The sequence below is a fragment of the Lygodium microphyllum genome, chromosome 10 (assembly GCF_053477565.2).
Source record: "Lygodium microphyllum isolate KBCC chromosome 10, Lygodium_microphyllum_v1.1.10, whole genome shotgun sequence".
NCBI lineage: Eukaryota > Viridiplantae > Streptophyta > Polypodiopsida > Schizaeales > Lygodiaceae > Lygodium > Lygodium microphyllum.
This window is the reverse complement of record NC_141144.1, coordinates 102,635,916-102,780,094: the sequence shown is the minus strand read 5'-3', so window position 1 is coordinate 102,780,094 and position 144,179 is coordinate 102,635,916. Positions and strand designations below refer to the sequence as shown.

The 144,179-nt window shown below is 41.1% G+C and overlaps 1 protein-coding gene across 4 annotated transcripts; it reads right to left on the bottom strand.

Annotated features, from left to right (window-relative positions):
• Positions 1-23,809: 23,809 nt before the first annotated feature.
• Positions 23,810-120,340, bottom strand: LOC148030367 (ribonuclease H2 subunit B). Of its 4 annotated transcripts, XM_087686686.1 has the most exons (11): positions 119,998-120,330; positions 119,776-119,835; positions 99,526-99,627; positions 85,644-85,720; positions 84,277-84,400; positions 84,137-84,201; positions 79,657-79,723; positions 25,243-25,318; positions 24,860-24,941; positions 24,571-24,719; positions 23,810-24,465 (listed from the first exon to the last, which is right to left on the bottom strand). In XM_087686686.1, the coding sequence occupies exons 1-10, from the start codon at positions 120,212-120,214 to the stop codon at positions 24,615-24,617; spliced, it is 975 nt and encodes a 324-aa protein (XP_087542812.1). In that variant the 5' UTR covers positions 120,215-120,330; the 3' UTR covers positions 23,810-24,465; positions 24,571-24,614. The 4 variants fall into 4 exon arrangements, with proteins under 4 accessions (XP_087542812.1, XP_087542815.1, XP_087542814.1 ...); XM_087686689.1 differs by lacking the exons at positions 23,810-24,465; positions 25,243-25,318 and having other exon boundaries at positions 24,581-24,719; positions 119,998-120,337; XM_087686688.1 differs by lacking the exons at positions 23,810-24,465; positions 24,571-24,719 and having other exon boundaries at positions 24,866-25,044; positions 119,998-120,336.
• Positions 120,341-144,179: the final 23,839 nt, after the last annotated feature.

The window sequence follows — 144,179 nt, the reverse complement described above, 5'->3', positions numbered from 1 at the left end:
TCATGATGATCATGATACTCATGTGCAGGCTGAAAAGCAAGAATCACGTACTCTTAGTGGACCAGAGACATCATCTGGTAGTCCTTGGTCTGGGAGACTAAGGAGTACCTCTACATCTTCAGGTGCATTTAGTAGCACTACAGGTAAAGACAAAGGAAAGAATAAAGTGTCAGATGGCATTGATGCAGTTCTTGATGGAGACTCCAGTGGCTCATAGAGCTTGGATGATGAGCTTGGTATTCCTTCTGTCAGGACACCAGGTGTACAGAGAGCTCATAGTAATGTAAAGGCTCCATTGAGTGATCTGGTGGTACGCAGATCTAGCACAGTCAGATACCCTGTTAAAAGATTTGGTTTTGAAGGTTATATAGCTCACCATTATTCTTATATGGTGAAACTAGTTGAGGATGTTGAGTCCACATGTTTTGAGGAAGTTGTTGGTCATGCTCATTGGGATGCAGCAATGGATGAGGAGATGGATGCATTAGAGGCCAATAAGACTTGGGATCTAGTATCATTGCCAAAGGGCAAGAAAGCTATTGGATGTAAGTGGGTTTATAAGATTACGCACAATGCATATGGTTCTATTAGTAGGTACAAATCTAGGCTGGTTGCAAAAGGCTATGCCCAGACATATGGCATAGATTATGAAGAAACCTTCAGTCCAGTTGCTAGGATGGCAATTGTCAGATGTGTGATTGCTTTGGCAGTAGCCAAAGGTTGGAGGTTGCAACAAATGGATGTGAAGAATGCCTTCTTGCATGGTGATTTTCAGGAAGAAGTGTATATGGATCAACGAGCAGGTTATGAAGATTTAGAGCATCCCACGTATGTGTGTAGCTTGAAGAAGGTGCTCTATGGGCTCAAGCAAGCACCTAGAGCATGGTCTGACAAGATCAGAGAGTATCTTGTCAATATTGGGTTTTATGTTTCTAATGCTGATCACTCACTTTATGTGAGAAAGGGAGATGCAGGTTTGGTCATCATAGTCATCTATATGGATGACTTGATTATTACAGGTGATAGTGATAGTGGGATTGCTAAAGTCAAGGATTTTTTGAAGAAGAAGTTTGAGATGAAGGACTTAGGTAAGCTAAGATACTTCCTTGGCATTGAGGTGATCAGATGTGATGATGGTATATGGTTGTCCCAAAGACAGTATGGCTTGGATATGTTGTCCAAGTATGGTATAACAGCATGCAAACCACTTTCAGTCCCGTTGGAGCAGAATGTAAAGTTGAATGCTGATATTGGGGATGAGATAGAAGACCCTACTATGTTCAGAAGGATAGTGGGGAGTTTGATCTACATGACCATTACAAGGCCAGACTTGAGCTACGTTGTTGGTCTTGTGAGTCAGTTTATGCAAGTACCTAAAAAGCCACATTTGGATGCAGTCAGACGCATATTGAGATATGTGAAGTCCACATTACATTATGGACTTTTCTATAAGGTAGGTATAGATGTACACGTGTTTGGATACACATATGCAGATTGGGCTGGTAGTATGTCTGATAGAAGATCTACCAGCGGATACATGTTCTCTCTTGGTAGTGCAGCAGTTTCTTGGAGCAGCAAAAAGCAATCTACAGTTGCTTTGTCGAGTACAGAGGCTGAGTATAGAGGTGCTGTTGTTGCAACATGTGAGGTAGTATGGCTACAAAAGTTAATGGTTGATTTGGATGTGCAGGTGGAAGGTCCAGTTGTCATTTATTGTGACAACATGAGCAATATACAGTTGGCTAGGAACCCTGTGTTCCATGCCAGGACAAAACGTATTGAGGTACACTACCACTTTGTGAGAGAGAAGGTACTAGCAGGTGAGATTGACTTGGTGTATGTCAGCACACAGGATCAGATAGATGACATCTTCACGAAGGCATTGGGTACAGAGAAGCTTCAAAAGTTTCGAAGCTTACTTAGAGTCACAGAGATGCAGTTGAGCTTGAGGGGGAGTGTTGAGATGAGAAGCTCAACACACGCGGACATTGATGATGGACCACCTGGTTAGATGGGTCCACACATCTACACTTAGCACGTCGATGGTCATTATGACTCTCACATCACCACTGACTCATTACTTATTATATTCAGGTTGTTACACCTATTTATAGTTGGCATAGTTATAGCGCTAGTCGACTAGTGTAGTCGGTTATGCATTGTTTGACTTAGTAGGCCACTTTCCTTTATGTTGTATCTTATCTATACTTTGTGCACATTGTAAAGAGTGTGGAAGAAGAAGAAGAAACCAGTAAGAAAACGTTTTTGCCTCCATCTCTCTTCTTGTCTCTTGAGTGAGCTTCTCCTTGTGCATTCTGTGTGTGTTCAGTGCAGCATCTTGAGCAAGTCCCCCCACCATGTGATTCTTGACATCCTTCACCCTTGTATTATAAAAGGCGATGGATGTTAAGCGGAGGGTATTTTTATATTGACGTAAGTTGTCTTGCTTATCTCCAAAACTATTTAAAGAGGCTAAGATGGATGGAAACCCTTAAGGTTGCCAAGGTTTATCTATTCTATGAGGCCAGAGTAAACTCAAACATGTTCACTAGAGGATGACAAGCCAAATTAATCGATATATCTACGAGGAGGTCATAAAGGTTATACCTGCTGACCGGGTGATGGTTGTAGGATGCTCCAGTTGCCACAAACTACAAAAAAGAAAGATTACATTATCTTCCCTTATAATATAGATTTTTGGATATCCATTCCCATAACCCTAATTACTATGTAATGGATATATTGCAATGCCATGCCTAGGTTATAGTAGGGAATCCTCTTCCAAGAATAATATAAGCCTCTGAGCTACTCAAATAATGTACTCACTTCCTATTAATATAAAGAATTATTTTTTTCCACCCGCTATAATCAAAATTGGTTGTTACCTTAGCAATCGAGAACAATGGAAAGATATTATCCATTTGTTGAAAAAAAATTTAAGTGAAGTTGGATTGGTTAAACCTTAGTAGAAATAGAATTAACTAATAACAAATTAAATCAAGGTGAGGAAGTCGGGAGAAATTCCCTACATTTCAAGCCATGTATATCTCTGCCATGCATATGTTGGATTATAAATGGTGAAATAATTCTAATGAATATACGGTCCCTATCTCCCCTATCCAGAATGACAATATAGAATAGGTTGAGGCTAATCGCCCCGACTTTACCAAAAATCAACCTTAGGTAAATCCAATGGATGGAGAACTCAAAATCTCATTGAACTATCTCTCCTTCCCATTCTTCATATTAATGACCGACTAGATTGCCAAAATCATTGCGTGAGTAGAAACCAACTAAGTTTGTCTCGATCGATAAAATTGCTATTCTAAGGAGTAACCCTCATCATAACTTCTACAAAGGAGGATATCTAGAACTTCCCACTAAAATACCAAAATATGGATATACACGCCACAACTCCAGCCAATAGGGTCTGCTAAGCTATCCGAGACCACAGGAAACTCAAAATAATTTCTAACTGAAATTAGACCTCTCTTTAGAATAAACCTTGAACATTATCAAAAAAATTGAATAGTACATAGTTCCCTTCCTAAATTAATGAGATAGAGTAAGAAATTCAACATCTTTTTTGAATATTATTATCAAAGAAAAAATTGATCATGAAAATTGTTTAAATCCCTAGGATGTCACCTCGAACCTCAATATCACACAAGCTCAAGTGAAGAAATTTCTTCTCAAGCAGTACAAGCCACTAGAATTTGATTGTAAAGGAATGATATTCCAACAGAGGCAAAAACATGGATAGAATCTATGGAATACTATTTCATTGTTGTAGGGACTACACCATCAATGATTTCAAAACTAAAGCTCATAGGAGAAGCTTGTATTTGGTGGAAACTGTGGTACAAGGACCAAAGAACGTCTGAAATTGCTATCACCTGGGAGACTCAAGAATGTTGTGCGTGGGAGACACCTTCCACCCACATATATCAAGCCCAAAAGATGAATGAATTTTTCAACTTCAAGTGGTTAAAAAGCCTAAGCCTAGAAGCTTACTAGTCAAAATTTATAACTCTTCTAAAGTATGCACCTATAATGGATATTTCACAGCAAGTATCCAAATATTGCAATGATCTAAATCCGCCCCTAAATACGATCCTTGAGTCAATGAGACCATCATATTTACAAGATGCATTGATTTGAGCAGCCCCAATAGTTCAGGAGATGGAACATAGGCCAAGAAATGCTAAAATTTGGCATTAAAACTGTCAGAATAGGGGCAACTTCCAAGGATATGCAAAAAGAGCCCAAGGACAGTATCAGCCAAATAGGACAAAGAGAGACAAGTCAAAAGCAATGGAAAACTTTATACCCATAAGAAAAGACAATGAGGCTCCAAGGTGTTTCTAGTACAAGGAACCATGACATTTCAAGAGGCAGTGCCCGAAGCCTGGCCCAAACAACCACCAAGGTCTGTTTTGTGGGCAAAACCAAGCTGCCAGGGGCAAATTTGCTAGAGTAAACCCAAAAGACATCAGTAACAATAAAGATTCTACGATGGAATCTAATATGGAAAGAGCAAGAGTACACACCACTCTCAGTAAGAAGGGTCCAAATTGCCAATTCTCAGTGATCCAAACACCAGTAATTTATCAAGGCAAACCCTTTGAAATTTTAATCGACTATGGAAGTACCCACTCTTTCATATCACCAAGATGTATAAAAAGGCTAGGCATAAGCACTATTCAAGCACCTAGATTTCTTATGGAGTTAGCAAATGGTAAAGAAGTTCTTTTAACATAGCAAACTAGCAAGGTAGAATTTAGCTTGGGTGGCGATTCTTCCAAAATGAGTTTCCAAATTATGAACCTCGGGGCTTATAAATGCCTACTAGGTATGGGTTGGTTAATTCCAAATAACCCTGAGGTTTAGGTGGCTAAAGCTTTCCAAATAGTGAAAGGGCTAAAGAAAGGATTTCCCATCTATCTAATTAATCTCAACAAGGCCGAGCTGGATAGTGAAGCCAAGGACCAATCCTCTTGGCTAAAAGTTTATGCAAATTTTTTTCTAGAAGACCTGACAGATCTTCCATCGACAAGAGAAGTAGATCACAAAATCCAACTCATTCCAGGCGCTGCCCCCATAGCCAAGCGACCCTACCAGATGTCAATTCCTGAAGCCATTGACCTAAAAGAACAACGAGCCCTAGTACTATTCTAGAAAAAGAAAGACAGAACACTCTACCTATGTATTGATTACCGTGGATTGAACCAAGTGACAGTGAAAAATAAATATCTAATCCCTAGGATAGACGAGTTGCTTGACTGACTCTAGGGAGAGCAAAGATCTTTTCAAAGATCGACCTCATATCGGGCTACTACCAAATAAGAATCAAGAAAGAAGGTATCCTTAAGACCACTTTTAACACAAGATACGGTCATTATGAATTTATTGTGATGTCATTCGAATTAACGAATGCTCCTGCCACCTTTAATAGATTGATGCAAGACATTTTCAGATCCTATCTTGGCGACTTTGTCCTTCTCTTCTTCGATGATATCTTAACATATTCCAAGAATAAAGAAGACCATGGACCATAACTACGAATAGTTTTTGAAACAATGAGAACCCATAAGCTATATGCTAAAAAGAAGAAATGCACCTTCTTCAAAAAATAGATTGAATATCTAGGATTTATAGTCTCAATAGATGGCATTTCAACAAATCCTGCTAAGGTCAAAGACGTACAAGATTGGCCACCCCCAACAAAAGTCAAAGAAGTGCGAAGCTTTCTAAGGATAACATGTTAGTATAGAGTCTTCATTAAAGACTATGCCTCGATCACCGCTGCACCTCTCACTGACCTTCTCAAAAAGCAGGTCTCCATTATATGGACGTCTGCTTAACAATCCAGCTTTGGAAAGCTTAAGTGTAGTTTGGTAACCACCCCTATTTTAAGGCTACCTAACCTAAGCAAGGAATTCGAAGTCACAACCAACACAAGCTCTCTTGCATTAGGATGTATGCTTATGCAAGAGGGATATCCAGTAGCCTATGCTTTAAGGAAATAAAAGATCCATGAAAGAAACTATGCCACACATGATCTAGAATTACTTGTTGCAATTCACACCTTCAAATTATGGAGACATTATCTGCTTTGGTAACAAGTTTTCCTTAGTCATCACTGATCATAAAAGCCTAAAGTGGATTTTTACTTAACCAGACCTCAATATGACACAATGTCAATGGATCGAGATTTTGCAAGAATTTGACTTTGAAATGAAGTATAGACCAGGCAAAGAGAACGTGATTGCAAATGCCCTAAGTCGTAAATCATTTCTCAATAGTCTAATCCTAGAGGAACCCTCTAGGGCAGAAACTCTTGCTACAATGATTTCAATGCCTAGTAACCCTATCATAGAAATGGCCAAAGTGTCAAGATTGTGGGAGAGAAGGAAGGAGTCTCACTTGTAGCTTTCTTGCTTGCACAATGGGGGAATACACACAAGGGTGGAGGCTGAAAACAGTTTTCCTCTTCTTAGTTGTGTAAGCCAAAAGAACTCAAGTACAAAGAAATAGAAGAACCCTATGTATGGGTCTCAAACCAAACTCAACTAACTAAGGTGGCATACTAACTGAGCCACGAACTAGAGTAGATAAGGATAGCTATCATGTAGCTATTATTCATGGGCAGTGTACCAACCGCGTCTGCAACTGACAAGTCGGTGACATAAATACACAACGGTCACCCTGGCGTATCACGAGTGGAGCTCGATATCTCAACACTCCCCCTCGAGCTCAATCCCAATTCCTGCATACCAAGCAGGTCTCTGAACTTGCGCAGCTTCTCTACGCCCAATGCCTTCGTGAATATGTCAGCTACCTAATCCTCTGTGCTGACATAAACTAGATCAATAAGACCTAGTAAAACCCTCTCTCGCACATAGTGATAATGCACCTCAATGTGCTTTGTTCTAGCATGATAGACTGGGTTATTTGCCAAGTGTATACTGCTCATGTTGTCACAATAAATGACAACTGGCCCATCTGTAGACTGATGCATATCATAAAGTAGCTTATGCAACCAAGCTACCTCACATGCAGCCATTGCTGCACCCCTGTACTCAGCCTCTGTGCTCGACAAGGCAACTGTAGGCTGTTTCTTGCTGCTCCAAGTGACTGCAGCACTCCCAAAAGAGAACACATATCCACTGGTAGATCTTCTATCAGAAATACTACCAGCCCAATCAGCATCAGTGTATCCATGCAACTGTATCTGAACCCCAGTCTCATAAAATAGTCCATACTGCAATGTGGACTTCACATACCTGAGTATGCATCTAGCCGCATCCAAATGCGATTTCCTTGGAGCCTGCATAAACTGACTTACCAATCCAACAGCATAGCTCAAATCTGGCCTGGTAATAGTCATATAAATCAAACTTCCTACTATGCGTCTGTACATAGTAGGGTCTTCCAGAAGCTCACCTGCATCTGCGCTCAGCTTCACATTCTGCTCCAAAGGAACTGAAATAGGCTTACAGCCTGTCATCCCATATTTGGACAGCATGTCCAATCCATACTGCCTCTGCAAGAGCTGTATCCCACTTGGTGATCTAATCACCTCAATGCCCAAGAAATAATGCAACTCTCCCAAATCCTTCATCTCAAACTTCTGCTTCAATAGCATTTTCACATGAAGGATATCTTCATCACTGTCACCTGTCATAATCAAATCATCAACATAAATGACAAGTAGCATGATACCTTTCTCTGTTTTTCACACATAACGCACTCTTGCAATTTCCGGCTGTGCTACCTGCAGAGATCTGCTCCCAAAACAGAAAATGAAAGCAACACTGTTCCTCTTACCAGAACACCGCGAGCTTGGCTTGCTTTCTTGAGCTCCTTACCACGAACAAGGCTCTGATACCATGTCAAGATTGTGGGAGAGAAGGAAGGAGTCTCACTTGTAGCTTTCTTGCTTGCACAATGGGGGAATACACACAAGGGTGGAGGCTGAAAATAGTTTTCCTCTTCTTAGTTGTGTAAGCCAAAAGAACTCAAGTACAAAGAAATATAAGAACCCTATGTATGGGTCTCAAACCAAACTCAACTAACTAAGGTGGCATACTAACTGATCCACGAACTAGAGTAGATAAGGATAGCTATCATGTAGCTATTATTCATGGGCGGTGTACCAACCGCGTCTGCAACTGACAAGTCGGTGACATAAATACACAACGGTCACCCTGGCGTATCACGAGTGGAGCTCGATATCTCAACACAAAGAAGAAGCATTGAAGGATCCAAGCTATTTGAGAATGCTAAGGAAAATTTCCACTAAGGATTCAAGTCCAAAACTCAAGTCTAAGTATCAATATTTTTCCATAAGCGAAGAGCTTGTCTATTTCAAGACAAGATTATGTATTCCTGCAAGTCATGAATTCAAGAAAAAAATACTTTGGGAAGCTCACGATTCTCCATTTTTGGGTCATCCTGGATATGCAGAGACTCTTAATGCAGTCAAACAAGCTTCTACTGGGAAAGACTCAAGGGGGAGGTACTCAAGTATGTTACCAAATGCCTAAACTTCTGGCCAATTGATTGAACATGTCAAGTTGCCATGAAAGCTCCAATCACTTGACATCCCTCAAATGAATATGGGATATATCAGCATGGACTTCATAGTTGGATTACCCCCCGTACAAGGAGGATATAACTCAATATGTTAACAAAAGTTACACACCTTATTCTTGCAAAAACCAATTACAAGGCTTTCAATATCGCCAGATTTTTAATTAAGAAAATTTTCAGATTACATGGATTACCCTAGAGAATCATCAATGACCGTGATTCTCTCTTCACATCAAACTTTTGGAAAAGTTTGTTCGAAGCTCTAGGAACCTAGCTTTGCTTTAATACTACTTAGCATCCCCAAACTGATGGTCAGAAAAAATGAGTCAAGTAAGTTACTAAAGATATACTTAGAGCTTATTGTAACAAGGAACCTAAGAGGTGGATCCAATACATATCCTAAGTTGAATTTGCCTACAATGCATCATACCATCAAAGTATTCAAATGACTCCTTTTCGAGCATTATATGGGCAAGGTTGTCTTATACCACTAAATTTTTCTAATCCTACCCTATGGGTAGAAGCATTTAAGCAAATGCTAGAAGAAATGGATCAGCAACAAGTAAAGGCTATAAGGCAAGATATTCAAGCCGCCAAGGATCGATAGAAGGCATATGTTGATCAATGAAGACAAGAATGCATTTTCAAAGAAGGTGACATGGTTTTTATTTGAGCTCACCCAAAGAAAATTTCATTATCTCTGGGAGAATTCAAGAAGCTAAGTCCTAGGTATTGTGGACCATATAAGGTGCTAAAGTGTCTAGGACCTAATGTTTACACGCTACAACTCCCTAACAACTTGAAGGTGCATAATGTATTTCATGTCAGTCTATTGAAAGCCTATGTTTCCAACCTTGACCATGTACTTAACAGCCAACAAATTGTGATGCCAAGTCAAGGAATCATCGAACTTCAACCAGAAAAGATACTTGACATGCGAGAGAAGACTCTAAGAAGCAAAACCCTTATGGAGTATCTCATCGAGAGTGGAAAGACTATCCTAAACAAGATGCCACTCAGGTTGGCAAAAAATCACTATGTAACCAATATCCCCAATTTCATTCAAGATGAGGACATCTCAATTCCTCTAAGGGGAAGAGGATGTGATATTTTGACTTTCTCAACTTCTCATACTAGGATTTGAGAGATTAGACCATTATAAAGGGGAGTCTCAAATAAAATAATCCATATTCTATAACCTGAAACCTTCCAGGACCGATAAAACTGCAAACATCTTTACACGTAAATTGTCATACGCACGGGGTTATGACTCATAAGTTTGAAATTTACTAAACGCATTTAAAACTTAGCTTGATTAATAGGGGACTAAGGAAGAAATTAAAAAAAAGCTTGAAGCTTAAATAAAAAGCTTATTAAGAAGAAGGAGTCAACGAACTAGCCGCTAGCCCCCACCCTTTTTTTCGTGAAAAACGGGACATCCTTCCTTCCCAAATTGGGAGAAGCTAAAAATTGGGGAAAAACCCCAAATTCTCCTCCTCAATCTTAGTGTGTAAGACTCTAGCAATCTCCCCCTTTTCTCAGTTCGACAAGAGGTCTAGATTCGAGCAAGATCACCCAAGAGCCAGCAGGTGAATCAGTTATGGCATCTCTGGTAGCCTCTTTGGACCTCAAAGATCATATCACTAGCATCAAATTGCATCTTAAAAGCTTCTAAATAGCTGGATTGGCATGATGCCCTCCATAAACAACTCCTCTCCTTGGCCACAACCCATAAACTCCCTCCCCTTCAATTTAACTATAAATATGGTGCATGAGGAGCCCTTGGAAGGCCGCCCAAACTAAGAGGAGAGACTCTTCTCGAACCAAGAGAGAAGAACAAGAGGGAGAGAGGTAAGAGGAGCACAAGAAAGGAAATTCTTATTGCGAAGACAACGAGGATACTCTGTCGACTCTTGAAATCGAATCCCATATCTTCTACCTTCACTCCCCTATAGAATTGAGGCTCTACTCAATTTTCTTTCGATTTCTAATAATCGCCATCTCCATCAACCCAATCATGACAACCCAAAGCTCTATTGTAAAAGTCTTCTCCACAATCTCATGATCAATTACCATGGCCCCAAAGAAGGAAATTATGAAGGTCACGGAAGCGAGAACTGCTAATAACGTTGCGGGAGCAAACAAAATGGTGAGTACTGGGATTACAAACGAAGCTACGAATACCAACATCAACCAAGCGCTCGTCATAATCCCCAAGTATCATATTTGATTATTATTTTAAATATTAAAGGCAACAAATATATCGTCATCATCCTACGCGCTAGTACGAAAAGATCCATTCATAAGAATAGGATTTCTTAACCACAATTTCCAAGGAATAATTTGGGTTTATACAATATGTATTGGGAATAGGGTGCAAGGGAGATATGCACTTTCTGAAAGAGTTAAAAGGGTTTTTTCTTGGAAATAAATTCGTTGAAAGTTTGTGTATAATGCATTTGAAGAAATTTTTTTGTGATTATAAACTAGATATTGATATTTCCTAAATTATTAGGCTAAGAGATGGATAATCATGTACAGATCGCCGACTGAGGCAGTATTCTGATAGGCACAGAATGTTGAGACTGAGGCAATGTTCTCTAATGGCACTAGACCTCCCCAAGGTCAACATGAATAAAACCTACTCCAAGGGATTTTTTTTTCGCATTAGTGATTTTAAACCAACCATGGCACGAACGGTCCTATTGTAGGGAATTCTAGTTGGCAGGAGGAGGTGAGGATACCAAGGGGCTTTGGATACAAACTCCTTAGATTCTTACGAACTATCAATTATTCTTCAAACCCAGATACTATTCTGGAAGTTCCAATGCTAGTCTAGGAACTAAACTTAGAGAGAGTAATACCTTTTGGTTGACATTACATCCCAGCCCAGGACAAAAAACATTCTAAAAGATATTTTGAGAAAGAGCTGCTTTACACTATTTTTGTGTCATGAATTATAGACGTGTAACGAATTTGTGTCAGGAGATAATCAAAGAAGCTCTTTTTATATGTCGAACCTAAACTGGTAGGTAATTAGGTATTTAAAAATACTCTATCAAGAGAATGAAGAGGATAGATCCTTCACAGGTTCAGACCTACGGTTGGGTAGATTCGGTAAGCTTAGAGCTTTTCTGAAAAGGAAATTTTTACATTCATAAATAGGTAAACGAATGACACTAAATATTAGGAAACTCGATTTGCATCATTTTAGGGGGGCCGGAATGGGATTTTCCCCTATGGGCAGAAGGGTCGAGGTGTTGCACTCCCCTTCATCCCCCATTCTCTTTGAACCAAGTGCAATGCAAGTCTGCTTCAATTCAAGTAATCCTATAAAAAGTGGGAACTCGAATTACTAACACTAACCGACTGTTAGTAGGTGACTTGACCATAATGGGAACCTAAACTCACATAGATCCTTGTTGGAACAAGCAAAACTTCCACTGCAAGGTAGACTCGAGTGAGCTTAGATAGCACACTCCGATGTATTCCATGGAATCCTAGATGGCGTTGTCTAGGATATCTCTTGATGGACTACTAAGAATGTACCAGTGTGAGGAAGCAGCTCGAGGCAGGCACGTCACACCCATGGCTCAGGGAGAGTGACAAGCAAAAACATAGACTTAATATTATCATCAAAAATAATCCTTTGTGATGTAAACTGGCTACAAATAGAGTAAAACTTATTCAAATGAGGAGACATATGCCACCTCAAAATTTGATCAAGTAAATTTTTAGGTTTTTCATTTTATGTTTTGCAAGCCCTTGTAATGCATAGTTTGAAAGAGATAACGTTCCAATTTACATAGATGTAATTGAAGACACTTTCTATTTTGAAAGAGATAACACTCCAATTTACATGGACATAATTGAAGACACTTTCTAGTTTTTTTCAAGCATACATATTAAGATGTAAGAGTACATTCAATCATGGAATTTTGCTTTGATGATATTTAATTTTTATGCTAATAGGATATACAAGAGTAATGGACTCCATTCAAATGCCAAATTGTAGGACTTCATTAAGGTCTCCTAAGGAAAGGAAAACTATGGCTACTAGAAAAACATCACTAAAACCATGTGCTACAAGTTGGTATGATATACACAAAATTGAATTAACTTGGACAAGGAAATGTGCAAGCATCATTGGCATGCTAACAATATAATCAGCCTACGAAGTAGTCATGATACATCATCAAACTACTACCTCACAAACAAGTAATAGATATACATAACAAATGCAAGTTTCGACATCTTTGTTAAGCACTATCCTCTTTCTTGCATGCCAATAATAGAAGGTTGACATCATAATAACAAAACGTACATCATTGGTACAAACAAAGAGAGTGAAACAAGCATGTAGTGGCCTTGTTGCAAGACTACACAAAAAGAATCCTCCATGTTGAGCCGTTACATCTATAGCTTCCAATATCATTGATGTGTCCATCTCAGTGTCCAAACAACAACAACAACAGCAAATGGAACATTGGATTGACGATCGATTCTTGACAATCCTATGGTCTCGTAGAATGTTGCATTGCTTGCTCATCCATATACTAGACTTAACTTGATATCATCTACCATGGTTGATGTATTCATTTTAATATGATGCATAATCTATTTGTCCAAAAATATATCACAATAGTGGAACATCCACATCCAAAGATAGGTCTCTGCATCCTCAATAAATAATCAATTGAAAGGATTCGAGAACTTCATAGTGACATGTCCCCATTTGACCCAATGTTAGAAACAAAAAATGAAGTAGGTTATGCTTTGCTTGACAACATAGTCGAGGCCAATCAACAACAAGTATTCAAAAGGGTCAATCAACATGAGTTTGCATACATCATCCTTCGAGACAACATTCGACTTCTACAAAGAGCAACAATATATAAAACAAATAGCTTACCTACTAGAATGGGCTCATCCTACCCAAATATCACCTTGGAGAGTGCATTATTTCCATTTATTTTCCACTTAAATGTGGTGCATAGGATAGTAACATGTATCTAAGTGAATATATTAAGATGTGCACATCAATGCTACTCTCTATCTATACCTTGTATAAGTCTTACATCCTAATCTTCTACCAACTAAAATAAGTTGTGTTGATTGTGAGAACAACACGAGCACAACTTGCTTACAAAGAGACATCGATAACTACAAGTGAGAAAAAAAAACATCTCTAATAAGGAAGTGGTCATGCATATACTCTACATTTAGCATATCTGCATCAATACCATGTTCTCCTTCTTAGCATTAGTGTAACTTGAAGGACCTTATCACAATAGTGGATGTGTGGAGCATGCCTCACTTTTTTCTTACATTCATTGCAGATGAGGTGACTACTATAAGGTGGGTCAAGATCAACACATTGGAAGCCATTGCATGGAATTCAATCTGGAATTCTCATGGAAAGATTTTTCTATAAAGTGTGCTATCTTGTTTCACACTAGGTTTCACCTATTTTTCAATCAATATATCATTAAAAAAGTTGCTTGTGTGGGATGTGTTCAAAAACATGTGATCAAGTACAATATTCAACATAGGGCCTCATTACATACACATGCCATCCTATGGTTGCATGAGGTAGACATGGACAATACAACAATTGAGATTTGCACATATATTATGTCAAATAATGATCGATGCAATTTGACACAAAAATTAAGAGTCCTCATCTTGACAAAACAACTTCATAAATATCATCATGTCTACTATATAATTAGTAATGGCAGCCATGAAAAATGCAAGTACATATTTCCATTTTTTGTACACAACAATTGAAACTAATAATAGATCTTGAAACCCAACAATACATCTATTATTGCCTTGCAACACTATACATGAACATACAATGAGTAACAAACATATCCATCTCATTCTACCTATTGAAGTACACAATGAAGACCAACTAACGGGTAGATTAAACATTTAGGTAGAAGATGCCAAGAGACTAAGTCTACAAAACTTGGATTTGAAAAAGCAAATACTAATCTTAGCTCCAATACTTTCCAAGCTGATATCTCCCATCAAAGCATCCTTACTTGTATGGAATCTCCAATACTGACAAGAAGTGAGGCTGTTGAATACATAGACACCTCCATTGCTAGCATATGATAATGAAAACTCACATGGACAATGAATATTTTCATGCACCTCATGGAGCTATACTGCCCTCGACCATCATGCTTAGACAACTTGACATTCTATGAGTACCACAAAAACTACAACATTGCCAAACATACATCTACATTTGATCTCAAAATCAATCTATGAGATGCTTATGGAAACATCATCCAGCATCACAAAAGACTAGCACAATCCATTGATTTTCATCCAAAAGCTACCAAATTGAAGGTTTCTTCTTCAACATATTATTGTAGTGAGTAACATTCGGATTTGAGAATGAGCTAATAAGCAACAAAAATACAACACAATCATACTACATAGAGTGCCAACTTTGTGATCTCATCATGAACGAGAAGACCTCAAAATGTACATCACCAACTATACACAAAGGAATTTACTTGCATTGTTTAGAATAATAATTTTGTTAGTATTTTAACAACAAAATAACCAACAATCTACAAATAACTCATCAATGCAACATCTAGCCCACACATTGTTAGTGGCACACCAAATAGTGGAAAAAGCTTTCTCATGTGATACTACCGTTCTAATCTCATTGCCAATAATAAAAGTTTTTTGCTAACAATAAGTATAGGATCATCTATAGCTAGACTATCTAGCATTTCCACCATAGTCCACTACCAATTTAACATAATGATGCCTACGCAATGATATCCTATATCATTAAAAGAGATAGATGGGTGGTTTATTGCAATAAGAGAAGCATACATAATTATCATTGATGAGATATCCATGTTGACATGAACAATATTTGACATTATAGTACACCGAACAGTTAGTGTTTGCCAAGGCTCTCTACTCAATCCATTTAAGAAAAAGCTTGTGATATTGTTTGGTCACCTTGCATAGTTACTACCAATTTGCAACCATCAACCTTGCACAGTTACTGCTAATTTGTATTACATCTAATCGAGTTCTGTCAACAGTGCCACATCACCTCATCAACATGTAGGAGACATGCACAACAGCACACTCTCCACACTTTAGTTCGACATGCTTATGGCCTACCATTCCTACAATCTGTGTGGTGGACACTAGTATCCAACCAAGTTAGAGATACAAGAAGGTCTACACGTGTATCATTGATGAGAAGGAGGTCCTAGATTTTGTAGACTAGAGAATAGCAATCATATGCACACAAAAGTGACTTGTCCACGAGTACAACAAACAACTTTTGCATAAATACCATGCATCCAAAGAGATTCACAATGTCAAACTTCAAACAAATATAATCAAAGAGCCAACATTACAAAATTGGTTGTAAGACAAGAACTTCCATGAGATAGAAGAGATAGTGGTTGGAGCAATTGTAGTGATAACAAAGAATATCGATCTTACCATAGGTGTCACAAATGGTACTACAAATGTACCACAAATCGACATTCTTACAAACATTTCTATATGCAAATAACGGTTCTAAAACATAAGGAGCTACACTTACTCAAAAAGCACTTCTATTCATAAGGAGCATGTTTATGCTCGGACTAGTCTATGTGATGCCCTCTCACATAGCTGAAAGAAACAAGTTGCGTATAGTTGAACTTCTAGATCCATGTGCCTTTGCACCAATATAATACACAATACTATGACACTCACATACAAACAAAGCATTTCAACACAATTTAACATCTTCCTATAGTTACACGACACTCTCTTTATGACATCTTCCTACAAACCTCCCTAGAGCTCTTTTTTATCATAAAAGCATAGCTTGGAGTGTTAAGAAAAGCAAAAAAGAAGAATCGTTTGTGGGATATGGATCTTTATCACTTCATTGCTAGCAATGATGATGGTAGGAAATTCATGTTTAATATATTACATAAAATCATTTGTCATAATAAATGGACATTATTGAGCCATATTTTGAATATTTTGTTGAAGTTGGTTTAATGTTGATACAGGTTCACAGGGGTTAATTTGAATGTTGACTAATATATTGACAACGTAAACATTGAATATCTAGGTAAGGCTATTGTTATTTGTCTTGGTTTTTGCCAAGATACATAATAGAATAATAAAGAATAATACAATAGAGTACACAATAATCCTATTGATTGAAAGGGGAAGGGCACATTCCCCCAAATTATGAATTCTTGGAGAGTACCATGCCAACTTTGCCATGCTAGCATGATTCTATATTCTATGTTTGTTAAGTGCTTGTGTCTAGTCTCATCATTATACATATATGTTTCTTATCATTTTGGCACTTTCTTACTTAGCATTTGGTTTTCTTTGCTTCTTTCTTATGCAAGGTGCTATCTAGACATTAGTCATGTCTCTTGTTGATGTACTCAACTGCAAAAGTATGATTTATACATTATGCAATTCAAATCCTTTTTTTAGTATTATAAGTTCATGGTATTGGTTATGGACGATTGAATTTTTCTTTTAAATTCTTATTGCCAAAAGAATAAGAAGTATTTACATATATGTGACGATCATAAATTTCAACCTATTCTCACGTTCTCAACAATACAATTTTTATCTTCTAATAAGTATTGCTAGTAAAATGAGCTCAAGTGAGTTACACAAAAGATTTGCTATTAAAAGCATAGTTTTGGTAGGACAAAATTAAAAAATGGTTTGCTTCATTTTCATTCTTAGCTGTATGTGTCTACCTTATTCCTTTTTGCTTTTTAGCATTAAAAATCTTATCTGAAGAATCCAAAAAGTAGTTAAGGGCTTTATCACATATGAGAATATAGGTTTTAATTGATAATAACAAAGCATATCTTGCATACGATTATGAGCCACTTGTTGAGTTAGTTGCAATGGAGCTTCTATGTAGAGATGCAGGTTGGGAGAGAGAAGAGATAGAGACACAATATTTTTGGTACAGAAGAGTGTACCTCAATAATGATTTTAGATAGGTATATGTACTATGTACAACCTGGCCCTTACGGGCGGACATGGACATTGCCCTTTATCCCAACACCACTAGTTAATTTAGCAATGTTGCTAACCTTGTGAGATCCTCATTTTCTAACTTGCTAACAACATAGATAGTGTACCAAAACCACCAACTTTTATACTTGGCTATATCCCAACTTACTTACTCCCTAAAACCCTCGAATACAAGCCTAATTTTGGACTCTTAGATTTCATCGAGTGTGAAAATCTTGAGGATGTGAAGATAGATTAGTTTAATCGTGCTTTCTCTCAATTTGTTTATGAGAATACCTAAATCTAGACCTACGTAGAGGCCTTGATATAGGGGAAGAAACTCCTCCACATATCTTACCTATTCGACAACATGTGTTTCATTGTCTTTGATTATCCACATTGGCATCTTCCATTAGTGAGTCCTCTTTGGCTCAACTCGCTATCAGTTATTAGTAGAGACCTTGTGGTGACCCTCCAAGCAAGTAACATACCTTTGTAGGGGTGTTATCACCCATATTTCTCTAAAGATGTCGATGAGTCTATTTCTAGAAGATCCAAATTCCATTTATCACAAAAATTTTAATTATTGGTAAATAAGACCTCAAGTATCACAAACCATGGAGTGTTTTCTCCCAAAATCTTCTAAATAACTTTGTTCACATTGCATATGCTTCTATCACAACTTCAATTTGCTATGCAAACCCCCCTCTTCAAGATTGTACTTGAGGTGCTCCATGCCTCAAGGAAGATTTAAAGACCTCAAGTGCATCAAAGAAAGGATAGAATCTTAAAGTTTAAAAAATAAACACTTTAATCATCTTTAGTTAACATAGCATGTATGGGCAACAAGGATTCAATGGACAATAGGGCCCTAATGACCTCCATGATAAGATCATTCTCACCGAGTATAATGGGTGGTCACCATCCCCATCTAGATTGGAATAATGGACCTCTAAACTAGAGTTGTACTTCAATATCTACCCCTTCCCAGATGATGAGAATATCATCTTTACTTCTCTTCATTTGGAAGGGTTTGCTCATGCATGGTGGCCTTACATAAGTAGAGAAAATCAACAGCTCATTGAAACATATGGTTCTTGTGTCTCTAGTGGGAAAAAAGAGTTGTTGGCAAGGCAATGGTACCAACTTGACCAAAGGAGCTTCATAGTAAGAGAGTATACAAATCAATTCATGAATTTGACAATGTACGTTAAAAGTGTAAGTGATGATACCAAGTTGCACAATTTCATCTATGGATTAGAGCCAAGCCTCTCTTTGGTGATGTAATGGGTCAAAAATCATCACTTTGTTTGATGCAATAGAATTGGCCAAAAGATATGCATGAAAGTACCATAAGAATGATGGTTTACAATAAGATTTTGGATATCAAAGAACCCCATAAGGTCGGGCCAATATGGTAGTATTTATAGAGGAAATACCATGCCTGCTATCAATCTTAAAATCCCCAATTACCCTTCCTTTAATGCTAAAAGGAAACAATGTGATTTTGGGACAGCATTCAACCCAAGGGGGGATGGTAAGTACACTAAAATTATACCAAGAAATGCATCAACCCTAAGTGGTCAAAGTGGTCAAAAGCTTATCCCACCTGATGTACTAAAGGAAAGAAAAGAAAGGGTTATGTTTTTAAGTGTGGGGATAAGTACACAGTGGATCATGCCTCTAAATGTCCTTACAAAATAGTTGGAGGTCAAGGTTCATAGCATGTATGTCATGGAACACTAGGAAAATGAGGATGAGGATCTAAATGCTTTCAATGCTACAAATCCCATAGCATATGCTAAAAATGATGAGTATAAAGAGGATTTAGAACAAGAACAATTCAATGACCATCTGATGGATTCCCCTTTGACCCAAGTGGATGCTTGCCTTGTGATCCGAGTTTGATTGTCTCTACTATACACTCTCATGCTGTTACTTCCATTTGCTTCATCTCTATGGACTCATGGACATGCTCTAGGAGACCTAGCACACCATGTATTCAAGGAAAAATCAATGAAAAGAATGTATTCATTCTAGTGGACAATGATAGCACTCACCGTTTTGGCAATAAATCACCCATTGATAGATTGAAATGCTATCCCATAGAATTATTGCATCCCTCAAAGTACAAATAGCTAATGGTGATGAGGAAATCAACACACATATGCTCTAAGATACCTCTATGCTTAGTTAAGAATTGTGTGGCATTTTTTTATTTAATTGCACTAAAACTAGGCATTGATAAGCTAAATGCTTGAGATGGGATTTATTGAGCCGATTTCTTCTCCTTATGGAGATGGGATTTATTGCTTGACAAAACTAAGTCAAAGAGTTGCTTGAGATGGGATTTATTGAGCTGATTTCTTCTCCTTATGTATCCCTAATCTTGTAAGTCAAGAAGAAATGTGGGTCTTTCAAAATCTGCATTGACTACAAAGACCTAAATGACAGTATGGTCAAGAAACGATAACCCATTCTGAGGATTGATGACTTGAAGAGCTAAAACTGTCAAGATATTTTACCAAGATCTTGCTATCATTAGACATTCAAAGATATGCATGAGAGAAGGTCATGAGGTGAAAACAACATTTAGGACTAATCATGGGCTTTAAAATTTCCTAGTGATGCCATTTGGTTTGACAAATGTCTCAACCACATTCTAGAGCCTTATGAACAAAATCTTACCCTCCTTTCTTTTCAATTTTGTGCTCGTAATTTTTTATAACATTCTATTTTACAAAAAGTCACTAAAAGAGCACTTGGCATATGTCAAAAGGGTGTTTCACATATTAAGAGAGCATATGTTATTTGCTAAAGCAAGGAAGTGTGTTCATGCAAACATCAATGGAGTAAGTGGGCCATTTTGTGAGTGAAAATGGCATACAAGTTGACCCCAAAAAGGTGTAGTGTATAAAGGACTCGCCCACATCTTCAAATACCATTGTGCATGCCTTTGTTGATCAATCATCATTCTATAGGACATTCATGAAGCATTATGCAACAATTGCAACACCCCTGACATGTAGGTTGAAGAAGGAAGCATTTTTTTGGAATGCCATAGTAGTCGATCTGTAACTTCACTCAATTGAAGAAGATGCTCACTTTAGTCCCTATCCTCCTATACCCTAACTTCTCAAAGGAGTCCACGATTCAGTGTGATGCTAGTGAAAAGGATATAGGCGTTGTTTTGTTTCCAAAGCATGGTGTGATTTCTTTTAAGAGCTACAAGATTGTTAAAAATAAAATGCATATAAATTTTTATGACCAGGAGATGTTAGTCATCCTTCATGCTATTAAGAAATGATACCATTATTTCTATGACAATCGATTTAGAGTAAAGAGTAATCATCGAGTCCTCAAGTACTTCCTTGACTCAGTCTACTTTGACTCTTAAGCAGAGAAGATTGGTGACAACCTTGCAAAATTATGAATTTGACATCTCTAGTACTAGGGGCAAAGATAATGTAGTGGTTGATTCAGTCTCACAAATGTGGGTGTGCATAGTGTTATCCATATCTTAGTATAGGATTATGGAGGAAAACTCCCTATGCCAACTCAAAAAAGGGCTTGTATGGTCCCAAGACAAGATTTCATCCCCTATACTTTTCCCTTCACACAAAAGATCATAAAAGAGATACATTCTTGCTCCACTTCTAATCACTTGGGTATCTTCAAGACATGATAAAATTACCTAAAGTTTTTACTAATAGAGCCTATGGAGAGATGTTGAGGAATTTATCTCTAGTTGCATTCCATCCCAAACAAAACAAGAACAACACTCTTAAACTAGTTGGTTTATTGTAGCCCTTGCTATCCTTGAGGGAAAATTGACACATGTCACTATGGACTTCATTGTAAGCCTGCCCACAACCAAGAAGTGATGAAACAACATTTATCTTGTAGTAAACACTCACTAGAGCTACCCACTTCATCCCTACTAAGACTTAGTATACATAATATCTCAAGTGACCACTCAATTTATGGAGCATATAATTAAATGGCATAGGTTACCGAATGTCATAGTGCATGACAAAGATGATAAGTTTATGAGCAATTCTTGGCATGTGGTTTTCAACTTTATGGACACCAAGCTAGTTCCACCCACACTATACAACCCCCAAACTAATGGCCAAACATGTAGGGTTAATAAATAGCTTGAGTTTGATTGAAGACACTTCATCTTGATGTGACGCACAATTCAAATTTGTGGCTCCATTTAGCTAAGTTTACATATAACTCCACTCACACTAGCATTGGAGATTCTCCTTTCAAGGCACTATATCGATATATGGTCCCCCTTCCTACAGCTATGTTCAATGATAAGATAAACCCTCATAGCAAAGAGGAGTTGGAATACATGTCTGCCTTGCTTAAGCAATGTAAGGTGAATCTTCGAAAAGCCCATCATCATATGACGCTACATGCCAATGAGAGACGAAGACACATTGAGTGCCAAAAGGGAGAGTTCTTTTGAAAGTGCCAAAGCCTCACTACATTCTCAAGGATGGCAACAATAAGCTGATCCATAGGTCCTATAGCTTATATCCGATCACCAAGAGAGTCTATGACTTGGTTTACCGCTTTGGACTCCCCTTTTCAACCAAAATTCACAATGTGTTTCATGTCAACCAACTGAAGCCCTTCATTGTCACCTCGGAAGACTATGTGGGGGAATTACCTTATAGACAAAGAAGACATCATCTAGTATATCCTTGAGGCATTCATTTGGCAACGTGATAAGCATCTAAGGTTTAGATCCATCAAATAATAACTCATCAAATGGCAAGGCCTACCTCTGAAAGAAACCTCTTCACAACCAACCACCATTTTGGAGAAGTTTCCTCACCTAAAAGAGACTCAAGGTGCACTAGATGTGCCCTGGTTTTGACCTCAAACTATATGCAAATAATACTCTGTCTTGGTATAGATTTGGACTTGCATTAATTACAACAAAGTACTCAAACCTAAGCTAAAACTACTCGCAATGGGCTTCGTCTTGAAATGCAAGACACCCCGTTCGAAGCAACCCATCAAAAGTTATGACAGATTTATTGTAGCATGCATATGGTGTATAACATGTTTCCATAGTCTTCAAGATGCCATTTGTGAAGAATTGGTGGCTAAGCTCACCATGTATCGATGCCATTTAATGAACATTTTTCATATATACCTATACACCTTAATTCCACTTGCATATGAGCTCTCTCATCCAAGTTCTCTCATTGCAATGCTAACCAAAGTAGTACTATGTAGCCCCACTCTTGAGACATTGCAATAAATTCCTTTCATTGCAATGCTAACCAAAGTAGTACTATGTAGCCACTCTTGAGACACCGCAATAAATTCCTTTCTTTTTGTTTTCGAGGTCAAAAACCTTTAGGGTCAAGATGGAATACATAAAGAGTGGGACTAATGAGATTAAAAATGTATCAAGGGACCTATTTAGGGCATCTAAAACTTACAATCATCTTTTCTCTATACCTTCCAACTTTCATGGCTTCCTCTCTCTTCATGTCTTTCTTTCTCTTGTCTCTCTCCTTTCTACAGTCTCCTCTCTCCTTAGTCCTTTCCAAAAAAATAATCACTCACACTAACAAGGTATAAAAGGTGTAAAAGAACTCAATTAAGGCATCCAATCCAAAAGATACAATCAACTAATCTTTTCACCTTCCTTCCAGCTTCCATGGCTTCCTCTCATTTCTCTCTAGTCTCTCTCCTCTTCTCTTCTCTCTCCTCAATCCTCTTCATCTACAAGAGGGCAAAAGGTAGAACCTAACCTTGTTAAAGGTTGTATGTATGTATGTATGTATGACAAATGTAATTGTCTTCTTAAATGAAAGTTTAGCACAATAAAACAAAGCCTACAATGACAGGACAAAACCAAATAAGTTGTAAGTAAAACAATGTTTTGTGAAAAAATAACCAATCATACATATTTAATATTACTTGACTGCTATGAGCAAATCAATTGACAGCTGCGATTAGATTAGTTGTGACTACATTAATTGATTGACTAGTACAATTAGATTAATCTGACTAATATTACTTAAACTATCTACCATCTACAATTAATTACTACTACGAAGATTAGGTTAATTGATTAATAACTATTACTGCTGCGATTAGATTAGATTGAATTGACTACCATTACTTGATTACTACCACGATCAGATTAGATTCACGTTGTCTGCATGGCGACTTGGTGGCGAGAATGAGTAAAAGCCATTCAGTCTACCTCCATCTCACTATCATTTTTATGTAATGAATGTATCTAAGCCTAGAACTTGGCACTGGGCAAAATACTACATTTTGCTCAAATGCCTCGCGAGAGACCTGAACTTACTTACCCATGTTATTTTGTGTTGTACAGTTCATAATATTTCCAGTACTTTTGGCCTGCAACATGTACATCGTATTTAGGGCAACCTTTCTTTTGTAAGATGTACTTTAGAAGTGCCAGAAGACAAGACTTATTCTAGGATGGATTTTGGCATGACGTTAGAAGTGTTTGCTGAACTTTATAGATGGATTTAGACATGACGTATTCTTCAGCACGTAGAGGATCCTGGACCAGGAGGTTACGCCTCTCATGCTCGACACCAGCCGCAGACTGCAGAAAGTTTAATTTGAAAGCTGGGGCTTATGCCAGACAAGTCAAGACTGAATGTAGATCTGATGGCAGCTTGTCATCGTCCTTCCAGGAACAGAAAGAGAACAGAAAGAGATTTATGGCTCTGCCACATTTACATGGCCATCATCAACTCTTCATCCATAGAACATTCTGGCTCTTATCTCAGGTATAGAGTGCTGCTGAAAGCTCCCCGCTACCTTTAAAATGCAAAGAAAGGGGAACATTGTGTACACATTTTCCATTGGCAGATTTGAGTGAAGCTGAATAGTCTAGACCTGCTGCATGAATCAAAATACACTTACTAAATACACCCTGATGGGATGCATCCTGATTTTGCATCACAGGATTAGCGCTCCATAGCAAAAAACTGTGTCACTTTCCGCATACCAGTGACGGTACTTTTTTTCATGACTTTACTTTTTGCCGTAGAGACTTTTTCGGGTTTTTTCATCTGCAAAAATGACAAGATTAAAAGCCACACACGTTCCCCCACTGCCTGCACCACAGCTACTCACTTCCATTCAAAGTTAATCTGCACCAAGCTAGTACACAAGAAAAGGACATCCCTTCCTCAATTGAGCTGAACTTTACCATAGTGGCCTTTGATTCACACAAGAGAACCAGCTCAGTTGTCTCGGTCTGCTGCATTTTTTTGGAGGCATTGAGATCAACACTGCAAGTATTGGAAAGTAGAGGACTTAGCCCACTTTGCTCTATTGATGCACTCCATCCCTTGCTATTTATATGTTATAAGTTGCCATTTTGAAACCAGAAATCTGGAACAACCATTTATAGGAATGTGATCAAATCCTGAAGTTCTAAAAAACAGCACTCCGAATTTGCACGCTTTAAATCATTCATAAAGATTCAAAAACTAGAATTCCATAACCTTCCACCTTAAGTTTTTAAGAGGTCAAAGGAGTGCACAAGCTGAAGAACAACATACTCTGCCAAAACAAATATACACATCTTACCTAAAATGGTGACACAGCATTTCTAGCCAAGGAACTTCCTTCAGATAATCTCCAATCAATCCTACTGCATGCACCTCTGCATTAAATGACCAAATATTGTCAATCCTACTGCATGGGCCTCTGTTGTCACAACACAGGAATTGGTTACATGGTTTTAAATGCAAAGAGATCCCTATGTTCCCCATCAAAAGATTAGTGAATTGTGTACATCGCTGCCCCTGTTATTACAGAATCGTGAGCACACACAAAAACCCCTCCCCCACCTCATCCTCTCCCTCTCTGCCCTTCCGCCCTCCCCACTCTCCCTCCCTTCTGGTTCAATTGTCTTTTCATGATGAGACACCTGAAGAAGTCACTAGATCATACCTTTCTTAGTATTTTAGTTTTACTTTCTATTTTTCATGATAAGGTACTCCATTAAATCATTAGATTATACCTTGTTTAGTCTTTTAGTTTTTCTATTTTGCCTTTATCAAATTTCTTCTAACTATGCCATCAACTCGGAGAAGACCCACAGTCATCATGCGAGTAGTACAATCCTAACAAGGGTCATGATGCAAGTAGTATGACCCGAGATTCCTTTATGGCCGTTTTCATAGATCCACGCCTGAATAAGACCTGGACCCCAATATCTTACCTGCCTCAAACCTCTCCCTTTCCACTCTAGCTGCCTCCATAAGCTCAGCCTTTTGCAAACCATGCATCATATTCATTGGGGAATATGCAAGAGACTGAGCACAAAATCATTCAAGGTCACCAATCTTCCATGCACATCAAAAGATTAAAGAAACTTGCTTGACCTTTAGTAAGTTTGAGGAATAACCAGGTCAAAGTGCCTCCACTGAAAGATCCTATATATATATCAACCTACCAAGATACATCTTGATTGGACCTAGCATAAGATTCTTCTCCCTTCCACTCGAATGTCTATGTAACACTAGGAGCTAGAGAGGGAGCAACCTACCTAAGCACAAGGCCCTTGACACCCTCGTCATTTCACCCAAGGAGCTTCCCATATTGGGCCTTCCTGCTCTGCTCACCAACAAGCAGGCTGACTATCAGCCTGCACAAATACACATGCAACATCAGGGACACCAACATGCCAAACACTCCAGGCAACCGGAGGCACTTCGTCTTGTGAAGCATTCAAGCATTCATCTCCATCTAAAATGCCTCCTGTCATAATCCAACCTCTCAATGTCCTCACCCTCAAAAATGTAATCACCAGAATGCCATGAGATCCTCACAAGGCCAATCAATAATGTAATCCCCGGAATGCCATGAGATCCTCACAAGGCCATGCTAATCCTTACCCATGTTCAAATCTATTTGATGTTCGACAAAATCCAAGATTTCTATGTCAGTCCAAGCATCACCTGTCTCAACAAGACAGGCACAACTAGGGTGGTGCAGATGATATCCATTCACAAAGCAACAACCTTTCTAAGGATCACATTGTTGAGCAACCAAAGCCATTATGAGAGGTTGGCTTGTCTTCTTGAACTTCCAACATAGCTCGAAGGATCATGGTTGCCAGAAGCCCCATCTATTGAGCCTAGTACCAAGCATCTATTGAGTCTAGTGCCAGGCCACAACGTTATAACTGGTGCTCCTTTGTCTTCGTTCATCGGGTTATGTCCCGTTTTTTCTCCTTTCATCGCTTGCACAACATTGTTTTTTGGTGCCTCTACAAAGGCGTGTTGCAAGAGGTTTTGGTGCTTACATTTGACAGTACGTAAATTGTAAGGATGGCCAATCTTTGTGGAGAGTTGAATGAGGATGTCTCTACATCATAGTTGCAAGAAACAACATTTCAACCTGCCCAAAACGTAAACATTCAGCCCCAAAACATTTCCTATCTGAAATGCATTTTGGTATAGTGTAGTAAAACCCTACTTCTAGCTTGTCTTTGGCATTCTGCACCTCTGCATGAAGTTTTCGCCTCTTTTGCTCTCCTCTCCACCCTGTTTTCCAGCTGCAGCCCCTAAACCCGGAATCCCTTGTGCTTCAGCTGCCTAATCTTTTTTCTTTCCTGTCCACACTATTTGCAGCTGTTTTCCCTTTAATTTGCAAATGTTTTTCACTATTTTCACTGAGCAATCCCTCTCCTCTTCATCCTTCGCTGTCTACACTGATTTTAGCGATAATCTCCCTCCCTTTTGCTGCTGATTCTCTATTTCCAGCAAGGTACAGCCATGGTGAAGGACACATTTTGGAGCCACATATGCATTATTATCAACAATTATGGAGGTAGCAATAGGTCAAAATTGTGGGAATGCAACTACTACCATGTCACATGCGCAAGGAGCATTACAAATTGTCTTGATGTGCATGGTACTACCCCAAAGAGGGATAGAGCGTTCATAGATGTTGATACTTCTAATAGTGTCAACATATCTATGGATGTGGATATAGAGGCAACTTAGGCAAGTGGAGGTCCATGCGTGGAGGGTCCAATTGTTCGAAGGACCCCTTTGCCACATCCTAAGGATGGGCATGGTGGTAGTAGCTTGTTAGCACGTGCACATACCACTGGGGAAGCAAGGGGATCATTCAAAAGGGCAAATGTTACGACAGTCTTTAAAAAGCAAGCAAAGGCACAGGCTACTCGTGACATCATGAGATTGTTTACACGATACACCATCCCTTTCCATGTTATACGCACAAAGAGGTGGCAAAGGACCATCAAGGCCATCAGTCAGATTGGATGTGAGTAGGAGGGCCCCACCTATGAGGCTTTGTGCACATTTGAGATTGTTAGAGAGAGAAGTTATACAATACAAAATGTAACACGTGCACATACCACTAGGGAAGCAAGGGGCATTCAAAAGGGCAAATGTTACGATAGTCTTTAAAAAGCAAGCAAAGGCAGAGGCTACTCATGACATCATGAGATTGTTTACACGATACACCATCCCTCTCCATGTTATGCGCACAAAGAGGTGGCAAAGGACCATCAAGGCCATCAGTCAAATTGAATGAGTAGGAGGGCCCCACCTATGAGGCTTTGTGCACATATGAGATTGTTAAAGAGAGAAGTTATACAATACAAAATGTAACATCTGAAAACAACTTAGAAAAAATATAGCTACACTATCTTATGTGATGAATGGACATATGTGAGGAGGAATGTGTATAACATCTTAGTGTCCTTACATACCATAGATGCATTGATAGCACGGATAATGATTATAGATGATTATACCGATGTGCACATCAAGGCTACCATTTTTAAAATTGGTGCAAAAAACATACTGTAGGTTATCACTAACAATGGCAGTAATTGTGTCGCAATGGATACTTTGTCAAAGAGAGAGTTCTCTAAGATTATGTGGACTCCATGTGCATCACATTGCTTGGATTCTACTCGTGGAGGGTCTTGAAATGATTGGATGGATATATGACCTCCTTGAAAGGAAAAAAAGCATGGTAAAATTCATCACAAAGAGACATAGAACACATGTTATATTTAGGACAAATAGTGATTTAGATCTTTAAAAGCCATCAACCACTCATTTTTCTTTCATGTTCATCGTGGCGGAGAGGTTTGTTACAATCTATCAAAGCCTCATGAGAACAGTTGTCTCTAGGGAGTGAACTGCATAGGATGAGAGGCATTATCAAATAAGAAGAGATTCATGGAGGCTCATAGATCAAGTAGACTATAAGTTTGAGAAGGCAAAGAAAAACCACGCATTTCATCGCATATAGCTTACCTCTTTAAATAAGCATATGAGTATATTAAATATATTGTATTGAGTCTAATTTGACTTACCACCTTAGATCCTTATCCATCCAACTCAACATCATTATCTCTTTACAGTTTGATCTAGTTCATATTGTATTGCATCCAAAGAAGACACAACTAATAGAAATATTTCAACAACTCCCCTTTGTGTCTTATTCAGCTACTATAAGGTAATCAAATAACTATATTAGCAGATTGATTGTCCCCCCCTCACTAGGTGCATTCTATGGCTCATTATTAGTAGATAGTCAACCCCTTTGTCTTCAGGTCTTCAAGTCTTCTTGTCTTCAAAAATGAGCCTCTGTCATTTTGTCTTGGTTGTTTTCCTTCATGAAGTCTTATCATTTTTTAACCTACATGTATCTTCATGATGTTCAATCTTCTTATAGTGATTGCATTTAGATAGGTGTTTCAATTTGCATTCTATGCTATTGTATGCTTTCCTTACGCAATGGTAGCATTCCTTGGAATCTTTCTTTATAAAAAACACAGTGTCCTTGCTTGTAGATAAGTTAACTTGCCCCTTAAGTTCCTTCTCTTTCAAAAGAATTGAATATATTTATCCTTCAAGATTAAGTGTTCATATATAAGAAGAGAAACTTTCAAGAATATATATTCCCTGGATAGACATACAAGTAATATTGTTATTCCTTTTTTTTTTAATTTTAACTTAGATACGTTCAAGTTTGTTGATTGAGCTTCTTAATTTTAATGTGATACTCTACAAGTGAATCCTTGTATTCTTGACATAAACTATAAAAGTTCATTTTTAAGTTCATATCTTTATTTTTTACTTTTGCAGTAAAAATTTTATTCACCTTCTTTCACGCTTCTTTTATTGTTTCTTTGATATTTATGTGATGAATAAAACCTAAAGCAAGATGTAGACTAATTAAAGCAATTGCTTATTTATCATTGTCTATCCATTTTTCAATCATTTGTGATTATATACTATCTCGAATTACTTTCTACAGTTTTTTTAGCATGAGTAAAAACTGCATTTGAGTTACCCAAGTGTGATATTTCTCCCTACCCTCCAATTTTTCAATATCCAATGAAATGTTAGATATTGAAGCAATGATTTTTACAGAGAGGTCTTATCGATGACTCACACAACAGTGTCTAACTTCAATTTACCAATATATATATATATATATAGATTACAAAAGAGTTAAATCAATCAAAAAACTTGGATACAAACTTTATGCTTTGGCAAATTTTAGAGTATGAATAACCTTTTTCACAACCAATTGAAATAGATAGTGTAAAGAAAACTTAACTTATACTGGACTAATTTTAGATAGTAGCAATATGATTTCAGCATACAAATATCCAATTTTAAAATTCTCAATTTAAAGAGAGCACAAAAATAACTAGTTTGAAAAGTGAGATGTAAAAAAATTTTGAATAGTTATAACCTTTAACCTATAAGGATTAAAATATAAGAAAAGAAAAAAATTATCGTGAGGCAAACAATGCCGTCAAAAAAATGATGCAATTGAGTCAAACCTTCGAGATGCATTTGTTACCGTCAATACAATCGGCCACATACTCGATACCAACCTCTTGGTTTTGAAGAGCTTCAAGCTCTCTTTGCCACCAATTTTCTTTTTTCTTTTTTTGCTTTGTTTTTCTGTGTGAGATAGATGAAATAAACCTTTGCAAAAGAGCCTAAGATAAAGAAGCGAGTACCTATGGGACACATCTATTTGGCTTTGGAAAGTGCATTTAATGATCCACAATGACTAGCAAAAATCTAACACTTTGTCATATTAGAATCACAAAGAAGGAGCAAGTACTATGGACTACTTGATAGGCTCACCAACATTGATACCAAACATTCAAAACTTTAAGGTATCTAAGAGACCAATTCGCATAGCAACAAATCATGTTACTTTGACTTTCATGCTCTCTTGTGGACATATGAAACATGAAACGTCATGCCTCTCTAAACATCACAAATACTACTTTGTAAAAGATACCTCACATACCTACAATGGCTCTCTGCAGACTAGTTTACATACATTGGACTTGAGCAGACAATTGAAAGAATGTATGAGAAACTAAGCAAAGGCCATGCATAGATCAACCATGTATGCATTCCCACACCCTATCCTGACGTAGACCCCGCACTTTATGACTTCCCAAAATAATTGGTATGATGATGAGTGCAGAGTTACTCAAACTCACTTACACAGAGAAGTGAAGCTAGCTACTCACGCACATTGTCAAGCAAGGACGTTCTTCACATGCCTCATGCAAAACAAAAAGCAAGACTACTTGGTGAAAGCAAAGGCAAAGATATATCAGCTATTTTTAGGACGAGATAGCAAGTATGCATGCAAGATGTTTCATAAAAGATAGCCTCTTCATACAAATTACATCACCAAATGCTTAGCTTAACTATGGGAGATAGCTATATAATCCGTCAAGATAGCCATCTACGCAACCCCCACAAGCTTGTAGACCAACACAGTGGTCTTTATTTACCTCGAAAATGGTTAGAAATGCGATCTACACGTTACAAAATGGGAGGGCACAAGATGAGGATGAGCTAGTGATAAAACATTTCTCACATGCTTGTGATATACTAGCACCCACATTAGCACATATGTTCAGTTGAGCAATATGTGAGGACTTCCCTATGAGCTCATTGAGAGTGATGACCTCTTGATACCTAGCAACTACAGGGCTATCATGATCTATCATACTTTGACCAACATATATGGATCTATACTAAAGCATGAACTCAATGAGGGGGCTGAGATACAAGGCAAAAGAGCACAAGGACACGCAAGTTTCACAAGCAAATATATCACATTGAACCATATCCTCACTCTTAAAGCTATTATTAAGGAGGGTCGAACTCGAGACAAAAGATCTATTGCCGCTATGTGGATTCTTGTAAAGCTTTTGATACAATGCCTCATACAAGCATTATGCAAAGACTACAAAATATTGCACTACCATAGAATATATGGTGAGATATTTGTACATATATGAGACAGTGGCATGTCATGTACAAGCACCTAAAGGGCTATTAAGAGAGGATTGACAATACCATAAGAGTGAAACAAGGATGTCCGCTTTCACCCACATTGTTTGGTTTATACATAGATGAAGTGTCTGCTTCCATTGACTGAGGAGGAGCTTAGGCCAACCTAGCAAGGTAACTAATACAAATATTATTATATGCAAATGATATTATTTTCATTTCAAATTCATCAAAGAGATTGTAGTGTCACCTAGATAATTTACACGTCTTTTGTAAAGACAGAGACCTCACAAATAAACCTTGGAAAGATCAAATCCATGGTCTTCAATACTTCAGCAACATGATTGACTAGATCCATGTACCTATTTACATTTGAAGGAGACATAGCAGAGCATGTGAGAGAATATGTCTATCTGGGAGTCACCTTCTCTAGCCTACAATTTTTGTTGAGGGGCATCAAAGGCGCTTCTAACACAAGGCTATGCAACACTAGGGGCTCAAGAGCCAATGTGCTCATATACAATTCCAAGAGCCTCATACCAAACAATGGTTATTTGACACCCTAGTCATACCTACACTACTATATGGAGTAAAGATATGGAACTGCAACTTGTACAAGAGGTGTCTTAGCCCACTCACTGATCCAACCAAAACAAAGAAAGATTGTTATAATGGCTAGGATAGCATGGAAAGACCATTGATCATGATGATAGCACGTATAATTAGAAATAAGCTTTCCACCCCACATTCCATTATCAAAGCATAGTTAAGGACAGCACCTATAGTCACGGAGGCGCTCTTCAAGGCAGTGACTTTTCGGCATAGATTATGGAAGCTCCCCCAAAGGAGCACTACATATGCATATGTACATTATACTATGACATAAGAGGATGGTGCCGCTGCCTTGTCCAAATGTTTTTGGACCTCTTCGTGGTGTTATAGTTTGTCTTATGTCAAGGAACGAAATCCTCTCTAGAGAAAAGACCAGCATGCTAAATGAGACCTAATTGTAAATGAAGAAGACCCTTGAGCCTAGTAATATGTCCCTAGATACCAACAAGGTGGAGTCAAAAACAAATGCATATCAAATGACCCAATTATGCCAACAGCCCTAAAACTTGAGAAACTAGAACAAAATCTCCATATGTGACTGCATCGGAGTGGGATATTTTGCCTTGGTAAAGACCCAATTAGAGGGGCATAACAAGGGGCCAACCATGACTCTCCAAATATCAAATAAGGAGGTCCAAATTTTCCTAGTTAAAGGGTAGGAAATAAATCTATGATGAGAGGATTCCATATTAGTAGTGCAAAAAAAGCAATTGTCGTTCAAGATTCAACGCTTTGAAAGAGCCAAGGCAAGAAAAAGTCCACCAATCAATGCCATCGTGCCATCGTTCGTTCTCACATCCTCCCAACGCGCGCACACACACACACACGCACTCTCTTTTTTTTTCGTAAAAGATAATTGTATTAATTACAAAAAAGGTACAAGTTTACATGATTACAAGATACACGATGGCTCTACCCCATCGTGTGTAAAGAACGCACACACACACTCTCTCTCTCTCTCTCTCTCTCTCTCTCTCTCTCTCTCTCTCTCTCTCTCTCTCTCTCTTTTTTTTTCGTAAAAGGTAATTATATTAATTACGAAAAAAATACACGATTAGTGGATTACAAGATACATGATGACACAAAGCCATCATGTGAAGAGGTTTTCTCTTTCTCTCTCTCTCTCTTTTTTCTGATTACAAGATACACGAGGGCCCTAGGCCAACATGTGGGGAAGCCCCGGAGTAATGCACTGAAAAAGTTACACCAATCATGGCAACGACCCAGAGGCAATTGCCATATGCCACGGATGCAAATCCTCTCGAGGGAGCAAGTCGGAGTGCCGGATGATATCCAGCTGCCAATGCAAGAGCCCTTTAAGCCTGGCAATATGTCGGGGTACATTAGAGGCCGAATCAAAGAGAAAAGCATTGCGCGTGGTCCAAATGTGCCAGCATCCCCAATATCTGAAAAAGTGAAATAAGATCTTCTCATGCAACTGTGGCGGTGCGGAATACTTCGGGCGCACAAAAACCCAATCGAAAGGAGTTAGCGAGGATCCCACCACCGCGCGCCAAATGAGCGACAAGAGTGACCAGATATTCTTGGCGAGCGGGCAAGAGAGAAAACGATGTCGGGCCGATTCCGCCGGTGTGGTACAGAAGAAACAATTGCCATTCGAGATGCGACGCTTGGCAAGGGCCGAGGCCAGAGGAAGACCACCAATCATTACCCGCCAAAGAAAAACCTTGCATTTGAAAGGTGTCTTATTTTGCCAGCCCTCCATCAGCGTTTTGTGCCACCATGACAGCGATTTCCGCAGTCCCCAAACAGTGTTAGCTTTCTCTCCCAGCCATTGGTGATCTTGAACAAGAAGATGATACACCTGATTAGTGGAGGCCTTTTCCAGACTCAGGCGGCCTGCAAGATCCCAGTCCTGCCAAGGGCGATCCACCGTCAAGGCAGGAAAGGGTTGCCGACCCTGAAGTTTCGACGAAAGCTGCTCCCACAAATCACGGTATCCACGCGGGATCTTAAAGAGTCGCCGAGCAGTCCGAAATGAGACGAGGACATTGCGAGTAGCAAGGGTAGCATCCGCAACCGACATCACACCTAAACGGGCCATGCGATTAAATCTTGGTCTGAGTTGATGTTTATCTTCCCATGAAAGGAGTCTCGATACTGCCAACAATTCCAGCTGAAAGGAGTTAGTCTGCAAGCGGTCCCCCACTGGGTGCCAGCGGGCCTTTTGGAGCACCACTTTCCAAGAGCCGACCAAGTGCAGTAACAAAGAGGACGAGGGACTGGAAACACGAGAGTCAGCATTAAGGACATGCCACCAGGAGGCCCGAAGCCGTGTGTTGCCATGGCGGAGCCCGCTGTCCTCAAGAAAATAACGGGCTATGATGGACCAAGGGTGGTGATCCACACACATGGCACGAAAAAGGGACCAACGGAGAGCTAACATATGAGTGTGTGCATCCAAAATCGCTCCGCCACCCATGCGCTTAGGGGTACATGCGTGTGACCAAGAAATCCAGGAAATGCCGGCCTGCAGTGAGTCCTTCTTCCATAGCATGAAACGGATGGGATGAGTGAGGGCCTTCAAAGTAGTAGGAGTCCATGGCAACAATGGCAGGAAATACGTTAGCATTGGAAGCATGATTGTCTGGGCCACTTTGAGGCGGACATGGAATGGCCACGCTTGCGACTTCCAATACATAAACTTTGCTGCCAATTTTTGTGAAATCCACTCCAGCAGGGCTTTTGGCCGTACATCCACCCCCAATGGGTATCCAAGATGCCTGACAATGGAGCCACGGGAAACCACCTGGCCTTGCCAGCCTAAGGACTGCAAATCAGGCTCCGTACAACTGAGAAGGGCTGACTTAAGGGCATTGATGCGAAGCCCAGAGGCCTGACCAAAGAGTGTCCAAACATCTAATGCCCTTCGAATGTTGTCCCTGTCCGCCTGCAAAATCATAAAGGTGTCATCCGCCAAGGATTGGCTAACGAAGTGCTGACCCAACGGAAGAGACAGACCGGCCAGCTGGGCAGAGGCTGCCATGGAGGATAACATTGAAAGGACCGGGTGAGTCGCCAGGGCAAAGAAGAGGGGGCTCAAAGGACAACCCTGTCGGACCGAGCGTGCAAGGACAAATGGCTCTGTAACTCCACCATTAAGCATAACTCTGGAGGAAGCCTCAGCACTGATGGTGTAGATCAATCGGAACATTCGGGTACCAAAGCCCATGGCCGACATGAGGTCTGCAATGAAAGACCAGTCCACATAATCAAATGCCTTTTCCAAGTCCAATTGGATCAATACCACTTCCTGACCGGAGTGCCGCGCATAGTCAATGGCCATTTGCACATTTAAGATATTATGCAGAATGTTGCGGCCCTTAATGAAACCATATTGGAGAGGATGCACAATAGCTGGAAGGTGCTTGTGGAGCCGATTCGCCAGCACTTTGGAGTAGATTTTATACATGGAGCCCATCAAAGAGATTGGTCGCCAGTGTTGCAACTTTGACGGCGAAGGGACCTTTGGAATTAGTTTGATAAGGCCTTCTTTCCATGAGGAGGGCATGACCCCCGTTTCCCACACCTGCTGAAACATGGCCACCAATGGCTTCGCCAACTGCGTGGCCGAGGTCTGAAAGAATTCATTAGTGAGACCATCCCAGCCAGGGCTTTTATCATTCGGCAGGTGCAACAAAACGTCCATAACCTCGTCCTCGCAAATATCCGTCTCCAAAGCGGCTTGCATATCAACTGGAACCTGCTGGCGGACCAGATGATAGAAGACCGCACGGGCATGCATAACCTGGCTAGAAGGCGAGGAAGAGGAACCAAGAAGATCCATAAAATAGTTTCTGCACATAGTGACAATGGTCTGCGGATCCGTGACCATGCGACCTTCCGAATCCTGGAGTCTGGTCATATTTTCGCGGGGCGGAGATGCATGCAAGGCGCGAAAGAACTTATGAGACTGGCAGGTGCTATCTTGCATTGTGTCCATCAAGTTGTGCAGCTTGGCCTGTTGATATGATTTCAACTGAAACACTTGAATAAGATGGGCCAACCGCCGCTCCAGAGACAGCAGAAAATCATCATCAGGGGAATCCAGGAGCAAGGAACGGACCAAGGCCAGTAAGTCTTCTGCTGCATGTCGACGCCGGCGGCAAAGCGAGGCATGATGGATCCCATACTGGCGAGCAACCCGCTGCACATTAGAGAGCAGCCTTGCAAATGAAGGCCAGCCCTCAGAGGCGAAGTCCAATAAGAACCTCTCAATCAACTGCTGCATATAGCCCTGGAAAACTGAATGCTTCAGATAAGAGGAGTTGAAGCGTAAAGGGAGCCTATCCAGGAATTGCACAAAAGGTGCAATAGAGTGTGCCCGCATCTCAAGCTGGAGGGGGAAATGGTCTGACAACGCATATTGCCGCAAGACCTTCATTTCCAGCATGTCGGGAAGAAAGTCATCGCCCGAAAGTCATCGCCCTGCATGATATACATTCTGTCCAGCCGCGACCAGGTAGTTGCATATTGTGCGGAATGAAAAGTAAATCCTGAAAAAGAAGGGTGAAGCCACGACCAAAGATCTTGCTTGAGCACGTGCAAAGCAAAAGAACTCCACACCCGGCTTTCCGGCGTATCCATTACCGAATGCCCTGAAGTGGACTGAGAAGAGTCGACACACATATTGAAATCTCCCATCAAGAATCCCCTTCGGCCGAGTGACATGGAGCCCTGCAAAGTGGACCAAAGATCCCGCCGGGATGCGGGATCATTCGGAGCATAGAGGCCCAACAGCCATAAAATCTCGCCTTCAAATAAGACTTCGATCACCAGAAAGCGGCCCTGCACATCATTTTTAACAAGGACAGGCTGATATTTCTCATGGACAATCATCAGCACGCCCGAATAGTGCGTAGCATGGGTCCCTGCATAAAACAGGCGGAATCCATGACAATCCATCACTTTTCCTGCTTCACCGTGACTTTTGTGCTCAACTGCACACAATACATCCCACTGGTTCTCGTGCAAGACGGTCCACATGGCATGTTGCTTATGGCGAGAGCAAATGCCTCGCACATTCCACGTGGCTATCTTCATGTATCCTCAACGACGGAAATCAGGAACGAGGCACCTGCTGCCTCGATTTCACCTTTTCCGCGAGAGCATCCAGGACACCCTCATCCAGAAAATCAGCCAATACTGCAAAAGAATTCTGGCGACCTGCGTTGGAGGTAGAAGGGCAATCCACTGCCTTGGGAGAGGGGCGGGGATAACGCCGATCCCAGGGTGTAATAACATTTCCTTTGGCATCGAACGCCAGCTTGGCAGGTGGGCCTCTGGGGCCGTCGGTATAGGCTCTCCTTAGAGACTGATTGCGGGGGCCCGACGGGGCCCTAGGACGCGGAGCCTGCTGTGAAGTGGCCATTTCTTTCCGGCGCGTATACGTGCGCACGGAATCCTGGGAAGCGGGAGGCCCAGGATCCGCCAAGCCTGTATCCAACTTTTTACCTTTTTGAGGACGTGCCTCAATCCAGTCAGTACGACGGGAATCCACACTTCGGACCTGTTGTTTGCCTTTGTCCATGACATGAGGAGACTGAAGGGCTTCCTGGGGCGTGGCATCAAGCACCATGTCGTCCTTGGGCAGCACAACCTGCGCATCATCCGAAGACGAGTGCTTTTCAGGGCATTCGGCCATGAAATGCCCCAATTTTCCACATGAAAAGCAGTGGCCCGCAAAGTTGCCCCATTTTAAGCGAAAATACAAAGGATGCATGCCCGAACAATTGAGGCGAAGCCACGCGGGTTTTTTCCTGGCCGTGTCCCATAGCATGCATAAACGGTTGCGGTTCATCGCCCTGAGGCTTGGGGGAACCAGCACTGTTCCCACAACTGCCATCGCATCCTTCAACATAGGCCAATAGACCGCCGGGCAGTTTTCCACCTCTACCCACACCGGGCATTCGCGTTGAAGCAGACGCTGGAAGTCGGCCATGGGGCGCCATGGCACAACATGAACCAGGCGGCGATCAAAGAATAGCGGCAACTTGGACAGGAGCTCAGCGCGATGCGTTTCCGATTTCAGCAGGACCTCATAAAACCCGCGAGGTCCAAGGAAAATCTCCTCAACCGACTCCCCTTGCAATAGATGGTGCAGCCACTGGCGAATATGCGAAAGCATTGGGATCCTGCCAGTGAAGAAAAGAATAACTGCACGGTCATAGAACACCGAGAAAGATCGCAAGACTGATTTGGGGTCCACCGTGGCTTCCAGCACATCATCCGTTCCCGCAACAGAAAAAGATTCGGTATTATGCTGGACATAATCGCCAAGCAGAGTATTGGCGAAGTCCAGCAAATGCTCCCAGTCGATTTCCTGCGAATCCACCGGATCAGAGGCCACTTGCGCATAGGAGCGTTCCGGAGGACTCATTGGCTCATCAGGCGTAGGCTTGGAGCGTTTGCCGGCAGGCGGCTGTTCAGAACTCGGCGGCAACTCCTCCGTGCATGGCACCATATCTTCCGGCTCCACTGCATCGGAATCAGGGCCAAGGGCTGCCACCGTCCGGTCAAGAAAATCCAAATCCAGGCCAGCCATACTGCTGTCTTCACACAGAGGACGAACTCTCTCTCTCTCTCTCTCTCTCCCTCTCGTTGTCTCTCTCTCTCTCACGCGCTGTGCAGGTCCCGCAGTCCTGCAAAATCAGTGCACCACCCGGCTGCAGCAACAGGACTGCAACGACGAACAGGACAGACACGCGCCGATGAACCGGGGCGCCGTGTAACGGGTCAAACACAGGAGGCGTAAACGGGGCTGCGTCAGCCCTGCACGCTGACGCAGAGCGGTCAACCACAGGCGGCGCACTCTGCACAGGTCAGACGTCGACAGGGCAGGTGCCACGGGGTCAGGCCCAGGGCAGGCGTCGATGGTGCAGCAGGGCAGACGTCAGACGTCGACGAAGGCGGGCACACCCAGGCGCAGCCGACGTCCGGCGAGCAGGCGTGAGACGTGGATGAAGGCGGGCGCAGGTCCAGACGACGGGCAGAGACTGACAGGCGCAGGTACCAACGGGCGGGCGTACCTGCGACAGGCGTGGCGACGGCTGGAACAGGCGGGCGCAGCCGCGGCAGGTACCGACGGGCGCAGCAGCGGCAGGCACGGACAGGTATCGACAGGCGCAGCACGGCAGGCAACGGCAGGCACGGACAGGTCCCGTCGGGCGCAGCACGGCAGGCAGCGACAGGCGCGACGGTCGCTAGGTCACGGGGGTTGCAGGCCCGCCATCTCTCTCCCCCCCCCCCCTCTCTCTCTCTCTCTCTCTCTCTCTCTCTCTCTCTCTCTCTCTCTCTCTCTCTCTCTCTCTCTCTCTCTCTCTCTCTCTCTCTCTCTCTCTCTCTCTCTCTCTCTCTGATATAAGCCTATTGCTCTAACGAATGCTCTGACGAATAAGGCCGCTAGTTTAAACTAACGAATGACCTTGCTGGTCTCTCTCTTATAGTGCTTTGAATAGTGAACAATTGTATAATGCACTGAACAGTGGCTCGATACTCTCTAAGCTCTGTTGGAGTAATGCAATAGTAATGATGTACCTACAATGAACTATAGCAAACATTACATTTTTGCCTATAATGATTGAGTGAACATTACGTTTTTGCCTACAGTGTGACTAACAAGACAGTTTGTCAGACGGAATGTATCTGTAGTGAATAAAGAGAATGTCTGCAATGTGAAAGGCAAGAACACTGCCATGATACTCTACAATGATTGCTTGTGTCACAATGAGAGTTAATGCTACAACCACATTTTATGTTGCAAAAACATTGATATTTTATGCTACAATTACAATTTATGTGAGATTGACAATTTATGCTACACTGACAATTTTATGGTACAATTATATTTTATGATGCAATCACATTGACAATTTATGATACACTAACAATGTATGCTATAGTGACAATTTATGTTACTAGTTACTGCTCTAGTCAAACTATAAATAGTTTATGCTACAACACATGCTATAATCATAACAAAAGAAACTGACAATGAAGGAATCACAAAACCAACCATGGAAACAATGTTTCATACACCACCAAAGAACCCAAGTTACAAAACCTATGAGCGTGAAACCCGAGATTGGAATATCTCTCCAAGGTCAAGTAGATATAGGAAAACATCCCGCAAATCAATGAAACAATATATGAGGAGATGTTCACCATGCTCCACGATGAAATGCATATCATGAGGAAGAAATTGGAAAGTGTAGCGGGTAATCGAGCTAAAATGATGAAGAAACTAAAAGGAGAGATGCAACAAACATTGGACGCACACATGGCAAAGAAAGAGACAATGATCTCTAACCTAAAAGAAGAACTATAGGAATACACTCAGAAATTGGACGCACAAAAGGCATCACAAATCACACCGGAGCTACAAAAAGAAATGGATGTTTTTTAAAAAAATATGCACACCTATGCAAGTGTGGTGGAAGAACCCAAAAGAAAATAGAGAATGTTAAGAATGATATCAAAGAAAGTGCAGAATGGATAGATGTGGCAAAAAAGAACAAAGGAAGGCATTGAAAAGTGAAAGCTATAAATGCCACCTTGAAAGAAGAGGCAAAAAGATAGACACGCGCACTCCACATAAGAGTGATTGGACTAGATGAGAAAAGCTCCCCAATTGAAGATGCTACAACTCTTGCCACCAAAATTAGGGCTACAAATGTACCCATCATTGGGGCATGGCAAGTTGAAAAAGGCGAGACAAAAACAAAAGTCCTCATCCTAAAGTTTCGAGACTTGGAAAAGAAGAGAGCCTTCCTCAAAGAGGATCGGCACGTTGGATCAAGTTATGTACAAATAGAACTCAAGACATATACATTGCCATATACTATTTTCCACTTGCATACTCTAAGTTTGCCCCCAAAGAGGTATCCCTGTATACACCACTATATGAGGAGATAATGAGATTTATGAGCGTGGGGAATGTTTTACTAGCAGGAGACTTTAATGCACGCAAAGGAGACAACCAATCTACTTTCTTTGATGCTAGCAATGAAATGTTCATAGATATTGCACTAGATGAAGTGGAATTAGTTAGATCAGCCCAAGATAGAGAGAGAACAAAATATAAAACACACCTATTGATATTGGGAAGTGCACATGGTTTGGCCATCCTTAATGGGCTAGCACAATGGCTAGGATCTAACGGTTTCACATGCTAGAATAACAAGAAAGCATCAAGCACAGTGGACTACTTGATTGGATCACCCAACTTGCTACCTAACATAAAAAGCTTTGAAATCTCAAACAAACCGATTGGATTAGCAACAGACTATGTTATTCTAACTTTCATGATGCAATATGGGCATACACATCTGACACAATCACACATATCAAAATTACCACAATATGATTTTGTGGTGTTACACATATCAAAATTACCACAATATGATTTTGTGAAGGTAACCTCACACATATACAACATTGCTATGTGAGATGCATTGAGAGAGCTAGACACACGTTGTTGGAGCATTTGGGGTCGAAAGTCTACCACGGCATAAGAGACAATAGAGTGAAAGGAGATTCAAGGAGAGCAATTGATGAAAGAGAAGGGGTTCGAAGAAATAGAAGATGTAGAAGAATACTCATAGAGGTGAAGCCTATCAATTTATTTCTGCATCTTGAGAAGATAAATCCCTTCCTTGTAGACCAAAAACGTGCATCAAACAGTAGCTTCTTCTCTGCTGCCCAAACCGCCAATCTGATACTTCTATTGGCTCCGAAAGGGGGGATAAAATACCAAAACACCTGGTCAGAATTCTCCCAGATCACTCATCCCAATTTGGAGTGTTGTTTGCTGCCTCTAAACTATGGTCGCACGTCGCGTGATTTCGCCAATCCTTCTTTTCGTATAAAATCCCCCAAAAATGGCTGAAAGCAACTTGCTTTTTTTTACATGTCATCCTATTCTAAAAGTTGTCTACAGCTTTTGGATATTTACAAGAAATAATATAAAAAATCAGCTAAACGTGTCTTAAAATCTAGTATTTTTGAACCATCCACACTAGGAACACTAACACTAATGACTAATATGGCATTGACTCTCTAGATCAATAAGAAAGCCGAATGATGATGCACTCTAGAGTTTTTCACACTGTGTCCGCGTAGCGGCATGACAGCACCTCTCTAGATAAGTTTACAAGACAGTTCGTCAAGATAATATATAGTTCAGCAATCTATGCTTTCCCACACATTACACTGTCAACTAAGCCTCCACGAGGTAATGCCCCACAAAATGGCTAGTATACTGATGGGTGCAAAGAAACACGAGCATGTTTTCAGTGAGAAGTGGCACTTGCATATGTACACACAAGCATACTCGGACACTCTTCAGACGATTGTTACGCAAAAGAAGCGGAAATACCCGAGCAGACTAGAAACAAAAATGTATTCCGTGTTCTTGAAACAGGACAAGAGAGCATGGAAAAGGATGCATAAGAGCTAGCCACGTATATAGATTACTAGACCAGATGATTGGCATGAATAAGATTACACTTTATGATGTTCCTGGCCAAGAGCCTATGCTACTCCCTTCAACCCCAAGACCAACAAATTACAAATTTTTCACATTAAAAAAAAAAGTGAGGAATGCCATATGGAAACGAAAAAATGGGAAAGCCCAAGAACATGATGGTTTAGTGAGAAAAACACTTCGCTCATGCTTGCAATATCTTGGCACCAGTGCTAGCTCACATCTTCAATAGAATAGTCTATGAGGGATTTCCAACCAATTGGTCAAACCATACTATTGTGCCATTCTTTAAGAGTGGAGACCCCGCGCTACTTAGTAACTATCGTACCATCATGATTAGACACGTGTTGGCCAAAATACATGGCTCTATTGTGGAACAAGCATTGAGTGAATGGGCCAAGATGCATGGCCTGAGATCAAAAGGACAAGCTAGCTTTAGGAGGGGATATACAACTCTAGACCATATCTTTACATTGAGGGCAATTATCGAAGAAAACAAGGCATTCAAGAAAAAGATCTATTGCTGTTTTGTGGACTTTCGCAAGGCCTTTGACAAAATGCCGCATGCTAGACTCGTGAGAAGAATGATGTGCCTAGAGAGGTATAGTGGAGTATCTATGCCTTGTATGAGACAGTGACAGGTAAAGTACGGACACCTGAGGGCATCTCAAATACAATCAATAGCACCATTGGGGTGAAACAAGGCTGCCCACTTTCACCAACACTATTTTGGACTGTACATAGATGAAATTTCAAAATACGTGGACAAAATTGGTGGGGCCGGCTAGCTGGAGTATTGATACCATTACTGCTTTATGCAAACAATATTGTATTTATATCTAGCTCACCTAAGGAACTAAACAAACACTTGGATGCATTATCAGCTTTTTGCAGAGACAAAGACCTTAAGGTAAACCTTGGAAAAGCTAAAATTATGGTATTTAACGCTTCAGCTGCTTGGATGACCACCACTTTACATTTGATGGAGAGCCAGTGGAGATGGTCAAGCACTATGTTTATTTGGGGGTCATATTGAAGGGACCACGGTTCTCTTGGAGACATCAAAGCTCGTTTAGCAAAAGCATACGCAATCTTAGGTGCATTGGAGAGGCAATGTGCTCACATATAGTTTCATGAACCGCGCATCAAACTATGGCTTTTTGACACCCTAGTTATACCCACACTCCTATATGGGGCAGCTATTTGGGGTCCCAATCTCTTCCACACAAGGAGACAGCCTTTGGGAGACCAGGATGGACCAAAGAAGGAATATTATGACGGGTGGGAGCATATGGAAAGACCACTGGTCATGATGATTTCACGTATGATACGAGTGAAGAACTCGACCCCACATGGGATTATCATAGCTAAGTTGAGAGTATCATCCACGGTGATTAAGGCCTTGGTTGAGGCAATGACTTTCATACATAGACTATGGGAACTTCCCCTAAATAGATACCCACAACTAGCCCTAGCCTCTTCTAGACAGCAACAAATGGTGACAGACATTTTTGGTATGCTCAGATGAGTACATGGATGAGTTTACATGGGTTGCAGATTGAGAGACTACCCCCCTTTGACTATAGACTAGCCTGGATTGCCCTACACTTGACTTAAGCATGAACCATGTGATCAAAGCAAACATACTAAAGCTAGATACGGAGAAGACCTGGACCTCACCCCCCTCTCCCCATGGCACGAGGATGGCACACTACCAAACCCACTTCCTTCAAGTATCTAAGGATGGTTTCATCACCCAACCCAATTACATGGCTACACAACTACCTCATCGATTGCGCATAATTATTGGTCAGATCCGCACCTCATCCCACCACCTGAGGATTGAGACAAGCAGATGCGAGGACATACAAATAGAGGAACACATATGCCCACTATGCGACAGAGAGTACTACATCTATTGATACACGGTATATTATGATATACAAGGCAAATACCACTATCTGTTTCAAGAGGGCTTTGAAACCTTGAGATGAATCATGCAGTTTGGAGATCGGAGATGCTTGGGTTTCTTCCTCTTGGATCTATAGAGACATAGAGCAGCTACCGCCACAACTCAGCTCATATAGACAAAGAGCAATCATTGACTTTTTCACTACTACATGACCGAGTATAGCACATGCCACTACTATTGTCACGCAGCCTACAAGAGTACATCATCATTGGACTTCATCTTCTGTAGGTGTCCCTTTGGATACAGTAGTGGCATTCAACTTTTCTAGATGCCCACGTCCACCCAAACAAAGGCCCAAACATCCACAATGCACACCACAGACAAATTAGAGCCATCATTGAGCGCCACAAGAGACAGATGCCAAGACACCTCAACCATGTAGAGATACATCTCCCTAAAGGATAGACATCTCATTGATGGAAAGCTTCCTTTTTCTAAATATACTTTCAAAACATCAACATGTTTTCTTTTTATAGGACACTATTTCACTTTTCAATCTTATAAGCATGTTTTTCATCTTTTCTCGTTCCAGATGAGAAACACACCATCACTATATGTATTGTTTTGGTCTCATAGGCCACATTGCCCTTTAAGAGGCATTAATACACACAGGCACACACACACACTCTCTCTCTCTCTCTCTCTCTCTCTCTCATAACAAGTAATTGTATTTAATTACGAAAAAAGTATAAGATTACAAGATTACAAGATGCAAGATGACTCTAGAGTCTAAGCCATTGTGCATAAACTCAGCTTTCTTTTACAAAAGATCAAATGACTAAGAGAATACAAAAGTCACGGCAAAGGAGCAAAGGTTGCCATATGCCAAGGACCAAGTCCTCCCTAGAAAGGAGACAAGTGTGCTAAATAATGTCTAGCTGCCAATGTAGGAGACCTTTCAACTTACCAAGGTGTGTTTGCACCCTAGACATGTAATCAAGAACAAAAGCATTCTACATTGTCCAATTGTGCCAACAGCGCCCAAAATGGAGGAACGGAAACAAAACCTTCATTTATGGTTGAGCTAGAGTAGGGTATTTGGGCTAAGTAAAGACCCAATCAAAGGGGCGTAGTGGCATGCCAACCATAGCCCTCTAAGTAGCACACACCAAGGACCTCTCTCTCTCCCCCCATAAAGAGCAACTGTATCAATTACAATGAAAGAGTACAAATTTCATAGAGAACTAAGAAGACGGCGAAAGTACAAGGAGGAAACTACCATATGCCAAGGGACTAAACCCTCCCAAGGCAGAATGCTTGCATGATGAATAAGATCGAGCTGCCAATGAAAAAGACCCTTCAATAGGCCATATAATGCTGAACACCAAAACTAGAATAAAAAACAAAAGCATCTTGGGTGCCCGAGTTATGCCAACATCCTCAAAATCTAAGAAAGCAAAATATAATTTTCATGTGAGCCTATGCTAGAATAGGAAACTTAGCCTTGCCAAAAACCCAACCAAAGTGACGAAGAGAAAATCCCACTTCTCTCTCTCTCTCTCTCTCTCTCTCTCTCTCTCTCTCTCTCTCTCTCTCTCTTTGTGACACCTCTCTGGCATGAGAAGGACTTGTCATGCGCAGGAATGTACCTAGCGTGAGGTAGAACTGTCATTAGCAATATAGTGTTGCAGAGATGTACTAAATGCATTGATGCAAGCGTACTATTTGCAGTAATGTACTGACACAGCAAGATACTGACATAGACCCAGATGCCAATGTACTAAGATTGCAAATGTAATCAAATTGATATGAAACGAATGTACTCAGAATGACATGAATGCAGACCTAGGTGAATGTATTGATGCACTGGCTTGTGGACTAGGCAATGATGCATCGACTTAGATTTTGATCATATCCTGGAGTATGCAGTAATGCAATGATTGGGGCTGCAATTTGTATTTCTGCAGTGACTGTAAATAGTGTGAAGGCATTTGGGCTCGTAAAAGATTACTAGGCTTACAAAAATTTAGTGAGAGATTAGGAAAACCCTGGAAATTTGCAGGAATCACAGAAATTGCTCTGATTTGACAGTACAAAGTACAAGCTGAGTGGCTTTGCACATAGTGTGTGAGAGATGATAATGTAGACAAATGCAAGCATCAAACCGTGGAAAATGAATATCTGGGAGACGAATCTAATCAAGAACCAACAGAACCGTCCATGGAAGCAATGCTCAACACCCCTTCTAAGAACACACGGTACAAGACGTATGGCTATTGGGTCCGTGATTGGATAGTCTCCCCAGCATCTAACAGGCATGGAAAGACCTCATGCACCACGAATGAAAAGAAATACGAAGAAATTCATCTCATGATTACCTCTAAACTACGAATTATAAGACAAGAATTGAAGAAAGAAATACGAGAGCAGCCGAACTGATGGTAAATCAGAGGGCAAAAATGCAAGACATGCAGATAAAGATTAAGAATGACTTACAGACACAAATGCTGTCCGAAATGCACACGCTGAAAACTGAAATGCTGAAAGTTGTAGATGCCTACAAATCTGAAATCTTAGAGCTAGGGGAAGAATTAAATACATTTAAGAAAAAAGAAATGAACATGCAAGAAGAATTACAAAAAGAGAAAGAGGCTTTGAAGGCATGTGAAATGGAGGTTCACTCATGGGCAGAAGTGGCAAAGGCAACACAAAAGCAATTAGAAAAAGCCAGCCCATGGATTGAGGTAGTAAAAAAGAATAAGGAAACATCAGTGAACAGGACTTAAGTCATGAATGCTACCTTGGAAAAAGAGGCTAGGAGACAAGCTAGGGTTTTACATGTACGGGTAGTAGGATGGGAGGAGAAGAGCAACCCACAAGAAGATGCTAAGACACTTGCTGACAAAATTGGGGCTTCAGACGTACCTATCGTTAGTGCTTGGAGAGTGGGAAAATAGGACTCTAAGTCCAAGGCTCTAATTCTTCGCTTTGGAGACAAAGAAAAAAAAAAGACCTTCCTCTCCAAGAGGAGAGCCCTCAAGGGTGAGAAGATTTATTTGGATGAGGACCTTAACCCAGCACAAATAGCGCATTGCAGCACATGCCCAAGGTATTGGAGGCTTGCAAAGAGGAAAAGTGGGTTGTTTATAGGGATGAACGAGTCATCATCACTGACAAAAGGACTTCATGACGGTACGAGGCCTATGAGACACTTCGGATGTCAATATGGAATTGTAATGGAGCCCTATACTTGGATGCTGGTTCCTTTGAAGATAGCTTCCGAAACATAGATATAGCAATGTACACAGAAACACACCAATGTAAAGGTAGTCGACTACCAAACGCGCGGGGATACAGGCAAGAAAGTGCATTTCATCCAGCAGCTAGAAAACCAGGAAGCACTAGGGGTTCTGGAGGTGTGGCCATACTATACTGAGAAGACCTCAAAGGGATAGTGCAAGTAACGAAAAGAGATGATGATGCACCATATTTATGGATTAGGATACATGCAAGAAAACCACGGGATATATTCATCGCAATATGCTACTTTCCTTCGGCAAATTCTACCTATGCCACACGAGATGGATCTCCCTTTCATGTACTTTATGAGGATATCATGAGATGCTAGCATTGGGGACATATTATTAGTAGGAGATTTCAATACATGCACTGGAGATAGACAGAGTGACTTTTATATGCATGATAATGCCATGTTCAAAGAGATCGACATAGATGAAATAAGCCTACGCAAGAGAGACCAGGATAAAGAAGTGAGTATCTATGGGACACACCTATTGACTTTGGGAAGTGCACATAGACTTGCCATCTTTAATGGTCTACCACAATGGCCAAGATCTGACAATTTGATATGTTGGAATCACAAAGGTGGGGCAAGTACTGTGGACTACTTGATAGGCTCACAAGCATTGATACCAGACATCCAAAACTTTAAGATATCGAAGAGAGCAATTGGCATAGCAACAGATCATGCTATTTTGACACTCATGCTCTCTTGTGTACATATGAAACATGAAACACCATGCCTCCCAAAAATCCCAAATACTACTTTACAGAAGACACCTCACATATCTACAGTGGTTCTCTGTAGACCAGTTTACATACATTGGACTTGAGTAGATCGTTGGAAGAATGTACAAGGGATTTAGCAAAGGCCATACATGGTTCAGCCATGTATGCATTCCCACACACCTTGCCCCAATATAGACCCACACAATCTACTGCTCCCCAAAATAGCCGGTATGATGATGAGTGTAGAGTCACCCGAGCTCACTTACAGAGATAAGTGGAGCTAGGCACTCGGACACATTGCAAAGCAAAGGCGTTCGAAGAACGCCTTGTGCGGAAGAAGAAATGAGACTACTTAGCGAAAGCAGAAGCAAAGATATATCAGCTATTTTTGGGGCAAGAAAGCAAGAGCGCATGGAAGATGTTTCATGAAAGACAATCCCCCATACAGATTACATCACCAAATGCTTGGCTTGACTAAGGGAGACAACTGTATGACCTGCCAAGAAAGCCACCTATGCAGCCCCCACAAGTTTGTAGGCCAAAACAATGATCATTCTTCACATGGAAAATGGTTAGGGATGCAATTTATAGATTACAAAATGGGAGGGCACACGATGAAGATGGACTGGTAGCATAACATTTCTCACATGCTTGTGACATATTAGCACCCATATTAGCACATATGTTCAATAGAGCAGTATGTGAAGGTTTCTCTATGAGTTGGTCAGACAATACTATAATTCCGCTATTTAAAAGTGGTGATCCCCTGATTCCTAGCAACTACAGAACTATCATGATTGGTCATACTTTGGCCAAGATATATGGATCTATATTGGAGCATAAACTCGGTGAGTGGGCTGAAATGCAAGGCGAGAGAGCACAAGGACAGGCAGGTTTCAGACGAGGATATACCACGTTGGACCATATTTTCACACTTAGAGACATTATTGAGGAGGGTCGAGCCCCAGACAAGAGGATCTATTGTTGCTTTGTAGACTTCTGCAAAGCTTTGATACAGTGCCTCGTACACGCATCATGCAGAGATTGCAAAACATTGGAGTACCAGAGGGTATACGATGGGGTGTCTATGCATTATGTGAGGCAGTGGCAGGTCATGTACAAGCACCTGGGGGGCTATCAGAGAGGATTGACAATACCATAGGAGTGAAACAAGGATGTCCACTTTCACCCACATTGTTTGGTCTATACATAGATGAAGTGTCTGATTACATAGACCAAGGAGGAGGAGCTAGAGCCAGACTGGCAGGGGTGCTAATAGTGATATCACTGTATGCACATGATATTGTTCTCATTTCAGATTCATCGGAGGGATTGCAATGCCATCTAGATGCTTTGCACATGTTCTATAGAGATAAAGGCCTGACAGTGAACCTTGGGAAGATCAAAACCATAGTTTTCAATACTTTAGCAACATGGGTGACTAGATCTATGTACCAATTCACATTTGGGGAAGACATACTGAACATGTGAGAGAATATATCTATTTGGAAGTCACCTTCTCTGGCCCACGTTTTTCATTGAGAGGGACATCAGAGGCGCATATGGCACGTGGATACACAACACTAGGGACACTCGAGAGTCAATGTGCTCACATACAATTCCAAGAGCCCTGCACCAAACTCTAGCTGTTTGACACCCTAGTCACACCAACATTACTATATAGAGCACAGGTATGGGGTTGCAACTTGTACCACGGGAGTCTTAGTCCACTCACTGATCAGATTTAAGTAGAGAGGGATAATTATGATGGTTGGGATAGCATGGAAAGGCCATCGATCATCATGATAGCACGCATGATTAGGAGTAAGCCCTCCACCCCACATCCCATTGTCAGAGCAGAGCTAGGGGCAACACCTGTAGTTACAGAGTCACTCTTCAGGGAAATTACCTTTTCGCATAGACTATGGGAACTTCCACGCCATAGATACTCTAGATTGGCACTAACCTCATCTAGACAACTAGCAATAAGAGGCGAGAAGAACTGTTGGTTGTCACAGATGGCTATTTGGATGAGTCCACATGGTTTGGTTGTCTCCCACCTTTGGATTATAGCCTTGACTGCCCTACACTTTCTCTCAGTCAATCAGAGTTAAACCAAGTGATCAGAGCTAATATTTTGAGGATTGAGACAGCAAGGACATGGATCCATCCACCACTCCCTCTAGGATTGAGGATGGAATTCTATAGGAGTCATTTCTTGTCTCTCTGATGATGGTTTCACTATTCGGCCAGCATATAAGGACACCCATCTCTCCCATAGCGTTCGGGTTGCTATCGGACAGATTTGCACCTCCTCACATGGGCTTCAAATGGAGACAGGCAGATGGACAAATACCCTAGCAGAGGATAGGACTTGCCAGCTTTGTCGTCGAGAACCTGAGACGGAGGAGCACTACATATGCAGATGCACAGTATACTATGACATACGAGGACGGTAGCACTGCCTCTTCTGTGATGGATTTGGACCCCTTCATCGCATCATGGAGTACAAGAACCAGAGATGCCTAGGTCCGTTCCTCCTGGAGCTCGAGAGGCATCGAACTGCACTACTACGAGACAGGAGGCCAGCTCACCTGAGGGACATACACAAAGAGCAGTGATAGACTTCTTCTACAGAGCCGACCCTACTGACACTACCAACCTAGCAGAGACAGAGCCACCCTGCCAGACACCTTACAAGCCACACCATTGAGTCACATTGGATAGAGCCATTTCTCTTCGTCGAGCACGACAACCCCGTCTACCAAATCCACGTCCGAGGAGGCCACACCACAATCGGATTAGAGCCATTATCACGAGACACCGCAGATTCACCACCAAGCATATCAATGAAGTAGTTAGGGACCACATCATAGTTGAGATTATGTGCAGATCTTGAGATCAGCTACAACCCATAGTCTCCACCACACTTTTGTACATGGTTCTATCAGATCTAGCTCTCATTTCCTTTCCTTTTCTTTTCTATCGATGGAACAACACTACACATGGTTCAACCCTAGTATAGTCCCATCGTATAGTTATTTTCAGTATTGTTTCATAGACCACCCACTTATTTGTAATGTTATCTTTACCTTACTGATGAGATGACAATAGACATGGATGTACTCAAGATTTTGTCTCATAGGCCACATTGGCCTTATGTAGACATTAATATCTCTCTCTCTCTCTCTCTCTTTTTTTTTCGTAAAATCTCTCTCTCTCTCTCTCTCTCTCTCTCTCTCTCTCTCTCTCTCTCCGTAATGGATGTTATATTTATAAAGTACTAAACGACAAAAGAGTTACAAAGGTCATGGCAAAGACACAAAGGAAATTGCCATATGCCAAGGAAGTAAGTCCTCCTGAGGGAGTGAGTCAGAGTGCCGAATGAGATCTATCTGCCAATGCAAGAGACCTTTAAGCCTAGCAATATGTCCCTGAACATTAGAGGCTAAATCAAAAAGAAAAGCATTTCGAATGGTCCAATTGTGCCAATAGCCCCAGTATCTGAGAAAGTGAAACAAGATCTTCACATGCGACTGTGCCGATGTGGGGTATTTGGGCCGCACAAAAATCCAATCAACAAGGCTTAGCGAGAAACCAACCACTGCTCGCCAAACCGCTGACAAGAGTGACCAGATTTTCTTAGCGAGAGGGCAAGAAATAAATCAATAACGGGCCGATTCTACACTGGTGGTGCAAAAGAAACAATTGCTGTTGGAGATTCGACGCTTGGAAAGGGCTGAAGCAAGAGGAAGACCACCAATCATCACCCTCCAAAGAAAGACCTTGCATTTGAAAGGTGTCTCGTTCAACCAACTCTCCATCACAGTTACCTTCCACCATGACTGAGATTTACACAATCCCCATACAGTATTAGCTTTAGTAACCAGCCATTGATGATCTTTAATCAGAAGATGATACACCTGGTTAGCTGAGGCCTTTTCCAAATTCAGCCGGCCTGCAAGGTCCCAGTCTTGCAGGGACGATCCGAAGCAAGGGCAGGAAAGGGTTGTCTACTCTGGAGCACCATCAAAAGCTGTCCCCATAAATCACGGTATCCACGAGGGATCCTGAAAAGCCTCCTGGCTGTACGAAACGATATCAACACATTGCGACTGGCAAGTGTGGCATCTGCATCTGAAGTCAAGCCCAAACGTGCCATGCGGTTAAATTTTGGTCTGAGCTCATGTTTGCCTTCCCAAGAAAGTAATCACGAGGTTGCCAACAATTCCAGTTGAAAAGAGTTAGTAGCTAAGCGGTCCTCCGCTCGATGCCACTGAGCCTTCTGAAGAACCAATTTCTAGGAACATACCAAATGAGCAAGCAGGGAGGATGAAGGACAAGAAAACCAAGAGTCTGCATTAAGAACATGCCACTAGGAGCTCTGAATGTGGGTATTACCATGCACAAGCCCGTGATCCTCAAGAAAATAATGGGCTATAAAGACCCACGGGTGATGATCCAAGCACATGGCACGAAAAAGAGACCAATGGAGTGCCAACATATGAGTTTCGGCATCCAAAATAGCCCCACCACCCATGCATTTGGGGGTACATGCATGCGACCAAGAAATCCATGAAATGCCTGCATGCAAGGAGTCCTTCCATAACATGAAACGAATGTACTGAGTAAGAGCATTCAATGTAGTAGTAGTCCAAGGCAGCAATGGCAAGAAATATGTGAGCATTGGCAACATAATTGTCTAAGCCACTTTGAGGTGAACATGGATGAAGGGCCAAACCTGTGACTTCCAATACAGAAACTTAGCTGCCAGTTTCTGTGAAATCCACTCTAGTAGTTGCTTTGGCCGAACATCAACACCCAAAGGGTACCCAAGATGCCTGACAATGGAACCACAGGGAACAACCATTCCCTGCTAGTCCAATGACTGCAAGTTTGACTCCGTGGAATTGAGAATGGCTGATTTCAAAGCATTGATATGAAGACCAGAAGCATGACCAAAGAGAGTCCAAACATCTAATGCTTTGCGAAGATTATCCTTGTTCGCAGGCAAAATCGTAAAGCTGTCATCAGCCAAGGATTGATTGATGAAGTGCTGTCCAAAAGGAAGAGACAATCCAGCCAACTAAGAAGAAGCTGCCATATGAGATAACATCGAAAGAACCGGATGAGTCACAAGGGCAAAAAAGAGAGGACTCAAAGGGCAACCCTGTCTCACAGAGCGTGCAAGGACAAATGGATCGGTAACACCACCATTCAGCATAACTCGGGAAGAAGCCGTAGCACTAATAGTGTAGATCAAACGAGACATCCGAGTACCAAAGCCCATAGTAGACATAAGTTTTGCAATGAAAAACCAGTCTAAATAATCAAAAACCTTTGCCAAGTCCAATTGAATCAATACCACCTCCTGATTAGAGTGCCTTGCATAGTCAATAGCCATTTGCACATTTAAGACATTATGCAGAATGTTGCGGCCCTTAATGAAACCATATTGAAGAGGATGCACAATGGCAAGAAGATGCTTATGGAGCCGATTCGCCATCACTTTGGAAAAGATTTTATACATAGAACCCATCAAAGAAATTGGTCGCCAATGTTTCAACATAGACGGCAAAGGAACTTTTGGAAGCAGTTTGATAAGTCCTTCTTTCCGTGAGGAAGGCATGAACCCTGTTTCCCAAACCTGCTAAAATATAGCTATCAATGGTTTCACCAGTCGAGTAGCAAAAACCTCAAAGAATTCATTGGTGAGACCATCCCAACCAGGACTTTTATCCTTGGGCAAGTGTAACAAAACATCCATAACCTCCGCCTCACAAATATCTATCTCCAAAGTAGTTTGCATGTCATGTGGAACCTGATTGCGGACCAAATCATAGAAAACTGAGCGGGCATGAGTAATTTGGTCAGAAGGTGAAGGAGTAGAACCAAGGTCTAAAAAATAATTCCTACACATATTCACAATAGTCTGAGGATCAATGACCATTTGACCTTCTGCATCCTGGAGTCTAGTCATATTCTCCCGAGCAAGAGATGCATGGAGAGCTCGAAAGAACTTATGAGTCTGACAAGTACTATCTTGCAAATTCTCAGTCAAATTTTGCAATTTGGCCTGCTCATAAGATTTCAACTGAAACTCTTTAATAAGATCAGTCAAACGCATAGCCAATGGCAGCAAAAATACATCATCTGGAGTCTCCACCAGTAGAGAACGAACCAAAGCCAGTAATTCCTCCGCTGCTTGTCAACACCGCCGACAAAGAGAGGCATGATGGATCCCATACTGCTGAACAACCCGCTGCACATTAGAGAGCAATCGTTCAAAAGAAGCATTGCCCTCAAAGGAGAAGTCCAATAAAAATCTATCAATCAATTGCTGCATATAACCCTGAAATATTGAATGCTTCAAATAAGACGAGTTGAAACGCAAAGGGAGTCTATCCAGAAATTGCTTAAAAGGTGCAATGGGTTGTACAAGCATCTCAAGCTGTAGAGGAAAATGGTCCGACAAGGCATATTGCTGCAACACTTTCATTTCCAGCATCTCAGAAAGAAAAACATCATCCTGCATGATGTACATGCGGTCCAACCGCGACCATGTAGTTGTATACTGTGCAGAATGAAAAGTAAACCCTGTAGAAGAAGGATGTAGCCATGACCAGAGATCTTGCTTGAGTACGGCAAGAGCAAACGCATTCCGCGCACGGCTTTCCAGTGCGCCCATCACCGAATGCTCTGATGTGGACTGTGAAGGATCAACACACATATTAAAATCCCCCATCAAAAAACCCCGTCTGCCAAGTGACAAGGAGATCTGCAAAGTATTCCAAAGATCTCAACGGGATAAAGGGTCATTTGGAGCATAGAGCCCAAGTAACCATAAGATCTCTCCTTCAAATAAAACTTCAATCACCACAAAACGACCATGTACATCAATTTTAATAAGAACAGGCTGATATTTCTCATGTACAATCATAAGCACACCACAATAATGCATGGCATATGTCCCTGCATAAAAGAAGCGAAACCCATGGCAATCCATAACTTTTCTTGCTTCACCGTGACTCTTGTGCTCAAGAGCACACAAGACATCCCACTGATTCTCATGCAATAAACTCCACATGGCATGTTTCTTATTGCGAGAACAAATGCCTCGCACATTCCACGTGGCTATCTTCATGTGTATTCAAAAAAGAAATCAAGAACGAGCTTGCCTCGATTTAACCTTTTCTGCTAGAATGTCAAGGACTCCCTCATCCAAAAAATCAGCTAACACGGCAAAAGAGTTCTAACGATCAGATTTAGAGGTAGACGGTATATCCACTGTCTTGGGGATGGAACGGGGATAACGACGATCCCATGGGGTAATCACCTTACCTCTAGCATCAAAAGCCAACTTAGCAGGTGGGCCCTTCGAACCATCCGTATATACTTTCCTAGTGGGCTGATTGCGAGGAGCAAAAGAAACCATAGCATGAGTAGTGTGCTCTGAAGACAACATGTCTTTCCTGCGCATATAAGTACGCATGGAATCTTGTGAAGCATTAGGCACAGTATCCGCCATGCGAACATCAAACCTTTTACCTTTTTTGACACGTACATCTACCCAGTCATTGTCACGGAAATCCAATCCGAAAATATGTTGTTTGCCTTTATCCAAAACTTTAGGTGGCTGGGTCGCATTGTCACAACTCTATCGAAACAGAATTTGTATCCTTTTTCATTAATTTGTCTATATAATGATTTATTAAATTTATTTCCTTTGCACTAATTAGATGTAAAGAAAAGTGCATTGGAGCTGGCCACTGATGAGTGGTCACAGGTTATGGTGGACCCACGCGGTGGGTTAGAGAAAAGATAGTTCACACTTCCACCTATATGACCCGATTGGGCGCCTGTGACTAGAACTCACGCATATCAGGGTTAGACTCGCACACAGAAAGGATTGATGCCTTGAAGTGTGGGCTAGATCCACCAGAACAGACAGTTACAATCAACAAGATGGCATGATCATGAAATGCTTGTATAATGTGCATGTGTGGGCTGAAAGCTTGAAATGCACATTTCTTTGCATAGGAAAGTCACATGAAGATTCGGATACCATTTTTGCGATGTACACGGAAAAAGCTTTCATATGATACCCATATTGAGGGGGGTCCCTAAATTTTAGGAGGTCCCTAAATTTTAGGAGCCTCGAATTAGCCTAAAAATGCTAGTCCTAAAAAATAGGGATGTCATTCTAAAAATAGTAAGTTCTGTACTCTGACTGTGCTTATTAAATTTGGTTGTTTCTATTCTTGACAGTATTCAACCCAAAAAGGAAGGCCATAGAGAAGAGACAAGTGTCAAGACACTTGTCACACAAGTTTCCAAGTGTCCCACCACTTGTCACATCTCATGACATGTGGCTGGACACTTGTCTTGTGCTACTCCACTTTCCCCTTTTGTACTAGCTCTCCCCTCTCCTATAAATAAGAGCTCGTTTTTCTTCATTCATCATCATTTTTCTTTGCTGTAAACTCATGTACAGCACCCACAGACAGCCAGAAACTGGCCCCATCCATCCCCATCATCATTCCCCACTTCTCCATTATCAAATTCCTCCATATTCCCTCTTCTATCACTGTTGTTTTACAAGACAGCAAGCCTGTAAATTCATTACAGCACCTCCTTCTTGAGCTCTTTCTTCCATTTTAGCTACAAGAAGCAAGCTCTATCCATGTACTGCTGATCAACGATGGAGAAAGGCTGAATTCCCGTTTTTCTTCTCTCATACTGTAAAGAAATTAGTTCTTATCATTGCATAATAGATAATGCATGTGTGTTTGTACATCTTTGCATGATCTTGTGAGAGTGAGAATTACTTCTTCTCACTCTCAGGTTGATTGTAACTGAGCTCTTCCCTAAGGGACTTGGGTTGAGCAGAAATACATTCCTTCGGGGGGGGTTGCCCATCTTCAACCCTCAATCTTGTCTCCATTACTTTTACATTTTCATGGCTGTAATTTTGTGAGTAATTTTCATTTTCAGCTTTAAGTGTTCATTCTCTTTTATATTAAATCTCGAAAACAAGCAAATATCATAATTGTTAAGCATACTACGTTGTTCAGGGCGTTTACACGCATCCTGCGGCAGAGCATCAAGCACACATCTTCCATGGGAGGCAAAACATGCTCAGCATCTGAAGTCGGTTGCTTCGCTGGGCATTCGGCCATAAAATGCCCCAATTTTCCACACGAAAAACAATGCCCTACAAAGTTACCTCATTTCAAACGAAAGTGCAAAGGATGCATGCCAACGCAGTTAAGACGTAACCAAGCAGGCTTTTTCTGAGCAGTGTCCCATGACATACACAAACGGTTACGATTCGTGGCCCTTAGGCTCGGGGGAACCAAAACAGTGCCCACAACGGCCATGGCATCCTTTGACAATGGCCAATAGACAGTCGGACAGTTTTCCACGCAAGTGCTGAAAATCTGCCATTGGGCGCCATGGCACAACCTGGACCAAACGGCGATCAAAGAACAATGGTAGTTTAGTCAACAAATCGACACGATGCTTCTCGGATTTCAACAGCACCTCATAAAAGCCTCGGGGCTCAACAAAAATCTCTTCAACACGCTCTCCTTGTAGTAGACTTTGCAGACACTGGCAAATATAGGAAAGCAATGGGATCCTACCAGTGAAGAAGAGTATAACAGCACGTTCATAAAACACTGCGAATGAGCGCAAAACGTTTTTAGGATCCACAGTGACTTCCAGAGCATCTTCAGTTTCAGAGTCAAAAAACACTTCATGATTATGTTGAACATAATCACCAAGCAGAGTGTTGGCAAACTCCAACAAATGCTCCTAGTCAACATCCTGAGAATCCACAGAATCAGAAGCAACCTGAGCATAAGAATGTTCCTAATGATCCATTGTATCTTCCGAAGTATGCTTGGTGCGTTTGCCCGCAGGCTGGAAGTCAGGACCAAGTGGCATCTCCTCTGTGCAAGGAACCATATCCTCTGGTTCCTCTGTTTCACAATACGGACCAAGGGCTGCCACCGTTTGGTCAATAAAGACCATGTCCAGACCAACCATGTTGTATCACCACTTTAACAAGAGATCTGAAGCTATTTGCAAGGGGCTCTCTCTCTCTCTCTGCGTATTTACAAATAGGTACAGATCAATAGTCTGGTGTCATCCTGTGTCACAGGTGTCTTCAGTCTGCAGTCACGTTCACAATGACAAACCTGTTGCCACAGTCTGTCTATACCCACAGAATTCTAGTACTGCCTCGCTGAAGATCTCTCTCTCTCTCTCTCTCTCTCTCTCTCTCTCTCTCTCTCTCTCAACAGAGTCAGCACAGCTTCTGTCACACAGAGATAAAAACTAAACACTAGAACAGTTCTGCAGCTGATTTCGAAACCCTAAAAACAGGTCTGTACAGGAATTCGAAACCCTAAAACAGCAGCACAGATAAAAACGAAACCCTAAAACAGTTCTGCTCTCTCTCTCTCTCTCTCTCTCTCTCTCTCTCTCTCTCTCTCTCTCTCTTTTGTAAAAGGTAACTGTATTAATTACGAAAAAAGTACAAGTTTACTTGATTACAAGATACATGATGACACTAAGCCATCATGTGAAAAGGTTCCAGTACTAAGAGTTACAAAGTCATGGCAAAGACGTAGAGGAAATTGCCATATGCCAGGGACGCAAGTCCTCCCGGGAGAGTAAGTCAGAATGCTGAAGAAGATCTATCTGCCAATACAAGAGACCCTTAAGCCTAGCAATATGCCGCTGAACATTACAGGCTAAATCAAAAAGAAAAGCATTCCGAATGGTCCAATTATGCCAACAGCCCCAATATCGAAGAAAGTGAAACACGAGCTTCATATGTGGCTGTGCTGATGTTGGGTATTTGGGCTGCACAAAGACCCAATCAAAGGGCCTTAGCGAGAAGCCAACCACCGCTCTCCAAACAGCTGACAAGAATGACCATATTTTCTTAGCGATAGGGCAAGAAATAAATCGGTGACGAGCAGATTCGACACTAGTGATGCAAAAGAAACAGTTGCCGTTGGATATTCGTCGCTTGGAAAGAGCTGAAGCAAGCAGAAGACCCCCAGTCATCACCCTCCAAAGAAAGACCTTATATTTGAAGGGTGTCTTGTTCAACCACCCTTCCATCACAGTTGCCCTCCACCATGACCGGGATTTACGCAATCCCCATAGAGCATTAGCTTTAGTAACCAACCATTGATGATCTTTAATCAGAAGATGATAGACCTGGTTAGCGGAAGCTTTGCCTAAACTCAGCCGGCCTTCAAAGTCCCAATCCTGCCAAGGACGATCTGAAGCAAGGGCAGGAAAGGGTTGTCTACTCTGGAGCACCCTCAAAAGTTGTTCCCATAAATGCCTGTATCCACGAGGGATCCTAAAAATCCTCCTGGCTGTACGAAACGATATTAATACATTGCGACTGGCAAGGATGGCATCCGTCACTGAAGTTAAGCCCAAACGTGCCATACGGTTGAATTGTGGTCGAAGCTCTTGTTTACCTTCCCATGAAAGTAACCGCGAGACTGCCAGCAATTCCAGTTGAAAAGAATTAGCAGCTAAGCGATCCTCCGCCGGATGCCACTGAGCCTTCCGGAGGACCAGTTTCCAGGAACATACCAACTGGGCAAGCAGTGATGAAGAGGAACTAGAGAACCAAGAATCGGCATTAAGAACATGCCACCAAGAACTCTGGATTTGGGTATTGCCATGCCGAAGCCCATGCTCCTCAAGGAAATAATGGGCTATAACGACCCACGGATGATGATCTGAGCACATGGCGCGGAAAATAAACCAACGGAGGGCTAGCATGTGAGTTTGGGCATCCAAAATAGCTCCTCCACCCATGCGTTTGGGGGTACATGCATGCGACCAAGAAATCCAAGAAATGCCTGCATGCAAGGGAATCCTTCTTCCATGACATAAAACGAATAGACTGAGTCAGAGCATTCAGAGTAGTAGTAGTCCAGGGCAGCAAGGGCAAGAAATATGTGAGCATCGGCAACATAATTGTCTGGGCTACTTTGAGGCGAACATGGAATGGCCAAGCCTGAGACTTCCAATACAGAAACTTAGCCGCCAGTTTCTGAGAAATCCACTGTAGAAGCTACTTTGGGGGAACATCAACACCCAAGGGGTAGCCAAGATGCCTGACAATGAAGCCACGAGGCACAACGATACCGTACCAGTTCAATGACTGCAAATTTGACTCCGTGCAGCTGAGAATGGCTGATTTCAACGCATTGATGCGAAGATCGGAAGCCTAACCAAAGAGAGCCCAAACATCCAATGCTTTGCGAAGGTTATCCTTGTCCGCACGCAGAATCATAAAGCTGTCATCAGTCAAGGATTGACTAATGAAATGCTGTCCAGAAGGAAGCGACAATCCAGCCAACTGAGTGGAAGCTGCCATATGAGATAACATCGAAAGAACTGGATGAGTCGCAAGGGCAAAGAAGAGAGGGCTCAAAGGGCACCCCTGTCTGACAGAGCGGGCAAGGACAAATGGCTCGGTAACGCCTCCATTCAACATGACTCGCGAAGACGCCGCTGCACTGATGATGTAGATCAGTCGAGACATCCGATCACCAAAGCCCATAGCAGACATAAGCTCTGCAACACAAGACCAGTCCAGATAGTCGAAAGCCTTTTCCAGGTCCAATTGAATCAGTACGACCTCCTGATTAGAATGCCTTGCATAATCAATCGCCAGTTGCGCATTTAATACATTGTGCAGAATGTTTCGGCCCTTAATGAAACCATATTGAAGAGGATGCACAATGGCAGGGAGATGCTTGTGGAGCCAATTCGCCATTACTTTGGAAAAGATTTTGTACATAGAACCCATTAAAGAAATTGGGCGCCAATGTTTCAACATAGATGGCGAAGGAACCTTTGGAAGCAGTTTAATCAGTCCTTCTTTCCATGAGGAAGCCATAATCCCCGTTTCCCACACCTGCTGAAACAAAGCCGTCAATGGTTTCGCCAGTTGGGTAGCAAAGACCTCAAAGAACTCATTGGTGAGACCATCCCAGTCAAGACTTTTGTCCTTGGGCAAGTGTAACAAAACATCCATAACCTCCGCCTCACAAATATCTGACTCCATAGTAGCTTGCATGTCCTGCAGAACCTGATTGCGGACCAGGTCATAAAAAACTGAACGGGCCTGAGTAGTTTGGCTGAGGGTGGAGAAGTGGAACCAAGAAGGTCGATGAAATAATTCCTACACATGTGCACAATAGACTGCGGATCAAGGACCAGGTGGCCTTCTGCATCCAGGGCTCAAAAGAACTTATGAGTCTAACACGCATTATCTTGCAAAGTCTCCGTCAGATGCTGCAATTGGCCTGCTGATACGATTTCAACTGAAACTCTTGAATAAGATGAGCCACACGCATTGCCAGTGCTAGTAGAAATGCATCATCTGGAGTGTCCACCAGCAGAGAACGGACCAAAGCCAGCAAGTCCTCTGCTGCTTGCCGACGCTGTCGACAAAGAGAGGCATGATGGATTCCATACTGCCGAGCAACCCGCTGCACATTAGAGAGCAATCGTTCAAACGAAGCAGTGCCCTGAGAGGAGAAGTCCATTAAGAATCTATCAATCAATTGCTGCATATAACCCCGAAAGATTGTATGCTTCAAATAAGACGAGTTAAAACGCAAAGGGAGCCTCTCCAGAAATTGCTTAAAAGGTGCAATGGGTTGTGCGAGCATCTCAAGCTGCAGAGGAAAATGGTCCGACAAGGCATATTGCTGCAACACTTTCATTTCAAGCATCTCAGGGAGGAAATCATCATTCTGCATGATGTATATGTGGTCCAGCCACAACCATGTTGTTGCATACTGAGCGGAATGGAAAGTAAACCCTGTAGAAGACGGGTACAGCCAAGACCAGAGATCTTGCTTAAGAACAGCAAGAGCTAACTCCTGCCACCTGCGGCTTTCTGGCGCGTCCATTACCGAATGCTCCGATGTGGACTGCGAAGAATCAACACACATATTGAAATCCCCCATGAAGAGGCCCCGTCTGCCAAGTGACAAGAAAGTCTGCAAAGTATGCCAAAGCTCCCGGCGAGATAAAGGATCATTCGGAGCATAGAGGCCAAGTAACCATAAGATCTCTCCGTTGAACCACAAAGCGGCCATGCACATCATTTTTAATAAGAAGAGGCTGATATTTTTCATGCACAATCATGAGCACACCCGAATAACGCATGGCCTGTGTCCCTGCATAGAACAGACGAAAGCCATGGCAATCCACAACTTTTCTGGCTTCACCGTGACTCTTGTGTTCAACAGCACACAAGACATCCCACTGATTCTCATGCAATACAGTCCACAAGGCATGTTGCTTATGGCGAGAACAGATTCGTCGCACATTCCATGTGACTATTTTCATGTGTTTTTAAAAGAAAATCAGGTACGAGGCACAGCTTGCCTCGATTTGACCTTTTCGGCGAGAATGTCCAAGACTCCCTCATCCAAGAAATCAGCCAACACGGCAAAAGAGTTCTGCGGACCAGATTTGGAGGTAGACGGCATATCTGCTGGCTTGGGGGTGGAACGGGGATAACGACGATCCCACGGGGTAATGACGTTGCCTCTGGTATCAAAAGCCAGCTTAGCAGGGGGACCCTTTGGACGATCCGAATACACTCTCCGAGTGGGCTGAGGACGAGAGGCAGAAGAAACCATGGCAGGAGCAGAGTGCTCCGAAGGCAACATTTCTTTCCTGCACATATAAGTACGCATGGAATCTTGTGATGCAGAAGGCACAGAATTCTCCATGCCAGCAACCACCCTGGTACCTTTTTTTGCACGTACTTCAACCCAGTCTGTGCCACGGGAATCCAAACCCGAAACCTGTTGTTTACCTTTATCCAGAGCTTTAGGTGGGTGAATAGCATCCTGCGACGGGACATCACATACCATATCTTCGCTGGGCAGCGCAACATGCCCAGCATCTGAAATGTGTTGCTGCTCTAGGCATTCTGCCATGAAATGCCCTAATTTTCCACAAGAAAAGCAATGTCCCGCAAAATTGCCCCATTTCAAACGAAAGTATAAAGGATGCATGCCAGAGCAATTGAGACATAACCATGCAGGCCTTTTCCTAGTAGTGCCCCATAACATACACAAGCGGTTACGATTTACGGCCCTTAAACTTGGAGGGACCAGAACAGTGCCCACAACATCCATGGCGTCCTTCAACAGTGGCCAATAAACAGCCGGGCAATTTTCCACTTCAACCCATACAGGGCACTCCCGTTGCAGCAGGCGCTGAAAATTTGCCATTGGGCGCCATGGTACAACATGGGCCAAACGGCGATCAAAAAATAGAGGCAGTTTAGACAGGAGAGCAGCACGGTGCGTCTCAGATTTTAACAGCACCTCAAAAAAACCTCGGGGCCCCACAAAAATCTCTTCAACACATTCCCCTTCTAGCAGACTGTGCAGCCACTGGCGAATACGGGAAAGCTGGGGGATTCTACCAGTGAAGAAGAGTATCACAGCGCGATCATAGAATACTGAGAAGGAGCACAAGACAGATTTGGGGTCGACAGTGGCTTCCAAAACATCTTCCAATGCACAGTCAGAAAAGACTTCCTGATTATGTTGAACATAATCGCCAAGTAGAGTGTTGGCAAACTCTAGCAAATGCTCTCAGTCAACATCCTGAGAGTCTGCAGAATCCGAAGCAACCTGAGCATAGGAACGATCCTGATGATCCATTGTCTCTTCCGAAGTGTGCTTGGTGCGTTTGCCTGCAGGTTGAAAGTCAAGAGCAGTGGACATCTCTTCATTGCACGGAACCATATCGTCGGGTTCCTCAGTATCAGAGTCCGAACCAAGCGCTGCCATCGTTTGGTCTATAAAATCCAGGTCCAGACCAGCCATGTTGTATCACTGCGTATACCGGTCCGAGGCCGAATGAAGATCTCACGGGAGGCAGGAATGCGCAGGCCGCTCTCCCTTTTTCTTAGGCAAAATGTACGCAGGCAGAGAAGGGCGCGTTCCCTTTGCTGGCTCACGCTGTTGCGCGCTCTGTGTGGCAACCTGGGTTTGACTGGCTGCTACCCCTTGGTGGCAAAACGGGCAGATCAGGGCGGACAGTGGGCAGAGGGCGACGGAACGTCCAGGCAGAGGGCGCGCTCTCTCTCTCTCTCTCTATCACTCAGGCGGGTAGGTCTGAGCGCGAGCAGGTCCGACGGCAGTGTCTGGTAGCGGACAAGTCTGATGACGACTGACGACGGTCGATGACAGGCGCAGGTCTGACGACGGGCGCAGGGCTGACGACGAGGGACGACCGGCGCAGGTCTGAAGAAGACGGGCGCAGGGCTGACGCGGATGGGCGACGGGCGCAGGTCTGGAGCACAGGGCAGACGGCGAGGGACGACAGGGGCAGGTCTGAAAAGGACGGCTGACGAGGGGCGCAGGGCGGATGCAGACGGGCGACAGGCGCAGGGCGTGACGGCGGGCTGGTCAGACGTGACGGCCAACAAGAACGCGTGACGAACCGGCGTGACGACAGGTGTAGGTCAGGGGGCGACACGCACAGGCACAGACGGGGCGCAGGTCAAGGGACGGCACGCACAGGCGGCGACATCTCCTGCTCCCGCCATCGTCCTACCTCTCTCTCTCTCTCTCTCTCTCTCTCACTCACTCAATGAGCAATTACATTATATCAAATCATAAGAGTATAAAAGTCAAATTGCAAAAGGAATACAAAAGTCATGACAAAGAAACAAGAGACATTGTCGTATGCCAAGCAACCAAATCCTCCCTAGAGAGAAGATCAACATGCTAAATGAGGTCTAATTACCAACATAGAAGAGCCTTGAAACCTAGCAATATGTCCCTAGATACCAACAACAGAGTCGAAGACAAATGCATTCCAAGTGATACACTTATACTAACAACCCCAATATCTTAAAAAATGGATCAAAATATTCATGTGGCTGCATTGGGGTGGGATATTCTGAGAAAATGAAACAAAATTTTCATATGTGGCTGCATTGGAGTGGGATATTTTCCCTTTGCAAAAACCCACAATCAAAGGGCCACAGTGACAAGCCTCTCTCTCTTCTCTCTCCCCCCCTCTCTCTCTTTCATGCCAATGACTAAAACAATGGTTTGATGGAACAACCTCAATCTGCAACTAAGACACAACAATAAATGGTTTGGCCATTCAAGGAAAACGTTTAATAGTTATACACTACAAGTTTAACCTAGGCTTAATCTAGATTGCTAAAACGTAGTAAGCATTGCATAGCATACTACTGTGATCAATATCTATGGATGCATCGGTCATAAAGGATTGTACATTTGCAAACATGGGTGAACTAGCATCACCAAGAAAACAAGGTGATATCGTGATGGAAAAGAAGCTCTTCCAAACCCCACCAAAACTCTATCGGAGACACAAATGCGATGCACTCATAGCTGCAAGCATCAAAAGATGCTCTAAGGTCGCAAAAATATTAAAGACAACATGCAAGGGGTTATGGATGACATGAGGTCTATCATAAGAGCTGGGATTAAAGAAATGTATTCACTAATGCACAATAAAGTCCAAGGGATGAAAGCACACATGCATTAGTGAGTAGAAAAGTGGAAAATATAGTAAAATAAAGGCAAAGTTACAGGTTGAAATGGCAAATAACAAGGTGAAACTAGATACAGCTTAGAAAATGAAATCGAAACTTTGAGAAATTACACTAGTATATACATATAACAAACGAAGAAAAGAAATTTGTTGAATTGGACTCTCAACTAGATGCATACAAGAAAGACATAACAATGTTGGAGGAAAAACTTGATACACAAAAGACATTGCCAATTGTATCAAAATTGAAAAAAGAGACAGAATGCCTTAAGAAGTACATCCATACTGTCAGAAGTGGTGCAACAATGGAAGCATAGATAAGTGCTGAAATAAACTACTTAACACAAGACAAAAGAGAAAGAAAACAAAAGAACGTTGCAAAAAAAGAAAACTGAGAGATGTGTTCAAGAAATGGAATCCATATACTGAACACGATAATGACACGTCCAACAATGAGTCTCTGCACGAGCACTAACTCCCTCTCTCCACAAAACTTGTAGGTTATGATGTGATTGAAAGAGAAGGGAGTCGGCGATATAAACAAGAAATAATGCCAAAATAGGAATATGTCAACCAACATTTAATGCCCGTTAACCAGCATAAGATGCCCCAAATAAGCATCATAATAACCATAATAAAATGCCTAAATAACCTAGCAATGCCCAACTCACACATGAGCCGTCTAAACTACTAACAGATACATGGGCAAACATAGTTGAAGGAGCAAGAAAGAAAATGGAAACAATTAAACATGTCACAAAAAGAAAATGCTCAATCAATGGAGGTTGCAAAAAGAAACAAAGGAGGACATGCAAACAAAGTAGAAGTGATGAATGCTTCCATAAAAGAAGCAAGTCAAAAACTTGAGCACTCGGAATTTGTATGGTAGGATGGGCTGAAAAAGGCACCCCACAAGAAGATATGGCAGCGGAAAAAATGGAGGCAAAAGAGATACCCATTCTAAATGCATGACAAGTGGAAGACCCAATGGATAACAGAGGGCATATCCTCATGCTAAAGTTTAAAAACATGGACAAAAAAAGCCTCATGTTGTCGCTGCGCGTAGGGTTGAAGGTCACCACAAGGGTTTGACAAGAGAAGAATGTATAGGAGTTCAAGAGCTTTTACTCCGGAGATGGTAGAGATAAGAGAAGGGTTGGAGGTTTCAAGCCAAGTTCTTGAAGATAAGAGACTGCAGGTAGAAGGTAGATTTAGGGAGAGGAGTAGACGGAAAAGAAGGGGTTCGAAGAGATTGAAGATGTAGAAGAATACTAACAGAGATGAAGCATGTCAGTTTCTTTCAGTATTATGAAAAAATATAACTCTAATAGATAAAAACGTGTACAAAAAAATACCTTCCTATATGCTGCTCAGATCGCCAATCTGATGCTCCATTAGCTCCGAAAGGGGGGTTAAATACCAGGACATCTGACCAAAATTCAGCCAGATCAATCCTTCTTCATCTTCCACTTCGGAGTGCTGTTCACTGCCTGTAAACAACAATCATGCGTCGCGCGATTTCGTCAATCTCTCTTTTTACATAAAATCCTCTCAAATTGGCTAAAAGCTACATGCTTTCTTTTACATGTTATCTTAATCTAAAAGTTGTCTATAGTTTTTATGGATTTTTACAAGAGATAATATCTAGAATATCAAAAATTGACTAAAAACTTGTCCAATCTAATATTTTGAACCATGGACACTAACACTCATGCCTAAAGTGGCATTGGCTCTCTAAATCTAAAAAAAAGCCATACTCTAGGTTTTTTTTTTGCACGGTGTGCGCGTAGCGGCATGACATCCACCCCCTCCTAACCTGCACATCCTCTCGCATGTGCCAAAGTCTTACGGATTTGCAATGTCAAAACAAGTATCTTCTGTCATGTCAATGTCTTCATCTTCTATCTCTTCTTCTCCCTCTATGTCTCCATGCTCTTGAATTATATTCAAGTCTTCTAGTTCATATGTTAAACTTTCTCTTCGTTTGAAAAGCTTGATTCCTTTTCTAGCTATGGGTATCTTCATGCTTGTTCCATCCAATTCAGCCAATGAATTGGCATTGTCATGAACGACTTTTACCACATATGGGCCAAACCAATGCTTTACCAACTTCTTAGAAGCACTGTATTGATTGTCTAGGCTGCTATCATAGACAAGCATCAAGTCATTTTCTTGAATTGCTCTTGGCCGAAGTCGATGTCACTTATCAAATATTCTTTTGTTCTTTAGTCTTGCTGTCTTTAGCTTCTCAATAGCTGCTTGAACATCTTCAGGTCTTCTTTCTAGCTGCCATATATGCAAAGTCAGCAACTCTTCTCTACTGATGCATTCCTCCCAAGGTAGAAAACTCCATGTGAGAATAGATTCTTCAAATGGCATAATTGGTTGTTGTCTATGCATAAGTTCAACTAATATATAGCAATTTAGGCCATTCTTTAATCTTTCCTCTACAAGACTTTGCTAGAGCTTGGAGAATAGACTGGTGCTCTCTCTCACTTTTCCCATTGCTTTCAGGGTTGTGGACTGATATTAAAGCCAACTTAATATCCAATTGAGGAAAGAAGTTACATGCCTTATCAGCATCCAACTCTCCTCCATCTGCAGTTACTTTACCCACACAACCATATCTACAAAACACTTCTTCAAGCAAAAAACGACAAACAGCTTGAGTAGATTTGGTTGTTAAGGCTTTGCCCTCAACTTGATTGGTTAGATCCTCTCTTGCAAGCACTAAATATCGCATATTTCATATTCTTGTAGGTATGGTTACAAGATCAATAACCCATCTATAATATATAGACAAGAGATAAGTCGGTTGTAACCCATTTTGATGCTTAACCATAGAATACATCTGACACACATAACATGTTTCAACAAAATGTGCTATGTCCCGATACATATTTTGCCGCCAATATTTTTCTTTAACTTTAATAAAGATTCCCCATATGTCTCTGTGTCCTGCCCACAAGCATGAAATTCCTTCATTATCTATTGTTGCAACCTTTTGTTACCTACAACTCGGACAAGTGCTCCTTTCTTCTTCTTTGCATGCTTCCATAGATGTCCTTCTTTAAGAAAAAAACCATAAGCTTTCCTCTTGATATGCTTGAACTCCTCATCAATCCAAGTCTCCTTTTTCTTCATTGTGCTCAAATATTGGCCAATCTTCTTCAAGGAAATGAACTAGAACTTGAGCAATACAATGAGCATGCTAGCTTCTAGTTGACCACCCTGTTGTTTTCAGTTTTGGACCAGTATATGCTGTAACTGAAAATGTATTTTTAACAGCCATGTAATGAAATTCAGCAAGTAGATGCTTCAGCTTTATCTTCTTCCATCAGCTCTTCTTCATTGTCATATCTTACACGTGATGCAATGTCAGCAACTGGATTCGCCTTTCCTGCAATATACTTTAATTTGGGATTGAGAGATTTAATATATGCAATCCATCTTAGCATAGCAATGTTAGGTGTAGAGCAGTTGGCAATCATGCCCAAGAGTGGAAGACAATCAGTTTCTACCACTACGAAAGCATCTATAAAGTATTCACGATCACACTTTAATGTTGTTACAACTCCCCACAATTCCCTTTTTACTTGTGCATACCTTCTTTAACGTTCATTGAGAACTTTTGCTCCAAAACGAATTGCATACATGTTACCTTCAAGATTCTCTTGGCCAACAACCCATCCTATCCCAATGGGACTTGTATCCACAGTAAGGATGATGAGTTAACCATTTGAATAATCAACCCTTTTAAGAGTGGGGGCTGAAATTAACAGCTTCTTTAATTTACGCATAGTGAGAGTATGCTCATTACCCCAAGAGAATCTTTGACTTTTCTTAATAATTGATAAAGACTTTCGGCTACATGAGCAAAAATGTGGTATCCATATGAGATAGAATACGCATGCGCCAAGAAATCTTCTTACTTATGAAACATTTATGCATTTTTCTTGCATTCTGCTGATGGCATCTATCTTGATTGGAGAAGGTTTACGTCCATAAGGGACACATAGATGACCGACCACTAGGACTTATTTTACTTCAAAAATCGACTTAGCTCCAAAAAGGATAAAATGTACCTTCTAGCCTTGTTAAAATCTTGTCACAATCATGAATATGGTTAGCTATAAATGTCCTACAACCATCTTCGCCAAGCTCCTCATTCTTTTCATTGACTTCACATCCCTTGATAGGTACATCATCAAGAAATGGAAAAGTAAGTTGTGGAATAGAGTCCCTTAAGACTTTGTGCATGGCGTTCATCATATGGGCTAGGAAGTTTATTACACCTTGTGCTAGAGTGCACATGCGGACCAATCCAAGAGGTGTCTTCATTGTGGTAATGTCTCAGTTTTCTAATGAAAGTTGAAATTGGTCATATCCCGAATATAGGTTCCCCATAGAATAAATTGCTCTACCTGCAAAAGCTTCAACAAATTTGTCAACAATTGGACCCGAATCAACATTTTAAATTGTGACACGATTAACACGCTGTAGATCTTAAATGAATCGTAATGATCCATTTTTCTTAGGCACAGTAAACCTTCGGTTTGAGTAAGGTGCTGAAGAAGGTTCCAAAATCTTCATTCTGATCTTTTCATTTAGAAGTTCCAATAATTTGGGCAAATGCGTTCTTGGGACAGGAATAGGTTTGAGGTTTCAAGGTACATGTGGAACTGTAAAAATGACCATAGGAGCCACAATATTTGGATCCACACAACCTATTTCACTTGGCTGAAATCCAAAAGCTTTTCCATGTTTCATTAGCATTTGCATAAAAGAGTATTTTTCAACCGGCGAAAGGAAAGAATTTTCACCTATTTTGAGCTCTTTTATACTTTCAGATGTGAACTTGTGACCAATGTTGGAAGGATCACGAAGACTTGGCTGATTCGTTACCCTATCAACCAACCCTTCACTTTCAGGAGGCAGTGGGGCTGCCACATGCTTGACTTTCTAATCCACCGTCTTGTATTTTGTCTCCACTTGCGCTTCAACCTTGTTGAGTAATCCAATGTCTTCCTGCTCAACAAATTCTTAAATTGTTTGATAAAAATCCAATGTATATACTTCTATGAACTGATTTTCATCCTGATTTTCTGTATGAGCAACTGCATATATTTCAGTCAATGTGTCAGTAGTAATCAGTCCAAAAAAAATGCTCCAAATATCTTCATTTTCAACCACCATATCATAAGTTTTTAGCTCCCTTTTTACATGACATAAGTATTTTCTTTCAGCTTTAGTCATGGCTGGAAGAAACTTATAACAACCCATACTATTGGCTGTACATACATACAGATTTGCTAGAGACATAGTTTCTGTAACATAAGGAGGTTCAATCTTTTTACATGACGCACTACCATAGCCTCCCTTTATAGCAATGCAACCCGAAAACCCTTGAATTCTTGAGCATTAGAAGGCACAGGATAATCACGCAGTCGATCTCTTTCGATGATGGTTAACACACGCAGTAAGAAATTGGACAGCTCGTTCATTATCCTTGCTTCGAATTCGAGAATAGGAAGAACCATCGTCGAGAGCTTTTGTTTCCAAGCGTGCTTCAGAAATGTAAGGTTGCCCAAGAATGATAGGGTAACTACAAGAGTCTTAAACAAAAAAGTGAAAATTGTCTTTTATGTCTCCAATAGTTACCTGCACATTAGGACATGCAATATATAACTCTCCAAAAGAGTTGTTTGCAAATCTCATTCGCCATCCTGGATCAACATCTATGGGCCATCCGTCACTTTCATAAAGACTCCTTGCCATGACGTTTATCTTTGAGCCATGGTCTAAGAGTACAATACATGGTGTTTCTTTTTCTCCAATTTTGACGACTGTCTCCATTGTTACTCTTGCCCAATGCGTACGGGAGTAATGATTGCTTGAAATGAACCAAGCCTCTTCCTCCTCATGCATGTGCTGTAGACGGCCTTCTTTTTGAGAGGTGGGCTGCCCAACTAGGTTGGACCAACCGACCATTACATTTTCAGCTTTCACTTCTTTAATTTTTACATTAATGCTTTCTTTATCTTTATCTTCAATTACTGCAATTAATTCTTTAATTGCTTCAAGATGAATTCCTTGTGAAGTCAGCTTCTCTTCATCTTGCACAAAAACTCGAAGACTTGCAAAAAAGCATGCACTGTTTCTTCAACTTCATCACCAACATATTGTCTTTTCCTTTTGATTACATTAATAGTTACATCATGGAATTCACATTTAGCAATTCCAAAAATTTTGCCTAAGGTGAATTCAATTTTGCTTCCTAGAATTCGTTCTTCTAGAACTCGTTTGAGATCGGTTGCAAATTCTATGTCAAACTACAATTTATAGCCTGGCTGCTTGCCTTTCTTCTTTCCTTTGGTCTTCTTTGTTTGTGGCGCATCTTCCATCTCTTGATCGATCTAGGGTTATATTTTCAACAAGTTTTGGTTGTTCAAACATTCTTCTAGTTACCCGTTTCGAGGGGCCAGAAGAGGAAGGCCATGGTTCATCTTCTCTTCTTCTCTTTTCTTCAATCAAGACTTCTTTATGATTGACGTCAACCAAATGTGCAAAGACGAAAAAAGAATCTACCGGTTCTTTCCAACCAATTATTCTTAGAATGCACTGACTGGCGTTAGCCAAATCTTCATTGACTACTTTACCACATTCCATTTGATCTAATGCTTGCATCCATACTTTAGATTGCACATTAGCTTTACATGCTTTCAAACTTGATTTAGTTGGCTCAATTCGCAACCCATAGGTAGCTACATCAATTGTTGCATAAGCATTCTTTACAACTAAATCTTCTAATCTTTTCTTCATTCCACCATTGCCAAAATTTGGCTCCAATGGAATATCTGTTTCAGCTGCATGAATTTTTCCATCTTTCCAAAAGACGAGCTTCTGTGCTTCAACCTCACGGAAGGCAAAACACTCCCTCTTGTCATGTTGTTGGCTGTCACACCAAATATAGCACCTCTTAAAGCCTTCTCTCATGGGTCTTTGAGTTGATGATCGTCCTCGTTCTTCAACTTTAACATCCATCTTCTCCACCTTGGAACTAATTTCTGTAAGATTCAAATGAAGGTCACCCATGCTTTTAATGAGTTCATCCATTACATCATTTTTAAAAGGAACAAAAAAACGAAGAGTTGGTTGATTAGTCAAAGAAATAGGGGATTTTGAAGGTGGAACAAGCTCCATCAATGGAGTTGTTGAAGTTGAAGTAGAGCCCAATCTTAGTTACATCCCCTCTCTTCGAGCAATCATGTTAACTGCATCAGTAACATCTGTCCATGCATTCTTGACTCCTGATTCGGAGGCAGCATCTTCTAGGCAATCAACAAGCTTTTCTTGCAGAATTGGATCTGCAACCTTAAGCAATAATTCAATCTTCTGACCTTCCATACTTTGTTGGTCTTCAGCATCAAGTTGTCCAAATTTACTTTCAAACTCATGGTATAGAGCTGTTGCAACTAAACCTTTGTTGGGTTTTTCAACCCATTTAGTATAACTTTTCTTCGTCATTAGACCAGAGTCTTCTAAGAAAAATTCTTCGCGTAAGGCTTTTTTGAATGCAACCCAATCCGCATCTTGCTGAAAAAGACCATGGATTCTTTCTTAAAGACCATGCTTGGCTAGTCTGGCGAAATAACGGCTCCATGCATGTTGTGGTACACCAAATAAGAGCATTTTTTCAACATATAAGCGAATAAAAATAGAGACATTTTGACCATTAAATTGTTTTAATTCACACCCAACTTCCTCTAGGGCCTTGATAGCTGTGGAATCAATCTTCTCTTCGTCCTACCTTTGTTGTTATTGTTGTAACATTTGGATTTGTTATTGCTAAGTTTGCTGTAGTATGCGCACCAATTGTTGTAGAGTATCTCCTGAAGAATCCCCCATCTTGGAGTTCTCTTACACCAACCTTCACGTCGGGTTCACCAATGTCGCAACGCGTAGGGCTAAAGGTCACCACAGGGGTTTGGCAAGAGAAGAATGTATAGGGATTCAAGAGCTTTTACTCCGGAAATAGTAGAGATCAAAGAAGGATTAAAGGTTTCAAGTCAAGTTCTTGAAGATAAGAGACAGCAGGGTGAAGGTAGATTTAGGAAAAGGAGTAGACGGAAAAAAAGGGGTTCGAAGAGATTGAAGATGTAAAAGAATACTCCCAAAAAGAATTAGAAAATATAAAAGAATACTAGCAAAGATTAAGCCTGTCAGTTTCTTTCAGCATTATGAGAAAATATAACTCTAATAGAAAAAACGTGTACAAAATAATACCTTCCTCCATGCTGCTCACATCGCCAATCTGATGTCTCCATTAGCTCCGAAAGGGGGATTAAATACCAAGACACCAACCTTCACATCGGGTTCACCAATGTCGCAACGCGTAGGGTTAAAGGTCACCACAGGGGCTTGGCAAGAGAAGAATGTATACGGGTTCAAGAGCTTTTACTCCAGAGATAGTAGAGATAAGAGAATGTTTCAAGCCAAGTTCTTGAAGATAAGAGATAGCAGGGTGAAGGTAGATTTAGAAAGAGGAGTAGACAGAAGAGAAGGGGTTTGAAGAGATTGAAGATGTAGAAAAATACTCCCAAAAAGAATTAGAAAATATAAAAGAATACTAGCAGAGATGAAGCCTGTCAATTTCTTTCAGCATTATGAGAAAATATAACTCTAATAGACAAAAACGTGTACAAAATAATATCTTCCTCTATGCTGCTCAAATCGCCAATCTGATGCCTCCATTAGCTCCGAAAGGGGGGTTAAATACTAGGACACCTGGCCAAAATTCAGCCAGATCACTTATTCTTCATCTCCCACTTCGGAGTGTTGTTCACTACCTGAAAGCAATGATCGCGCGTCGCGCAATTTCATCAATCTCTCTTTTTACATAAAACCCTCTCAAATCAACTGAAACCTACATGCTCTCTTTTACATGTCATCCTAATCTAGTGGCACGACAACATACTGCTCTATTGAATATACATGCCAATATAGATGCCAATACATCACACGCATGTGAAAATTGTTTTGCCACTAGACCATCCTCATCCTATGTCCCTCCATTTTATAGTCTGTAGATCGCCTCTTTGATTATCTTACTAGTAAAGAGCGATCACTGTGTTGGCTTGCAAGCCTGGGGAGACAGTATGGATGCCTATCTCTATACATCATACAATTGCCTCCCATAATGGTGCTAAGTATCTAGCGATGTAATCTGTATAGGGAGCTATCTCTCGTGAATCGTTCTCCATGCTCTTTTGCTATCTCATCCCAAAAATAGCTAGTATGTCTCTGTCTCAATTTTGTGAGATAGTCTTGCTTTTTCTTCTACATAAGGTGTCTAAAGAGCATCCTTGCTTGGCAACATATCGGAATATCCAAAGCAATCTCTCTCTTTAGGCACGTATGAGTGCCCTTGCACTCATCACCATACCAACCATTTTTAGGGGCTCCTCACATTCCAAGCAATCATAGAGAAGGATCAAGCCCGAGACAAGAAGATTCATTGTTGCTTTGTGGATTTTTGTGAGGCATTTGACACAATACCTCAAGCACATCTCTTGCAAAGATTGCAAGAGATTGGAGTACTAAAGGGCATGCAATGGGACAATTATGCATTGTACGAGAGAGTGACAAGCCGTATGCACACACCTAAGGGGATGTCTAAGAGGATTGACAACACCATCGAAGTACAACAAGGATGTCCGCTTTCACCCACGCTATTTGGACCATACATAAACAAGGTATCTAACTACATTAACAAGGGAGGTGGAACTGGAGCTAGCCTTGTTGGAGTGTTAATACCAATACTCTTATAAGCCAATGATATTTTACTCATTTCAGACTCACAAAGGGCTTACAGCATCATTTAGATGCACTACATACCTTTGCACAGAGAGAGATCTCATAATGAATCTTGGATAAACCAAAGTTATAGTATTCAACACTTCGAGACCATTGATGATTATGATACCATGCATGATCAAAAGTAAGCCCTCCACCCCACACTCTATCATCAAAGCAAAGTTAGAGGTAGCACCTATGGTTGTGAAGGCACTCTTTAGAGCAATGACTTTCTTACACAAGATATGGGAGCTCCTCCACACAGCAGCTAAGAAACGTGTTTCTATGAATTTGAAACTTACGAAACATTTCTTAAAGTACAAAACGTTTCTGAGAGTTAAAAACATGGGTGTTTTTTTTTAAATAAAATATAGATGAGTTGGAATCCAAAATATGGTTTTTTTTTACAAAAACTATTGGGCAATGTTAAATATGATGATGATGTGTAATGACTCGTGAGGGCTCAAGATTTTGGACGAGAGATTGATTTTTTTGTGTTTTTGTTTAGTTATTGGACTTTGTCAATCTAGTTATTCTTGTCTTGAGAGTTGAATATTATATAACTATAGTCTCATTTATGACTTATTTATGATATATTATCATTCATTCTCGATTTTGACATTTTGTTAGTTTGTTTTGAAATGAGAATCATGATGTTGCAACTTGACTTTGTCCATATTGTAGATAGGCTATTTAAATATTAATTTCAAGTTTCTTTGTATGATATGTATGAATCATAATGTTTGAGTTCTAAACCATCGTATAGCTTGACCAAAGACTAATTTTGACATAAGTAACAAGTCAATAATGGATCATGGATATGTAACGTATTATTCTCAATTGACTCTATTATCACTCAAGCTCAATTGGCCATTCTTTGTTTAAGAGAGAGTTCCATAGAGATTTAGAACCTATTTTCCTAGTCAAAACTATTAAAAATCCCTATATAAAAAAACCCACGTTTCTTTTTTTACCCCCTCTTGAAAAAAACTTACGAAACACGTTTCTAACATTTCATTTCTAAACGTTTCTGACGTTTCTGGTTGCTATGCTCTTGCACCACAGATATCCCAGACTAGCATTGACCTCCTCTAGATAGCTAGCAAAGGCAAATGAGAGGCAATGTCAGTACTCAAATGACAACTTGGATAAGCTTGCATAGGCTAGACATCAACTAGCTTCTACCCTTCAAAAAGCTTGGATTGTCCTACACTTTCCTCGGCCAATCTAAGCTGAATTCAATCATTAGGACTAATGTCTTGCAAGTTGAGCTAGAGAGGACTTGGATCCAATTGCCTCTCCCTCTAGGACCAAAGATGGAGTTTTACTAGAACCACTTCCTCTATCTCTCTAAGGATAGATTCACTGTCTAATCACTGTACATGGACATGCACCTCTCCCATGCTATGCGGACTGCTATTGGACAGATACGCACCTCCTTCCACTAGATGGACAAATACCCTAGCAAAGAATAAGATATGCCAACTTTGTTATGACAAAGAGCCCAAGATGGAGAAACGCTACATACGAAAATGTACTATGTACTATGACATATGAGGGAGGTATCATCGCCTCTTCTATGAGGGCTTTGGATCTCTGCACCACGTCATGGAGTACAAGGACCAAAGATGTCAAGGGCTTTTCCTCCTAGAGCTCCAAAGGCACCGCATAGCACTACTATGGGATAGAAGACCACCTCACCCAAAGGGACCCAACAGAGAGTAGTGACACATTTCTTCCACAGATCTCATTCCACAAGCACTACTAGTTCAACAGGGCACAAAGTCAACCCGCCAAATTGTATCCACCCCATGCCGCAAAGTCAGACTAGACAAGGCCATTGCACTTTGTTGAGCTCAAAGACCTTGACCACTTGGTAGATGACCAAGGGGCCCCATATTATGACTAGATCAAAGCTACCATTGCGAGGCAGAAGAGACTCACTCCTTGACACATCAACAAAGTATCCCTGAATGGCATCATAGTTGGGATCATGATCTAACCTTGAGATTTAGAGAGGAGCACCTATAGTTATATATATTGCACCTACAACTTCTAGACCTAGAATCTTTAGATGCTTAGATGTTAGCCTTATACTATGACACATTTTTCTTTACTTCATGATGAGATGACTTTGAATATAGATGTAGTTTGGTCTTGTCTCATAGACCACATTGCCCTTTTGCAAACATTAAAATATATTTTCTCTTCTCTCTCTTGTAAAGGGTAATAGTATTAATTTCTGGAAAAGTACAAAAGTCACAAGTGAACTAAACAAGCAGCAAAGAAATGGAAGAAACTGCCATAAGCCCAAAGGCCAAATCATCCCTAGGGAGAACACCTACATATTGCATGATACTAAATTGCCAATGAATAAGACCTCTTAGTCAGGCAATGTGACTTTGCACTCTGCAATGAGAATCAAAAATGAAGGCATTTTGGGTAGTCCAATTATGCCAACAATACCAAAAGCACAAGAAGTGAAACACGATATTCACATGTGGCTGCACAAGATCCAAGAATTTAGGCTTTCCAAATACCCAATCACAAGGATGCATGGTAGTTCCAACCATGTGACACCAGATCTCAAACAAAAGGGACCAAATCTTACTTACCACCAAGCAAGAGATAAACCGATGGCGACATGCCTCCATGCTACTTGACACATTGCAGCCACAATACTCTCATTTGTTTCATTTCTTGCATTCCATTGAGATTTGATACATTTGGCGCACTAGAAATGCTTTTATCTTTGACTCTTCCTCTATAATTTATGGTCATATTAGTTGCATCATAAGGAGCTTAGTACTATGGGAGGTGACTTCAATGATATTGGCAAGAGTTGTTATCAATAATGTGATCGCTCTATTGCTAGAGGATATCCATATAACTTCAATCATAGCTCATGGGATAGTGTAGGATACTCTTAGTGTTCAAGGGCTTTAATAGTTTCATTCCTTGTCAGTAGGTATATGGTCTTATTTCGTTTTGCTTATTAAATGTGCATATGCCTTTTGCTTGTTGGCTAGATGTCCTTCCGTAGATCTGTCTCTCTTGCTTCCTCTCTCCTCTCTCCTCCCTCCTTCCCTCCCTCCCTCTCCCCAATTCAATCCTTCTCTATCCCCTAACTTGTATAGTATACTTACTTTTTGCCATTTCTGACATAGCGCCATAACCTCCTAGTGAATTTAACCCCTCAACTGTATGCCTAACCTGCGAAATATCAAAAGAAAATGTGTCTGAAAATTTGTCAAACACAAGGGGCACTTCTATCAAACTTAAAAGAACTTCAAATAGAAAGCAGTAAATGCAAAAGCATCTTCAAATTGAAGGGTCTATATAGCCCTCCAATTTATGGAATTTCTTTCATTGTCTCATGTGGGATCTCACAATCTAAAACATGTGGAATCCCCTATATATCACTCCAATCAATCAGTAGAGAAAGTGCAATAGCTGGTAATTAACAAGCATAAAGACAAATAGTAAATACAAAATTGAAGACAAGGTCTTGCCAATCAAAAAGAGCTACATTAATAGTTCAATCCACCCTGATTACAAAGAAGGTTTTTGCAGTTTCCATAGGTTTAGTTGTTCATGCCTTAAGGTTTGCGCACATTGGAGGTTCCATGTAAAGAGCCTCCACATGTGATAAGTGTTTGTTGCACACATTGGTTGATTGCATGCTTTGCATTTCATGTTTCATAAGCTATATCAGTTATTTGTTTTTGCAACTTTCTTTCTCACAAGGTTGTGTGAATGTAGGCATCTTTACCCTTTCTTCATTGAATATAGTAAGTACATTTAACATGTCAAAGTGTCTCATCTTACGGTTTTTGTCTTAAATCATTGCCTACATTGATGCATGCTTTCTACACGCAGCCGAGTTGGTAGCATGTACACCATGCTGCTCAACCACAAAAGCACAAAGTCTGGATTTAAGTTTTGAAATAGCGGCCAATGGTTTAAAGGTAGGGTATGTCAAAGACTCAAGATAATGAATAAACAAATATCTCCACAAATTTAAAAGACATTGTTGCATTTGTTAGTAGTCATGTTTGTCATGCCTTGTCATCTCCAGCCTATGAGCCTCAAATGAGGACTTTAGGAGCTCTAATCTATCTATCACTTGTTTTGACGCAAGAGGTTGCTCATTTTAGATCACTTAGTTTATTGCATTTTAGTGCATTTTCTCCTCCAATCAAGATTCTATGTGCATTTCCTGATGTAGTTTTTGCATTCTTTAGCATGCCTCACTTGCCAAACATTCTCCACCCTTTCCGAGAGTTTTTTGAGCATTTCTAGCATTTTACCAGTATTAAATGCTGGTCGGACATATTTTTTGCCCCAAATTTCAAGTCCGCTAGTTTTTGGGATTTTTGGCTATTTATAGTCATTTTCCACTTGGCAATCAATTAGATTATCATCTTCCCTCCTTCCTTAGCAAGTGCACACTCCGACTCTGTCATCTTCCTCCATCTTCGGTGCTGCCATCATCATCAGCCTGATCTAGTGCCCTCACTGACGCTCTAGGCTGCTTGCAAGGACTGATCAATCTTTCTGTATTCAGCATTTGTTCCTTGTTCAATGCAGGTATCTTTTCTTCTTCTCTTGCAAATTGTCTCTCTTCCTTTGTGTTCTAGTTCCTTCTTCCATTGCACACTTTCACATGGTATTAGAGCATGGTATCTGAGAGCAACATAGTTTGTGAGGCCATCCACATCTACGTTTGCTGAAAACGCAAGCTCCTAGTACCAAGCGACTACCTTCTGCAATCAAACACAACCTTTCAAGGCAAGCGACAACATTCACATCAGCATTTTGGTGTTTCTACATCCTGCATGAGCAATCAATAGTATTTTCTCCCTTAGGCAGACCTTCTACATCGAGCTCTTTGTATCCTATAGCCGATTCTCCTGTCTCGGGGCTGTCCATAGCCAAATGCAACTTTTTGTGGGTGTTTTGCAAATATATACGAAGATGTCTTATCACCAGTTCTTTGATGACTCCGAGGATGAGGTCTTTGTTCCTTCCTCTGAGAGACAGAGAGATTTTCGTGCTAGTTCACGCAACGACTGGAGGTCACCTAGCCCATTTGTACAAAATCCCCCTCCTCCTTGTTCTCTCCATGTTTCTCACAAGGTTGGTTTTACTGGCCTTCATATGCCTTCCATGGCACCCTCAATACAAAGGCCCTTCTTTGCCCAAAGAAGACCGACTTGATGGTTCCAACTACTCGCTTTGGTCATGTAAGGTGGAGTGTATCCTTGATACCTTCGATCTTTGGGAGTTTGTTACCCGCCCTATTCCCCATCCAGTGGAGGATCCCACCATTGGATCATCAATGGATCGTGCGACCTTATGAGATCGGCTCAACTCACGAGCTCGATCTTTCCTCTTTATGAGCTTACAAGATTCTATCCTAGTACATGTGCGTTGTTGCAGAAAGCAACGGAAGAGTGGACAAAGCTTGCTTCTTTGTACCATCAGAAAACATTTTCCCATCGGATTACTCTTGAGAAGAAATTACGAATGCTCACTATTGATGATTCTTCTTTCATGAAGGATCATGTCAACACGTTGGAGGACATGAGGGATAAGCTTGCATCCCTTGGCAGGATTATCTCTTCAGAGGATATGGCCATGATTCTTTTGACTCAGCTGCCATCTCCCCGGTTTGATGTCTTCTACACCAGCCTTCTTACATCAAGGACCCGTGAGAAGCTTCTATGGAAGGAGCTTGCCCCACTTGTTTTGGAGCATGATGAACGCGCCAAAGAGGTAGCTAGTGGATCCACCTCCACTAAAGCTTTTGTTGCAGGATCGAGAGGGGGGACGTAGAAGAAAGGAAAGTCATAGGCTAAAAGACAGGAGAGTCCTTCAAGTTCTGACTCCAACTCGAAGAAGCCTAAATGCCCATATTGTGGAAAGGGGACACATCCAAAGGAGAAATGTTGGAAGCAGTACCCTCACCTTCATCCAAGAGCCTAGGATGGAGCTAAAACATCCGAGCCTTCTACCTCTACTCCGACGGTTACCCATGAGTCAATGTTCCTTCATATTGTTGACTTGGAGGAGCCTTCTTCAAAGGTTGCCTCATCTTCTAAGAGGCCTTGGCTGGTTGATAGTGAAGCTTCTAGTCATATGACTCCTTGAGGTGATTTGTTGCAGGATCTACGTCCTTCTGAGAGTTAAGTCACTATCGGTGATATTGTTTCGGTGCCTATTTGTGGTATTGGCACTTTGCCTTTATTTTCCAACCAAGCATTGAGCTCCCTTTTACAGGCTCTTTATATTCCAAACTTGGGCTTTCCATTCCTCTCAGTTTACAGCTTTACTAGGCTTGGTACCCGAGTTATCTTCACCGAGCAGACCATTTGTCTTGAGGATTCTTCTACATGGGCTGTTATCGCAACAGGTTGGCAGGAAAGCAAGCTTTACAAGCTCCATTCCCCTTCTCTTATGCAAGGTCCTCCGAGGCAATTGTCTATTGCTACACCTGTTCCCACTTATGCACCCTCTTTTCCACAAGTTCCTTCCCATCCCCCACCCTCTCCTCCAATTGTTCCCTCATATCCCCATCCCTTTCAGAGGGGGACAATCTCGATGATGCGACTATGGATTTTCTAGCCCCTAGTGTTTTAGAGGGGGCTTCCTAGGATCACGAGGAGCTTCTTCATCTGCAATCTTCATCAACGGACTTCATCCACATTGGCATTCCTCTTGCCATCCCAAGATCCGTTTCTTCCTTGGCCTTCCACCACATCCAAGATCTAAGAGGAGGTGTTAGCAATCATGTTTGTCATGCCTTGTCATCTCCTACCTGTGAGCCTCAGTTTGAGTCAGAAAAGGACTTGAGGAGCTCTGACCTATCTATCACTTGTTTTGATGGAGAAGGTAGCTCATTCTAGATCACTCAATTTATTGCATTTTAGTGCATTTTCTCCTCCAATCGAGATTCTACGGGCTTTTCTCAAGGCAGTTTCTGCATTCTTTAGCCTACCTCACCTATCGAACATTGTCCACCCTTTCCAGGATTTTTCTAAGCATTTCTAGCATTTTTACCAGCATTAAATGCTGGTCGGACATGTTTTTGGCCCAAAATTTCAGGCCGGCCAATTTTTGCACTTTTTGGCTATTTATAGCCATTTCCCTCATGGCAATCAGTTAGATTATCATCTTCCCTCCTCTATCATCTTCCTCCGTCTTCGGTACTGCCATCATCATCAGCCTGATCTGGTGCCCTCACTGACGTTGTGGACTGCGTGCAAGGACTGATCAGTCCTTTTGTATTCAGCATTTGTTCGTTGTTCAATCAGTGCAGGTTTCTTTCCTTCTTCTCTTGCAAATTGTCTCTCTTCCTTTGTGTTCAAGTTCCTTCTTCCGTTGTGCACTCTCACAGCATTTTGACTTGGAGAACATTCCAGTTCTTAAAGTTACCTCTCAAATGTATGCCATGTAGAAAGTCTTTATAATTATGGTTACAAGTGGAAGATTTTAGACTCAAACTCCTAATGTCAACAAGTTTGGCAGTTTATTTCTTGGAATTTAGTGAAATCATAAACATGGCAGAATATCAGACAATTAAAAGGAAAATCAGTTGAGTGAATGAAAAAATAGCATGCATACCTTACAGCAAAGCCAGAAAAGCACTTTTGAGTCGTCAAGTCTGTAAAATTTAGAACCCCCAATGTCTGCAAAAAATGTATATCTCAACATCTACATGGCAGTATAGAAAGGCCCTACGCAATAATTAAAACTAACTGTACCTCGAACTTCACAAATTGCATCAAGTGACTGCTGCACTAATGGTTGAAGATGGCAATAACCAGGATAATTCTCAACATATAAAATCTCCTCAAGTGATCTGAATTTCCCCAAGTCATCGGCCCTCTGCATCAAATCGTTGATTGATATCCCTCCCTACCTCTCTGCCTCCCTACCTCTCTCAGCATAAAGGAAAGAGTATTAGACAAAGTATATTACAATTGGTTGTCTGGCCAGCATCCAGAAGCCCTTGTGAAGCAATAAAACAACTAAAAAGGCCAAATGGCTACTCGTAGGAAAGCTAGGCTGGCCATCTAGGCATGCCAAAGTCATTGTGAAGCCAAACAGCCATGCAGCTACTAGAAGGAAAATGAGACTTCTCGAAGTCCTGTTCTGGACACTCAATCATTCGCTGTGTAATGTACAAACAGTGGCATAAATCATGCAAATGACCAGCCTTTGTTGTAGCCATGATTATTGTATGTGATTGATGAAGTGCAAGTGTATTCATCTTCCAGAATCACATCTTTAGGGATCAACTTTGCACTTTGAGTCTTGATCTTCTATGTTCTTACACATAGAAGATCATGCACCTTAGGTCTCTCTCATGCATGGGAAAACTATTCTTGCACCAGAGTGAGAGTCACCCCAGGACCATGCATCCTGCACTTAGCAATTTCCTCTGCCATCATTGAGTACTCATCATCATTAATGTACTTGGAACCTCATTGTAAAGAACACAATTGAGCCATATCTGTTTGAGACACAACCACCCAGCAGACACAAGTGAATCTCATACTTTAACATCATAAGTGGATTAGTATGCTCATAATGCAATTCGTATCCACAGACATCCACAATAGACTCTCGCAGAGTTATACACCAGTGAGCTACATGCCTATAGGTACTGGCAACTGCATCTTTCACACCATAATTTGTGTTTCCTAACCCAATCCACATTACCATTGGCGTACTTGCTCTTCAATGAATTCACCATCCCATTCATGTTGCCCAATCATATGTATGCCCTCTTGCAGCCCCAAGAAAAGAAACTTGTTATCAATTATGTTCCACCAGAAATAATGGCAGGTACAAAATCCCAACAGACAATTATAACAATTGAATATCAGCTATTCATGTCAGAATCACGACAACTCAAGGCAAGTGTTCAATTTAGATGGTTGCAATGCAGTCCTTATAAATTTATGCATCATGCAAGCCTCAAGCTGACACTAAAAGCAAGAGTAACTGATTATGCTTGACATCAAATGTTAGCAGACATTTAAATGCTTTTCTAATTCAATAGTACACAGTGTACAGCATCCTCCTTGCAAGGTATCAACAAGTAGTAATGATACAAGAAGAATACCTTCATTCGGGACTCATCCAAGATAGGTAAAAGAAGATATAGTGGATCTATTGGTGTACACATATACAAGCTGCCATCTGTTAACACAAAGCAAACAATAAGCCCTGCCAATCTGTTGTACTCTCATCCTTAAAAGATCAAAGGAGACCTCTGTATCAAATAACACGCATGTGTTTGCTCTATTTAAAAGTAACTTGTTTTTCCTAGCTGTTTAGAATGAAGGATATAGAACCAGTCTTAATTCAATACTGAATGCTGATAAGGTATAAACCCTTTAGCCTACGCCCAGAATGATTCACCAAAACCAAAAGAAATCATATGATCAATTCAATACCACCTCTTTCCAACTGTAAACATAGAAAACACACAAGAGTGCCAGTACTTTCATTCTGCACAGGAAAGGCCTGCTTCAAACTTTAAGATGGTCATCTTTGTGGGAAAAGATTCCCAAGAAAATCAAGCACTAAAAAGATGATATACACAGGCTGGAAACTTCATCATTGCTCAATCAAGCAAAAAAGCTCCAATTCTTCTGTTGCCTTGAGATGTCACTTATACTTCTTTGATTGGATGAGATATTGGGCATTATGGGCAATTTCGCATTTTCACAATCAAGCTCTTTTTAGAGACCCATCTTTTGACTCTTGCACCTTTTTTCAGAGATCACTTCAGCAGTCTTTGTTTTATTGTCCCTCTTCATGAGATTGACAACAACTGTATTCCCTTTTTTCTTAGTGCTTTTGATGTGTGTATGTTTTCACTAGGCATAACGCCTATATTGTGTGTGTGTGTGTTGGTCGCGGGGGTGGGGTGGGTGGGGGGTGGTTTGTTTCTTGGGGATGGTGGTGGTTTTTCAAGCCGCCAAAGAAGTGTGAAGTCAAGACTAATGATAGGAATATATATCACACAACTTTTCAACCATTAAAGTAATCATAACCATAGCATTTGTTAGCAGCAATATTTGTAAAACCATTGTTTTTGTTACTAACAACAAGAAGTCTTATCAGAGACTAGAGCAAGCCGTTCATCAGATCTTGAACCCTTCCCCACATCAAATGAGGTTTTGCAACCTTCGTCTTCTTACACTAGGTGATATCCTCCAAACTTGTAACAGTGTGCCATTTACTTTATGGAAACTAGCAGCTTGCCATCACATATCTCAAGGCTTGTTTCGCCTCATTTCTAAAGAAGGTGAAGATTCTCTTGGTACTCGCAATAGGCACCTAACTACATTATAACTATAAGCATCTGCCCGCATTGTTCCTGAACTGGTTTTTACAGGGCTGCCACATTATAGACAATTTTTTTAGATTCTTTAGGGGGCAAGAATGCAGCCCTTCTTCTTTCTATTACTAAAAAGCAAGAACCCCCAGCCAGCCACTCTACAGGGCAACTAGGATACATCCAAAAGCCAAGTAGGGGTCCTTTGAATGTTTAATGTTTGGCAATCGACAGGATTAGACAATTTTCCATCAAATGGGAAACTGCAGGGTGTATATATTTTGCAAGAAAGGCCATTTGCACTTGCTACCACACAAGAAAAATGGCAAGAGTTCAAAGGTGAGCTTATCAAGGGGAATAATAGCACTTTGGCATTGGATTGATGACTTAAGGACTAAAGTCCAACAATAAACACTGAATAATGAGTACAAAGATTGAAGATTACAAGAAATAGTACAAATTGAGAAATGTAGTAAAAATTAAAACCATAGCAGCCAAAAACGTTTAAAAATAAAATGTCAAAAATGTGCTTCATAAGTTTCTTTCAAGAGGGGGTAAAATAAGAAACGCGGATTTTTTTATAGGGATTTTTAATAGTTTTGACTAGGAAAATAGGTTCTAAACCTCTATGGAACTCTCTTAAACAAAGAAAGGCCAATTGAGCTTGAGTGATAATAGAGTCAATTGAGAATAATACGTTACATATCCATGATCCATTATAGACTTGTCACTTATGTCAAAGTTAGTCTTTGGACAAGCTATACTATGGTTTAGAACTCAAACATTATGATTCATACATATTATACAAAGAAAATTGAAATTAACATGTAAATAGCCTATCTACAATATGGACCGAGTCAAGTTGCAACATCATGATTCTCATTTCAAAACAAACTAACAAAATGTCAAACTCGAAAATAAATCATAATATATCATAAATAAGTCATAAGTGAGACTAAAGTCATACAATATTCAACTCTCAAGACAAGAATAGATACTAGATTGACAAAGTCCAATAACTAAACAAAATCACAAAAAAATCAATCTCTCGTCCAAAATCTTGAGCCCTCATGAGTCATTACACATCATCATCATCATGTTTAACATTGCCCAATGGTTTTTGTCAAAAAAACCATGTTTTGGATTCCAACTCACCTATATTTTTTTTTTTTTTAACAACACCCACGTTTTTTACTCTCAGAAACGTTTCGTACTTTAAGAAACGTTTCGCAAGTTTCAAATTCATAGAAATGTGCTTCTTAGCTACTATGGTTAAAACCAAGGAATCATAAATGCCATATGCCATAAAGACTAAAGTCCAACAGTAACCACTAAATAATGAGTCCGCAAATTTGAAGACTACAAAAAACAGTACAAGCTAAGAAACAATAAAACTGGTGGATAGCAGACTACAAGAAACAATACAATAATACAATCCCAATGGCACATGGTGTCCCATCCCACATGTCCCCCCTGTCCTGAGATGCATCCCCTTGTGATGGACCGCTGCATGGAGACACACCCTTTTCAAGACGCATTGGGGACGGGTCCCGCTGTCGAAGCATTTGGGGTCAAAAGTCTACCATGGGGGTAAAAGATAGTAGGGTGAAGGGAGATTCAAGGAAAGCAGTAAATGAAAGAGAAGGGGTTTGAGGAAATAGAAGATGTAGAAGAAAACTAATAGAGGAGAAACCTGTCAATTTATTTCAGCATCCTGTCATACATGGAAGACATCAACTCATAATTATAGCTCATAACCAAATACATCCAAATAAGGGTGGATCGAAGCCCGAGACACCCAAAATGCATGGGAAAGACACACTTTACCTTCCTCTCCTTAATCTTGACCGTTCCCCTTGAGTTGAGCTTCAGTTGCATGCCTTGGAAGCTCCTCATGTGGTCCAATTGTACCAGAACTCTCCCTGCAGCCCACGCCCATGATTTGCGACGCATTTCACGCTGAAGGCCCTGCTCTACACCTGCATAACTCCTAAGTTTCATACGGCATACTTAAGTTGCCTAAGTTATTAACAAAGGCATATACCATGTCTCATGCTCAAACCAAGTGGACTTGTCGAACTAAGTGACATCCAAGCAAAATGAACTTAAAGAGTCACTGTTTTATGTCCTATAACCTGTCCTGAAGCTCCTATAGACCAAGTATGCAGACCTACATGATCCACAGCATCTCCATTTTTCACACTGTAAACATAAAATCCCATGACACCGCGTTTCGGGAGAAGTTCCTTGCATTCCAGGCCCATGTCCCCTACATCCCTTGTGACTGCATCCATCCTTATCCTTGATCATTCTCACTTACAATGCCAGCTTTCTATCATTATCACCCTCATTCTCCTCTGCTGCCATCACCACCCATTGGAGTGCTCTTCACCATATCTGGAAGATTGCCACTCAAGTGTTATCATTACCAAACCTGCCATCACCTACCTGCTGGCATCATCATCAAACACTGCATTTTTCTCCCAGCTGGCTGTGTTTGGTTGCTGCACTTGCCACCCATCAAGCTGGCTGCATTTTGATAGTTGCCCACCCTTCAGAGGCCGCTTCTCATCGTCACAACTGCTGCTCTGCTGCTGGTGACATTGTGGAGCTGTTCTTCCTACCTTGGACACCCCCCATCAGACAAGAACTGCTGTGTTTGCTGTCCTACAGGCTGGCATTGCTGCCTACATTACACTTCAGCACGGGAAATTGATGGGCTGCTGCACTTGGGATCTGTTCATGGAGGACGACACTCCCTCAGCCCACTCCCACAAGAGATGGTGATTGTTGGACAAACTCTACTCTTTTAGCACCCTTCATCTGTATCTCACTCCATCATTCATTACATTACTGCATTCATTCATTTGTCAGATTATTGTTCTCCTTTTTTTGTTTTGTGTTTTATCCGAGTTGATTGTGTGTTAGTCATGGCTTCTCTACAAACCCTAGCATATTTTCACATGACATCAAAGCCACTGCTCTTCTGAAGAGCATCCTACACGGCTACCGTGAAAAGCTTGGATTGCACAAGCAACACACTCGGGCCATCTTCTATGCAAGTATCCTTTGAACTCCCATTCATCATCACTCAACATTTGGTAGACTTCAAGTAGAGGGAGATGAAGAATTGTTCTTCCCTTTGGAGAATAATGCCGCCTCAAGGCCTCCAATGAAGGAGAGGCTTGAGTAGACACTATGTGCTCCCCATATGAAGAGGCATCTTCAATGAAGGAGAGGCTTGAGTAGACACTATCTACTCCCAATATGAAGGGGCATCTACAATCCAATTGGAGGCCCACATCAATCAGGGCACTCAATTGGTGAGGATGGCCACCTCTCACTTAGGGAGGACATACCACTCTTGGGACAATCAGCAATCCATCATCTTCATCTCAGCCATGCCAATATCAAGTCTCGTACTGCCATCAAGGGAAACCTTCCTTGTACATTTGATCTCTCTTCTAGATGGTGATCTACACTCTAGAGGGCATTAATTGGCCAAGTGGAAGCCAACAACAAGACTCGAGCGCAAGTACATGCAAATAGCAATCTTATCACATCACAATAACCATGATATATCTTTTCTCTACAATTGTGTTTGTAACCAACTTAATCAAGCATAAGCAATCCCATTAAAAAATACTTCCACTTTAACAACCAATACAACATCACAACATTATACTATTGTATGATCCTTATCTTCAATAACATCACATCCTTGAATACACAAAATACACTTGCATTAGATACAATCAACAAGTGATAGGTAATTTCAAAAAGGCAACCATCTTATGAGTGTCCTTTCAATCCACTAACTTGGGGGAACTTGCACATATCTCTTTGGGTACTCCCTTCGTACTTACCTACAAGTGATTGTTAATTTTCCTTCACCTTATTGTCCATTGTGTAATTTGTCTACATCCATCAGTTAAAATCATGCCTTCTTTTTCCTCTTTGTTTGGAGCTTGTGCTACAAACCCTCTTCTTTCCTTTAACACAAGTCCCAAGCTTTCTTTTTAATTACTATTCCCAGGGGGGGAGAGAGCTCGCAAGATATCAGCCCGAGGGTAAAATTCCAAAGTTGAGCATGTGTTATTTATAATTTCTTTGTCTCCCCTAAGTTGTGCTATAACAGAGAGAATGTTCTATTGTTGCGTTCTACTACGGTGTTCTACTATTTGTGTTTTGCATCCTGGTTGCTCCCCTTCCATCAAGCATCACACCTCCAACTAGCATCATCCTCATCAAAGGCTATCTTCATTTGCATTTCCAGCTTCTAGCTCATCCTCACCACCTAGCATTACATCCAACTGCTGGTGACAACTCATTAGGCCTGCATTTGCAAACTTAGAGGCTTCTTCGATTGCCTCCCTATTCCAAGTACCAATCTTCATCCTTGTGTTTGCAGATTCAGAGACTCCTCTTTGATGGCAATCTCCCTACTCCAGGCAACACCTCATCATCCCTGCGTTTGCAGACTCGAAGGCTTCTCCAACAATCTCCTTGCTCCAAGGCATCTTTCATGCTATGGCACCCTTGTATCAGATTCACTTCATTATTTCAATTATTCATCATCTTCTTCATCTGAGTTTCTCTTCTCCCCTCAATGTTTACTGTACACACTTTGTGTTTCTCCCCACAAACCACCTACTATCTCTCTCATTGCTTAGTCATTTCTTGACATGCTGCACTCAAGATCCATCCATGGAATACAACACTCTCCCTCAACCTACTTCTAGAAGTGTTAGTGGTTGTTGGACAACCGCTACTCCTTGAGTACTTTTGTATCTCACTCCATCGTTCATTAAATTTCTGCATTCATTCATTCATCAAATTCTTCTTCTCTTCTTATTGTGTTTTGTATTCTTGTCTGAGTTCACCCTATGTTAGTCAAGTTCATACACTCGGTGTTTGCTCTACAAAACCTAACATATCTTCACACGTTTTCAGGTTGAGCAGGTGTGCCTTCAAAGATACGATAGTAAATGACTATCTTTTAACAAATATGGCCACTAATCCAAAATTTACTTGAGTGGTAGTCGCACAAATCACAAGAATCATCATGATTTGTTGGGATAAAATGACAAGTTTAGAGCTTTCTGTATGCAGAATGTTAATCTCTATCATACTTGGATCTCAATAATACAAGGCATTCACCTACATGATGGGATCTCTTTGTCCAAGTTCAAACATAGGTGTAAGAATCTATCCAATGTAGAACACAATAAGACAAGTAGATGTATTGCCAATCGGTGTACTTCTAAATTGTGAAATAAGAGTGATTGGTAATGACACCACCTACATTCATGCACTAGATTGGATGCTCATTGCAAGAGGCACTACCTTATTACTATTTAAGAAATTATCTTGCAGCTATATCTTGTGTTTTAGGCGAGATTTCATATATTTGCACATACTAGTAAAAAGACGAATGACCTACATGCAAAATGATCATGACAGGTTAGCATGTGCCAATTTGAGCCTAATTGGCACACCCTTTTATTTTGACTGATTTGGATCTCCCAAGATAGCCCAGCTTGGTATGCATTGACTTGAGTTGCTTCTACCTTTTCGGCTAACAACAACATTCCCATATTGTGCAAGAATGGCCTTTGAAGAGTCTATATGCTTGATCCAACAAACACTCTCACCTCAAAGAATTATAGACAAAGAGAGGTTTACTTGGCAAATGCAAGGACCACAAGATAGCCATCCAATCTTCAATCAACATGGTACCATAGCAATAATTATAGCAATGGTTTTCAAAATACCACCATAACTTGAAACATGAAAGTTGGCAATATGCTTCTTATATCAACCAATAAGCAATAAAGGGCCATTGTGCCTTTTATATGTGCACGGGTGTGAACACACCCTTAGCACATTGTACTTTCATACATATATCTATCTAAAAAACCTAAAGTGATACACTCGTCATTGTACCCACAAGTCGTGCTCACTCTTCTCACTACTCTGCACTCTCTCTGTCCCTGCTGCTGTGTGTAAGCACTACGTGTCTTGATCCTTGCGCCACCGGGCGTAACATAGCCATCCCATCCTGGTCTCCATTAACTTTAGGATTCAATTGCTTTTCATCAGATTCAATATTTGTAATCCATGAGTTGGTGAAATAGAAAGAGCAAATTTGAAGAACCAACTCACACTTAGCATTTATTTCCCAATTGGAAAGTATTTTGCGTATTCCATTTGTCTTGTGTACATCTGATGTGCGTTGCCTTTTCTTGTTGACATGAGCTTGGATTTTCAAGTGAGAAGTATCGTGTTCTCTATTACCTTGGTAAAGGTAATGTGCATTGGTTTTGCTATATACCATTGAGGCCTTTTGAAAAGACTCTAGAAGACAACCTTATTCAAGACTTATTTTAATGATATTCTAGGTTGCCAAAATTTGTTGACTATTTTTCACCAACTTACCAAGGCATCCTTACTATCTATCATTTTTTTCTTCTCTTGAAGAGAAAGCTTCTATGACTTCCAAGTTATAGGTCTGAATTATCAACATGCAATCTTTTCCTTTCCTCTTCAAGGAACTAGGTGTTGTAAACTTTGTGCTAAGGGATGCCAAGCGATGTCACTTGTTTTGTTAACTTGGAGAAGGATGCTAAGGTTCTCATGCAAGCATTAGGCATAATTGAGGAGGGATTAACAAACTCCCACCTAAATGCAATGTGCCTTAAGAGGAGAAAAGAATCAGCTAAGTATAAGTATGTACAAAGCTGAAATAAATATATCTATCCAACTCCCATCATCTGTTGGCAATGAGCAAACCGCTCTGCTAGAAGACCCTTCGTTAGAAGGTCTGCAGGGTTATCATTTGTATGCACTTTGACAAGCTCAATGCTCTTGCTGTCAAGTACATCTCTAATGAAGTGATACTTCACCTATATGTGCTTTGTCTTTGCAAGAAAGACAAGACTTCGTGCTAGCATGATAGCACTCTGACTATCACAATGGAGAACAAGTAACTCTGAGATGTCAAGTTCTCCCACCAAACGTGAAAGCCATAAAGCCTCCTTGCATGCCTCAGTGGCAACCACATACTCTGCCTCTTTAGTAGACAATGCAACACACTTTTGTAGCCTGGAGATCCAAGAGATTGCTCCTCCTGTGAAAGTAAACACATACCCAAAAGTGGACTTCCTGCAGTCCGCATGACCAGCATAGTCAGCATTCGTAAAGCCAACAATAGATGCCTTCTGCTTTCCAAAGCAGATGCACAACTCCTTTGTGCCTTTGAGGTATCTCATAATACCTTTCGCTGCATCCCAATGCTTCTTGCCACGGGTTGCCATGTATCTGCTAACCACCCCCATTGCAAAAGCAATGTCAAGACGTGTAGCAACCGTAGCATACATCAAACTGCCAACAGTTGAATCATATGGTATCTTGGCCATTTCAACCTTCTCATCATCAGATATAGGGCTGTCCTCTGCACTAAGTTTCACATATGGAGGCAATAAAACCCCAATTGTTTTCCCCCCTTCCATATCGGAACGCTGCAGAACTTTGGAGACATACTCCTGCTGAGATAGAGTAAGCCTTTCGACCTATCTCTGAGTATTCGCATGCCAAGAATGTGATTTGCATCACCCAGTTCCTTCATGTCAAGCCTGCTATGAAGACTTTGCTCCAATGAGTCCAAGGCATGAGTATCCCTGCCAGCAATCACCATGTTATCAACATAAAAAACCAAGACAATCAGGCTGCCATCTGCTGCCTTCTTGGTGGAGAAGCGGTGATCCACTTGACTTCTATAAAAGCCTTGGGACTGCATGAATGTATCAAACTTATGATACCATTCTCTTAATACTTGTTTCAGCCCATACAAACTCCTTTTGAGTTTACATACCATTTTTTCTTTCCCTTGTTCAACAAACCCTTCAGGCTGCTGCATATATATGTCTTCATGCAAATCACCATGTAAAAACGCAATCTTTACATCCATTTATATGAGTTCCATATCTTCAATTGCAACCAAGCCCAAAATGGTTCTCAATGTAGTCACCTTGACTACAGGAGAGAAAATCTCATCAAAATCAATTCCATGCTCCTACTTATACCCTTTTGCAACCAATCTTGCTTTGTACTTTGGTAAGGAACCAGAAGTAACCTTCACCTTGTAAACCCATTTGCATGGAAGGGTTTTCTGCCCTTTAGGCAACTGCACCAAGTCCCAAGTGCCATTTTTTTCAAGAGATTCCATCTCTGACAACATGACTTTATACCATTTCGTGCTGTCATGTCTGTCCATTGCTTCCTTCAAGCATGACGGTTCACCACAGTCTGTCAGCATGACATAATCAGCCACATTAATTGCACCAGGAACAAACCTGTCAGGTTGTCTAGTAGCCCTAGACGATCTCCTAACCCAATGGTCATTGTTTGCTGGCTGTTCCTGCAAAATTTTATTTTCAGCATGCTGTCCTGGTATTTCAGCCTGCAAATCAGCATTAACAGCTTGCTGTCCTGGCTGTTCCTGCACATGTAATGGCTCATTTTCATGGGCAATAGCTGGCTGATCATTTCCAACATCATTTTCTGCATTCACAAGTTCATTTACAACAGGTATTTGCTACTGTACAACGGACACATTTTGCTGTCCAAAAGGTAATTCCTCCCGGAATACAACCCTACGGACCTCCTCAATCTTTTTGGGCTGTTTGTGCGTGTGATCTTCCCGGAAGATAACGTCATTGCTGCGTACTACTTTTCTTTTCTCGGGATCCCACAATTTATACCCCATTTCACCCTCGTCACCATATCCTAGGAAAATACATTTACAGGACTTTGGCTCAAGTTTGCTGCATTTTTCTTTACAAATGTGCACAAAAGCCTCACAGCCAAACACTTTCAGATGAGCATATGAAGGTGGCTTGCCCGACCGCACTTCTTGGGGAACTCCCCCCCTCCCCCCAAAGACCTGTTTGATGACCGATTAATCAAGTGAACCGCTGTCATAACAGCCTCTCCCCAAAAACCATGGGGTAGTGCAACATGAGACAGCATCGTACGGACCTTATCCTGTATGGTCCGATTCATACACTCTGCAACTCCATTTTGGGGCGGATTATGAGGGGCAGTTAGCTCCCTCTTTATCCCTTTGCTGTAACAAAATGCCTGAAAGGCCTTGGACACATATTCCCCACCATTGTCAGAGCGAAGACACTTAAGTGTCTTATCTGTCTAATTTTCAACCAATGCCAAGAATTTTTTAAACTTATCAAGCACTTCATCCTTGGTACGAATGGGGTAAACCCATACCTTCCGTGTAGCATCATCGACAAAGGTGACAAAATATTTCTTTCCCCCTAAAGATAATCCTGCCATTTGACATACATCCAAATGTACTAACAGGAGAAGATTTCAAAGAAAGAGACTTTTTATGAGAAGTCTGTACATGTTTGCCATAAACAATGATCACAGTGCTCAAAATCAACATAACGAAGACAAGGCAAGTAACCCAAACGAGAAAGCACTTTCATTCCTGTTTGACTCATATGTCTCAACCCGCCATGCCACAAAGAAACGCTTGGTTGCTCGATCACGCATACTAGATACATGAAGTGGATACAAAGTATCACTCTTGCAACCTCTGGCAATAACCCTAGATCCCTTACAGATCTTCCATTTTCCATCACCAAAGGTGGTATGAAAACCATCATCATCTAGCTGCCATGTGCTAATCAAGCTCTTTTTGAGCTGAGGTACATGCCGTACATGCTGAAGTGTGAAGACAGAGCCATGCTGAAACTGTAATTCCACACTGCCAATACCTGCAGTCTCACATGCATAGTTGTCCCCAAGATGAACACCACCATGTCGACCCCCTTATAGACGGAAAACCACTCACGATGAGGGGTGACATGAAAGGAAGCACCTGAATCAAGAATCCAAGTATGCATGTCATCATCTGTATCTGCAAGTAAAGCATGTGCACCAAAATGTGAAGAGACAAAGAGTACATCACTCCCACTGTCACTGTCATGAGTGACTACATTTACCTCTTCAATTTTTACACTGCTCTTCTTAGGCTGATTGTCCTTCTCTTTCTTGCAATCATTTGTCTTCTTGCCTTTTCCTTTCTCTTTCTTCCATTTGTAGTAGTCAAGTTTAAAGTGACTCTTCTTGCCACAATGATGGCATTCAACATCTTTGCCACGTGATTTACTGCATCCCTTGTCATCATAATTGCCCTTTTGTTGTGATCTGCCCTAGTATGCAAAGCACTGGAAGACTTACTGGATGCATTGTTCTGCCGATTCATCTCTTCCATAAGTCGAGCACTCTCTACATCAACATACAAAAAGGATCACATTAGAATTGCTCATAGCAGTCCTGAATGTATCCCAAATCTTTAGTAGAGTGCAAAGCAAGAAAATAGCCTTAAATTCCTCATCAATCATGAACTTCAAGGCAACCAGCTAGCTGAAAATGGAGTTAAACTCACTCAAGTGAGTAGACATTGCTGTACCTTCTTTCATACGCAAATCCATAAGCTTTTTCAGCCAATGCACTTTGCTTGCAGCACTCTTCTGTGCATACAGTTCTTCCAGTCTAGTCCATATAGTATATACAGAATCCAAACCTTCGATGTTGAAGAGCAAGGCATCAGAAATCAATAGCTCTATAGTTGAGCGTGCAAGCTCATTCAACTCATCCCAATCGTCCTGATCCATGTCCGCAAGCTTTGCCCCTTTAGTTTTGATTGGCTTTGCCTACTTCTTTTGTAACAGGATATTGTAGCACTGTTTTTGCCACACTGCAAAATTATGTGCGCCTTCAAGCTTCTTTATATGCATCAAATTACTGCTGTCGTTGCTGCCAGCCATAGTTTTCAGCCCAAATGTGACCAAAAAACCAGCAAATGCAAGCCCAAACTGTCACCCAAGTGACCAAGGTACAAACAAGTACCAATCAGCAATAAATGACCACGCAGAAGTACAGATTTCAGATCTGTAATTAAGTTTTCAGAAGCACTAAACCAAGTGCTACAGCATTATCCAACTGATTACAGCTGTTCCAAAGGCCATGTGCATCACATTACATGAGAAATCCCAAAATTTCAGCTGCAATTTCTGTTGTACATGTACCCACGGACATAAAATTCGACACGAACGGTCAAAAGCCCCAAAATTTTGTGCTCAAAGCATCAAACACACATCTGCATTTCCTTTGTCATGCATAGGACTGTCCAATTTTGCCAAAATAAAGCAATTTCAACAAAACCCCCAAATTTTACCAAGTGTTGATGTCCAAATTGCACGGAATTCAACCTACATGTACATAAAATGACCAAATGATACACAAATTTTGCCCAAGCCCCAAATGTCGAAGCCAAAATGTCACAAATTTCTGCAAATTCTGAGACAAATGGTCTTGCTCTGCATCACAATTCCCAAATCTAGGAAAAGCCCCAATTTTCTGGGCCAAGATTGCACAAATCTGCACTCTGTGCTTCCACGCATGAAATCCCGTCAGAGGGAAAAGGGGATAAAATAGATTTTTTTTTTTTTTAAACCTGACTTTTGAAAAAATGTGACAGGGAGGGGGGTGAAATGACCCGCTGGCTTGGGTCGCGCTGGCATCTCCAGCCTATCGCGTGGCTCCTGTCCGCTGCCCCATGCGTCAGCACCTTGCTGGTCCCACCGTGACACTAACCGACATGTGGCTCCTGTCGACGTGCCCGCTGTCCGTCTACCTGGTAGCGTGTCGTTAGCTCGTCTGACTTCGCCTAACGCAGTTTCTGCCAGTCTGCCCGTCAAGCTTCGTTTGTTGCGCCCACAATGCCTGCAACAACAATCGCCTACTCTCCAACATCCACGACTTGTCGTGTGCCCTACAGTGACGACTGCAAATTGTCATATGCTGCTCATCAAATCTGTCAATTGCTGCCCACCTACGACACTTGCAACTCCTAAGTTGTCTCGAGGACCGTGTGCTCCTTGCCAGCTCTGATACCAGTTTGTTGCGCCCAGCGGCGCAAGGATCAAGACACGCAGTACTTACACACAGCAGCAGAGACAGAGAGTGCAGAGTAGTGAGAAGAGTGAGCACGACTTGTGGGTACAATGACGAGTGTACCACTTTAGGTTTTTTAGATAGATATATGTATGAAAGTACAATGTGCTAAGGGTGTGTTCACACCCGTGCACATATAAAAGGCACGATGGCCCTTTATTCCCAACAGGCTACCCATCCTAGTGGTTAAATCCTAAACTCAATGGAGACCAGTAGGATAGAATGGGTACTTGACCACTAGGATGGGATGATTACTTGACCATGCTCCTAAAGGTCATACTCTAAACAACTTTATGAAATTTCTTTCTTTTGGAAGCCTCAACAATTGAACCTCGAGGCGATAATTAAACTTTTGATTTTTACCTATGCTTAATATGATCAACCAACTCATGAATTCTCAACATCCAACCAAAACATCAACTTGGATTCTATATTGCTCTCCACGGTTAACATAGCTGGCATTATAGCACTACTCTTGAGGTAGTGGCATGCCAAGAAAGGTCGTACATGTTTCAATCATATTAGAAAAGCATTAATTAACAAAAATAGAACATCCCAAGCAATTAGTAGAGTACTACACAATAATCCATACATACAATTACAACTAGCACAAATGTACCTTCGAGAACATGGTTGCCTATAAACCAAGAGCTGAATGGTTGCTTAAACCAATGTAACTCCTGAAGAATTCCATTGATCAACATATAACAGCATCTTGATCCTGTAAAAATAATCAAAACCAGTCTCCAATGAAAAGAAAGGAAAATATCAACCAAGCAGTGATAGATATAAGCATTCAGAGTACAAAAAAGTTATATAAAATGAAAGCACAATATCAACCAAGCAGTGATAGTTAAAAGTATGAGAAGTGATACACTGCATAGAACCATGCAGGTCAGGTTCCTCTGTTCATGTTCAACAGAATGCCAGTAGTTGACAGAAATAACTAACCACTGCAAATTTCATACAACACCTTTACTGAATAACAGATCCTTGCAAACTTTGCATCACGCCTCACTTTAGCAACCCTACATATCATAAATACAACTGCAAAAAACTGCCGGTCCCAATAGCTATCTTTTGTCCTGTATTGGTACTCTACATGTTGAGCCACCAAAATTAAGACATGCACTAATTAATAATTAAAATGCCCTAATGCTTATTTTGTTCTCCTCAAAATAGCTCAAAAAAGCAATTAAATGCTGAATACAGAAACTAAAAGGCTTTATTTTTTGAACAGTAGGACAAATGCCAAAAATCCTCTATACATAGAGCATGCTGTGGGCATCCATCCTCTCCCTGATCATTGTACACCACCCATCTTCTTGCACATGCTGCCCACACCTTTGTAGGTCATTGCCCAGCCCACCAGGTCCAACCAACCTTCGCCCTGCTTCAGCCTGCCATTGCAAAGCTGCTACAGGCCTTGCCCAATGTGGATGTGCCTTTGACAGCCTTGCCGAGGTGTCAGCTCCCATTGCCATCATTCTACACTCTTCATCCTGCTGCCTACTGCAGTTGCCAGCCTACAGGTGCCTGCATTTTCGGCTTTTGGGTGTTCTATTGCTGCTGTCATCACTCAGGCAAACCGCTGTCCTGCATTTCCACATCAGCATTTCTGTGGTTTTGGGTAGCTGGCCTGCACAGCCTGCAGTCATCATCATCTTCCTCCTTCCTGCTGTTCCTGGATCTGTCTACACAACCAGCATACCTGTAGTAGAGGTGGATGGCCAACTTAGGCAAGAGGATTTGGATCAGTCAGAGTTCACAGGATGCTCTCCACAGAATATTAGAGTTGTGGCTCACTATGATGAGACTTGGCACTTAGACCCAAACCCTCAAACTTGTAAGATAGATGGGTAGAGACATTGGGCATACAGGAGGAGAACGCTTCAGATACTGCAATCAGACCCCGAGAAGTGGGTATGGAGAGACCTAGTTGCAGAGATGTGCCCTTCTTTGGGTATACTGCTAGGCTAGGGAGGAGGATACAAATGAGAAGGATCGAGGTGGTGCTAGCTGCAGCTCAGGATTGGACTGCCCAAGGTACATCAGACCCTTTCCTTACAAACTTCTAGAGGAGATTGGGGGATGGTTTGAGTTCTAGAGGAGATTGGGAGACACAAAGGCATTGCATATGAGATTGCCCAAGGGCTCAAGAAGTTTGGAGGAAAGCCCTAAGGATGGTATTTCACAGCACTGCAGATTCTATGACTACTACATGGGGGGCATTTACTTCGGTCACGAACAAAGGTCCAGCTTGTGGGTATCATCAAGGATCATGCCTATCTTGTCTCGAGGCAGCCTATGGTATGCAAATGTACAACGGTGTCATGCCTATCTTGTCTTAAGGCAACTTGTGAGCCGGATTATCATGCGAAATTCCTCACAAAGAGTGTGGACTCAAGGGCATTGTCACAAATGGGAGCTCATAGCTAACATTATTGCTTGGCACATATGGACAACTAGATGAAGCCAAGCTATTGAATTTTTCGATATATCTAAAGACTCTCTCCAAGATCTAGACAAAGATTGTGCATACTCCCCATAGGAGGTGGGAGTCCAAGGCAAGCATGGGCAATACAATAATGCCCAGTTAGACTGCCAAGTCAGCATGAGCAGTTGCCCAACTTTTATGGCCGACTGCCACCAATCAGCATTCTCCAAAGAAAAACCTTGCATTTGAATGGAGTTTTATTAATCCATCTTGCAATAATCGTCAATGCCCACCATGACCTTCTTTTGTGAAGACCAAAGATAGAATTGGCTTTGGCTACTAGCTAGTGATGATCCCTAACATACAAGTGATAGATCTAATTAACAAAAGCACGCTCCAAACTCAGCCGGCCCACAAGGCTCCAATCTTGTAAACGAAGATTTGGAGCAAGGCTCCAATCCTGCAAAGGAAGATCTGGAGCAAGGCCAAGGATCAGTTGTCGATCCTACAAATGCAAGGACAACGAGTCCCACAAACCATAGTATCCGCAATGGATCCAAAAAACCCAACAAACTCTGCAAAGGAACATCAAGACACTTCATTTTCACAGTGTGATATCAGCAATAGAAACCATTTCCAATGCTGCAATCAATTAAACCTAGGGTGATCATCTTGTTTTTCTTCCCATGAGACCAGCCTAGAAATGGCACCAACACTCTAGCTTGCAAAGAGTTGACATGTAATTGACCCTCCACCAAATGCCACACCACCTTTTAAACCAATGCCTTCCATGAGCACACCAAATGAGTCAATAAAAGAGATGGTACAATAACTAGCTAATCAGTAAGCACATGCCACCAAGATCCCTAAATTTTAGTGTTTCAATGCAGCACACCCAAATCCTCATGAGCAACCCAAGGTTGTTGATCAGCACACATGGTTTGAAACAATGGCCAACAAAGGGCAACCATATGAATCTCCACATTGAAAGCAACACCTCCACCCCTATTTTCGGGAGTGCAAACATGGTTCTAAGAAACCCAAGAAATACCAAAATGCATGGAATCCTTTTTCCAAAGCATGAAGCAAACAATAGTAGAGATCTCTTGCAAACTACTCTTGGTCCAAGGCAAGAGGCGCACACAGAAAGGCCACACCTAAGATTTCCAAAAAAGGAATTTGGATTCCACCTTGTCAAAGATCCATCCCAACAATTGTTTAGGCATAACATAGACACCCTAAGGTAACCCATTTGTCTTGCAATATTGATATGTAAATCAGTTCCCCCTTCCACCCCAAGGCTTGAAGATCAAATTTAATACAACAATGAGTCATGCCTTAGAAGTATTAATATGCAACAACGAAGCTTGATCAAAGAAGTCCCAAATATCCAATGCCTTACAAACGTTATCCCAATCAACTTTCAACTCATAAAAGCATCATCAACTAATGTCTGCCCATGCTCATTCGATGGAACGGATAGGCCAACCAGCTGCCCATTATCAACCAAATGGTGGCAACATCATAAGAACAAGATGGTAGCCAAGACAAAAAACAAGGGACTCAAAGAGCAAGCTTGTCTAACTAATCATGCCAAAGTAAAGGGCTCAGTGACTCCACCATTCCATATGACTCGAGAAGAAACAATTAGTAGGGATGTTTGCACATGAGCTCATCTACGAAGGACCATTCCAAATAATCAAAGGCCTTTTTCCAAGTCTAATTGTACAAGAACAACCTCCTAATTAGAGTGGAGTGCATAGTCAACACCCATTTACACATTCAAAATGTTCTACAAGATATTCCTACCCTTAATGAAGTCATACTAATTCAATTGTACAATAGAAAGGAGATGCTCGTGAAGGCAATTATCCAATACTTTGGAGAAGATCTTATGCATGCTACCCATCAACAAGATCAGCCTCTAATGCTTCAGTATTGGAAGGCAAAGGCACTTTGAGGAAAAAAACTTAGTAACACCCTCCTTCCAAAATGCAAGCGTAATTCCAATTGTCCAAGCCTCTTGGCATATAGTTGCCAAAGGCTTAGTGAAACAAGTAGCATAAGTCTCAAAGAATTCATTGGTGAGATCATCCCAACCAAGGGTTTTATTCCTTGGGCAAATGCAACGAGACATTCATGACCTCATCCTCATGAATGTCAACCTCCAAGGCAATACGTATGTTAGAAGATACAAGATCCTAGATAAATGTATAAAACACCCAACAAGCATGGGCATTCTAATCAAAATGGGATTGCTCCAAGCCAAGAAGATCCATAAAATATTGCTTATACAAGTGCACAATGATCTAATGATCTATAACCATCTGATTGTAAACATTCTAGAGTCTAACCATATTTTTTTCTGCAAAAGATGCATGCTGCCCACGATAAAATTTATTCGACCAGCAAGAGTTGTCCTGCAAGCCTTCTGTCAAAGTCTTAAGCTTGGCCTATTGATAAGGGCGAAGCAGAAAGTGCATAAGAAGATCAGTCAGCATAAAGACAAGGCTGTCCAAAAAGCATAATCTAGCTATTAAAGCAATAGGGAACGAACCAACACCAACATTTCCTTAGCAACATGCATGTGTTGCCTACAAAGAGAGGTATGATGAATTCCAAATAGCCTACCAACTCACTACACGTTTTTAATCAATTAATCAAAGGGGACACTCCCTGTACATGGAAAACCAAGTGAAAATCAATCAAGTAATTGTACCATGTAACCACTAAAGACCTCATGGCTCAAAAGAAGAAATTAAAGTGCAAGGGCAACTTGCCTAGAAACTACGCAAAGGTAGTAATAGACTGATTGAGCATGAGAAACTATAAAGGAAAGTGACCTAATAGAACATATTACTGTAGAACTTTGATTTCCAAATTCCGACAAGAAAGTATCATCATGCATTGACATAATTTTGATCTCGAAGACTCCATGTTTCACTATGTTGCATGGAATGAAAGGTATATCCAAAATCCAAGGACGTAGCCAAGGCCAAAGATCCTATTTAACAAACATCAATTTAGATGAAGGTGATGATCTTGATCATACTGAAGACTAAGATATGTGGAACATCCTAAAGGATGTGTCGCTATAGAGGGGGTGAATGTCATATGGTTCTACGTCTAAAGGTTGACGACTCTAAGGAATTCTAATAATGATAGTATTTAACCTATGTGCCTATGGGATTGAACTACAAGTGTTTATGTTGAATATACACTATCTATTCACATATGTCATGAAGTGGGAGTGGATTTTACATCTCTACTTGTATTCAAAGTAAGAAGTGTCTTTAGTTGGCAACTCACTAGACAAAATTATGACCCTAGACCAAATTTGAGTGTGGTTTATAGTGTGAATAGCACTAAACTTGCCTTTGTAATTTGCATAGTATTTTTCAAGCAGCATCAAAAAGTAAGTAAATGTCTAGAGAAGAACATACTAAAGCTTCTTGATGTCCATGAGAGGACCAATCCTGGATCTTTGTGATTGTTGTGGACTATTCTAAATAGGGCATATAGGCTATCTACTACTACTCATAAAGCAAAAATTTTGATCTACCTTGAATCTACGTGCGATCATGGCCTTCAAGTGCATCCACTACGAAGTGCAAAGAAGTAGACTGTGATGAATCTACATGCATATGGAAATCACCCATCAACAAGCCAAGTCTACCAATGGAGATTGGGCCTAAACCGTTCCTATAGAGCATGGCAATGCGAGGCATCATTAGGCGCATAAACTCCCACTAGCCATAAAAGCTTGCTTCAAGCATAATTTCAATTATTAGGAATTGGCCAAACACACCCTTATTTACTAGAACACACTGAAATCTTCCATGAATAATGAGAACACCAGAGTGCCGCATCATAGCACCCTCAACATGAAATAAATTTTACCCATGGCAGTGAATAATCATGCATGATTCTTTGCAACCCTTGTACTCCATGGCACATAACACATCCCATGCATCTTCACACAAAACACACCAAATATCATCCTATTTGCTGCAAGAGCAAACATCACAAACATTCCAAGAGGCAATCTTCATTCAAATATCAAACAAAGCTTAGACTCAAAGTTGATCTTGCTTCAATTTAACCTTAGAAGCCAATGCTTCAAGCACCCCATCATCCAAAAATTTGTTCCTCCTTTGGCCCATGAAGCTCAGAGATGGAAGTAGAGGGCTTATCCTCATTCTTAAAAGTTGATCATGGATAACCGCAGTCCCAAGGAATAATCTCTTTGCCCTTCTTATCAAAGGCAAGACAAGCTAGCGAATCCCAAGAGCAATCAACATCTAACCTCAAGTTACCATGCAACTTGGCACCAAAGTAAGTCATATTAATTGCATTACACTCATGAGAAGACTTATCCTTTCTACATACGTATACAAGTCTTAAGCTCCTACTGATGTACCAATTGGTTACAATCATAAAAACCACTTGGACCTACAAAAATATCTTCTAGACAATCTTCTTGCACAACATACAATACACACACTGGCTGATTCATGAGAGCATAGGAATCCTGGCCATGAAAAAGAGAATAACAACTCTCTTGTAAAATGGGGAAAAAAAACACCACTTTCTATGTGCCCCCACAAGTATCCGATACTATAGAGAGAGAAGGAAAGAGAAAGGCTGCAATGGAAGAAGATAAATTTGCACTAAACTAAATGAAAGTAGAATACAAATGTGGACTAATTAGCCCTTGCACATCCCAAGGCATTAGTGAGGGCATCAAATCAAGTTGATGATAGAAGGCAACACCGACAAACATACAAACACCCTTCAACCAATTGAAAAAGAAATGCAAGGCTACAAATAAACCTCAATCAATGTGAATACACCTAAAACCAACTAAAAAAGAAACGCATGCTTTAAATAGAGCTACCTCCTCCATCAAAACACATGACAAAGTAAGTGTCAAAGCTCCTAATGTCCCCTCCTTATTAGAGTTCGAAAAGTTATTGTGACTAAGCTCTACATACTCACTCAAGAAGATATTGACAAATTACAAAAAATACTCCGAATCCAAATCCTAAGAAAAATCTGATTGGATAGTAACCTGGACATACAACCGTACCACACACCCTAAAGAGTTTGGGTGATTGGTCGAGGAAACTTTGTCATGAATGTTGGAAACGCTAATATTGTCAGAGTGCAGCGATGCGGAAGCATAGGACAAAGGCTGAGAGAGAGTGAACACAGAAGAGGAGAGAGAGAGAGAGAGAGAAAAAGAGAGTGTAAATGCAGAAAATCTGCGGTGTAGTATGCTGTATGAGAGTGCAGAAATACACAAGGGGGAAAAGGAAATATTTGCATATGTCTCCGACTTGATGACCTCGATCTCCGTCAGCCCAAGCACAGTCTGTCTCAGCCAACAGATCTCAAGATCAGAATCTGAAATAATGAATGCTGGAGTGTGCCACAAAACCGGCTATAAATAGCCGAAAAATAGGAATTCCCAGCACCAGGTCGGCTGCATTTAATGCAACCGACTACAGAAAAACTGGCTGACTCCACACAACTGCAATCTGACTGTACCTGTGCCACGTGGCACCTGTCTGCCCTGCTGACGTGGCATCCACTCTGGCCGTACTGCTCTGCTGTCCGACTGGCCGACTATTCAAGAAATGACACTGTCTAACACTCCCTCTCTCAGATCTTGGACGGGCCAAAACACTCAGGGATTTGGAATGCTACCGAAGAAGAGCCTCGGAAAGCGCCTTCGTAAACAAATTTGCAAGATTATCCTCCATCTTGCAATACCCCACATCAATGGTCCCATCCAGAAGCTTCTCTCGAATGAAGTGATACTGGATCTCAATGCGCTTCGTTCGGGCATGGAATACTAGATTTTGAACCAAGGCAATGCAACTCTCATTGTTGCACCGTAGAAGAATAGGACAAGGCTAAGGACAGCCAAGCTCCTCCAACAATCTCCGAAGCCACACAACCTCACATGTGGTGGAAGACGCAGCCCGATACTCCGCCTCAGTAGAAGAAAGGGCTACCGTGGGCTGCTTCTTGCTACTCCAAGAGATAACACTTGTACCCAAGGTAAAACAATAGCCTGTAGTAGACCGTCGGTGGTCCACATCGTCAACCCAATCCGAGTCACTCCAACTTGCAAGAACCAAATCTAAAGCATCTGTACCTGCGGGATAAGAAATCCCTAAGTCAGAGGTCCCCCTCAAATACCAAAGAATCCTCAGGGCAGCTTGCCAATGCACCTGTTTGGGTTCCGTCATGAACCCTGCCAAAGACCCACAACAAAACAAAGATCAACACGAGTGTTGAGAAGCTAAATCAAGGATCCAATCAACTGACGGTAGCGGAAAGCATCCATCACGGGAGAATCTAAGTGTGAAGTGGCCTTCCAATTCAGATCCATAGGAGTAGTAAGGGGCCGATAAGTCTCCATCTCAAAAGTCACCAAGAGCTCTTGAATGTATCTCTACTGAGAGATGAAAATCTCCCTCTGAGACTGATAAATCTCGTGACCCAAGAAGAAATGAAGCAGCCCCAAATCCGTCATCTCGAATGCCTGATATAAAGCTATCTTGGTCTCTCGGACCTTCTGTGTATGATCCCCTCTCAAAATCAAATCATCGACATATCACACAACAACACACGACCACCCTCAGAAGTGTGCACATAAAGTTGTGGATTGGCCTTGGAGCGCCAATATCCCAACTTCGACTGAAGAAACGAGTCAATCTTCTCGTTCCATGCACGCGGAGCCTGCTTGAGACCATACAAGGCCTTCTTCAACCTGTAAACTTTCCCATCCGAGGATCCAAAGCTAGGAGGCTGCTCAACATAGATCTCCTCCTGCACGTCACCATTAAGAAAGACCGACTTCACATCTAGCTGATAAACAAGCCATCTCCTGTGGCCAACCAAGGCAAGAACACCTCCAATAGTCACCATACGAGCAGTGGGGGCAAAAGTATCATGAAAATCAATGCTTGGGCGCTAAGCAAAACCTTTAGCAACAAGGCGAGCCTTGTGCTTGTCCAAAGAACCATCGCTAAGGTACTTGGTCTTGAAGACCCACTTGACACCAATCACCTTCTTGTGAGAGGGACGAGGCACAAGAGACCAAGTGCCATTCCTGTCAATAGCCTCCAACTCGGCTTCCATGGCCTTCCGCCAATGATCAAACTGCAAAGCCTCCTTCACTGAAGTGGGCTCTTGATCCTGCATAACACGGATCAACAAATAATAGTTGGAGCAGACAAGCTCCAAAGAATGTGCAAGGTTCCTCCGTGACCTCCACGGTTCATCCTGCGGTTCCCACTCCTTAGGGACCCCCTCGATCCCTGAATCTCGGAGTGTGTCACGAGCTCAACGAGGAGGACAAACCTCTCCCCGTCACTCTCCATCTGCTGAAGACTCAAGAACATCCACTAGCGGAAGCTCCTCGAGGGTGGCCAATAGAGAAGACTTTGAATCAAAAGAAGAATCTCCATCAAGAGGCTCTGGCTCCAAAGGAACTGTCTCAGGAGCCCAACTCTCCCCTGGATCTCCAAGGACGGGGTGCTCCTCACCCCCCTCTATGGCCAGAACTTCCACGAACCGCACATCCTGGCTCGTGTAGACATCCCACTTAACAAGATCAAACAAGCGATAACCTTGGGATTGGGAGCTATAGCCAATAAAAACCTATCATCAGAAAACCGCCTCGAACTTATCACGCTGCATCTTCGAAATGTACACATAAGCATCATACCCAAAGATCCTGAAATAAGAGACATCAGATGTAGTCCCAAAATAAGCCTCAAAAGATGTCATCCTATCTACAGCTGAAGTGGGAGATCAATTAGGGATGTGAAATGCGATAGCCACTGCCTCAGCCCACAGAAACTAAGGTGTCTGTCGGTGCTCCATCATGGTGCGTGCCATCTCAATCACACTTCGTTCTTCCACTCCAAGCTGCCATTCTCTTGGGGAGTGTTGGTGTTAGCAAACTCCTAGTGAATGCCCCTATCTGCACAAAAACGAGTAAACTCATTAGACATAAATTCATCTCCCTTGTCTGAACGCAAGGTCTTCAATTGCCGGCCAGAATGGTTCTCCTTAAAGAGAAGCCAATCCTTGAAATGAGAGAAAGCCTCCAACTTCAAAGTCAAAAAATAGACCCATCTCATCCTATTGTAGTCATCGACGATCAACATGAAGTACAAGCTCCCCTTCAGGAACTCGATCCTCATCGGGCCACAAAGGTCTGTAAATACAAGCTCCATGGGTGAAGTAGACCGCCTAGAAGCTTTGTTGGGAATCGCATCCCAATGCATTTTCCCACGAATGTAGGAGACACATGGTTGATAACTCACTACTATGTCCGGCAAGCCTCGGCAAACGACCCTCGCAACGCCTTCCGAAGGTACTTGTAGTTCAGGTGGCCAAACCGAGCATACCATAGCTCAAACTATGCCTGAGAAGTAAAAAGAAGAAAAGTAAGAGCTGAAGAAGACTTCAATTTGTAGACGCCATTCTCCTCATACCCTACAAAGAGAACCTTCCTCGATCCATAATCAAGGACTCCAACAGTATCACTGTCAAACTCCACCAAGAGGCCAAGAGCACAAAACTTATGAACCGAAAGTAAATGATACCCCAATCCTGGCACATGCAACACCTCAAAGGTGTGGGTACCCCCACGTCCATCTGGAATAAGCTGCGTCTCACCCTGCGCAACAATAGACACAGAAGAGCTGACTCCAATGAGAATCTGCCCACACGAAGTTCGCAAATGGGCAACACCAATGGAAGGAGTCGTGTGTCGTGAGGCACCACTGTCCACAATCCACTTCCGAGCCTGGGAAGCTATCATCACAGCATCAAAAGTCTTTGATGTAGAGTCCTCAATGACTACTAAGTGTAGAAAAGCAATTGATAAGGGTGCAACCACCGCTCCAGAATCCTTCGTGTCCTTCTTGGTATCCTTCTTGTCTTTATCGGGGCAATCCTTCTTCCAGTGACCGGTCTTTCCGCAAATATGACAAGTCGATTCCTTCTCCTTGTCCTTGGATTTATTGTCCTCCTTCTTCTTCTTTTGGTCATTTCCCTTCTTTTGAAGGCTTGACCAACCAATGCCTCCAATTTGAAAGCATTCTGTCCCTTCAATTGTTCCTTCTGGTCCAAGACCATAGAAACCAACTCTTTCCACAAAAGAGTCAACTCTCGCCCTAATGCAATAAGAACGGAATAAAAAGTACCAAATCGTAGCAGCAACCGGGATAGTAAAGTGATCGCCATGTCTTCAGAGGAAATAGGCTTCCCTGCATTTTGAACCTACATCTGAAGCTGCCGAAGCTTGTTGATGTGTTCCCGAAGCGAAGAAAACTTATTCACAGACAAAGTCCGCATTTGCACCTCCAAAGAAACCCTATTCATCAAGGTCATCCGATTGTATGTCTAGTCGAGCTCCAACAATATCTCACGAGACACCGTTAGTGCTCGATGTGAACTATCACAACTGTGGTACAAGACAGAAACAGAAAAGATCAAATCCTGGCATTCAGTTTGTCCCAATGAGACTGAACCTTGGTCAACTCCGCACGAGCATTGGAAGAGAGTTTGGACTCATCCCTCACCGAGGGCCTGTTAATCTCCTCCATCACCAATTTCACCAAATCATAGGACTCCAAAATGGCCAATATCATCACCCGCCAAATGCAATAATTGTCACCATCAAGCTTTTGATCCGATGGAAGAGCTAGTAGGACAAGCACCTTCCTGTCCATGATCACCTAGAACTCCAAATCAGTCTCTATAGACATGTTAACCTGCAATACCTGCACAAACGCAAAATCAGCCCCCTCTGACTGTGAAAACGCAGCCTTCTAGAGCTGGTTCCTCCGCTGCCCAAACCTTCTTCACCCGCCGGAGGTGATGAAAATGTAAAATCTGCAATGGAAGGCCTCAAACGCAGCCTTTCTCCTTCGAACAACAATAATCTACAACAAATTCACCGATTAGACTCCTTTCCTACACACCCACGCTCGCTTTAGCCTTGATCCGATGTGCAGCCCTCCCGCTCACCCTTGAATCTTGAAAACGCAGCCTTGTGTCGCGCTAAAATCTCCTCTTCAGATAGGTTCAACCCTCAATCAGTCCATCTTCACCGCTCTGATACCATGTCAGAGTGCAATGATGCAGAAGCGTAGGACAAAGACTGAGAGAGAGTGAACATAAAGAGAAGAGAGAGAAAGGGAGAGTGTAAACGCAGAAAATCTGCGGTGTAGTATGCTGTATAAGAGTGCAGAAATACACAAGGGGATAGAGAAAATATCTGCATATGTCTCTGATTTGATGACCTCGATCTCCGTCAGCCCAAGCACAGTCTGTCTAAACCAACAGATCTCAAGATTAGAATCCGAAATAATAAATGGAGTGTGCCACAAAACCGACTATAAATAGCCGAAAAATAGGAATTCCCAACACCAGGTTGACTGCATTTAATGCAACCGACTGCAGAAAAACTGACTGACTGCACAAAACTGCAGTTCGATTGTACCTATGCCTCGTGGCACCTGTCTGCCCTGCTGACATGGCATCCACTCTAGCCGTACTGCTTTGTTGTCCGATTGGCCTATTGTCCAAGAAATGACACTGTCTAACAAATATGAAACCATATTTACAGCATGAGTAACCAACATTGCTCTATTAATAGAAAATATGGCTAGAACTAATGCATTGCTAAGAGATAAGTCAAGTGGTTACAAGAGATGAAAGCAAAAAAAGCACCTTCATTGTGAAGAGGAAGGGCATATCTCATGAGAATGACCTCAACACAATCTATCACGAACCAATTAAAGACTACAATTATGGTAGAACATCATACACCATCTTAGGTAGAACATAGGGACATTAATTTTAAAGTGAAAAAATAAGACTTTCTTTCATTGGCTCCTTTGAGACAAGATGTCAACGCTTTCACAAAGTTAAGTAGACAACAAAGAGCTTAACATCATGCTGCTTGCAAGACTTAAAGTCCTTTGGGACATGCCATGGTATCATAGAGTGCATATAGTGTTGGGTACATTTAGCACGAAGACCTTTGTATTGCATGAAAGAAAGACTTATGTTTTAGATGCCAAGTTTAACGGTGAGTCAATCCCCATTGAAATCAAAGGCTTTGCACGGGAACTTCTACCAATAAGACCTATAGGCTTTGAATCATATCATTGATCTAAAATTGAGCAACGGTTCACAAAATACCATGCAAAATTAGAGCAATCAAATCACAAAAGATCAATAAGAAGGCTTACAAGTTCAAGCTTTTCGATCTTGGAGGATTTACAACGCATCCCATGCAAGTCTTCTTAGATCTTTCCATGTAAATGTAACAGAGTACATTTAGTGAGGTATGGTGACTTGTCGAACTCTTCATAAAGAAACAAGATTTAGAGGTAAAGTTTTCCAATGCTATTTGATGTGTATGTGAAGTGGATAGAGGTTGACTTAACATATTCATCTCGATTGTTGCAACTTTACCCAAGGCATTTCAACAGAAGTCAAGTTTAATCATGGCTCAATCAAGCTCAACAAAGTATAAGTCTAGAGTGTTGCCTAATACTCTAAAGCAGGCCAACACCTCCACTCCCTTCGTATTGACATGCTCAAATATCTAAGGATCACTTGGTGACGCTATATGTTTTATCCAAGAAACATCTTGATATAAAAGCTTACCTCATCAATTTGCAAAACATAATGGTCTAATTTGAGAGATTGTTTTATTAATGAAATTTAGCTCTTTTCTCCTAATGTCTTGCAATACTCTTACTTCAAGGATAAGAATCAATTAGACTAAGGCAACTTCACTAAGATAAGACAAAGTAGAAAACAAGGATAGTTGGGCTAAGGGAACACATGGACAAGCCCTTGATACTGTCAGAGATCATAACCTGTCCAGCTGCAGCAGTCGGACCAGCAGCACTGCTGCACAGTCGGACTGTGCAATCGGACTGCCACGTGGCAGTCCGACTGCCTGCAGCCACTTTTACCAGGCTGCGCCCCAGTTTTGAGCCCCATTCCAGGCAGTTTTTCGCCTATTTATTGCTGACGTTTTTCAGCAGTCTCCCGATCATTCTCTGTCGCAGATTACAGACCGGTGCCGTGTAGATCTCTGTCTCTGTTCGCAGATTTCAGACAGCAGACAGTGCAGACTGCAGCAGACTTCGAGGTGGACAGCAGGTTGCATCGTCGAGGTGGAGACATGCAGTCCAGCGCACTGCGCCCGTGTATATCTTTGTATTCAGCATTCTTTATACAGCAGATCTTCAGTGTACACTGTCTCTTTCTCTCCCTTCTCTCTCTGCGTTCTCTCTCTCTCAGTCCTACGCTTCCGCACCGCTGCACTCTGACATGGTATCAGAGCAGTGTTTGAGGGCTGACTGAGCGCAGAATCAACCTGAAGAGGAGTTTCCATCGCGACACAAATTTGCGTTTTTTGCGTTTAAGGGCAGACAGGAGGGCTGCGCCTTGGAACAACGCTGAAACGAGTGTGGGCGCACAGGAAAGGAGTACAGGTGGTGGATTTGCTGCTGTTTACTGCTGTTTGTCGCGGAGAAAGTTTGAGTTTTCAACCTAAAAGTGCAGGTTTTGCTTTTTCATCGCCTCCGGCGGGTGAAGAAGCTTCGGGACGCGGAAGAGCCTTAGCAGGCTGAGTTTACCCAATCAGAGGGGGCTGCTTTTGCGTTTGAGAAGGCATTGCAGGTGAAGATGTCTACAGAGATGGACTTGGAGTTCCAGGCGATTATGGACCGGAAGGTGCCTGTCCTACCGGCTCTTCCTACAGATCAGAAGCTCGACGGCGACAACTACCGCATATGGCGCGTTATGATGTTGGCCATTCTAGAGTCCTATGATTTGGCGGAGTTGGTACAGGAAGATATTGACCGGCCTTCGGTAAGAGATGAGTCCAAACTCTCTTCCGATGCTCATGCGGAGTTGGCCAGGGCCCAGTCTCATTGGGACAAACTGAATGCCAGGATTCGATCCTTTCTCTTTCTATCATGCACTACAGCCGTGATCGCTCACATCGAGCACTTGACGGTGGCTCGTGAGATATGGCTGGAGCTTGATCAAATGTACAATCGGATGACCCTGATGAAGAGGGTTTCTTTGGAGGTACAGATGCGGACCTTGTCCGTCAATAAGTCTTCTTCGCTAAGGGAACACATTAACAAGCTAAGGCAGCTACAGATGCAGGTTCAGAATGCGGGGAAGCCCATTTCCTCCGAAGACATGGCGATTACACTCTTGTCCCAGTTGCCGCCACGATTCGGTACATTTTACTCTGCCCTTATTGCTTCGGGGCGAGAGTCTACTCTTCGGTGGGAAGAGTTGGTTCCTATGGTCTTGGACCAAGAGGAACAGTTAAAGGGACAGAATGCTTCCAAGACGGAGGCGTTGACAGGTCAAGCCTCTCAGAAGAAGGGGAAGGACCAAAAGAAGAAGAAGGGGGATAACAAGTCCAAGAAAGACAAGGAGAAGGACAAGGACAAAGACTCCACATGCCATATTTGTGGAAAGACTGGCCATTGGAAGAAGGATTGCCCTGACAAAGACTCGAAGGACACCAAGAAGAAGGAAACCAAGGATTCTGGAGCAGTGGCTGCACCCTCATCAGCTGCATTTCTACATCTAGTTGTCATTGAGGACGCTTCACCGAATGCTTCTGATGCTGCGATGGCGGCTTCCCAATCTCGAGAGTGGATTATTGATAGTGGTGCCTCACGGCACATGACTCCTTCATCAGATGGTGTTGCCCAGCTGCGACCTTCGCGTGGGCAGGTTCTCATTGGAGACAGCTCTTCAGTTTCTATTGCAGGTCGGGGTAAGATGCAGCTTATTCCGGATGGACGAGGTGGCACCCATACTTCAGAGGTTTTGCATGTACCAGGATTGGGGTACCATCTCCTTTCAGTCCATAAGATTTGCTCTCTTGGTCTTCTGGTGGAGTTTGACAGTTCTACAGTGCGAGTCCTTGATCATGAATCGAGGAAGGTTCTATCATCTGGATATGAGGAGAACGGCATTTACAAACTGAAGTCTTCCACTGCCCTCTCTACTCTTCTTCTTACCTCACAGTCACAGTCTGAATTATGGCATGCTAGGTTTGGTCACCTGAACTATGACTATCTTCGGAAGGCGTCACGGGGACAGCTTGTTCGAGGGTTGCCGGATATAGTGGTGAGCCAGCAGCCATGTGTCTCCTGCATAAGGGGGAAGCAGCATAGGGATGCCATTCCCCACACCGCTTCGCGGCGGTCTACTTCACCGATGGAGTTAGTATCTACGGATCTATGTGGCCCTATGAGGAATGAGTCCCTGCGTGGGAGCTCGTACTTCATGCTGATCGTGGATGACTATAGCAGGATGACATGGGCCTACTTTTTGGCACTAAAATCAGAAGCTTTCTCGCACTTCAAGGATTGGCTTCTCTTTGAGGAGAACCGATCAGGCCGGAAGTTGAAGACCTTGCGATCCGACAAGGGAGGTGAATTTGTCTCTAATGAATTTGCTCGGTTTTGTGCAGATAGAGGAATTCACCAGGAGTTTGCCAATACGAATACTCCACAAGAAAATGGTATTCTCGAACAGAAGAATCGCAGTGTGATCGAGATGGCGCGCACCATGATGGAGCACCGACAGACCCCCCAGGTTCTGTGGGCCGAGGCTGTGGCTACTACAGTCCACATTCTTAATCGATCTCCTACTTCGGCCGTGGAAGGGATGACTCCATTTGAGGCGTATTTTGGGTCGAAGCCAGATGTTTCTTACTTTCGGGTCTTTGGGTGTGATGCCTATGTTCACATTTCCAAAGCTCACCGTGACAAATTCGAAGCGGCTTCCCGCAAACAGGTATTTGTTGGCTACAGCTCCCAGTCCCAAGGCTACCGACTCTATGATCCCGTCAAGCAGGATGTATATACTAGCCGTGATGTGCGGTTTGTGGAGGTTCCGGCTTCTTCAACGGGTGAGGAGCATCCCGTTCTTGGAGATCCAGGGGAGAGTTTGGCTCCTTCTACAGTTCCACTGGAGCCTGTGCCGTTTGATTATGATTCTGTTTCTGACACAGAGTCTACTGTTCCACCGGATCCTTCTGAGGAGTTACCACCGGTGGACATTCCAAGGTCTTCTACTGATGGAGAACGACGAGGGGAGGTTCGGCCTCCTCCTCGCTGGGCCCGTGACACACTCCGTGATTCAGGGATCGAGGGGGTTCCTGAGGAGTGGGGACCGCAGGATGGTCCGCGGCGGTCACGGAGGCACCAGGCGCATTCTTCGGAGCTTGTGTGCTCCAATTATTGTTTGATGTCCCGAGTTATGCAGGATCGAGAGCCCACCTCCGTGAAGGAGGCTTTACAGTCCGCCCCATGGAAGAAAGCTATGGAAGCTGAGTTGGAGGCTATTGAGAGGAATGGCACTTGGTCACTTGTGCCACGCCCCCCGAAGAAGAAGGTGATTGGAGTCAAGTGGGTCTTCAAGACCAAATATCTCAGTGATGGTACTTTGGATAAACACAAGGCTCGCCTTGTTGCTAAGGGTTTTGCCCAGCGCCCAGGGATTGACTGTCATGACACCTTTGCCCCTACAGCTCGTATGGCAACCATTAGAGCTGTTCTTGCTTTGGCTGGCCATAGGAGATGGCCTGTTTATCAGCTGGATGTGAAGTCGGCCTTCCTGAATGGTGATTTGAAGGAGGAGATCTACGTTGAGCAACCTCCTGGCTTTGGTTCTTCGGACGGGAAAGTCTACAGGTTGAAGAAGGCCCTGTATGGTCTCAAGCAGGCCCCGCGAGCTTGGAACGAGAAGATTGATTCGTTCCTCCAGACTCAGTTGGAATATCGGCGGTCCAAGGCCGATCCGCAGCTGTATGTTCACACTTCCGAGGATGGTTGTGTGCTGTTTGTATTATATGTTGATGATTTGATTGTCACAGGTGATGATGCACAGCAGGTCCAGGAGACAAAGTCAGCTTTACATCGGACGTTCGAGATGACGGATTTGGGGCTACTCCATTTCTTTTTAGGACATGAGATTTTTCAGTCTCAGAGGGGGATCTTTCTCTCCCAACAGAGATATGTACAGGAGCTCTTGGTGTCTTTTGAGATGGAAGATTGTCGGGCCCTCTCTACTCCTATGGATCCGAACTGGAAGGCCACTTCCCACTCAGCTTCTCCTTTGGCGGATGCTTCCCGCTATCGACAGTTGATAGGGTCTTTGATTTGGCTTCTCAACACCAGGGTTGATCTATGTTTTGCTGTTGGGCTCTTGGCAGGGTTCATGAGTGAACCTAAGACGGTGCATTGGCAGGCTGCTCAGAGGATACTTCGGTATCTGAGGGGGACGTCTGATTTGGGGATTCATTACCCCGCAGGGACAGATGGGTCAGATCTTGTACTTGCAGGTTGGAGCGACTCGGATTGGGCCGGTGACGTGAACCACAGGCGGTCTACAACAGGTTACTGTTTTACTTTGGGTGCAGGTGTTATTTCTTGGAGTAGCAAGAAGCAGCCCACAGTAGCCCTTTCGTCTACTGAGGCGGAGTATCGGGCCGCGTCTTCCACCACATGCGAGGTTGTGTGGCTTCGGAGACTGTTGGAGGAGCTTGGGTGCCCCCAGACTCGTCCTACATTGCTGCGATGTGACAATGAGAGTTGCATTGCCTTGGCAAGGAACCTTGTTTTTCATGCCCGGACGAAGCACATTGAGATCCAGTACCACTTCATCCGAGAAAAGCTTTTGGATGAGACCATCACTGTGGAGTATTGCAAGACGGAGGATAATCTTGCGGATTTGTTTACGAAGGCGCTTCCTCAGGCTCTACTTCGGCAACATTCCAGATCCCTCAGGCTTCTGCCCTGTCCAGGCTCTGAGAGGGGGTGTCAGAGATCATAGCCTGTCCAGCTGCAACAGTCGGACCAGCAGCACTGCTGCACAGTCGGACTGTGCAGTCGGACTGCCACGTGGCAGTCCGACTGCCTGCAGCCACTTTTACCAGGCTGCGCCCCAGTTTTGAGCCCCATTCCAGGCAGTTTTTCGCCTATTTATTGCTGACGTTTTTCAGCAGTCTCCCGATCATTCTCTGTCGCAGATTACAGACCGGTGCCGTGCAGATCTCTGTCTCTGTTCGCAGATTTCAGACAACAGACAGTGCAGACTGCAGCAGACTTCGAGGTGGACAGCAGGTCGCATCGTCGAGGTGGAGACACGCAGTCCAGCGCACTGCGCCCGTGTATATCTTTGTATTCAGCATTCTTTATACAGCAGATCTTCAGTGTACACTGTCTCTTTCTCTCCCTTCTCTCTCTGCGTTCTCTCTCTCTCAGTCCTACGCTTCCGCACCGCTGCACTCTGACAGATACAAGGAAACAAGGTTGCTCTACTAATAAGGACCCAAGTTACCCACCAAATTCCCACATGTGACACTCACATAACATCTTGAAAGAGCAATCACTAAAGTACGTGCTATATGCCTTGTCTTTAAGACAATATTGTCAAAAGGCTTCCACCATGCTATGTACAATAAGATCCTATATTACATTGTCTAGGATGCTAAGTAGGAGACTTTCTTGAGAGAGGCCTATTTAAAAATACCCTTACCTCGGAACTTTTTAGAAATCAAAAATACCCTTTTCTATTCAATCTATAAATGAACCTTTTATATGGTACCCTTTTCTATGTTAAAAATGTGTAAAAATTATATTTTAAAAACTCTTCTTTTGAACCCACATGATATGTGTTTATATTTGAGAGTGACCCCCTAAGATTAAATCATCCTAAGGAAAGGATCTTCATCGAATCAATCACTCTATATCAAGGTTGATCCTACTTAATAGTAGGGAGATTGCTTGACAAAGACCCAAACTTCCCCTGCATGACCAGAAATTCAGGAAACAGCCAAGTGAATTCTATGGGGCTGACTTCTAAATACTAGTCGTCAGCATTAGGAAGGTCATTCCAATGGAATGCCAAAACTCTCTAGAACAGGAAGGAGTAGCTGAGGAATGATTAATTGAGCAGACGAAGTTCCTGAACAACATCTGCACTGCATTAAATGAAACATGTGCATAGGTCAGTGGTTGATGCAAACGATTTAATGTTTTGATGGCATGAAAACAAGCTTGTGCAGTCAACCATTTGTGATTAAACAAAAACCATCCATACATTCTTGAAAGGTAAACAAAAGCGTTCTAGCCAAAGGGGCTACAACAAGAAATTAACTACAACTTGGGATATTCTTTGTAGTAGCACGCTCTACCACCTTACTGTTTAAATCATACTTGGATCAAAATATAAAAACGGCTCGCCTTCACTGTTTCTTCAAATTGTGTCCCTAGAATACCATAAAGGGAAGATAACCACATTCTACAGTAGCATCCGACAGATTATGGAAAAGCAGCATGCCTGTTTTTGGATTTTTCAGATGAAGAATACAGCCTTCCGTGTCTGCGACATCTGGTGGCACTGCAGCATTTCCAGTAAAGACTCGATAGGAAGGGAAAGATAACAATAGCATTTGATATGACGCCAAGGAATCAAACAATCTTAAGAAATGACATTTGGTAACAGACCTAACGCTGTTCATTCAGGACTCAAAAGGAATAAAGCCGTTTGCTTTAGACTTACAACGAGCAATGAGAACCCGAGACTCCGCAGGAGGAGGAGGAGCCATTGCTGCCTCGGCTGCAAGCATAGCAGTCCTGCGAGTCATTGCAACGATGGCTGGCCTTGCTGCAGAGAGTTGTCGAAGATCACGATGACGATGATGGCGCCACAGGCACAGGCCTGGTGCCGCTGCTGCCAACGACGAAGATGACTGAAATTGGCGGGAAATCGCATGCATCACCACTAATTGTGAGTCTAAGTACCTATCCGTTTACTATGGGCCTTCTCCGGTTTTATTAAAAGAAGGAATAAATATTTAGATATCTCCCTAGAAAGTGAACCACATGTGGTGCCTCCTAAGCATTTGAGCCTCATTAGTGCACCGCATGGCGAGCAAGCATGAATACAGCCCTATGTACCCACGCAAGCGTCAAAAACAAAGATGAGGGCTTAAATTTGATTGGACACCCAATGTTTTATGTACAGCTACGTTTGTTGAAGTACTTTCCATTTATCTGAATAAGTCTCAACCTACTTAGAAATCTCAATATAATATACATAATATGCATGAAAAGTGACATGTAACATCTTTAAACAAAACGTGCCATTTGATAGATGTAAAAAAATTTTACTTGATTTGACAAGCAATTGAAATAAGACGATGATTGCTAAGCAACCTCCAAGGACTCTAGATTGCAAACAAGCTCTACAAAGCAAGAATCTCTACATGGCAAAGGTAGAGAATGCGCTAAAGGTAGATCAAGCAAAGCACAACACAAAGTGCAAAGTGAAAGCCCAATGAAGAGCCAAAGTGCATGAGGTCACAATCACATTGTCCCTCGACAAAGTATGCCATCACTATGGTACCCTTCTAGCTATTGGGGTATGCATGTGTTTTCTTGGTCGTTCTCCTACAGAAGACAACTTCTACGAGTGGTTCAATGCAGCATACCAAGATGAGGCGAATCTTGTCTAGTTTAAATTCATGGGCAAAGCTTCTATTTGGCTTTGTTGGGCTCTAAGGCTGAATGTGATTAGGTGCTTGCATCCTCTGTCAACTACTACAAAGGAAACCTTGTGCATGCCTTACCATGGTCATCTCCCTTTTCACCTAATGGGGTCTTGCTACATGAATTCCTTTGTATGGATCAGCTTCAGTGATCTACCAATCTGGCTTGTTTGACAAAGCAACTACCATCATTTTGGCTCTCAGGAAAGTTCTTTATACCATTGCTAACACCATATCCTAAGGCCTGCTCAATGGTGTTATTAACTGTGCATGCTTTGTGATCAATCAAGGGGTGGGGGGGGAGGTGAGGATGGATTCGTGCTTAATGTTAAAATTGTCTACTTTTCCAAACTTATGCAATCGCTACAAAGGTAGTGGTCACTTTGCACATGCATGTCCTAATAAGTCAATGTCTAGTGAGCACTTTGCACATCTAAAGAAAAATCAAAGGAGCTGTGTTATGGAGTTGCCAACATCCAAAAGACTAAGTAATCGTGTGATTGGAGAAAGGAGTCAGCTGCTCCAAACCAATCTACAAATAGACAATCTACCAAGGATAAGAAGGGCAACATGTAGTTGTCCACTTTTAGGGCCCTTCCTCCATAAGCAATAGATTTTGTGGAATACAACAACAAATAGAACTTGGACCAAAATCTACATATGGCAAGGTGGTTGCAAGAAGAACACCCACTCTCATGCGAGCAAAGAAAGGGGGGAACCCTAGATACAGCCCGACGAGAAGAGACAAGAAGTGCCGATAAGGATATTCGTGACTTGATACTAAGTTCAGATAGCCCACTTTCTGATGATAGCCATGATTTGTCGAGCAATCTTGGTGATGAACAAAACAAAACAATTTGGGCAACCCCAAGACCACCACCCAACCAAGGTATCAAAATCCCCTATCCATAAAGCACCACTCATGACAACTTGTCATGTATAGAAACTAATCCACTAAGCATATAAGCCTCTTGCATCCTATGGTGGCCTTCCAATGAAATCATACAATTGATCTTAGCATGCAGCCACACACTCATCCTCAAAGGTGACAAATCAAAAAGTAATGCTTTCTTAGCCCCCCTTTTTTTCCCCAAAATTTGAAAGATTCAAGATGCCTTGAGATTCTATCCAAGGTTTGAACTCACACCCATGTACACACTCAAACTGCTTGGGCTACATCGCATCTCTCTTAGAATTACTAAAATAATTCAACACTCTTATAAAATGAAAACATGCATAAAGGAAAGTAATATTTTTCTTTTCCCACTATTGCTTGCAGCTTGGGTACTCCACTATATCCTATGGTCTTTAATACCTCAGAGGATGTGCTTGTTGGAGTCTTCCATTTAGAATTTCAATGCCCTTTTCTATCCAATATCTTTTGAGTCCCGTTCACTATATTTTTGAAGCCAAGCCCAATGCTGGTAATGTTGTTCGAGATGTGTGGATATGGAAACACATGAAAGTACCCCGTGATAAGGGCCTTTGGTCTTTGAATGTGTTTATGCCACGTAGTGTTGACCAAAAACACCTTCATCCTTTATTTCTATCACTACTGTGAGTGCATAAAAATTAAGAACCCATACTTATTTTAAGGACTTGCAAGCTTTTAAATACCAAGACCTAAGAATTCATACTATACCTTTGCATCTCAAGATGTATGAGAACTTCTAAGCATCCAAGCATTGATTTCAATAAAGCTTCAAAGTACCTTTGCATTTCAACCTACATATGTGGACTAGCCAATGCCATTGCTTCCTTTAACCTCTTTTCCATAGAACAATGAAGTTGATCATACTCCACTTGCAACACCTTCTTTTCTTTAAACATCAAGCTACTTTGGTCCATCCATGGGGGATTTACTAGTAATAATAAGGAGACGTCACCTGCGTGCAAGAAATATATGAAAATACCTCTTATCTACCCCTTATTTATGGGATCTTACCTTATAAAATGTACCTTCCTTCCCTTAAATAACCCCCTCCCTCACACTCACATGGTACCATATGGTAAACCCTAGTGGACCCCCCGGGGGTCCATGATGCATTCTTTATTGATGTCTTGAATACCATACAACATTGCATAAATTTTCCCTTTGCCACGCTTTAGGAAACAACCATGTATATAGTGTGCCTTGGCCTTCCTTAGAGGCATCCCTTGGTGCTTTTGTCAACATAAAGCCTAGTCTTGGACATGCTCTTCTACATCCTACACATAAGCCATATTTCCATCAATTGCTTTATCTCTTTGCCAACTCATATGGATACATTTGAGCTTCTTTCCATGCTTCTCATGACCTATGAAAACTTGCATACATCCCAAAGGTGAATGTAACTTTGCATCATATAAAGTACAAATATATCCTTAAGTAGCTCTTTTTCCTTGTACATCATCTCCTTACCCATAAAGTGATAGGGTTGATCATACCCCATTTACACCATCTTCTTATCAAAGAATGCATCTCCTTCTTTACCATCTTGAATACTATACATTTTTGCTTGCAACCATTGAATAAAGGTGCCTTTTGAGGAATTAGAAACAAACATTATTCATTGCATACCTTGGTGCTCCACAAGAAGATTGTCTTTTGGTGTCTTGCACAACATCACAATAAAGCTAGTAAGCTCCATAACAAGTGCATCGTACTTCAAAAAATAAGTTTTGGCATCTCATATAGGCCATTGATTCCATAGCTCACATAGATAGTTCACTTCATGCTCATCACTTTGTCATTGTATTTACTTTGCAATACATATGGGTACCTTTTCTTCAACATCAATAGTTTCCTTATTATCCTCTAGTGCATACTCCAAAGTTTTTGTAAAAGTCAACTTTGTAGTGCCCTCACTTTTCAATTAAAGGACGTCGACTTGACAATCTTCGGAGAGCTAGATGATTGTCCAATAACAATTCATGCATACATGACTCGCAATAAATATTATTTTCAAAAGTAAGAGAGATCATGGGTGCCCTCTTATTCTCATTGTCTTGTCCTCAACATCCTTGATGCACATCAAGATTAGGTGTTCCATTTTTCCCATAACATTCGTGATTTGCTTTCGATCTCCATAAGAAAGTTGTATTTTATCTTATCAAAAGGTATAAGCCTCAAGCTCTAATACTATAGGAGGTCAAGATGGATGAAGAGGTAGTGGACTTGCATAGTCCATCATGCTCATCCCAATCCTCTCTATGCCAAACTTTTGGCTTTATTCCATAGGTTTCCAATGGCCTAACTTGCTTCTTTTGCATTAATCCCTACCAAACCTAGGTTTTCCAATACTGGAAGCTATTGCCATCTAGCTTCTCTATCTTAAAGATAGCACTATTATTGGAAGAATTTGAAATACTTGCCATTATGTGTGCTAAACAAAGAGAATACAAGTTGTTGTAATAACAATAAATTAGCCACAAAACTTAGCCAAAAAGAGTTCAACAAGAGGAAGACTAAGACAAGACACTATTGTCCACAAACAAGAAGCACTAGAGTGTGTCATATAAGTGTTTGCTCTCAAAGGAATTACTAAAATTGAATGAGTTTATAACTATAAGCAAAATATCAATATACAAAGCTCCCACTACTAGAAATATCTAGGTAGTAACCAAGATATACAATGCAATTAGCAATGTAAGAGAAAAGACATAAACCACCAAGGTACCAATTGTTGTTAGAGACCCAACAATGTCAAGCACATAGATGCAATCCCAAGTAAAGGAGTAGCATGCACATAAGCCAACTGTGCATAAGAGATCTCCAAAAGAGATCCACCAATCTGCAAAACTAACTCACTGCATATGAATAGGGAAGCTCAAATACATAACCAAGATAATATACATTTGAAAGTTAGGCATGCAATATCATGGCTCAAACATATACATACCATTCTCAATATGATATTATCTATTTAGAATATCTTTATGTCCACCCAATCAAATGGGCAATGATATATAATAAGTTTAGCTATTTTTTTGTAATAACTTGACAATAACTCTAAAGAGCAAGTCCTTCTTTCCCAAACCTTCAAAGGCTATCAAAGCCTCCTCTTTACATCTTGTGACGTTAAGTGGAGTGAAACATGGTCTTTGTCCAAAAACTACAATAATAGTGAAGTTTAGCTATTTTTTCTATAATAACTTTACGATAGCTCTAAAGAGTGAGTCCTTCTTCCCCAAACCTTCAAAGATCACAAAAACCTCCTCTTTACTTACTATGATGTTAAGAGGAGTGAAATGTGATATTTTCCCAAAAACTACAAAGTTCTTATGTATCCACAAAAATCTAATTATCACCATTCTAATCACGTTACATATCTTTTAAGAACCTTCATTTAGCTATCTTAGTATTGGACTTAGCATGAAAATTGGAAATTTTTTTCCATTTGTCAATTTTCTTCCATAACTTTTTAACTTCTCTACATCCCCATACTAGATGATTGAATGTCTCTTCATCCCTTTGGCACATCGGGCACAAAGGTGACATAGACCTATAGTTATGCAATCTCTCATGCATGGTGAATTTCTTAGTCGTCACTTTCCATACCACCAAATTAAGCCAATTATAGGGTGCAACTTTCCAAATTCTTCTCAACCTTATCTTCCAGGTTCTCATATTGGTCCTAATATAGTTTCTCCTCTAATAGTCCATAGTTCTGAGTAGAATCTAGCTTTGATGGGATTGGAAGTCACTTCTTTGCTTGTAGTTGGACTTTTACTTACTTCTATCCATACACATTTGAGCAGAGGTATATGCTTGACAATTTACAATGTAGGTCAAACGTCTATTTTCTTTACTGAAAACTCTCTTAGCCACAATGACTCTTATATGTGCATTTGGATATGGGTTGCATGACTATGTATGGGCCTACCCACCTATGCATTAGTGTTTCAAGCAAACCTTTTTTTCTTATGGGAGAGAATATGCTAGTGTTTTTGCCTTGGCTGGTATTTAATGTTTCTTCTTCCTATCTCATAATGCTTATTTGTTTTTGTTGGTCTATAGGGAGGTTTCTTATTGTTAGCAGCATGCTTGATCATTGGTAGTATCTTCAATGTGTTGAAGCCACTAAATTGTGTGAGCATGTTTTGGTTTCTTTTTATATCAACTATTGTTCTAGTATTAAAAAAAACTAGGGTCTATTTGCACACATCTTAAAAAGGAATCACTCCTAGAAAATCATGTACTAATGTGTTGTAAGCATGTAGAATATATATTATGTGTCTATCCTATTCTTAGTGTGTTGTATTTATATACAATTGTAGCATCTATTTAATTGTTTGGTTCATTTGCTCTATCAATCCATTAGAGGATGGTATGGCGAGCTAAATTTCTTTTCGATTCCTATTTATTTTGTTAGTATTTCTAAAATTTAACCCTTAAATAGTTTCCCTTGGTCAACATTGTGTTGGGCTAGGGATAGTGGCAAATGATCTATGCTAATAATTTTATCACTATATCAGCTTTACTATCTAGTATTACCTTTGCCTCGCACCACCTTGTTATGGATTGGATTATATCAATACAATAACATATCTATTTCATGTTTGTGATTCAAGAAAATGGACCAATTATATCATATCCAACTAGGCCAAAAAGTTGTTTTACTTGAATTTGTGTCAACTCTCCATTCTTGATTTTGGGTCCTTTTGTAGTTTGGCATTATGTCTAATATTGTAATGCATTACTTATCTACTTTTGCATGTTGTGCCAATAAAATCGATCTTTTATATTCTCTGTCACTTTGTGTACTATGAGGTGTTCAAAAACGGAGTGTGCATGGTAATAATTGACATATAGCTCCATCTGGGCCTAGAATATAGACAACATTGGCTCTCTACCTTTTAGCTAAACTATAGTAGTTCATTGCCTTTTATGATGAATCATTGGTGATGTCAACTATTGATGGAGGCTCTCATTGCCTCTATGATGTTTGATATAATTGGATAACTGTGCTAGAAATTTGTTATTTATCATAGTGTTAGTGGTGTATTGTGCACTTAAAATTTTGATAGTCCATCTATTAGTTGATTGGAGCTCCTTTTCTAAATTGCATTGTTAAGTAATACTCTTGAAGTTAGAGTACCCACCTTATGAGTCACCTTAGTAGATATTTCTCATGTATGAGCAATATGAAAGGTTGATAATCTATATCTATTGGTGTTTGGCTTCTAAGTACTTAAGGGTGTAGCTTTGTCAATGCCCAAATAATGGTTAATAGTTATTTCTTTGTTGTCAAATAATTCCATTTTGATTTTGTAAGATTGTGGAGGCTGATGAATGATATTGGCTGTAAGTCGCCCTCTATGTCAACTTGTAATATAATATTGCACTTAACCTACATTTTAATGCATCCATTTGAATTATTAATGGTTTTGTAAAGTCTAGGTATTTTAGAGATCTTGAATGATTCTTATATTGCTTGAGTTTTTCAAAGCTTTATTTGCACTGTTTTTGTCCACACAAAGTTTATATTCTTCTTTAATAATTACCATACTGTATGAGTTATTTTGCAAAGTTAGGTATAAATCTTGTTGTAAATATTACCATTCCTATAAAGGTCTATATTGCTTGGAGTTTGTTGGGGCTAAATATTGCCATTACTTTTGTTGATCCATTTCTATGCTTCATTCCAATATAATAAGACCTAGGAATTTGAAATTTGTGGCTCATCATGTGCATTTTTTAGTTGTAGCTACAAGTTATCTATTACAATCATGTTGAGTACATTTGTGAGTGTCTCTTTATGATCTACCCATATTTTTGTGTGGATCAATAATGTCATCCAAGTATATTAGTCTTCTTATGTTGATTAGATATGCAAACACATTGTTAACTATCCTTTGCAAAGTGATGCTAACATTTGATAAACCAAATGGAATGTTCTAAATCATTATAGTCTTATGGGAATCGTTTGGTTCATGAGGGATCTACCAATTATCTGATGTAAGATTCAATGATGTAAAAAATGTAAAACAATACTCAAGACTTGGCAAAGGATACACATACATGTTGAGCAATGTTGTTGAGGGTGAAATATAATACAAAATTTATATTGACATTTTGCCTTTATTGACTAAATGTGGTCCTATATTTGGTCACTTTGTAAGATTCAATGATTTCTTTCTATAGCATTTGAACTATTTCTCAAATAATGTTTTGTATCTCTTTGGGTGATCTTTTTCTCATTGATTTCTTATTTATGCATTGTCACGAGTTCAAATCTTGTGTGTAACTGGTACGTTGATTTGTGAGGTATTTTTAGGGGGTTGAAAAACACTTGGAAACTAGATTAGTATTTCTTTAATATCTTATGGATGAGGTGTTCTTTCTAATTTTGGTTCATTGTGGTCGTGTATTGTGTGTGGATGACACTTTGAAATAATGGGATTGTTAAGGTGTGTGGAATAGATAGTGTTTTGTTTTTAAAATCTAGTCGTGCTTCGTTGTTAAGGAACCCCTCTAAATCTAAGGTAATTGGGAGGATTTGTTGTGGAAGGATGTAAAAGTGGACTCAAGTTCCTTTTGAGAAAATAAGGGTTTGCTATGTTTTCTTTCCAAAAAGTGATCAAATTTTTGAAAATGTGATCTATCCATGCTTATGTAAAGGTTATTGCATGCTTTTGAAAAATCCAAAATTAAATCTTTGTGTTTTACCATTTGGAATTCCTACCAATACCATAGAAATACCCATATACCAAAGGTCTTCAAGATCCCTTAACATTATTACTCTAGAACCTTGATTATGTGCAGAAAATATACATTATTTTGGACAACTTTTATTAACACAATTGTTGAGTATTACATAACATCTAAGTAATAGGATGGATATGTTATAGTGATCCACCAATAGAGAAGAGCCTAAGGTAAGCTACATCCACATCTTTTGCAACCTCACTTGAAATTGCACAAGGTATTTTAAGCTAGACTCATTATACCTTATGAGATTAGTGAGTCTCATGAACCTTGAGATGGCCAACTAGTAAAGTCTTCACAAGGTGTGATATAGTCACAATCTAATCGAACCATTGCTATCGAAAAGAGAACCATACGAAACCTAGTTCTTTTGTGAATTTCATTGGCCTTACGCACAATCAACGAGGAGACTTTGCCACTCTCTTATTCTTTTAATAGTTTTCTTCCTCCTTGTTGGTTTTGAGCTATTTCTTACATAGAAAACTTGTATACTCTCTCAACCATCTATGATTCTTCACTCAATCCCCACGAATGAAAGAAATAGTAAATGCTTTAAAGTTTGTACAAGACTCACCAATCTTACTTTTGTCACTATAGTCTCTCTAGTGAAAGGAAGCTTGATGGTCTCACAATTCAAGGGATGATTCCTCAAGCTCTCAAGGCCTTGATCCACATCTAATGCATTCACCTTTAATGCCACCAAGAGTAGAAAAGAATAAGAGGAGACTAAGCTTCTCCTTCATAATCCCTCATTCTCTTCATCACACACAATTCCAATGGTTGCCTTGATAGAAACAAGGGCTCAAAAGTTTGCACATAGAAGAACATATAGATTCTATTTTTATTTTAGACATTATATACATCAAGTTTCCTATGCAGGTAGCCTTAACCCTTGGCCCCTAGCCACTCACTTTTACACACCCATGGCTCTTACATGTGTGGCATGGTCCCCTTACACATTGGGTGAACTTGCCCATGGATCTTCAAGACTCAAGGATCTCTTATGCATAAACAAGTAGAATTAAAAGTACATGTATGTGACTTCAACATATATTGCAATGTGCACAAGAATGAGCCTAGATCTCAATTTTTATAAAAGTAAATTATGTTAGGTTATGTAAAATCCAATTATGAGAAATAAGAGACATCCTACTTGTGGATTCTAGATGCCTAAGATTTTCTATAATATTTTTAGAAAATTACTACTATGGCTTCAGGCACCTCTTGATTTTCCAAATAGCTTCACATTCATTTTCTATGTGCTTCTCCTTATCAACTCTCCTTTGTTGACTCCTTTGATCATGGTGTTGATTGCTTTGACTAGCCATTTGACTTTGAAATTTTATAGCCTTTTGGCAGCCTTCTTTGTTTGGGGCTAAGACTAGCCCCTCTTTAAATAAGTTCCAATCCCTTGGCACATGGTTTGAGGTAGTAAGTCATGCTAAACACTAAAAATAATAGCACCTAGGACACTAATGACAAAGAGATAATGATGTAAGGATGGAGTTGATGAACAAAGTGGGGTGGATTTGAACGAATGGGATGTGACTTTGAGGTGTACTTGCAAAAGAAGCTTATTGCTCTCTCTCTAGGGGTAGTGTCTAATCTAAATATAGGTAGGGATGGGTGGTTTGTGCAATGTGATTAGGAGATGGGTCTAATGTTAGTCGTGTCAAACTAGCTAGGTATATCCCACACCTGAGGACCAAGTTATTGGAAGGGTTAGGGTGGGATAATAAAACTCAAGGTGATAAGTTTGTTGAGCAAGACTAGGGGTGTTGTGCCTATGAGATGCCCTATATCAAAATGCAAAAGAATTGACAAGGGGGTTAGAAATGGAGCTAGTTGACTAAGGCCACCAACCATCTCTAATGTTGTTATGTAATGGATTTGAATGTGTGGATCATTTTGTGGACTACCATTGGGTCAGTTGAGGCAATTCAAGATAGGTTTCTTTTCTAGGGGTGATCTTGGGGCTATTCTTTTGGCTCCACATTATTGCAATGATCATCACCCACTAATGGTGGAGAGGCCATCCATGGTAATTCTAGTAGCACATTCTATTCCCCTAGTTATTGTCATCTAACATTAGCATTAGAAGTCTCTCCTAAAACATCTACTATAATAAAGCCCATTACTTTAATCTCTTGAGAGTCTCTTGGAGCCCCTTGAAGGCTCTTCCAATTGCTCATAAGATTGCCTATTATTCTGTATTTCTATGGGAAGCCTTGTACTCTTAGCCTTCTCTTGAGCTAGTTGTACCTAAGTTTTTGCAACTTGTTTATACATAGCTTATTGGTTTTCTAGGCTTTCCTTTAGGTTCTCATTTCTTCTTACTAACCCTTTATCATTAAATCCTACTTTACCAATGTTTCCTTTAGTGCACGGTCTCTTTACTGGCCTCAAGAATTGTTGTGGCTACCTTCTTTCTATTAGCTTGGAGTAACTCCTCCTCGTTAAGGAGCTCCTTTCTCTATGTCATTATATCTCTTTGCAAATGGAGGCTATTGTAGTACCACTTGTGAACCTTATTTATGGAACTCTACTTTTGTAGTTAGTTGCTTGACTATTACTACTAGGTCCTGCCAAAAGTTAAATTTCAAAAGCCAAGGATTTCTTATGGCATACTATACTTAGAGGATGACACTCCCTTCGGTGCTCCTCTTTTTTCATTCCTACTTGTTCTTGGACCCTTTACAGTCATTCCTCATAGTCCTACTACATGAAGCTTATTTCCTTCTCATTTGTTCCTCAAAAGATATTTTAATTATTTGCTTATAGCCTTATCCTTAGCTTTTTGAGCTTGAGTATCCCCTTATTCCCTTCTTGATTGCTCCAACATTGCTCTAAATTTGGATTTCTCCTATTCATTGATCTTGTCTTGTGAATTCCCATGTGATTTTGACTTATCATGATCTTTCCTCTTTAAATCCTTCTTTGCCTAGGTTCTATAAGATTTCTTTTCCATGCCTCTTCCACGTGACTCATATGTTGATCACTCCATTGTTTCATTATTTGCTCTCCCAAGGAGTTCTCTTGAGAATTGTAAGCCATATGATTAGATCTAATAAGGAGATATTGAAAAGTAGAAAGAGAATCTAGAAGGAATTAGATGTCTCACAAGAAACTTAAGAGTGGCAGGCACTCCCACATATACTATTGCCAATCTTGTAGTGGGACTCTTTGATGACAATCAAACAAAGAATTCTAGTGTTAGTAGTAACCAACTTACTCATGTGTTTGGAAGTGAACTCTATGGCTAAAATAATTATTAAGAATCCCAATATTGCCGAACAAGTTAACAAGTATAGGGCATGGGATGACCCTTATAGCTTTGGAGACCAATCAAAACAAGCATCTAAAGCAAATAAACTAGTATTAGAGGATAACAAGCATAAGCTTTTTGGTCATTTTAGGAGATAAGGATATGACTTAGTTCATAAGTCTACTGCAACTAAAAAGTGAGGTTCTCTAGGCTTAGTGACTTCTTTATTAGATAATTATCCAAAGTGGCCTTTGTAGACAATCTTGTAGTCAAGTTAATGAATGTCAAGTGCAAGGATAAGGAATCTACACAAGACAATGTGACAAGTCTTAGAAGTCTTTTTAAGAGAATATTTGCCTTTGAAAGACCCACACAGGGTTGTCTCAATAGTCTTCATCCTTCGATAATTAATCAAATATGAAAAACTTTAAAAGGCCATAGCTAGAACTTTTATTTTGGATTGACTAGATTGTAGTAGACCATTTGAAGAAGTAATATGCATAGAGGAGTTGGTTAAGGAAAGGGACAAAAGCAAGCTCCACACGACTTCTCATGGGTAACCTTCAAAGTGATAGAGGTAAAGAGGAGTCACCCTTAATTCCTAATGTTGTATATTAGACAAATGTGCATACACCATTGTGCCACCACTTGCTAGCCAAATGCTCCAAGCATTGGAACATAAGAGAGTAATTACAACAAGTATGGCCATGATGTAACAATGTGTTGAGAACTTAATAGTATGACCTTGATGTAACAATGTGCTAAGAACTTAAAATGATCCCTACCCTTACCCTAAAAATTGTTGAGAATCAGCAATCACACTCACTAAACAGCCTCTTTGTATGGAGCTTCAGGGTCAAGGATATGCAGGCTAACTTATCCCATATGCACAATGGTGCCTACTGCAGTTTCCTACTTTCCTATAAAGCATTGTACTTGCTTCCTTTCTTAATGCAATGATAGTACTCTTTTCTTTTCAGTGAAGTGTCAATGTCATTGTCCACATACACAAGATTGTGTTTATGAGTCCAAGTCTCAATCTTGGAACCTAATTCACTTGTGTAACAAACAGTGTCTTTGTCTTCTCCATCATGAGTCCACACTTCTCATTTCATCCTCCATAGCTTCCAGTTTTGCCATGCTCTAGATCCCGCATTTCTCACATGGTATCAGAGCCCAGTTGGGCATGGCATAACTCCCTTCTCTGCTCTCTCAGTCCCTCTTAACCTCAGGTCAGCTCATGGTTCTCATTTTCCACCTCCATCTTCACTTGATCTTCTTGGCAGCCATAGCCACCTTGCACCTATCCTGCTTCAAGCTCTTAGATCTCTTCAATCAGACAAGATCTTGACAAGCTTTCTTCTGGAGAACTGTAGCCCTTCTCTTGGAGCTCCTCTCTATCACCTCAGAGCTCAACATTAGGCCATTTCAAGCTCAGCATTGTGAGTCTACACAGTTGCTGCCCTGTGTTTCTGCCATAGCCAGATAGACCCTGCCAACTTTGAGGAGCTGGATCTTGCAATAGAGAGCATAACTCTTCACGCTGTCTTCTACAAAGTTGTTCCTCTACTCAAGGCGCTTCATCCTGGCACGAAAATCAACTACATTACTGCGCCCTGACCCCAGCATTGCGAAAATCGCAGAAATCTATCAGAATTGCGCCTGCTAACGTTTGAGCTGCTGCCGCCATCGCTACAGGTCGCGATGTTGACGACCATGATAGGGCATTGATAGCCCATCATTCAAGCTTCATTTTGATAAAAAAAGTTTTGAAAATGATCCACTGTAGCTCCTGCAATCAGCAAAAAACCAGGCTGCCCCTAGAAACCCTAATGCAAAAGCCATAGCCAAAGCTTCAAAATTCTGACATTTTTCACTGTTTCTCTCACTGAAGTTATCACCAGTGATTTTAATCACACTGAGCAATACTCTCTGAAGTTCATTAAAGTACTGTCACTCAGATTTGAAGGTATCAGCATCAAATCAAGAAGGGGAAGATTACACTTGGATTTAAAAAGAGTAAAGGACTTTGCAGATTTGGTATTCATTGACACTCAGTTAGTGTTTTTTAGCACTTGTGTCTCTCAACCAACTCTTCTGCTGCTCAAATCTAATAAGTCTGAAGTTGATTTGCTACTGTTCCCGTAAGTCTAACATGGGCAAAGACTCTCCAAATGCTCGATTCAAAGGAGTTGGGTTCCACACCTGGCAAACCCGCATCAAGCTCATCTTGATGAAAAAGGGTCTCTGGGCCATCACAAATGGCAAAGAGAAGAAACCTCGGGACGCGGACCTTGCAACTACTTGGCAAAAGAATGATGACAGAGCCCAGGCCATTATCAAACTGGAGCTAGATGACAGTTATATCCACCATGTGGATAACTGTGAGACCTCACAGGATACATGGAAAAGACTTGACACCCTGTTCGGTGCACAATCTAAATCATCAAAGTATGGTCTCCTAATTGAGTTCTTCAGACTTGAAATGAAGTCCAGTACATCACTTGCCACACATCTCAATTACATGGAAGGACTCCTAACCCAACTTGCAGAAATCAACATTAAAATGGATGAAGATGTTTGCATCGGTGTTCTACTCAAGAGTTTGCCTCCTGAATATAATAATGTATCAACAACTTTAATCAACATGCCAAATCCTGAACTTGTTGATATCCAGGCATCACTGTTAGAAGAAGAAAAGAAACTTAAAAGCAAAGAAGAACCAAGTACCTCTAGAGATGAGCATGCATTATATGTTGGCAACAGGTACAAAGGCAAGAAGGATCAGCTCTTCTGTGACTTCTGCAAAAGGACCAGACACACCGAGAAGTTCTACCACGCAAGAAAGAGCTCCCAAAAGGCCTATCTAGTCGCAGTCAAAGAAGAAGAAGAAAATGGAGCAAAGGAAGAAGAAGATGAAGATGAAGACCATCAAGATCGGAAGGACAAGACTCATCAGTCCTTGTACTCTCATAATTTTGATAGACTGTTTTAAAAGCCTTGTACTTCCTTGCCCTAATGCTTCCTGCCATAAGCTTTGTAAACTCCTTATGTAACTTGGCATTACAGTCCCTGTACACTTTGTGAGGCCCCTGTTACAGCCTCTGGATGTCCACCATGTTTATGGTACCCACACTTAGCCTTTTCTGTGACAGCCTCTGGTGTTTTGCCATGTTTGTGGTATGCCCACACTTTGCAGATGGTTCTCATTACAGCCTCTACACACTTTGTGCCTTTCTAGTTGTGATTGAGGAGGGGTGTTGAGAATCAGCAATCACACTCACTAAACAGCCTCTTTGTATGGAGCTTCAGGGTCAAGGATATGCAGGCTAACTTATCCCATATGCACAATGGTGCCTACTGCAGTTTCCTACTTTCCTATAAAGCATTGTACTTGCTTCCTTTCTTAATGCAATGATAGTACTCTTTTCTTTTCAGTGAAGTGTCAATGTCATTGTCCACATACACAAGATTGTGTTTATGAGTCCAAGTCTCAATCTTGGAACCTAATTCACTTGTGTAACAAACAGTGTCTTTGTCTTCTCCATCATGAGTCCACACTTCTCATTTCATCCTCTATAGCTTCCGGTTTTGCCATGCTCTAGATCCCACATTTCTCACAAAAATGGAGGAGCATTGTAGGAAAGAGGAGATCCCCTAGCAATTTCAATGCCAAAGATCCACAAATCTAAATGAGGATAATAACACAACCCTTATAGACTACATATCTATCCCTATAATGGTTGCTTGAATGAGGAAGAGGTAGAGACAATGCCACATGGTCTTAAAATCCTCGTGTGATTGATGTCTCCCATAGGCACAACATGTCCTTATTCATTTAGTAAAGGTGGAGCTAGTGGTACTCCTCTATTGGCTTGATAAGGATTATTTGCATATGGATCAAGATTGATAGTATTCTTGGAACATGACACAAAACTTTGTCATACATGTCTTATATGCAATCACAATAGACTTTTCTCTAGGCTCTTGGCATTCTAATGGCAAGTATATTGCCATCATAATGGATGCAATAACTATTGTTTTGATTAGGCTTGGATCTAAAGCTTTCATTGATCATTATGAGCTCTTATTTAAGGTCTAGTATAACTTGCGTGAAGCTTAACTCCTTTATTTTCTCTATAATTTGTTAGAGTAATCATACATTGTGTTTTTCCTTACTTATTTTCCTCAACAGGTCATGTATTGTAATGGCTTCTTTAAATACTCCATGTAGGTCATTGCCATCTATGCTTGAGTTGTTGGTTAGAGCCTTTCTATGGCTCCTCATCCTTGATGAAAACTATTGTGATAGCCTTGGGATTTGGTCTTTTTACAAGAGCGACTTGTAGAGACTTTGAATGCTATTGACACATCTTAAGAAACATTGTTTAAGCAAGAAGAGAAGGATGTAATACAAGGGAGAAAAGGAGAGCAATAAAGAAACCATGATAGCATGGAAAACTTGATTTTAATAGGTGAGCCAAGTATTTGCTTTTATACAAATTCTAGACCACTTTTATGTCCTTTTCTTGCTTATGGAATTCAATCTTTCTGCCTATAGCACTTGTCACCTTTGAACCATACATTATTTCTGCCTCTAGCATAACTTATATAACCATACTTGCAATCTCAATCATCGTCATCATAGGCACCAACTCTAGTCACATTCATCATCACCATCTTTGCTTGAAAAAATGTTGCCATCTAAGCATCATTCACATTCATCCATCTTGTGTATGTGATCCCACTCATCCCCATGATCAATGAGGCCCACTTGCATGGCCTCACTAGTGAATCCCTTCAACCTTTACATGGGTGAGAAAGGAAGAGCATAGCTTATGGTCTACATGCCCCTAAAAAGTCCTCCTTTTCCACTCTCAAGAACGCTTCATAGAACAATTTGCCGAAGTTGGATATGGGTGCAACCTTATTGTGATGAACATAGAGAGTCCCATGTCCAAGTCGACAATAATTGTCTTTGCTTGCTCTATCTTGCCAAAGGACTGGAGCACCTAACATGGCATCAACCCTTTAGGAACTCCTTGTTCTTTAGGACCAAATTTTACTCATCCCTCTATGTGATGCTCTAGTGCATTATGTTAAAGAAACAATAAAAGACAAGGAGTACACAAACCCCCTTATGTCTCTTATGACAAAGAGATCATACTCCAATTCCTATCTAGAATGCTAATGTTGGGATAGAGGAGGGGATAAGGAATGATTCAACTCCATGAGAGCATTTCTTATTGGAGTTGTGGCTAGCAAGGTCAAGTATCTACTAGATGTCCTTGAAAGCAAGAACCATCCAAAGAGAATGAAGCTAATCAAAGATAACCTTAATTGAGGAATTACACATATGTACCCAAATTTCTTTGAGCAAAAGCCTAGTACTAGTAAGAAAATTGTATCTTTAGTACCATTGATTCTCTTTGGAGTTGAAAATTTTAAGAACAAGGATACACTTCCAATCTCCATCAATGCCATTTTTAGGGCGAAGGGTGGAGTCAAGTATTCTCAAGCCTATTATTCGCTAATTGGTCAATAATTGGTAAGAAGAGTGGAAAGAAGAAAGGAAAGCATGTTGAGATTAATTTGACGAGAAAAAAACTAATGGAATTCAAGGACAAGAGTCACTTCAAGTACAAAATCACCACTATTGCACCCCACACAAAAAAAGTTGCAATAGCCAAGGTGGGAGCATATCTTAGTTAGAGGAAAATTTGATATTGATTAGCAAATCAAAGCACTAGGTTAAGGAGGCACAAGAAAGCATGCTAGTAGAGAAAGAAGTGGAGGTCACGAGTGTACTCAACATATCTAGCACAACACCTCTTTCCATTCCATTAGCCTCCATACCTTTGGGAGACTTGCTACTGAATCATCACTTCAAGAGTGTACACTCAATGGTGGTGCATTAGATGAACTCTTACTTTTTCAAAAGCATAATGGCACAATCATGTCTCACATGGTCAAATCACATTCTAATCTCCAAACCCATTATGCTCTCTCATCACAATCTCAAAGCAAGCAAGAAAACTACACAATTTGAGAGGGTGTAGTAGACTCACCTTCTCACTTTCATATATTACAGTCTAAATGTTGTAGATGGTGTATTGGTGCCTTGAGATTCGTGTGGTGCTCCTTGATCCACTCCCACTACTCCGTCACATATTGTTCAATCCATGAGAGCTCCAGTTAAAAAGAGAAAATGTAAAGAAGAAGGAGAAGAAGAAAGAGGTAGGGAAGAAATTCTCCAATAAAAATTTCACTCTCCCTCACATACACTTTTCACTTGATTTTAACCTCACACTCTACTTGAGACCTTTGACAATCTAAACTATGGAAGATGAAGGGGAAGAAGACAAGGAAAGTAAGAATAGAGAAGAGCTTGTGACTCCTCGGATGAGATAGGAATAAGAAAAAGGGTTGCCTCCAAAGTTGCACACACAAGAATGAGCTCTTCCATCCACTTTTATGTTTTTACACTTTAGGGTTACGATTAGGGTTTCAACCAAAAGCTACGTATCCTATCCACATTTAATGCTTTTGACTGGTCCATTTTAATGTGCGGATACACCTTTACTTAATTGAGTCAACTCTAAACCAAAGTATATAGAAGTTTCATGCCTGTAAACTAAACACCTATTATGAATCTTCTAATATGACTATGGGATATGTTAAAATTTGCATATGCTCTCACATAATGTTACAAAAATAATAATGCATCTACAAGAAACAAATTGAATAAATTGTAGTGCACATTTGAAAGTACCTACAATACCATGATGAAACCCAAAAAATGAATCATTTCCAAAATAATTTCAACACTTTGACTTGCATGTTTATGCTTTTACTTAACTAGCTTGCTTTTGTCTTCCTTGCCTTTGCTTTTGTCTTTTGCTATTTTTGCTTTTATGCTAAGTCTAGATGTGACTTATTTTGGCCATAATTTTATCATATGAACTCCAAGTATGATCATCTAGGTACTCAAAAATTTTGGAATGACCCTAGTCTACAAGTCAATGTGAGCAAATTTACAAAATTCTTCTCATAATGGATAAAAACGATAATTTTTATAAAAACACATCATCTTTTGATATTTTTGGTATTGGACAACTGGTACTATTCAAAATAGTTCATTGTATATATTTGAATCTATAAAACCCCATAAAGATCATGTTTAAGTAACTCATAAACACATATTCAAATTACTTGTATGGATGTCTTTTCCTTGCTCTTCCTTTATTGAGCATGTACTCTTAAGACACCACTTCTTTGGATAGTCTCTCTATGTAGAGCTTCTTCTTAAAGGCATCATGGGTAGAGAAAAACAAAAGATGGATAAGTGAAGAGAATGAATTAGAAGAATTCATAGTCATTTGTCTTGAGATGTGCATTGGCATCGTTTTGGGATGCACTAGGTCAAAATATTTATATATTCACTCTGTTCACATTCACACACTCATTTTTATTCTCTCCTCTCACACTAGCATGGGTTTGCCATTGTCTGCCTCTCGTGTCTTACTCTACACAATTCAAAAAGAGAATCTAAAACTACTTTTTAGAGTTACAACTAATCTTACCATATATTATTTGAAATAATTTTAAGTATATACATTTTTTCTAATTGATAATATATATGATAAATAATTAAAAATATCTACTTATGATCATTTAATGCATTGATATATTTTAATATTGTTGAAGGGGTTTTAGTCAAAAGGTCATATCCATCAAGGATCAGAGAGAGAAGGAAGTAGAGAATATGAGATAGAAGAGAAGAAAAAGAATAGATAAGAGTACACAAGATAAAGACAACGCTCAATGATTCAAAGCACTATGTATCGATAGAATGTGAGAAGATAAACAAAATCCTTGTCTCAGACTACTTGAAGTAATCACCAAGATTAGATCTCCTAGAGCTCCCTAGTAGACAAAAAACATGCACCAAATACTAGCTTCCTCGCTGCTGCTCAAACAGTAAATTCGATGGTTCCATTGGCTCTGAAAGGGAGGTAAAACCCTAGACAACTACTTAGAATTCTCGTGAATCTCTCCTTCTCCTCTTCTCCCATCTAGAGTATTATTTGCTACCTAAAAACTATAATTGCCCCTACAGAATTTGAAAGCTCCTCTTTTTACGTGAGATCTCCCAAACTGGCTGAAAAGTAACTTGCTTTTTGCATGTCACCATATTCTAGAAGTTTTCTACATCTTTTTAATATATTTACAATAAATAATATCCAAAATATCAAAAATAAGATAAACTTGTCCAAAAATCTTGTATTTTGGAACTATCATACTATGGACATTAACACTAATGACTAAGATGACATTGACTCTCTAGATCAATAAGAAACTTGGATGACGAAGCACTCCAAGGTTTTTTACACTGTGTCCATGTAGCAGCATGATATCCACCCCCTTTGAATCTACACATCCTCCAATATGTGCTAAAGTCCTAGTTGTCACCAATTTCTGAGTCCTCCTCATCCTTTACAACCATATCCTTTACTTCTTTATCTTCCACATCTTCCTGATGAGACCTTGTATCATGGCCACTATTTTTATCTAGTTTTGGCAACTCATAGGTAGTATATTCCTGCCTCTTGAATAATTTGATTCTTTTCCTTGCTATTGGAGTTTTTATGGCTATCCCATTTAGCTCATTTAATGCATAAGTAGCATTATCAAACACATGTCTTACCACATAGGGTCCAAAGCATCATTTGGAGAGTTTACACATGGCACTATGCTGGTTTTCCAATGTACTATTATAAACCAATACCCAATCCCCATCTTGAATGGATTTTGGCCTCAATCTATGTCTTTTGTCAAATTGTTTCTTGTTTTGTATCCTTGCTGCCCTTAACTTTGCAAACTTCTATCTCTATGTCTTCAAACTTCCTTTCCGATTGTTTAATACATGAAGCCAACAACTCTCAAGTCAACTCCTTTTCCCAAGGTAGCACACTCCACGTGACCATCATATCTTCTATCGACATGATAGGTTTTTGACCATACATCAAATCAATAGGAATATATATTGTAACAACATTGGGAGTTGTTTTGTCAACCCACAAAGCATAAGGGAGGAATCGTGGCCACTCTTTTACCTTCTCTCCACATGCTTTGGCAATGCCTTCACAATAGGTGGGTAACCTCTTTCACTTTTTCCATTTCCTTCAAGGTTATAAGCTAAAGTTAAAGCAAGCTTTATGCTCAACCGTGCAAAGAAATCATGGGCTTCATTTGCATCCAGTTCACCCCTATCTGCTATAATTTTTTCCACATAGCCATACTGACAAAAGATCTATTCTAAAAGAAAAGTACACAGTGCATTTATTGTCTTGGTATGTAGAGCTCTTCCTTCCACTTGATTAGTCAAGTATTCATGAGAAAGTACAAGATATCTCATTCACCAAATATGCATTGTTACTAAATCCACCATCCGCTTAAAGTGAAGAGACAAGGGATATGTGGGTTGCAATCCACCCGATGTCTCATAGATGAATACATTTGACATGTTGTACATGTCTTCACAAAGTGAACAACATCCTTATACGTGCCTTGTCACCAATAACTTTCTTTGATCTTTGCAAAAGTACCCCAAACACCTCTATGGCCAACCCATAAGCTTTCATGAAACTCTTGCATAATGTTTACTTGTTGTGAAGCTCTATCACCCATCACTTGCAATGGCATATCATGTTTCTTCTTAACATGTTTTCACAAGTACCCATCTTTTATAAGAAAAACCCATATATTTTTCTCTTAATCTTCTTAAACTCCTCATTTGACCACTTGTCTCTCTTTGTTAATGTGTTGAGGTATTGACTAATTCTCAGCCACTCTCCTGCATATTTGTCTTTCAAAAACACTTCTACACAAGAATATGTAGAAGCTGAAGTGTTTTCCCTTTGTTGTCTAAGCTTCTATTTAGTACTATAGTTTAGCAAATCCTTGGATTTCTAAATTCACTCTTAAGCACTTGTACTTGAGAAACCAGTTGTTGTTTTTACTACATTTAATATTATCCTTGCATTCATGAGAGTTGTACATGTAGTTACAATGGCTACCGATTCAGTTTCACCAATCAAAACATCATTTTTAGCTGCAAGAAAGTCATCTTCTTCCTCCTCATCCACCATCATCCCATTTTCATTCTCATAGCATACCTAAGATAACATGTCTATCCCATTGGGTTATCTCTTCCTGCAAGATGCTAAAATTCAAGATTCAAAGATTTGATATATGTAATCCATCGGAGCATAGCAATGTCTGAGGTAGCACAATTAGTAATCATACCCAATATTAGTAGACAACCAATCTCAATGACTACAGGAGCACCCATAAAATACTCCTTATCACATTTAAGGGCTGTCACAATTCCCCATAATTCTCTTTTTACATGTGGATACCTTCTCTGTCGTTTGGTCAATACTTTGGCACCAAACCAAATTGCATATCTTTGCCCTTCCTCATCATCTTGCCCAATTGCCCATCCAATCCCAACCGGGCTCGTATCAACAGTAATAATGATAGGCTTCCCATATGAATAATTAGCCTTTCTCAATGTAGAATTAGATTTCAAGAGCCACTTTAATTTTGTCATTGCTTTTTGATGCATCCTTTCCCATTGAAACCTCTAACCTTTCCTCAAGAGTTGATATAGAGCATCAACTACATATGCCAAGTGAGGGATCCATATAAATTAAAACACACATGCACCCAAGAGTCTACGCATCTCAAATACATTCGTGCATACATGTTACATTCTATCAATCCCATCTATTTTCACTTGTGATGGTCTTCGCCCACATACGGCCCACACATATGCCCAACAATCAAAACCTCTTCAACTCCAAAGACTAACTTTTTTCCAAAAAGAGTTAAATGCACCTCTAGATGCATCAAAACCAATCAACAATATGGTCTGCAACAAATTGTCTACACCTATGAGCATCCATCTCTTCATTCTTTTCATCCACCGCACGCCCTTTGATTGGAACATCATCCAAGACGGGCATTGTCAATTGTGGTATAAAATCCCTAAGTACCCTATTTATAGCATTTGTCATGTGTACCACTAAGTTCATTGCACTACACAATCATACTAACCCCAAGGGAGTTTTCATGGTTGTGATATTCTTGCTCTTAACTCCAAGCTAAAACTGACTAGACCTCAAGTAAAGATCACCCAAAGAATAGATCGCTCTTCCTGTAAAATCTTGTGCGAATTCATCAACCACAAGACCTGAACCCACATTTCTTATGGTGACTTTATTAATCGGTTGCATGTCTCAAATAAATCTCAAAGCCTCATTCTTTTTTGGCACAGTAAACCAACGATTTGAGTATGAGGTTGAAGAGGGCTCCAAGATCTTCATGTGTATCTTTTGATTTAGCTTATCCATTAACTTTGACAAGTAAGCTTTAGGCACTGGAATAGGCCTCGAGTTCCATGGTACATGTGGCATAGTAAATATTACCATAGGAGAGACAACATTTGCATCCACAAAGCCGATTTTTGCTCATTGAAATGAAAATGCTTTTCCATGCCTAGCCAACATCTGCATTAAACATACTCTTTTAGCAAGGCAAAAGAAACCCTTCTACACCAACTTTCAATTCATGCATTAGGGCAAAAAACGCTTCAAAAAATGCACATTTGTTAATCACGGGATTAAGGAAAGGGCCAAAGAGAGTTCGCCACGTGTGCAAGAATATGGTATTCTTCTCTCCTCTTTTTTAGAGATAGTGGAGCCAGGAGATCTTTCAATATTGTTTTTGGTGCCCAATACATACTCATTTGTGTTCTTGGCGCTACTTTTTAGTTCATTCACCCCTCTTTGAGCTTCTTTCTCTGCGCTTTCATTCTTTTCATGGCTTCCTCTAGGCGCCCTTCTCGTTTAATACACTCTTGCACAGTCTATAGCTAGGGAGCAGATGGAAATTGGGAGCCCAAAACCTTTACTGTAAACGATTGGGTTACCATGCTACCATCTTGCAAGGGCTCTCATAAGGTGAAAAGAAGAAAACAAGATGATATAAAACATCACTAGAAGGGGCGTATCATTGCCTTCAAAATTATGCCCGAAGGCTGGTTTGTCAAGGTGCAACATGTTTACATGGCCAAGGATATGCACTTGCCTCCAAACGAACGTGTTCCCCAACAAACACATTGTAAGTTATTAGTTGAATAACGTATATAATTCTTTTCCATTTAGGCAAGTTCT

Coding starts and splice junctions, on each gene's coding strand:
- LOC148030367 (XM_087686686.1), bottom strand. CDS start 120,214: ATGCATGCGATTTCCCGCCAATTTCAGTCATCTTCGTCGTTGGCAGCA. Junction 119,836..119,997: donor TCGGGTTCTCATTGCTCGTT/GTAAGTCTAAAG, acceptor GAAATGCTGCAG/TGCCACCAGATGTCGCAGAC. Junction 24,942..25,242: donor ATGCTGTGTCACCATTTTAG/GTAAGATGTGTA, acceptor CAATACTTGCAG/TGTTGATCTCAATGCCTCCA.